General features: G+C 38.2%; 7 protein-coding genes and 1 pseudogene across 13 annotated transcripts; 5 read left to right on the top strand and 3 right to left on the bottom strand.

Annotated features, from left to right (window-relative positions):
- The first annotated feature begins 8,989 nt into the window (after positions 1–8,989).
- Positions 8,990–15,365, top strand: LOC103697335 (L-type lectin-domain containing receptor kinase IX.1 pseudogene; annotated as a pseudogene).
- Positions 15,366–18,940: 3,575 nt separating this feature from the next.
- LOC120108944 (putative glycosyltransferase At5g20260) lies at positions 18,941–22,317 on the top strand. Its single transcript, XM_039122666.3, has 4 exons — positions 18,941–19,306; positions 19,417–19,562; positions 20,436–20,790; positions 21,408–22,317. The coding sequence occupies exons 1-4, from the start codon at positions 19,079–19,081 to the stop codon at positions 22,068–22,070; spliced, it is 1,392 nt and encodes a 463-aa protein (XP_038978594.3). The 5' UTR covers positions 18,941–19,078; the 3' UTR covers positions 22,071–22,317.
- Positions 22,318–25,835: 3,518 nt separating this feature from the next.
- Positions 25,836–29,638, top strand: LOC103710850 (putative glycosyltransferase At5g25310). Its single transcript, XM_017843723.5, has 4 exons — positions 25,836–26,297; positions 26,387–26,565; positions 27,531–27,894; positions 28,739–29,638. The coding sequence occupies exons 1-4, from the start codon at positions 26,049–26,051 to the stop codon at positions 29,405–29,407; spliced, it is 1,461 nt and encodes a 486-aa protein (XP_017699212.4). The 5' UTR covers positions 25,836–26,048; the 3' UTR covers positions 29,408–29,638.
- Positions 29,639–30,042: 404 nt separating this feature from the next.
- Positions 30,043–50,251, bottom strand: LOC103710837 (flowering time control protein FCA-like). Of its 5 annotated transcripts, none has more exons than XM_008796741.6 (18): positions 49,916–50,251; positions 48,111–48,181; positions 46,139–46,217; positions 40,369–40,451; positions 40,235–40,286; positions 38,953–39,020; positions 38,512–38,578; positions 38,342–38,421; positions 38,193–38,257; positions 38,047–38,109; positions 33,344–33,536; positions 32,264–32,680; positions 31,850–32,050; positions 31,545–31,751; positions 31,427–31,465; positions 31,048–31,110; positions 30,907–30,952; positions 30,043–30,419 (listed from the first exon to the last, which is right to left on the bottom strand). In XM_008796741.6, the coding sequence occupies exons 1-18, from the start codon at positions 50,220–50,222 to the stop codon at positions 30,412–30,414; spliced, it is 2,109 nt and encodes a 702-aa protein (XP_008794963.2). In that variant the 5' UTR covers positions 50,223–50,251; the 3' UTR covers positions 30,043–30,411. The 5 variants fall into 5 exon arrangements, with proteins under 5 accessions (XP_008794963.2, XP_008794966.2, XP_008794965.2 ...); XM_008796744.6 differs by having other exon boundaries at positions 31,048–31,086; XM_008796743.6 differs by having other exon boundaries at positions 32,264–32,677.
- A 5,914-nt stretch (positions 50,252–56,165) lies between these two features.
- Positions 56,166–69,849, bottom strand: LOC103710836 (nonsense-mediated mRNA decay factor SMG7-like). Of its 2 annotated transcripts, XM_088715156.2 has the most exons (9): positions 69,712–69,828; positions 68,972–69,072; positions 66,568–66,707; positions 64,922–65,527; positions 64,696–64,818; positions 63,652–63,884; positions 61,550–63,510; positions 61,268–61,413; positions 56,166–56,733 (listed from the first exon to the last, which is right to left on the bottom strand). In XM_088715156.2, exons 3-7 carry the CDS (start codon positions 66,586–66,588, stop codon positions 61,566–61,568), a joined length of 2,928 nt encoding a protein of 975 aa, XP_088571282.2. In that variant the 5' UTR covers positions 66,589–66,707; positions 68,972–69,072; positions 69,712–69,828; the 3' UTR covers positions 56,166–56,733; positions 61,268–61,413; positions 61,550–61,565. The 2 variants fall into 2 exon arrangements, with proteins under 2 accessions (XP_088571282.2, XP_008794961.4); XM_008796739.6 differs by lacking the exon at positions 66,568–66,707 and having other exon boundaries at positions 69,712–69,849.
- Positions 69,850–84,937: 15,088 nt separating this feature from the next.
- On the bottom strand, positions 84,938–86,862 carry PAC1 (20S proteasome alpha subunit C1). Of its 2 annotated transcripts, XM_026806140.3 has the most exons (3): positions 86,740–86,804; positions 86,582–86,638; positions 84,938–85,878 (listed from the first exon to the last, which is right to left on the bottom strand). In XM_026806140.3, exon 3 carries the CDS (start codon positions 85,864–85,866, stop codon positions 85,114–85,116), a length of 753 nt encoding a protein of 250 aa, XP_026661941.1. In that variant the 5' UTR covers positions 85,867–85,878; positions 86,582–86,638; positions 86,740–86,804; the 3' UTR covers positions 84,938–85,113. The 2 variants fall into 2 exon arrangements, with proteins under 2 accessions (XP_026661941.1, XP_008794958.1); XM_008796736.6 differs by lacking the exon at positions 86,582–86,638 and having other exon boundaries at positions 86,740–86,862.
- Positions 86,863–91,446: 4,584 nt separating this feature from the next.
- Positions 91,447–119,967, top strand: MAK10 (MAK10 homolog). The gene is given in 17 exon segments (XM_088715155.2): positions 91,447–91,628; positions 91,631–91,703; positions 95,932–95,999; positions 97,290–97,448; positions 97,530–97,697; positions 103,832–103,982; positions 106,848–106,927; positions 110,531–110,803; positions 110,971–111,114; positions 111,456–111,590; positions 111,709–111,807; positions 116,337–116,393; positions 116,492–116,696; positions 118,879–118,997; positions 119,072–119,140; positions 119,234–119,332; positions 119,418–119,967. Coding segments are annotated over 17 exon segments (2,187 nt in total). The 5' UTR covers positions 91,447–91,580; the 3' UTR covers positions 119,658–119,967.
- An 8,906-nt stretch (positions 119,968–128,873) lies between these two features.
- Positions 128,874–129,617, top strand: LOC103710832 (small ribosomal subunit protein eS17-like). Its single transcript, XM_088715154.2, has one exon. It carries the CDS (start codon positions 128,971–128,973, stop codon positions 129,394–129,396), a length of 426 nt encoding a protein of 141 aa, XP_088571280.1. The 5' UTR covers positions 128,874–128,970; the 3' UTR covers positions 129,397–129,617.
- Positions 129,618–144,179: the final 14,562 nt, after the last annotated feature.

Below are 144,179 nucleotides of genomic sequence, written 5' to 3'. Positions count from 1 at the left end.
ATTTGAAATTAGAAAAAAAGGAACTTAAAAGCATAACAGCATATCTATTCATTGAACCTATGAGTGATATTGAAGCCTTTGATGATGCCATGAGATAAGAAAAATGTGGATAGAATGATCTGAGGGAAGAGTCATCTGGGGGATGCTGTTGTTACAGCCAAGAACGACAAAGGTTACTCGCTGCTCATGTTTTGTGAATACGAGCACTATATAGTAGTAGTTGTAGTTTTATTTTATTATGTAACTATTATAAGCTGTACTTGAGCAGTCGTAGGATGGAGCAATTTCTGGGATGTTTTGGGCTTCACGGAGGGAAAGAAGCATGAGGATCTTTTTCAAGCTTTAGCGATCCTTGCAACATGTGAAGGTGCTCCAGAGGCTCAAGTTCAATGGAGGTAATGTCTTTGGGTGGATGTTCTATATACGAAACGAAGCCAAACTTGAGGTTCCTCTGTTTTGGATCAAATGGTGTTCAGATCAATGAGATGATTCAGTTATATGAACCTCTGTTTCTTGATGCAGAGGAGTAGCATGGACCTTGCCAGGTTTCTTCCAAGTAATTCATCGAAAAAATAGAAAGAATTCAAATCAAATTCGAGATTTATGGTGACACAGTACTACGAATTTATAGCTAGACTTATAAAATCATCAGCATTCCTAAGAACATTTACAGTATGGATCAAGAAAGTTTTAACACCCATATGTCCAACAATACCTAGTGAAAAGTATTTGTGGTATGAGTCAAGAGCTAAAATGGTGGCACAAATTATAAGATGATGCATGGTGCAATACCTCGGGCGGAGGTGGACCTCGATCGATCGGGGCTTAGGGCCGGTCGGTCGACGCCGAAGAGGAGGGAGGAGGAGAAGATCCTCGGGCAGAGGCGAAGTTCGATCAAGACTTGAAGATCGGTCGGTCAGAGCCAGAGAGGAGGGAGGAGGAGAAGATCCTTGGGTAGAGGTGAAGCTCGATCGAGGCTTGAAGGCCTGTCGGTCGACGCCGGAGAGGAAGGAGGAGGAGAAAACACCTCGGGCGGAGGCGGAGCTCATGCCAAAGAGGAGGGAGGAGGAGATCAATCGAGGCTTCAGGTCGGTAGGTGGGCGCTAGAGAGGAGGAAAAGAAGGGCTAGGGCTTGAAAATAAAGTCTTTAGGTCGATCGGGCTGGGAGGGGAGGAAAAGGAGGGTTAGGGCAGGAAATGAAGTCTTCATGTCGATCGGGTTGGGTATTTGGGGGAGGCGGCCTCCGACGACGCTTATAAGCATCGTCGTAGGTCTAAGCCTCTGACGACGATTATAAGCATCGTCTTAGGCTAGACCGACACGTGTACGATAGCCTCCGACGACGCTTATAAGCGTTGTCTGAGGTTTGGTCTATGACAACGCTTACAAGCATCGTCCGATTCCAGGTTGATTACGATGACGCATTTTAGTGTCGTCTACTCTCCATTTCGGCAAAATTTGGCACCTGAGCCAAAATTACCGACGCTTCTATCTAACGTCGACAGCAAAATGTCGAAAATGCTCCTTTTTCTGTAGTGTTTCCAACATAGTGCCCAAATGAGATGATCCAAACATCCTTGTCCCTCATATTACAAATATACTAGACTTGAAACTATTACCGTCCCCACTTTGAGATCACTTCTGCCTTTATGAATTCCACCCTTTGCAAATATTCATTCTATTAATAAAGTTGGAGGAAGTGACTCACTTCCTGCATTTTCTCTCAAAAAAATATATTTTATGAATTTGCACAGAATCTGTAGTAAAATAGTCGAGCATGTAGAAATAGACGCCGGAGATAATGAAGGCCAATCGAGTTACTCTTCCCCATGGACATCCGAGGCAAATAAATGTGCTCATGATGCGTTCTTTGTTCATTTATCCACTGCAGGACGAGTTTGTTCTTGTATTACAGTACCATCTGCTGATGGGACTCTAGGTAAGTTAAATAAATTAGAGTTGATGCCCAAAGATATGCAACTCGATCTTATGGTCGCCTACTAATTTTCAATGTTCAGCTGCACTCCTGCCAAACACTTTTTAGCAGCTGTGGAAGGAGGTTGGTATGTGAACGATCAGGCGAAAGAGCAGTGCATGTACACAGGGGGTGGATATTCATTAATTTGATAATTATAAAGTTTTCCGTAATCTTCGTGCCTAGATTAAGAGAAGGTCTTGTTGACGAGATATACGGGGCAAGTATGACCTAAATCTGGAGCATTGCATACTCAGAAACATGGCAAACTTTCTTGCATTAGTATCATTTTGCACCCCTAAATAAAAAAAATGTTGATGGGTTTGCAAAATTAGATAAGAGGATGCAACAGTTGCTCGATTAATGAACTTAAAGTAGACCAAGGAGAAGTAGGAAAATTCAATAGGAGAGCAACTCAATAGTAATAATAACCTATTAAATGTAACGAACATGCGTTTTGAATTCGCAGTTTCACACCCAGTGCGACCAGTAAGGGGTACTGCTTTAATTTTCGTGTGGTGGTTGAGTTTTTCCGTCGAACGTGTGGTGAGCGGTGGAGGATGAGTAACCAGAGTGTGAGATTGGCAAAGGATTCCAATGGTAGTAAGGATTGATGCTCATGACCTGCCAAAGGTTCGTCCAAGAGCGAGGATCGGCCCCCTCCCTACAGAGTGGAGTCCAACCCCTCATGGTCGATGGTGGTTCGCCGCCTCTCCCCTTCGGCAGCCAGTGTGGACTAGTTACAGGATTTCAGGGGATGAGCTCGATAATCTCCAATGACACTTCTTGGAAGTCTCAAGGTGTGGGAGTCAACGGCGACATTGTCCGCAGCCTTGGCCAAAGAGTTCCGGCGGAGTGGGTTGCCCGACATTTGAAAATTAAGGGGAGCTAGACTATGATGTTGAATCCTTCCTGATGTTAGAGGATCGTCATGCATTCCGGTTCAAGAGTGAGGAGGATCGAAACTCGGCCTTAGTCAGCGGCCTCTAGCTGGTGGGAGACCAGTTATTGGCAATGGAGCAGTGGATGCCTGATTTTGTTTCGAGCACGGATGTGGAGAAAAAGGCAGTGGTTTGGCTCCACCTCCCTTATCTCCCCCTGGAGTATTTGGAGAAGGAGTCAATCATTGACATAGCGATGGTGGATGGTCGGCCATTCGCCCTAGATGACTTCACGGACCAGCAAAAGAAGCTCAGATTCACTAGGGTTAAGCTGGAGATAAATGCCCTTGATCCCCTTAAGCTGGGGGTCTTCATCAAGAGGAGATCGTGGATGTTCTAGCAAGCGTTTGTGTATGAGAACTTGCCGGGTTTCTTCTATCAATGTGGCAGAATAGGCCACAAAAATGATGAGTGCCAGTTTTGTCTTCCCATGCCGGCACCGACAAAGGGGGCATCAAGGAAGGAGGTCCTGACCCCAATGGTGGTGGAGGCTATTCAGCAGGCCTCGGTTTAGGTGGAGCTGCTCAGCCACCTAAGGCTTCCATGTCCGGGGTGCGTTCAAGGAAGACGGTCGAGTCCACCCTCGAGTCGGCATCTAAGCCGGGTTCCTCCCAGTCAGATTCGAGTTCCCCACGGAACAGGTCAAGTTCGCCTGGATCACCGCCAAACTCGGACGGCTGGCAAAAGGAGGCCAAGGTGGCTCGTCGGAGTTCATGAAGAAGATGGTTACTGCGGGTGACTCGGTGCAAAGCGAACTGACCAAGGACCAGGCGGAGGCTTCCCTTAAATCTAGCGTTGGAAGTGCCACACATTCCAAACCGGTGGCTCTCTGGGACAAAGCTTCAGGAACGCAACAGACACCTTATGCCCGCACGACGAACCGTATAGGTATACAAGGCAGTAGATCATATCAAAACAAACACGAATGCTTAAAATTGACTTTAAAAATTAATTTATTCAAAACAATTTTACGAAATTTTAAAATAACATATGTCAACATAATTCAAATGTTCTAACTAGTCTAACTAAAATGCCAATACTCGAATAAACTCTCCAGAATTTAGCACACTCTCCAATTCCGTGCGATCAAGCATCTAGATCTGAAAAACAGACAAAATGTGATAATGAGTTACACTAGCTCAGTAAGTAACCGAGAAATAAATCACAAATAATATATATATATATATTTAAAATTTACTAAGTCTTTTCATAAAATCTCTGATACCAGAATCCAAACACAAATAGGCTATGGCCACGTAACCCAATGGCATAGGTTGCACAAAGTGCCAAACACCACTATTATTAACCACCGGTGGTATGGTGTCCAAATACCACTATTCTAATCACTGGTGGTACGGTGTCCAAATACCACTGTTCTAATTACTGGTGGTACGATGTTGAAACTAGTTTTTCATAGATACAAGTCGATAGAGCCAACGAATAATCTCCATTGGCGAGGCCAGAACAGATAATAGCAATGCTAAGAATATATACATATAAATACAGATTTCATAAGTTGTTGGGTCATATTTTATAAATTTCATAGCATATAACAAAATTTTCAAATAATATTTGACATGCTGGACCCATTTTACTAAGTACAAAACATATTTCAAAATTAAATCCACTAATAATTACTTTGCCAAACATTTTGAAAAATATACTTTGAAGTATTAAGTTATTTACCTCTTCTCGCTTAAATCCCACTTCAGACAAACGGGTCAGGTGCACCTATTTAAATATCATTAGAATATAATTTATTTTTTTATTAATTTCAGAGTTAAGCAAAACCAAAAATACTATAGGACACGGTTCAATAAGGAAAATGCCTACATTGGACACAACCCAATAGGGCCCAAGCTTGGCCCACATTGGAAATAGCCCAATAGGCCTACATTGGCCTACATTGGACACAGCCCAATAAGACACCAAACTTAGCCCACAAAAAAGCATAGCCCAATAGGGCCCAAAGTGGCTAAATGGGGCCCAAATTTGGCTCGCAATGGGCTCGGCCCAACAGGCCCCCAAGTGGTTGAACCGGGACCAAGTTTGGCCTACAATGGGCTCGGCCCAATAGGGCCAACATGGCTGAAGTAGGCCCAAGTTGGGCCCATAATGGGTACAGCCTAACAGGGCCCAAAATGGATGAAGTGGGCCCATATTTGGCCCACAAATAGGTACGGTCCAATAGAGCCCCAACATGGCTGATCTAGGCACAATGGGCAGGGCCCAAAGTACAGCGCATGGCCCACAAAGGCTGTGGTCCAATTCACCCCCTCTTGGGTTGTCACCTTGGGTAACAGTTATGAAATCTGAAAAATGCGACTGGGTAAATTATGAAAAATCTATTTTGTGTATATGTATGTATTCTCAGCATGGCTATGATCTGTTCTGACTTTACCAATGGAGATTTTTTGTTGGCCCTATCGACTTGTATCCGTGAGAAACTAGTTTCGACACCACGCCACCGATGATTAGAATAGTGGATTTGGACACCGTTACCACCGATGGTTAATAATAGTGATTTGGACATCGTTGCCACCGGTGGTTAATAATAATAGAATTGGCACTTTGTGCAACCCATACGACCACAACCTATTGATGTTGAAATTTTGGTATCATAGTTTTTGTGAAATTATAAAAGCTTCGAAAAAATATGTTATTTGTGGTTTATTTTTCAATCATTATTTTGTGTTTTGATTAAATATCTCGCATGCTTTGACCCCACTCTAGGGTATTATGTTGCTTACTTGGCTAGTGTACCTTATTATCATATTTTTCTATTTTTCAGATCTAGATGCATAGACGCCTGATCGCTCGGAACTTGGAGAGTGCACTAGATTTTCTAATGATTTCTTCAATTATGGGCATTTTACATAGACTAGTTAGAGTATTTGATTTATGTTGACATATGGTATTTTGAAACTTTGGAAGATTGCTTTGAATATATTTTTGTGGAAAAAAATATTTAGAAAGTTGTCATTGCTTTGATTTGATCTGTAACCTTGCATGTCTGTACGGTCCGCCGTGCAGGCGTGCGGCATCTGCCGTGCTCTAGGCTCGGGGCATGATATGCTAGCTGGCCATTGGCACTGGACGAGTTCACTAACCAGCAAAGGAAGCTCGGATTCACTAGGGTTTAAGCTGGAGATAAATGCACTTGATCCCCTTAAGTCGAGGGTCCTCATCAAGGGGAGCTCACGGATGTTCTAGCAGGCATTTGGGTATGAGAACTTGCCAGGTTTCCGCTATCAATGTGACAAAATAATTTAAATTAGCTAGTTGTGTCCTTTTTCTCTTTCTTGAATTGTTCCACCCTTAATTTTGGTTATTACAATTTTCTAATTAGGTATAATAAACTAGACGAGATTACGTCAAGCCAACATATTTATGCTATAAATTCCTATTTTTTTTATTTATTAGTCTTGTATTAGATAAGATTGAGAAAGTTAGGATGAAAATAATTTGGACGTCAAAATTCTAAATTAGGAACTAGCAATGATTGGATAATTGTTATTGCCAATGATTGGTTAAGGACAACTTGGTTTCATATTAATTTTAATTAGACATGTTAAGTGTGGATTAGTAGCATCGTAGCTGAGTTATGGACAATAGATAAAAATTCTGGTACATGATCACCAATATATATTACTTTTGAATTTATAATGTTGGATTTGTATCATTGGATTTTGATCTATGAATTCAGTTTGCATGAGTTGATACCATTTGGTATGAGCATATTTATGTATTTATTATATGTGGATATCTCCTATTGAAAACATGACTATATGAACAATGACACTATTAAATTGAAATTAATTGGACAAGAATAATATCTAATGATCTGACAGATTAAAAATGGTTTGGACTAATCTCGTCATGTAAATGGCCTCCACAAGTTTATGCGTAGGATAGCCTCGACGAATTTATGCGTGGCATAATCTCGACGGGCTTTAGCGTGGGATAGTATCTACAAGTTTATGCGTGGGCTAGCCTCCGTGAGTTTACACTTGGAAACTTTATTTATCAGTCATGGAGAGGGGCATGATTTTGGTCAGTCCAAAGCTGAAAAATAAATTATTATAGAACTTAGAATTGAGAAAAAGAGGAACGGGTGATAAGACACAAAAAATCAATGTTGAATAAAAGATTTTACTTGTTGGTATTTATAATATATATCTCTTTTGATAAAATAAATATTTGATATATATTTATCTGGATATTTGTTGATTTAATTAAGTTATGCTGGATGTTTGAAAAGAAGTTCCATAATTTATGTTTTCACTCTAATATCGTTTATTGCTATTTTCTTAAGATGTGCGGAGATTCTGACTAAGCTGCAATGCTCGCACCATCTTTTTTTTCTTTTTTTAGAATTGCAAGATGTTTATTACTTGATTATGGTTCAGGTCATGGATGAAAGATAAATAGATGGAACGTCATTGATACCGGTTGAATAATTGAATATTGTACTTGCATAATTTTTGTTATTTGTCATAAATTAAAATTATTACTATTTACGGATATTAGGGTTGTAATAAATTACCAGATTTTATATGTTTTTTAGAGCCTTGTTCTAAAAAAACGCGCGACCGTATCATTTGGCCGATCCAGTTCATAGATTCAGGGTGCGACACATAATTAAATGGTAAGCCATCAATTCAAGGGCACACCAAAACTTCAAGGAACCTGCATGCACTTGTAATTGCAGTCGATCAAGGTTTGCAACGGCAACTGTTTTTTATGAAATTTGTCGCACATCAGCTATGCAATGATGTGAAATTTAGTACTTACTCTCCACTGGCCGGCAGAACTTTTGTTGGACACTTAGAAACGATAACGGGAAGAGTAATGTGATCCATGCCAAGGCTGAAAGAATGAAAAATACTAAACTAACATGAGGACGGATTAATAGTCCAAAAATATCACCAACTCCTAAAAAACTTCAGTCACCGAACCCTAGTAAGCAACTGATCTCGTACAACAATCTTGACTTCTTTATAGATGTTCATACGGTGTCCAATGAGTTTGGCACGGAGACCCACCGACTTCAAGAGTGGAGCCACTGTAAGAAAGCCTTAATTGGTGCCGTGCAACTGCACCCAAATGCACCGTCAAGGAAGCCGTGCCGTCCAGCCGTCGCATTCCATTACGTGTTGCTGGAGAAAACTTGCATGCACGGGTCCAATAATCCAATTCATAATAAACTTGACGGTGTAGCCATCTGGTGAGCAGACTTGATAATTAAATTGATGCCGGCCTGAACACTTCTGGACCAAGTCTTGGATATCCCAGAGCTGAGGTAATTGGCCTGCACGACAATTCATTGATTGCATCCGTTAGTTACAATGCTGCGACCCAAAATTTGAGCGTCTTCCTCAGAAATGCTTCAGATCCCCAGAGGAATTGGAACCTGTTTTATGTCGTCGACTCGAGGCACTACCAGCCTGTTAACGTAGCCATTGGTTTCTCAGCTTCCACCGGAGACCTTTACAAGTCGCATAGCATCTATTCCTGGGATTTCAATTCCTCCAATTTAGGTTCTCAAGGTCCTGCTCCCAGTCCAACTAATGAAACTTTTGAAGCCAAGAAGAAGAGTAGGGTGCGCCTAGTGGCTTTTTCAAACGAACAAAATATTTACGAGGAGCTCATGTTTGGCTTGAAATTAAGCTAGATATTAGTACATGAATAAGTTAAACATGAATTAAATTTATTTAGCTCAATATAAACAAATTGAACAAAGACTAGAGTTGCTTCATTCAAGTCTGGGTCAATGTAGCTCAAATCATAAACAAATAAATATTACTTACTAATTTTTTATTGATAAGAATCAATTGATAGGTAGAATCAATAGGCGGCCTCAGCCATAAGATTTTAAAACTAACAACAATTTTATTTGACGGTGAAAATTATGGCCAATGGATTATAGATTTAACAACTTAAGGTCACTAGAAATCTTCAACCTCTCATTCTCTTCGCGACACCACCCCATCCCTCTCTTTTCCTGTCCAATTCTGCCTCCCTCTTTCCCCGCCTCTGCCTCCCTGCCTCTCTCTCTCCCCCCTCTCTGTCCGAGTATGCTCTCTAAAAGGCTCAAAGACATTATTCCAAGAAAGTCCCATTGTGCCATATGCCATCCTTAAGTTCTTATAGCTTCCATGGACCTTCTCAAGATCCTGCTTCCCAAGCAAATGGCTCTCTGCAAGTCTGGCTCTCTCCACATCTTAGTTCTCCTCCTCTTTGAGTTGCTATCCATCGTGATCCCCCATGCAAGCCCACTCTCCTTCAACTTCACTGGCAATGAACTGGACAGACCAAACATAAGCTTCTCTGGCAACGCCGCCTCCGCCAACGACGCCGTCCAACTCACCCAGAACCAGCGGGACTCTCCCCTTAACCATAGCGTTGGAAGCGCCACATATTCCGAACGGGTGCCTCTATGGGACAAAGATTCAGGAGCGCTTGCCAACTTCACAACAAATTTCATATTCGCTATCGACAGCGACGGAGAAAATGAAAGTGGCGATGGGCTTGCCTTCTTCCTCTCACCTTTCCCGTTTGAGGCTCCACCGAACTCATCCGGTGCGGGTCTTGGACTATTTACAAATTCTGGCAAGAATACATCGGAGAATAATGTGGTGGCTATCGAATTTGATAGCTACGAGAACCCTAATGTCAGTGATATCAGTGACAACCATGTGGGCATCGACATTGGGTCGATCATTTCCAAAAACCAAGTGGACTTGAATGCTAGCATCAGAACGAATTCGCAGTTCAATGCATCCGTTAGTTACGATGCTGTTGCTCAAAATTTGAGCGTCTTCCTCATTAATACTTCAGATCCTCTGAGGAATTGGAGCCTGTTTTATGGTGTGGACTTGAGGGACTACCTGCCTGAGAACGTAGCCATTGGTTTCTCAGCTTCCACCGGGGACGATAACGTGACGCATAGCATCTATTCCTGGGATTTCAATTCCTCCAATTTGGGTTCTCAAGATCTTGCCCCCAGCCCTGGACCTAGTCCAACTAATGAAACTTTCGAAGCCAAGAAGAAGAGTAAGATGAGCCTAGTGGTGGGGCTTGCTGTCGGTATTGGGATCTTGCTATGTGGGTTGGGTTTGTTGTGGTCCGCAGTATCGCGAAAGAGGGCCAGGGGAGGGATGGAAGCACGAGAAGAAGAAGAAGAAGAAGAGAAGGCTCTCGAATTGTCCATCAATAATGCATTCGAGAGAGGTGGCGGCCCTAGGAAATTTTCTTATACTGCACTCGCGATTGCAACCAGAAATTTTGTTAAGGAGGCAAAGCTTGGGAAAGGAGGTTTCGGGGAGGTTTACATGGGAGTGTTGGATGATACGAAGCAAGAAGTGGCAATCAAGACGATTTCTAGAGATTCTAAGCAAGGGACGAAGGAGTATAAATCGGAAGTCACGATTATAAGCCGGCTGAGGCATCGCAATCTTGTGCAGCTCATCGGCTACTGCCATCAAAAAAAGCGATTTGTTGCTTGTCTACGAGTACATGTCGAACAAAAGCCTCGATCGCCATCTATACAGTGAGGAGAGATTGCTTACATGGCCCGAGAGGTACAAGATCGCATTCGGCTTGGCCTCGGCACTGCTCTATCTTCACGAAGAGTGGGAGCAGTGTGTGATCCATAGAGACGTCAAACCGAGCAACGTGATGTTGGATTCAGGGTTCAATGCTAAACTCGGTGACTTTGGGCTCGCAAGGCTTGTAGATCATAACAGTAACATGCAAACAACGGATATGGCTGGGACGAGGGGATACATCGCACCTGAATATGCTACCACAGGTAAGTAATATTATAATTCTAGCTGCAATTGAAGGCTCTGATCTGAATGAATGCTTTTCTGATAGAAACTATAGAAATATATTTTAGGGTAATTGACTTTCCCATCCCTCTAAAGACTCCACTGTAACAAAAAGTCCTTGTTAATTAAATCTAAAACAACCGGTCCAGAAACTTTCCAAACTGTAATTCCCGGTCCCTGAGCCCCTTTTATTTTGAAATAAGATACCGAAAATGCCCCTTCCCTCATGATCTCCCATCCTTCCGAAGAAGAAGAATTTCAGAGACTTTCCAAACCGTAATCTCCCAGCCGCGGCTGCTGCCGACCGCGGCCTGCCCCCTCCCGCGGCCGCCGCCGGCCCGGCTCGCCTCCTCCCGAGCCCCCTCCCGCGGCCGCGCCGCCGGGAATGCCTCCGCCCCTGCCCCCATGGTGGGAAGGTGCCGAAGAAGAGGAAGAAGGGCGTCGTCCCGCGTCCTGCGGCTGTTGCCGGCCACGGCCCGCCCTCCTCCAGCGTCCGCCGTGGCCCAACCCCTTTCCGGCGCCGCCGGCTAGAAGAAAAAAAGAAAAAGAAAAGAAAAAGTTTGAACTGGGGTCGACTCCTGCTCTGCTGGGGTCGACTCGTGAGAATCTTGGGTCGACTCGCTCACTTCTACAACAATTTTCTAAGAACACTTAACTGTGTGCACAGTCCTGTTAACTGTGTTCGCAGACAACTTAACTGTGTGCCGCCAGCTCGCGGAAGGAGAAAAAAGAAGAAAGAAGAAGAAGGGAAGAAGAGAAGAAAAAAAAAGAAAAAAAAAGAAGAAAAAAAGGAAAAAATAAAAATAAAGTTAAATAAGCTTGGAACAATTAAATAAGTTTGGAACACACTTAATCTAACATGACACACGGTTAAATAAGCTTGGAACATATTTAAATCATCCCGAAACACACTTATTCTACCCCAGAACACAGTTATTTCGACTGTACACATAGTTAAGTTTTATTAGAAAATTATTGTAGACTTATGCTGAGGTCGACCCCTAAAGAGCTGGGGTCGACCCGTGAAGAGCTGGGGTCGACCCCTAAAGAGCTGGAGTCGACCCCTGAAATCAGGCAGAAAAACAGCTCTCTGGAAAGCCTGAGAGAGTCGACTCCAGATGAGCAGGGGTCGACCCCAGGTCTGTGAACACAGTTAACTTGTCTAGGAACACAGTTAACTTGTCTGTGAACACAGTTAAGTTGTCTAGAAACACAGTTGTTTAGGAACACAGTTAAGTTGTTTGGGAACACAGTTAACTTGTCTGGGAACACAGTTAAATTGTTTGGGAACACAGTTAACTTGTCTAGGAACACAGTTAACTTGTCTAGGAACACAGTTGTCTAGGAACACAGTTAAGTTGTCTGTGAACACAGTTAAGTTGTATAGGAACACAGGTATCTAAGAATACAGTTAAGTTGTTTGGGAACACAGTTAACTTGTCTAGGAACACAGTTAATTTGTCTAGGAACACAGTTGTCTAGGAACACAGTTAAGTTGTTTGGGAACATAGTTAACTTGTCTAGGAACACAGTTAAGTTGTCTAGGAACACAGTTAACTTGTCTGGGAATACAGTTAAGTTGTCTAGGAACACAGTTAACTTGTCTAGGAACACAGTTGTTTAGGAACACAGTTAAATTGTTTGGGAACACAGTTAACTTGTCTAGGAACACAGTTAACTTGTCTAGGAACACAGTTGTCTAGGAACACAGTTAAGTTGTCTGTGAACACAGTTAAGTTGTTTAGGAACACAGTTATCTAAGAATACAGTTAAGTTGTTTGGGAACACAGTTAACTTGTCTAGGAACACAGTTAATTTGTCTAGGAACACAGTTGTCTAGGAACACAGTTAAGTTGTTTGGGAACACAGTTAAGTTGTCTAGGAACACAGTTAACTTGTCTGGGAATACAGTTAAGTTGTCTAGGAACACAGTTAACTTGTCTAGGAACACAGTTGTTTAGGAACACAATTAAATTGTTTGGGAACACAGTTAACTTGTCTAGGAACACAGTTAACTTGTCTAGGAACACAGTTAAGTTGTTTGGGAACACAGTTAACTTGTCTGGGAACACAGTTAAGTTGTCTAGGAACACAGTTAACTTGTCTAGGAACACAGTTAAATTGTTTGGGAACACAGTTAACTTGTCTAGGAACACAGTTAACTTGTCTAGGAACACAGTTGTCTTGGAACACAGTTAAGTTGTTTGGGAACACAGTTAACTTGTCTAGGAACACAGTTAACTTGTCTAGGAACACAGTTAACTTGTCTAGGAACACAGTTAATTTGTCTAGGAACACAGTTGTCTAGGAACACAGTTAAGTTGTCTGTGAAAACAGTTAACTTGTCTAGGAACACAGTTAAGTTGTTTGGGAACAAAGTTAACTTGTCTAGGAACACAGTTAACTTGTCTAGGAACACAGTTCAGTTGTTTGGGAACACAGTTAACTTGTCTAGGAACACAGTTGTCTAGGTACATAGTTAAGTTATCTAGGAACACAGTTAACTTGTTTGTGAACACAGTTAACTTGTCTAGGAAAGCCTGAGAGTCGACTCCAGGTGAGCAGGGGTCGACTCATGCTGTTAAGGGGTCGACTCTAGGTCTGTGAACACAGTTAAGTTGTCTGTGAACACAGTTAAGTTGTCTGTGAACACAGTTAACTTGTCTAGGAACACAGTTAACTTTATTTTTATTTTTATTTTATTTTTTTTTCTTCTTTTTCTTTCATTTTCTTTTTTTCTTTTCTTTTTCTTTTTTTTTCTTCTCTTCTTCCCTTCTCCTTCTTTCTTCTTCCTTCTCCTCTCGCGAGGCCGGCAGCTACGGAAGGGGGTCGGACGGTGGCGGCCGCAAGATGGGGCCACCGGGGGGGCAGCGGCTCCTCTTCTTTGGCACCTCCCCACCGTGGGGGCGGAGGTATTTCCGGCGGCGCGGAAGGGGGCAGCGGGTGCGGGAGGGGGCGGGCTGCGGGCGCGGCGGCAGGCGCGGGAGGGGGTGGGCCGTGGCCGGCGGCTGCCTTTTTCTTCTCCTTCTTCGGTGGGAATGGGAGAGGCGGGGGCATTTTTGTCCCATAAAGCAATGTCAACAGGGATTTAATGTTAAAGTTCGGTCAATAAATGGACCGCTGAGCAAGTTCCCCTATATTTTATTTATGCTAGGTAGAGCTGTCTTATAATCCTGCGGTGTTGGATTGTGGCTTGGCCTAGACCAAGAAAAATGCTCTTTGAGCCCATGGCAACCCTGCGGTCTAGGCCTACGTCCATCATCAACTCTGCTATAAGATAGAGTGATAGACCAATCACTTGCTATCCCAATGTTATCAATAGCCAGGCTTGATTTTGGTTCGCAAAGAATCTAATAGTCTGATTTGCAGAGAATTTGTCCATTAATCATCTCTCCCTATTGTATTTGAAAAAAACTAAAATCCCTCTTATGTGCATGATAGGAAGTTAAATTCAAATGAACTTTTGTTTTGTGACTGATGTCCTTTTGGCCATAGATAAATTCCTACCCATAAATTTATGCCCGAAAAAGTTAGGTTAAGGAATTACTTTCGTCATCTATTTCTCACAACCAGAGAAAGAATAAAAGAGAAACCTCGATAGAAGAGTGTGATAAAGTGAAGGCTTTGGAGGTCCACTGGGATTTTTCGTAGAATGGAAGTCTATAAAACTACTGAATACATATATGCTTTTGTGATATGATTTTTCACCTTTGGGTGAGTGGGCAGGGGGTTCAGCAACTTTGATCCTAGATTAAGAAATTTTGAACGTTTGACTCGGTTTGTCTGGGTTGTACGTTCCAACTTAGATAGGATCAGCCGGGTACAGATAGATGGTGGTGGTTCACTGCTCCTCGCACCCACACCCGCACACCCACTCACAAACCCACGCAAACATACGCAAATCTACAATTGAAAGGTCTTTGAATTTAGATTCATTCCGAAATCCTTTTACTTACATGAATATTAAACTTCAACTCAATGAGTGATGTGGAGCGCTTGTCAAATATTTTTTTTTTTTGAAAACCATTCAAATCATCTAAAATCTCTTGTAACGGTTTGCTCATGCATCTCCTTAGATATCAAATCAAATCATCGATGGAAAAAGGTCGGTATTTTCCTTGCAATTAAACAGAAAATAAGTAATCATAAATTTAAAATTTGTTTATCAATTAAATAAAATTCTTTATAAAATTTTTAGAAAAAGCTAGCAAAGAATCCGACGTCTACAGCTTTGGAGTGGTTATATTGGAAATAGCATGCGGTAGAAAGCCAGTTGAAGCAAGAAAAAGGGAGAGCGAAGTTAGTTTTGTAGAATGGGTGTGGGAGCTTTATGGAAAAGGGATGTGTTTGGCTGCAGCAGACAAAAGGTTAAACTTAAAGTTTGAGGAGCAACAAGTTGAACGGTTGATGATCGTGGGGCTATGGTGTGCCCATCCAGCTTACAATCATAGACCCTCAATAAGACAAGCAATTAATGTCCTCAAATATGATGCTCCATTACCAAATTTGCCATACAAGATGCCTGTTCCAGTATACAGCCCTCCACTAGAAAACTTGCATGATGCTGCACCAACTTCATCGAACACGTACTTTCTTTCTTCAATATCTGGCCGCTGAAAGATGGTGAGTTATGCTTTTTTTATTTTTTTCTTTTATGGGTCGGAAATGAAGGATAGTAAGTCATGTTAAAATGTTTAATTCTGACATTCAGAACGGCATGTTTGTGAAATACAATTAGTTCATGCATTATGATGGCATTGTCATTATTAATTGTTTTTTGCTGGACATGAGCACTGAAAGTGCATATAAATATAAATAAATGGAGATCCATATGCATTTCTGAAAATATAGTACATTTGGAAAATATTTCTGTTGTGGTTGAAATCTGGCCCGAGGGTGACCATGCTGGAGGGGGTCAGAGAAGCCGCCGGTCGAGTCGGAGAAAGGACACCGCCTCCCGCGTGATAAGCGTATCTGCACAAAGCCTCACCGGTGATTCCGGCGAAACCCTCTGATGCTTAAGTTAGAGTGGAGTTTTGTTGGCCCAAAAAGTCCTTAGGAGTTACCTGATGGGGCTATTTATAGTCCCCACTTAGGTGCCCAGATGGCAGAGGGATGGTGCGTCCTCATCATGGGAGGAAATGGCTTTGGCCATGTGGCGTGTGGCCACGGCTTGCTTGAGGCACATGATTTGGACCGTTCTTGTTTACGGCATGGCGTTGGCGGGTGTGGCAAGGTATGACCCTTGTCAGCAGGCATGGCTGGGGCAGTAAGGCGTAGTCCTTGGTCGACGTGTCTTAACGTGGCCAGCAAGAAAAGCATGGTGCGGTGAGGTTAGAATGTCCAGCCGCCATTTCTATTGTTCTCGAGTTTCTCCTTGAGTGTTCTTGGAGCTTCCCGGCGAACGACAAATTTTACTCTCGGTTACTGGCGGTCCTTCCCCCTTTCTCAATTATTTTCTCCACAAGTAAGTAATATTATAATTCTAGCTGCTCTTTGAAGGCTCTGATCTGAATGAATGCTTTTCTGATGGAAACAATTGAAATAGATATTATTTATGCTAGGTAGAGCTAAATTGGCTGGTTGTGGGTGGGCCTAGAACAAGGAAAATGGCTTTTTGAGCCCATAGCAACCCTGCGGTCTAGGCCTACCATGTGTAATCATCAGCTCTGCAAAAAGATAAAAGTGAAAGACCAATCACTGCTATCCCAATTTTATCAACAGCCAGGCTTGATTTTGGCTCGCAAAGAATCTAATAGTCTGATTTGCAGAGAATTTTACCACTAATCTTCTCTCCCTATTGTATTTGAAGAAAACCCCCTCTATGTGCATGATAGGAAGTTAAATTCAAATGAAGTTTTGTTTTGCGACTGATGTCCTTTTGGCCACAGATAAATTCCTACCCACAAATTTGTGCCTGGAAAAATTAGGTTAACGAAGTCTCTTCGGTCAAGCTTGTCTAACCCAATAGTGAATTGGTCCAGCCTATACAAAAGCCACCCTGGAGGCTTACTCCATCAACCATTGTACCCAAGAATAACCCAAGCTAGCCTGGCTCAATATGAACACAAACATGACAATATCAAGTCTGCATCATAGTTGATTTGTTTAGTTGGATTTCCCTCTTCTTTTCCAAAACAATTCTCTTCCTCTCTTCTCGGATCCGAGGGTGGTAGCCACCAAGGTGGCCCAACCCCCTCCAACGACGGCCACTGGCGGCTCTTCGGCCACGGCACCACTAGCAATGGTCGTCGGCCAGCGCGTAGAAGAAAAGAAGAAGATGGATCATAATCATGGAAAACCCGGCATAGATCACGGCCGATCTCCCTGACCGACGGCCACACATCCTCAGCTGTCTCAGAAGGTGGTGAAGTTTGGCAAAACTCGGCGGCCGACAGCGGCGAAACCTGAAAGAAAAGGGACCGAAATAGGGCACCCTATTTTTGGATGAAATTCCGGCGATTCGCCAGACCAAAATCAAAGGAAATCATGCATAGAAGATCGAAAGAAGAAAAGACGAAGAGCAGCTTAGTCCTACCTTAGTCTGGTGGAGATCCAATGAGGAATCAAGGAGGAGACTCGGAGAAAAAAACTTGAAATCGGCAGCGATTCCCGACGATTCTGGTGGTAAAAATTGAAAGAGGAGGAAGGTGCTTTAAATAGAGGAAGTCCTCGAGTTGGGATCGCCTTAGGACTCCCGAAGTCTAGCGATATCAGAGGAGGAAAAAGGCGGAAAAAGACTCTGAGGAGTCTTCTCCTCCTCCTAATCGCAAGCAACATGGCCCACTATGATTGCAAATGGACCTTGGCCTCTTAGGCCGACCCACTAGCCCACGGAACTGGCTTTTGCACAGAATTGGCTTGGGCTTGGCCTCTTCGGGCCAGCCCACAAGCCCACAAGATTGGGCTATTTAACTGGGTTATTACACTTATATAGGCACTTTCATACTTTAAGGTAATCTATCCTTTGAGTTCTGCTTTTCCAAATCACAAAAGATATCGTTTTGCCATCCTTAAAAAATACCCTATTCAAGATGTAATAGGCTGAAAGCCACGCTTTCTTCCAAAAATTCTTGGGTGTATAACTAATTAATATTGAGTTAATCATATCTGTTAAGATTCAATTTTTCCAATCTGCAACCTCTTTAATCTAAAAGGAATAAAGAGTAACCTCCAGATTAATCTCATATTCTTAATAGAGTTGGATCAATTCATTGAGGTAAACTCACCACCTCGGTCAAATCTAGTTCTCTAGTATTAACCATTTAAAATTTTAAATTGCAACCATCTAGTCAAAACTCTGAATGACTCAAAAAAAAAAATATAAGGTACCAAAACATCTCCCAAATAAGAACATATATAGTTTTTTTCTCTTCTCAAAATCAAACATATGCAGTTCTCACATTCACTCTAATAACAAAATTTTACCCTCTCATCAATGATTAAAGTTCCATTGTGAGTTTAGTTTTGCTTCCTATAAATTTATAGGAGTTACATATTAGAGATTAGCTAAGATTATTTTGAGTAGGAGACTACGTACTAAAGTGTATAATTCTCGCTTTCTATGCATTTTAAGTAGTATAGATGATGATCAACTACACATAACTCCAATTTAGATAATCTATAATTAAATTTCTTATCGAAGAATTAAAAGTTAGTACGTGCATATTAATGTGTACATGTATTTTGAAGACCCTCCTACAAATGCATCAATTAGAGCCAGATCAGCAAATAAATTTATATGTTAAACTGTCTCGATTTCGAGAGGCCAGCCCACCATGGCTTCAGCCATCTTCGTACGGGTCTCGTAACTGAAAATGATAGTAACATGTCAATCATTATAAAAATTATCCATTCTTAATCAGCCAATCATATGCTGCAATCTCAAGCAAGCACAAAACCCATTCATGGTACACCGGGAACCAGGGTCGTCGGAGATCCCCATATACCTGCTATTGAAAACCGTAACACCATAGCATGTGAGAGCCCCCAATTTCCTCCTGGCCTGGGAATTGCAAGTCCAGGTGGATCAGCGATCAGCCTTCTCCTGCTCTCCCTCATAATTCGGAAATAAAAAAAAAAGGTCGATGAGTTCTTTACCGTGTACGCCACGTTGTAAAAAGTCATCTCCTCATTATCTCCGTGATTTATTGCAAAGTAAGCATCATCTACTTCCTATAGTTCGCTGCATGTTAACTTCATGTGAACTTGATGGAAAGATGAGAAATTTTTTTGGCCGACAGGATCCGAACTCAAAGCTTGGGCTCCATAAATGGTAGCATGGTTCCTTCACTTCGCGCGAAAACATCGTTAACAACCGATTATCCACAATGGCTAATATGAGTTGGAATTCCTCCTTCATGCCTCTCCTCCTCCTCTTCCTTCTCCTCTCCTTAGCCATCTTCAATCAGCTCCATTTCCATGGTTTCCATAGCTTTCTCTCGAGCTTGGGGAATAGCCACGAGCCTTTCTTCTTCTCACCCTTTACTTCCAATTCACCACCAGGCCATGAGGATCTCCAAGCCCCTCCAAATGACACAGCTAGGCTTTCAAAAAGAGTAAGTACAAGAGTCAGACTGTTGTCTTTATATTATAGAAGTGTAAGTTTACTCCATAAAAGAAAGAAGTTGGAGTTTGGTTGAGTCATTTGGTATGGTTTCTTTGGCAGGTCAAAGTGGGGATTATAGAAGAGGGTCTGGCAAGGGCTCGCAACTCCATTCGGCATGCAGCGCTTGCTCGCAATTATACTACGAGCAAAGTGGAGGACTTCATCCCGAGGGGTGCCGTATACCGCAATGCCCATGCCTTTCATCAGTTAAGAGCAGAACACCATTCTAACTAATAGCCTTGGTTGCATTTCCTTCTTGATACTTTTTTTATCAGCAGAAAGTTGGAACTTCCTTTGTAATTACAAAAGCAGAGTGACAAGGAATTTTGTCTTGCTCTGCTCAATATGCATGCGTGTTGGTGCGGATTGGTCTTTTCCCCAATTCTCTCAAAAAACAGAAGCTTGTCTTTGTGTAGTTTCATGGGATGTTGACATTCTATTAAATCATATATTCTTATGCCCTGTGGAGAATTTTAAGCACTAAACTCTTATTAAAAAGAGCAGCCTGCTCATTTACCAAAAAAAAAAAAGAACAACCTACTCCAATAATGTTTAGAATTAGTTCTTTAGCAGTGCCCCGAGTAAAAGAAGCTCTTTCTCACCATCGCTGCTCAAATGCAATTTCAAGCTCCAGTAAGTAGCTTTTAACTTTGCACATTTTTCTGGATCCAGGTTCCTCTATGGTGTGGTACGCATTTTACACTTTAAAATATTGCACAGTGTTCGATGGCAACCATCAGGAGGCCAATGGCTATCAACAGCATTATGTCTTTCATGATGCATGAGGTCGTTTTGTTTAATAGCCATCTGTCTTCTTAATCAGATAATGTGGTAGCTATCGATCATCGTATGGCACTCCGCAGTGCACCGCGGAAGATCTGTGCTTATTTCCTAACCTACGATCACAAGAATTTTGGTTTGTTTAATCACATACATCACAATTTCCCTTTGAAATGATCTCCGTGAACTTGCCTGAACTTTCACCAACGGCTGTTAGCATCATCAGCTATCGAAATTCTCTATTACTATGTAAAGCTAATTAACTCAATTTTGTGTCCACATTGATGCGATTGATTTAGGAGCTACATTGAGATGGAGAAGAGATTCAAGGTGTGGACGTACAAGGAAGGAGAGCCACCAATAATTCATGGGGGACCAGGCGCCAGCATCTATGCCATTGAAGGCCACTTCATTAGTGAAATAGAAGATCAGAAAAACCCGTTCAGGGCTCGCCATCCTGATGAAGCCCATGTCTTCTTTCTCCCATTCAGCGTGGTGAACATTGTTCAATATGTCTACAAGCCTAAAGTTAGTGATTACTGGGGGCCCCTGAAGAGATTAATTGCGGACTACATCGGCGTCGTCTCAGAGAAGTATCCATATTGGAACCGAAGCCTTGGAGCTGATCATTTCATGGTGTCTTGTCATGACTGGGTAATGCTTCTTCTATGTGAGAGCCATTCACATCATGCAGTCCTCGGAATAACATTTTCTGACTTTATGAAAATTTCTTGAAATGATTCATTGACATTTTAGTCAGTTCATATTACTTCGCATACAAATCCTGGCTGTTTTTCTTTTTTCTTCTCTTTTTTTTCTTTTTTTCTCACGGAGAGCAGGGTTGAAAACTCTTACTATTCCTGATCCAATTATTCATGAATTATCTACACATAATTCAGCACTTGTCTCATATTATTGGATTATAGACTAATGATTTTTGGTAATCACAAATTATTACATAAATAAATGGATACTCATTGTTCATTATCATCTTCTTTTTGATATAAAATTGTCATATTTTCTATTCTTTAAATATTTAATGTATCAAAATTTTCTTGGCTTTTTTTTGACAGATTTCTGCTGCTACTTTCTCCTCTCTCTCTCTCTCTCTCTCTCTCTCTCTCTCTCTCTCTCTCTGTGGATTTCTCCCCTAACTTATTATTCCTTGATGTGTAAACTTATGAATACATGATGCAATTTCACTAATAAATTGATTAAAAACTCCAACACAAATTAGACGACTGACACTCCTTTGTGAATGTGCATTTTAGGCTCCACACCTATCAGATGCCAACCTTCAACTATATGAGAACTCAATAAGAGTAATTTGCAATGCTAACACATCTGAAGGTTTCAAGCTTGGAAAGGATGTCACACTGCCTGAAGTGCACCTTCCAGATGGGCTGCTTTCGCAGCCAGTCCGACATCGATCCCTGACCGACCGAACAATTCTTGCATTCTTCGCAGGCGGTTCGCACGGCTATATTAGAGAGATCCTATTGCACCATTGGCGAGGGAAAGATCAGGAGATTCTTGTGCATGACTACCTTCCAAAGGGTCTAAACTATGCTGCATTGATGAGCAAAACCAAGTTTTGCTTGTGTCCAAGTGGATATGAGGTTGCAAGCCCGAGAATTGTGGAGTCAATATTTATGGGATGTGTCCCTGTGATCATCTCTGTGAACTACCCCCCTCCTTTTGGTGATGTGCTTGATTGGAGCAAGTTCTCAGTTCAGATACCAGTGGAGAAGATACCAGAGATTAAGACTATACTCCGAGGGATTTCGGAGAGAAGATACAGGATATTGCAGATGAGGGTGCTGCAAGTGCAGCGACACTTCGTGCTGAACCGTCCGGCAAAGAGGTTTGATGTGATCCACATGGTGTTGCATTCCATTTGGCTGAGGAGGCTGAATCTGAGGCTTTCCTATTAATAATCTTGAATCTTGCACAAACACATGGGCAAATTCGAATGAAAAATTTCTAATCCAAAGTGATGTAAATTGCCATTTCTGCAGAAAAAAAGCATAAAATTTCCTTGCTGAAGGGAAGCCTTTTGATTGATGCTCTAATTAGATTAATGAAATAAGTGAATTCTAAAAGTATTTCAAGTCAAGGCATTGCTGAAGTTATGATTGATGTTCTTCTTCGAGTTATTCTGAAAACTTTGAATGATTCCCGATGTTTTCTCTAACAAATGAATCCCCAATTAGTGCCCATACTAGTTTCCAGGCATGTGCAATGCACATTTGGGAAAAATAATATTAAAAATAATTGAATTTTCTTATTTATTTGCAGACTTTTTCCTTGCCTTTCTATAATTATCTAGTCTGATCACAAATATTATAAAGAAATATTTTCTTATCCATCTATAGCTGGGGTTTCTATTTTTTTTCAATTGATTTGCTCATAATTTTTTATGATATTTTCCCTATTTTTCAGAAGATGATTTTAAATTTTTATATTTAAGAATTTATTTTTTTGAATATTGGAGAGGGATAACAAAGAGAAAAGGTTTTTGTGATATAAACTCACCAAAAAAGGAAATGCTTTATTATATATTTTCTCCTTAAAATTTTCATGATATTTTCTCTATTTGTGTTCACAAGATGTATTTCAATATTTATTAATTTATTCATTTATTCTCACTAAATATTGGTGAGAGAATAACAAAGAGAAATGATTTTTTTTTATATGAAATCACCAAAAAGAAACATTTTATTATATTTTCTTTATGAATTTATAGTTGGTATTTTTTATTTTTTCTTATTTATTTTTCTTGCAATTTCTTTTGGTGTGACCCTTTCCTTACATGTTTATAACTGGTTTTTTCTTTTTTTTTGTTTTATTGGCATCTGAAATTCTTTTTAATTATTTGTTGCTACGATTGTGATTTTGTGAAATTTCTTTATTTTTCTAAATTGGTTTTTGATGTCATTTATCTATTTATATAGCCACGATGGTGTAGGTAATCTAGAAAAAGTGAAGGGATATTTTATATAATAAATTATAGATTAATAAAAATTACTCAGTTCATGAACTATTTATGGGTTGTCTAATTTATTCAATATTACAAATTATACATAATTAATATTATATATTGGTGTTGATGATGTTATTTTTGCTATTGTGCAGTCGCATGCATCACCATACTTATTTTACATAACGAATAAAAAATATTTTAACGATCTTATTCTCTTTATTTTTTTGCTGGATTTTTAATTTTAAGTTTTTTGCAATTTTGTGCTTCTTAAATATTTTTTAAAAAAATCTTGCATTCTAAACCTTTATCCCAAAGCCAAGCCAAATTGTTCACGATTTTAAAACTTTTTTGCTAAAAAGTCACCCATGACCAATTTCATTCGACTATCAAAAGCACTTATATTTAACAGCTCATTAACATAAATGAATTAATTACATTCAATAATTATTTGGTGATTTCAAATGGAGGGACTAGTGATGCAACATGGCTCTTTGGGTGTAGTAGAACCAAGGCTTGAGTAAGAAATAGTAGAAAGAAGTTGAACGGAAAAGTGAACCCAATAGTCTTTGTTTTGTTTCCTCGGGAGTTTGTTGAACAACACCACTTTCCTCTGCTCTCACTGACGATAGTTTCCAACCTGAGGCTTGAATCAAGTGGAATCCCTAGGAATCCGGATGCATTTCGTGGTTGAAGAAAATTCTTTGCTTGTGAATTACAAAGTCACTAATTCTGGCAGCTGCTGGTTTTTATTGATCTCATGCATCAAGCACGGTGCCTCATCATAGAAACCAACAATTGTGATTGGCCCTATGTATGGCAACCGGCGTATGCAGTGTAGACAATAATTTTTTTTTTTTTTTCATTTAGACTTTTGCGCACATGAACCTGTCAACCTCACTACTAAATTTCATTACTCCAAGGAGAGCCAAACTTGACCTAAAATTTTCCAGCTCAGGTCTGGTTAGGCCTTTCAGATGCTATGAGTTGAACTCGAGTTAATATGATCTCGAGCCCTATATGGAAACAACATGAGGTAACCCAACCCAACTCACCCCAGCTAAAATTTTCGGTCAGGTGCCTTGTTGGTGAGATCATCCACCCAAGTTGCAATCTTGTCATAGCAATTATGAAGTATGATGACATAAACGTTGAAGCATTAGATAGCTATAGCTAGATAATCTCTATGAAGTGTCATCATAACCGGAAGTACATTTCTATGGAGAGGCATCATAACGAAAAATGTTGAAGCATTAGAAGGTAATTAATCTTTGTGGGTTGTCATCATAACATAAGCTGCATTCAGATGGAGAGACAATTCAAGGTGTGGACCTACAAAGGCGGCAAACCATCTTTGATGCCCTGGCCCACCCATGCAAGCAAATTAATTCATAGGATTACACACACATCTTGCATATATAATCCCCTACCTATGCTAATAATTAAAAAAGAGGATATGTAATCGAGTTCTTTGGAAGCAGGTAAACCTAAATTTGATCAATAATCTCACCTGCAAATCCTTCAAACATACAAGAAACTAATATTTAATTGCCTCCGTCCCCTCATATTTTTGGTACTTATTATTGTTTTAGCCGTTACTGTTTCTAATTTCAAACGGCAAGTCACCTGAAGGGCCAGAAAGATAGTTAGAAATAATTGCACCCGTTTACTTGTTCAAATCACAAAAGTGCCCTCAGTTTCCAACACGTGGCATCCCCGGTCAGGGCGTTTCTGTAAATATAATTGAATCAATGGGCTAAAAATATAAGAATCTTCAGTGCCTTCATCAAACGCTATTTGCCTTGCTTGAGCTAATAACGTGGAAGATAATGAAGGCATTGCAGTGGTCGTGCCCCTCCAAAGAACAAGAGGCAGATATGGGTTCAACTTGCGGATGGTGCATTCTAGGTTGGGAATGTGTGTGTGCGTGTGTGTATATATATATCTATATTATATTTGTTTTAACTATATTTAAAATATTTAACTATATCTATATTTGTTTTAACTATATATATATATCTATAATTTATAATATACATTATTAATTTAATATTTTAAAATATTATATTATATTATATTTGTTTTAACTATATTTTTTTAATTAAATCAAGGTTCAAATTTAAGCTCGAACTCAAACTCGAGTATGACTCAGTTAATACTCGAGTCGGGCCGAGTTGACCTCGAATATTACTTTTTTTTTTATTTGAGTCAAGTTTGAACTTAGATATTAAAGCTCGATCGGTCTCAAATTAAATTTTAAGGCCAAGTATTTTGAATTGAATCAAACTTTGAGCCTCTAACTACTCGACTTAGGCTTACTAAGGAAAGTCAAAGAACATTTAGTAAATAAAAAAAGAGTCGCAGTGTGAAATTTAACTTGGTTTATTAGAGCCGATAGCTTTCTTGGTTATCTTCTTCAGGTTGTGGGCCTTGTGGCATACGCGTAGATTTATGAGACTTGGAGGTCAATAATTAACCAAGAAAGAATGAACTCGAATCAGTACAGCTAGCCCAACCCTCCCACCCAATTTCAGTTATCTGTCCTTCTTCTCAATGGCATATTCGTAGTTTCATCAAATTGAATGACCAATCACAAAACTACGAACACCAACTTCAAGTTCCCTCCTCTCTCTCTCTCTCTCTCTCTCTCTCTCTCTCTCTTCAAAATGACTCGAACCAACAGCATATATACTCCTCCACCCCCATCCCCCCTCCGTCTCTCTCTCTCTCTCTCTCTATCTCTCTCTCTTATTTTAATATATAATCGTGAGAGAGCCGACTCCTTCTTCTTGCCTCCTTGGTGGCGGCTACGAATCTCGGAATTCCCGCAAGCAAAGAATAGAAGTAGCCAGAGATCGAAGGGAAACGAATCGAATCCTCTTTCTGACTATTCTTAATCCCGCCGTCTCATCTCTTTCTCTTTGCGAGAAGAATGGAATGCCAGTCTTTTGGTGGTTGGAATCAGGCCCTCGTCCTCCTCCTCCTCTCCTCCACCGCCATCCTCCTCTTCTTTGCCTCCGACCACGGCGATGGGGTTGGCGGCGGAGTCTCCAACCCGATCGCCTCCCTCTCCGATCTCACCTCTTCCTTGTCCCTCCGATCGCCGGCGAGGACCCCGAGGCCCCTCCTTGACCAATTTCCCCGCACTCTCCATCAAGAACCCGACCGCCTCGTCCTCCAAGTATCTCCATCTACTACTACTACTACTTTCTTTCTCTGATTTAATCACTTGCTTGTTTTTATCTTAATGGGTGTACATGCGGGTTTCAGACAAAGAAGTCCAAGGAGAGATCGCGGAGAGGAGTGGAGGAAGAGCTCGCGAGAGCGCGACGCGCCATCCGAAGATCCGCCGCCGCCGTATCCTCCCGGGGAAACGACTCGGGAAACGTTTTTCTTGGAGAAGACGTCCCCCTCGCTGCAATCTACCGCAACCCCGCCGCCTTCTTCCAGTATGCCTCTTATAGTCGCCTCCCTTTTTTATTTAATTTGTTTATATTTAAAATAAAAGAAAAGATACGAGGCCCATTGGCATGCACACACGTGTCACTGTGGGCGGTAAAAAAATTAGGAAAGAAAGAAAACAAATGAAGAGAGAAGGAGTGGGACTCAGCACGCGCGCCGGGGGCCGCTTGCGACTCACGTTTGGAGGCATCATTTCCCCCGACCCAGTCGCATAGGGTCATCCGCGGAGCAACGAAACGTCGATGAATCTAATTCCGTTGTTCATTCGGATTCCCGTCTTATTTGAACCAGGTTTGTTGGGTAGACGTTGAGCTGGCGGACGAGTATAACGGAGTTCATGATTTCCACGCCACCTTCTGATATTTAATCGTTGTTCGATAGTTCGACGGACGTAGGGTGGCGAGTCGTAGTACTACTCGTAGGCGCGTGTGGATTTGGCCATGTCTGCAATCTGTGATGAGAAAGGAATGACGGAATAATTTGTTTTTTTTTTCTATCGTGGTGTAATTTGTCGTTGCTACCACGAAAGATCTCCCGAATTAATAGACTGAACTTAAAACAATTATTTATGGTAAACACAGGGATAATAAAAGGCTGCTATTTGCGCAGCTAAATTCTGAATTATGATTTATTTACTTATGAATGACATGATGATTTCTTAAAGGAATTGTAATTTTCCATTATAACGATTAAATAACACCATGTTTTTGAAACGGTAGCACCATTGGTCACTCAAAGGCTTTAGTTATATCTCAACCAAAATCTTCATTTATAAAAATAAAGATTATTGTCGTTTATAGCTAATATAATAACATACAAATAGAAGTGCCTTATTCGAGCTGTCAGCATTAGAAACGTTACAATAGTCAGTATAAATTATGATCTGGTGGAATAAATGGGGGTGTAAGAAAAGAAAAATCTGAGCTTTAATTGCATGGGGCTGGGCATTCAGGAGTTACGTGGAGATGGAGAAGCGGTTCAAGGTGTACGTGTACGAGGAAGGGGAGCCGCCGCTGGTGCACGAGGGGCCCTGCAAGGACATCTACACCACGGAGGGGCGCTTCATCGAGGAGCTCGAGCAACAGCAGCAGGAGGAGGAGGGAGGCGTGAGGACGTGGGACCCGGCGAGGGCGCATGCCTTCTTCCTTCCCTTCAGCGTGGCCAAGATGGTGCGGTACGTGTACAAGGACCAGAGCTGGGACCAGGCCCCCATCAAGCGCTTCGTCAACGACTACCTCCGGGTGATCGCCTCCAAGCACCCCTTCTGGAATCGCACCGCCGGGGCCGACCACTTCATGCTTTCCTGCCACGACTGGGTAACGTTGACGCTACCCTTTACTGCTTCTCCATGATGAGTTGAGAACTTGAGATGGTGGTGGCAAGATTAATTAATTATTTACGATCGTTTTAAATTAATTATAGAAAAAAATATTAGCTGGACTTGTGCAAAATGGATGAACTAACTAAGTGGTTAGAAGAGTGGTAAGATGGAAATAGGTGAAATATTAAAAAGAAAACAAATAGTATTCTAAGAAATTTTATGAATTAAAAACATTTTCTTAGAGGTGATTCTGGACTGCGGGTTATCGATCACCAGTTCAAAAGGTTGTATATCTAAGTTCAGTTAAGATAACACAATCTCTGAGTTGATTCCGGGAAATCTAAACTGTAAGTTAACTAACAGAAATTTCAAAATATAGATAACTACCTAATGATCATCTCAGATCACTTTGTTTCAGTTTAAGTCTCTCTAAATTATTGTATCTTTAGCGAGATACTGGAGAGAAGCTCAGAGAATATCATGTCCCATACGATGATGCGAAGTTTTATGAGGTGAACATGGTAGGTTGGAATTCTTTGAAGGAAAGCAAACTCTTTTTGACTCCCGGCCCCTAAAAAGGAGGGGGAATTTCAAAAAGCAAAACAAGAAAATTTAGCTGGAGAATGACGTCATCCATGCATTTCTTTTTAAGTTTTTGACTCCAAGAAATTATCGGAATTCATTTGGGAAATGACCGAAACAGTGCTAAGTGTACATTACTGCGGAAACAACAAGAACTTATTACATGACGTTATCTTTGGGAAGTAAATGGATGCTTATGTTAATGAGGAACAGCGTGTGCATATATATCTCTTATAATAACAAGCGTTAAAACGCAGGGTCCGCATGCATCCAGAGCCAACCAGGAGCTTTACCGCAACTCCATCCGTGCCCTCTGCAACGCCAACACCTCGGAGGGCTTCCTCCCCAACAAGGATGTCAGCATCCCGGAGATCCACCTCCACGACGGCAACATCCCCCGCCAGCTCCTTTCCACTCCCTTCCCGGACCTCTCCGACCGCCCCTACCTCGCCTTCTTCGCCGGCGGCAACCACGGCCCCATCCGCCCCCTCCTCCTCCACCACTGGAAGGGCCGCCACGCCGACCTCCCCGTCTACGAGTACCTCCCCAGGGGCCTCGACTACTACTCCTTCATGCTCAAGTCTCGCTTCTGCCTCTGCCCCAGCGGCCACGAGGTGGCGAGCCCGAGGATCGTCGAGGCCATCTACGCGGAGTGCGTGCCGGTGCTGATATCGGAGAGCTACGCGTTGCCGTTCGCTGACGTGCTGAGGTGGGAGGCGTTCTCGGTGTCGGTCCCGGTGGCGGAGATTCCGAGGGTGAGGGAGGTGCTGGAGAGAGTGGGGGAGGAGGAGCTGAGGAGGCTGAGGGAAGGAGTGAAGGCAGTGAGGAGGCATTTTGTGCTCAACCACCCGGCCAAGAGGTTTGATGCGTTCAATATGATACTGCACTCGGTCTGGCTCAGGAGGCTCAACGTTAAGCTCGATTAATGTGGTCCTGGTGGTGGTATAGATCAGTTGGTACGAGGCAGGCTCAGCTTCGTTTTTATTGTTGGTTGTTCCATTTTGATGGGAAATAGTGGCCTTCTAGTTTTCTCTCTCCCTTGCTTTCTCCTCTCATCTCGTCTCGATGTCTCGTCGTTTGTAGATGATAACGTTGTTGTTACTTCCTCCGAGGAGTTGTATTTTAATGCCCAGGGGAACGTCTCGCAGTGTGGTCTTTACCTTTTGAATGATTCTACGAGAAATTCTCAAAACGGGTTCAGACATGAAGCTGTTCGTCCTAAAAACGAGTACCCAAAGTACAAACCTTGCCCATAGTCAATAAAACGCAGGAAGTTTATAATAGTAGCTGAAGCTGCATTCAGACGATCTTTCCACACAAAGTCATAACAGCTGACGTCAAACACATCTCCAATTTCTTAGCCAAAAAAAAAACGAATACTAAAAAACTCAGCAGACCCATGGATTATCAATATCAAAGCCAGCAATACAATCCAGTTCCCAGTCATTAGCAAACATCATAACAAAAGCCTGTCTCCCTAATGCCACTGAACTGTAAAGAATAGTTGTACCAAAAAAAAAAAACTGTAAAGAATAGTTGCCAGTTTTCCATCACCACATCCTTTTATCATAAACTCGCCACCTTGTTAAGAGACTAACAAAGTTCAACAAGCTCAGCCAAAAGATGTTAGAGACGTAGAGGGATGATCACATAACAGAGTAGATCCTGGGGAGTGTGCCCATAGGGGAATAAATAAACGACAGGATTCTTATTGATCTATATGTTTGAATTAAATAATAATCCTACAAATTCTATCACTGGAAAAAAAAAAAGAGCATTTCCACTCCTATTAAATTAGTTAAGGTGCAGATGAAGTGCAGCACGCATCCCTTCCTCTTCAGATTTTTCACATTTCTCACTTTGCAAGCTCTTGTCCTGGGGATGTTTTATGGCTCTGATGTACTGCTTTACTGCACCTTTGATGGCACTATCAAGAACCTAAAAGAGGACGCGAAGCTCGTGTCATGAATGAACTATTGGTTGCTAGATAAAAGATATCAATAAAAAAAACTGCAGCATACATCTTCCAGCTTTTTAAAGACAAACAAAATGCACTCAGCAGTATCACAATTCAGTGTATCCGCCAGTTGATAAAGCAATTAGATACATTTATCTAGAACTCGCAACTAAATTAAGAAATTCAAGATGCTATTAAGAAGTATAACTTCTCAAATTTAGCAATTCAAGAACTACGTAACTGGACCCACAAGCACCAAATTTGTGACCCCTTAACACAGATGTGAGAAACTAATAAATCTCAGGCGCCGGCACCTTAGTCAAAGCAAATCAAGTTAGGGGATTAGGAACTCATTTCAAAGAAATAGACCAGGAGTTTCAAGAAACAGGGGAACTAACTACTGACATAATACGAGGGAAATAAACTCATGAGACATAATGTATGGGTGGGAAAAAGAATGTAGCAAACCTGTGGCCATGTTTTTCCACACCACCTCCTGTCCAGCCTGCATTGCCTGCAGAAATTACAATGCAGGAAGAAAAATATGGCAACAGCAATAGAAAATGAATCTATACGCACAAGAAAACAGGATAATTTACGAGTAAATACCTGTTGGACTCGAGCTGAATCATTGATTGAATTGGCAGCCTGAAATTGTGCATAATTGAAATCCTAAAGAAGGGATTTTATAGGATCAGTCCTAAGTGCAATTGTAATAGTGATAATAAATTCTATCACCACTAGAGGTTTGTGTTTGTTAAGCCCCTTCTTCATTCTACAAATGGTAACTTTTGATCACCATTAAATGAGAAAGTGATTCAACATTGACTTCTGAAATCTTCTCAATAATCTAACTGTTACCAGGGATTATTTGGTTATGCAACACCAGATTCCCTAGCATATGTCCACACTTATTGTATGGACATGGGGCCATGAAAACAACCATGAAGTACCAGATTACCTACGATAATAGATCATCAGAATTTACCTGATTGCTTTGCTGGCTAGCCAAACCAGAAGCTTGATACTGTGATGATGACAATTTTCCACATTAATAAATGAAGTGAGTTTTACATTACAGCTGAACCAAGTAAAATGCTACTGACCGGCAAAGGCTGAATGAACTGCACCGGAGCCTGCTGCCTGAGCTGCAATTGTGATTGTGTTTGTTGTGTTTGAGACGCTTGGGTAGGCTGTATTGGTGATTGTGACTGGGCTTGAGATGGTGGCTGAAGATGTTGTGCAACTAGTTTCATCTGTTGCTGCGGTTTCTTCTGTTCTTCGAAACGTGTCAACTCTTCAGGTTTCTCCCACTACAAAAACAAGAAAATACATTTTCTCATATCTAGAGAAACAGATAAAGAATAATATGATGGACCAAGAAGGCAAGAAACGTAATAAGGATGATCACCCTGCTTTCACGAGTAACACAGTTGTAGTAGTATTTATATCCATCAGGAGAGGTGTGCTCTGACCAGTCACAGGATATTGGAACTGCAGATTGACTAGCTGTCGGAGGTGGAGTCATGGATACATTTGAAGACGTAACAGCAGTAGGTGTACTAACAGGATTGCTGGAAGCTGATTGGGATACAACTGCACTCCATGGAGACTGTAAAATGCAATTAACAAAAATCTGTATTAGTCAAAAAGAGTGCAACATGAAAAGTGACGATATAGTTAGCTTCATGGTTTTCCACAAACAGTGACATAATGATAGGAAAAGCATGTTCAAGCAAATGTGGTGATTAAAACACACTGAATAGAATTTTTACTAAGATATCAGTGGAAAGCCCAAGTCTAGCCCAAAGAAACCAAGGATTACCTGCTGTTTCGCAGTCTGAGAATTTTGCTGCTGAGTTGCACTTGAGGGTTGTATCATCTGCAGCTGTTGCTGAAGCTGGGAAATTGCCTGTTGTGATGATTGAAAGCTTAATTGTAAAGATTGTGCCTGTTGTTGCAGAAGCGCCTGTGTGAGTTGTGATGGCAATTGTTGGACAGGCTGCTGAAGCTGTTGCTGAGAGATGGTAGATGCAGGCATGTGCTGTTGGCTAGAAGCAGCAGCCATACCTGGCTGCTGTAGGTTTAATGGAATCTGCAAACCATTGGCTGCAGCGGTCTGCTGGAATAAAGCTTGTGAAGCAGGCAGCTGTGCACCCAAATTAAATAACTGCTGGGATGGCAGAGTCTGGCTCATGGAGGGAAAGCCCGTAGTTTGAGGGATTTGAACCTTGCCAAGCTGCTGTATTGGCATTTGCAAGTTTATATCAGTGAATGAGAAGCCAAAGTTTCTTACATATTAAAATGTATTGGCCTATAAAGGAGATTGTGGGACCCTCCTGTTTCCACTATGAAGTCCAAAACTTACGCATATGCCCATCCAAACCAAGTGTTGACTAAGGATGCAAAATTCCTAATTGATGATGGATACCTCAGTATATGCTAAGAAGTATATGTCCAGTTAACTATTGGCGTAAATGACCTGGCGAAGGAGGAAGAGTAAATCATGTTTTACACGCACATTATATTTTCATACTTTTTTAAATCTCCTCCCGCACAAATTTAACTTTTACCAGCAACAGAATATGTATATAATCATCATCTTTTCTGGATGTACTTTTAGTTCTCTTCTTATACCTTAAAATTTACTTGCCCTCTTACATTTCACAGATGTGCTGTTGTGCATCGGAGTGTCAGGTTTCAAAACTTTTGTGCGTCAACTTTTCTGACTGTTTATAATAAATAATTAATGAAGTGATAATTAGTTGTATGGATATAAGTAAACAACAGATCTATAAAAAATTTATACAGTGAGACTAATAATTGACGGATAAAAAGCTTTTTCCACTGTGCTACACAGAAAGGGTCCACAGATAACTAATCATAAAGGAACAGAGAGACTTACAGAAACTGAAGATGTTGTCAAGTCACCAACTTTGGCAGCTAGATTACTGCCAAATCCCTGACTGCTAGCTTGAGGAGATGGTTCCATTGACTCAGGGCTCGCTGGGTGCCAAGCATTAGGTCGCACTCCTCCACTCATTGGCTCAGCAAATTTGGGTGGTCCACCAATTGGCTCACTGAGCGTAGGTACGGACCTGCACAAATAGATGATGGAACGGACAAGAATAAGAAATTTGAACAATGAACAAAAGAAAGACAACTTTACAAAACTGGCAAAAATAATTCATGCTGCTCTTTTGAAAAGGCAGAGACATAAACCAAAGAATTCAAAATTTTTGGATTAAGACAATAAATAAAAGACCATAAGCAAAAACTATATATGTGTGTGTGTGTGTAGAGAGAGAGAAAGATAAAGAGGCTACACTCCATTAAAATGGATCCGGAAGCAAATCCAGATGCTTCCGGAGCCATCCGATCCTGCTCCAATCCCGAAGTAATAAGGGCCCTGGTTAACACGTTAACAGGAGCTGTTAAGGAAAAACATGAAAGCATTAATGAGCCGCTCGTACACTCTCACCCTTTCTCTCCATTACTGCAGTGCCACATTTCAAAAAAAAAAAAAAAAGCACTTCACTAATTGTTGCGACAACAGCACCATGTTTCAAAAAAAAAGTACTTCATTAATTGTTGGGACCCATATCTCTTATATTTCTATGGTGTTTCTATTTATCGTCGTAAATTAGATATTTATCTTGAAGTGTTTCCATTTATTGACGAAAGGTTAGTGTTTATTCTTCAGGTATTTCTGTTTATTTCTGGACGGGAGCACATGAAGGTAGCAAATACCTCGCAAGTTTCTGCTTATCTGTGGCCCATTTGTGTTTACTCCCATAGGGTTTGTATTTATTTTACACTATATTGCATCCGAACTTTGTGTTTATACTTCGTCCTTGCTGTTTAACATGAGTGAGCTCTGACCTGACCAAAGGTGAGGGATCGAGTTTCTGTTTATTGCTATGGTGTTTCTGTTTATCAATATAGACTAGGTGTTTATCCTAAGGGGTTTGTATTTATCCTGGAGGAGTTAGTGTTTATTCTTTAGGTATTTCTATTTTTTCCCGCAAGAAAGTGCAGGTTTCTGTTTATCCATAACCAGTTTGTGTTTATTCTAAAAAATTAATGAAATGGGTCCAGCAATTGGTGAAATGGCCAGTCTGCAAGGGAGAGTGGAGATCGTACACTCCACCCTCTCTCTCTATGACAGCAGCACCACGTTTCGAAAAAAAAAAAAAACACTCCCCTGCATCACGTTCCCTCCCATTAATGGTTCTTTTTTCTTTTTTTTCCTTCACAGCTTCCATTAACCTATAAATCGGGGCCCTTGTTACTTCGGGATTGATGCGAGACCGGACGGCTTTGAAAGTAACCAGATTTTCTTCCAATTCCATTTGAATGGAGCGCAGTCTCTCTCTCTCTCTCTCTCTCTCTCTCTCTCTCTCTCTCTATCTATATATATATATATATATATATATATATAAAGAATGGTTGTTGATATCTAGATAAAGTTCACCTAGTGTACCAAATTGAGGTAAATAAATCTAAGAAAGCTAAATCTCAAAAAATGCTACTTTGGTTAATATTGTGTTACATATCCTTCAAAACTTAAGACAAGACATGGATATCTTACAAAAATTAAAGTGTAACAGCTAAGCCCGTACACAACAGCCTCAGGCAAAAAATAAATTAGTAAATTCATCCCTCTCCCTTCCTTCTTCTTGACAATTAACATTACCGAAGGTTGATATATGACTCCATGAGAAGGCAATAATGGTACCATGAATAAGCTTATGTGATGATTATGCTTCATTTTGTATAGCATCTCCCTTGATACTTCATTCCTTGCTTTGAAATTGTGGTTGAAATTAAAACACTTTAGCCTACATGGATCAGTCTCTACTAGAACCAACTACAACATTATTTGGTGTTAGTCATGTTTCAATCTCTGTTAGGTCTAGTGGTCTCATCTTCAATCTAAAGTGGAAGCTTATTTATTGGGAACATATCGAACATCTAGAAATCCTATTGCATGATGGGTCTTCATACAGTAGATGTTGTTCTATGAATTTTAAATTAATCTTTTGAAGTTTTTTAAATCATCAGTGCTTAAACTGTCTTCCATTTTATGAAATCCTCACTTGATCATGTTATTGTTCTACTTTTGAAGAAATAGGAATGAAGGATTTCTAGAGTCTTAACATGAATAAACATATTTTAGTGCATAAACTAGTAGAACCAACAGATGAAGTAATTTTCATAGTAATTGCATACATTGTTAATTCATATTTATGTGACAGAACTGATATATGCTTTACAGATAACTTATCATTTGTGTTTGTTGCAGTCATAGAGATTGTCAAATCATAGTCATTTCTTTGCAGTAATTATACTTCTTAGTTGATTTATAGTCCTTAGTTGGAGTAACACTTCAAATAAAAACACTCTGTTTTAACTATTAACGGACCAAAATTATTATGCGTTACACAAACACCTAACACAGTCACACGACTCACACCACTTAATGGTAATATGTTGTCAATTTCACATTAGAATTTATATTATTTTCTATTTATCTCTGTTTTGAATCTATTTTTTTATTTAAGTAATGCTTATTATTTTATTGTCTCATAGCAAAGCTACTGAAAGTTAGGCTCAAACAAAATATTAATCTCAAAATTAATCAGCATGTTTAACCTGTATTGCTTTTTTATTTTCTTTAATTGTTTCCTTCTTAGCTGAATTCTTTAATAAATTTACATTTTTCTGTAAATATTGCTCTACATGTCTTTCTAATTAAAAGACAACAAAGCCTGAGCCCAAATTGACAAACCATCCAAAGGGTTTCGCTTTGGGCTTGAACAGAAAGTACAATCGAGTTGAGGTGAGGTGAGCAATTCCTGCTCCATCCATCTTCCCAAGTGCCTCAAGTTGAGGTGAGGACCTGAGGTGAGCAAGCCTCAAACCTTTTAAATAACTGTCTTTCAGAAAGTTTTAAGGGCACATATAAGGAATAAAAAGTACCTCAATGGGCATAGCAAATGGTGTTTAGTGTTTAGTATCAGAAGTATGAGTGCCACTACAGTTCTCCAAGTCAAGAGCAAGTGCAGAAATGAACTTTGGTGAGCTCTCAAAATTTAAGATGTGGAAGTGACAATGGAGAGTGTATAAAAATAATAGTGCTAAAAAATTATAACCTACTCAATGTCTGTAATTTTAAGAATTGCATCATATAAGGGCTAAAAAATGATGAAACAATAAATGGTGTAATTACAATTGCAGAAAGATTGACTTTGACAAATGCAATAGAAAAGATCCAAAGGAAGATACTTGAATGAAAGGGGCTCAAGAGCATTAAAAAGAGCGCGCCGGCCAGGGTCTGGAGCAGGTGCATGACACCTAGATTGAAGATTTTGGCTATTGGAAGTCTTTCAGAGTTTGAAGCATTACTTGTATATCTTGCAACTTAACTTTTACTTCATTATTTGAAGTTCATTTTTGTCACAGACAACCAAAGAGAAAGGAAGTAATGCTTTATGAGTATATTTTTTGAACATTCAGGTTTGCACACAAATAAATGGAGCATTCATGAAACATTGCAATGAGAAAACAACTGGCACTGTAAGTTCTGATATGGTCAGGTTAAGGTTTTACAAACTATAACAGGGGATCCAGGCAAATACTTGCAACCACTGCTTGACATTTCTCAAAGGAGTAAATCTAAAATGGAGAATTTTCTGTTTCACCCTTCTTGGATGCTAAGAGACAAAAGAGAAAAGCATACTTATTGCGTGCAAAATAATGTATCAAATTATGGTGTGGGAGGGCATCAGAGCACAACATAAGCTATATGCAAGTTTTATAGCATAATTATGTAGATTCTAAGAAAGATGTTATGTAATTCATCCTTTCACATGTAGAGCACAATTCTAGCATACTGAAGATTGACACTTTACTGCAGATTCATTATTGGTTAAAAGTGCTAGTAGTGGGACATGCTATGCACATGACTGTTCAACAGGAAGTATTTGATGGTGGCTGTGATGCCACAGACCAGTAAAATGTTAGGAATTTTAAATTTATTGTCACAATCTCTTTTTTTAATGTATGTTTTGCATGAGTTGTTAGCTATACCTCTATTTCAGAACATCAAGATGACAGTATCTATTGTAAAATGATTATTTCTAGAGGTAAGTTCACAGCTAAGAGCACTCCAGCTATTTATATTGCCCCTCGTGTCTATCTCCTTACAAAATTTGGTAGAGTCGTGTAATTCAGCTGTTACAAAAGGAAAGTCAATGTATCCTTTTTAGATCAAAATATATAAGGTCACCAGGTTGCCCTTGGCAGTGTTCAGATGAAGGTGGAGTCACACATCAGAGTTAAAATTATAACAAAGAATTTATATTAGATTCTTTTTCTTGACATTTTTCCATATATAATTCATTATCCTCAACATTGATGGGGAAAAACTAAGGGAAACCATGAACCTTATGCTTCTTTTTTTCTTGAAATACTAATATATCAAACACTATCTGTCAACATTACCAAAAGAACACACTATCTGTCATGTCATGTCTTGAAGCTTGGGTTATGCCCCCACCTTCTAATTCAGAGTTATAAAATGGAGCACAAAAGTTCAAAACATACCTGACCCCTATTGGTGCTTGCAGTTGAGGACCAAACCCAGGGCCTCCAAATGCAGGACCACCCCTAAAATAGAAAACAAATTGGTGAATTTACAAATAGTACTGTTAATAAATAAAGAAGAAAATAATCTTGAAAGCATATGAGACCTTGACTCGCCAGGCCTAGGCCTTTTAGGATCAGCAAATCGAACAATCAATGGCTGATTGCAACCCTAGCAGAAAATGAAACAAACATGGGCACTGTCCATAAGCTCAAGAAATGTAGCATTTAATCATGGTACAAAAAGCTAGCTTACCCTCATCACAAAGGTTCCATTAAGGGCATTTATAGCTGCTGCTGCCATCTCTCGGTTTGAGAATTTCACAAAGCCACATCCTTCATAAAACATTTAAATATAAAAATAAGAAGCAAAAAGGTACAAACATTCAAGGAATCAAGAAGGCTTATATACTGTGAAAGACGCACCACGGCTTTGCTTCCTATCATCTCTCATAATGTAGATATCTTCAACATGACCATATGGAGAAAATATCTGCCATCAAAATATCACACTTCCATAAAGGACTTGACAAGAAGAAAGTAACATTTGATGCAGAAACTTTTTATTAAGCATAGGATTTTCTGTATATCCGTATTTTACATTTTGCTAAAGATGTCTAAATGACATATTTTTGCATGAGAAAAACGTCAACCAAAAGAAAGAAATCAGTGGAAACCCTCGCATCACTTTAATGGGACCATGTGCATGTGGCATGTGAATGTACAAAATACAGAAGAGGCATCACTTTAGTCAAAATTTACTGGATTGCCCGATCCAGCACAAAGTATTTCTACACTGAAAAATGTACATATGTTGAGCTACAATATCTTCCTCCTCATGAAAAAATTGCGTAGAGAAAAGCTTACTTCCTCAATTTCCATTTCTGTGGCTTGCTTATTGAGTGATCCAACAAACAACTTGTGCTCAACTGCACCTGACATAGGGGAAGAGATCAGACTAAAAAGCATCAGCAGTAGAAGTGAAATAAACAATTCCAAATAGCGAATCGGAGCATGTGCAGATACAATATAATAGACATGCCATATATTTCTGGAATGCTATTGGTCATCCAAATGTGCATCACAAGAAAATATTTTTGTGCAAGCAACATAAACATCTACATACATGTAAAATTAAGTACAGTCAACAGCATTCGATGAATTCTTTTCTGTAAAATATGTTGTAAGGTTCATTATGTCATTTTTGCCATATCTTGTATTACATGCTTTCTGAGTTTGACTTTTAAGGAGCCTATGTACTTTGACATCCACTTCCATGTGTGTGTGGGTGGGTGGGTGTGTGTGAGAGAGAGTGGGGACAGTGATATCAGAATCCTATAACCAACTGGATTATCCTATTACTGATTAGTGGTAGGAAAAATATCAATAACCTTCTACTTGTCCTTCTTGCAATAAGAGCTGTAATCTTACATCTTCTTTTAAAGAAGTATTTCTTGGATGCAATTAAGCATTAAGTAAATCAAATTCATTTGAGTTTGAAACAATCAGTAATGTCTTCCAAGAATTATGATGCTGAACCCAGGGATAGGACCAGTAACAGGAAACCAGCACCGTCAATAAGTTATAACAATTTGTGACTACAAATCTACACGCTAACCTATAATTTGTGATGGCATCTCAAATGGTCAATCAGCAATTCCCAAGAATACTACATATGAAGCATTTAAGTTCTTGAAAACTAAATGTAGATTTTTAGATGCCAGAGTTTATTTCCACATGAAAGTATTTCCGATTTGGAAACTTAACCCTGCATAGAATTAACTATAACTTTCATGCAAAAATGACTTAAATTCATGACTGACTGAAATTTGTTCTATAGTGTTAGCCACACAAATACAATCTTAAGCCAATAACAACCGTAACTAGCTACTCTACAATTTTTGATTTAGATTTATCATGACTAAGTTTTAGTGGATAAATCTACAGTTACAGTATACACAAAAGGACCACCGAATGCAGGCATATAATTCAGAACATTGCACATACATTAAATAGAAAGAATGTAGATAGGGAGGGCAGTTGCACATTAACATACTTACCATCTTTTCTTATCGCCTAAACTTGATATATAAATAATATTTACAAGGTCAAAGAAGTGCAATAAAAAACTAACAGCTCAGGTAATTACCAAGGCGTTCCCGTTCCCCATCAGCATATCTTACTTGAATAGGACCTGATCCCTGACAAAAACAAAAAGATAAATCTCTCAGATGAAATAAACTAGCAAAGAGGGTACAGGACACAGAACAGATGCAAACCCACCCCAGGCAAAGTATACTGATTATGCAAAGCTTTGATGGCTCTGTCAGCCTCCTCTGAAGTTGCATATTTTACGAAACAGCAACCTGTAGATGTCAAGGTTCTGTATCTTGATCCACTCTGTCTTCAAAAATCTTTTATAGTGTTCATACAGCATGGTTGAATAATGAACAAATAAAGGTAACATTTGTGCAATACATTTATATAGTACCAAGGTACGCCGTTTCGATACCGGATCCTATACCAGTGCCATCCTATTACAATATCAGGACGCCCGGTACAGGAGCCAATTCGGCATACCGAGTGTCTGTACGCCCCCGTACTCCATACCAGTTCGGTACCTACGGTACAGTCAATATGCACCAATACCGATTGGTACCACAAACCTTATATGGTACACAACATAAAGATTACAGTAAATATATTTTATTTATAAAAAAAGTGAAGGACAATGAACAACTAAGATTGAAAGTTGTGCAATGCATTTATTGATACACAACACAAAGAACTCTTTTTTCTAAAAAATGTCAAAATGAATGCTATATGTTCAGTTTTGATTATACTATCAAAGTTAAGCATCTCATTTCTCAAAAACCAAGGATCTTGTAAGACATCAAAAATAACTGGACTTAAATCCGTTAGTCAGCACCCCCCACCACCTCAGCACATGTGATGGGGAACAAATTTGGGTAGAGGGTTCAAATTCAAACCAAGAGGGTGGCGCTCCTACCATTTATCTAAAAAATTATTAGGATGTTATGCCTAGAGGAACATGCATGTGGATGCTCATCCATAGATATCAGAAATGCACATCGAATTCAGAACTCTGCAAACAGATTCATTATGTTATCCAATTTTAAATCCAATATTAACATTCATTCTGTTGTTTAATAAATTAAGCAAATAGATATCTGCTCTTTTAAATCCAAAACAGATGGAGCTTGGAAATTTGTGTTAGAAACAAAAATTATGGTTTTTATCTTAAAAGTATCAAATGATGCTGAATTTTGACACATATGCCTAAGGATGTGTTAATATCATTCCAGATTTTATAAGGCCTGCCATGCATTAGGTTTCCCAGGTCATCAAGGCCATCCATTACATGTCTTTCACTACCTTACAAGGTACAAGTGACTGATTTTGTATCTCAATTTAGATGGACCACCTTATCTTTCCCACTAACAAGATCAGTAACCTATTGTAACATGTTCAACCAATAACATTAATCCAATGACTTAGATAAGATAATTTTGTTATTAGGGTAGAAACTTCCATGTTCCATTGTATAATCAAAGACATTAGAGAATCCTCTGACAATGTATGAGAGGATTGTCTCATCAACAGTCCATCTGGCTTCATTAGCGCTTATATACCAACCTGCATTTATGTCTTATAAATAATTTTACTAATTAAACATTTTTTATGAAGAAAAACAAGTATCTGATAGTAAACTATATATTATCTGTACTAAAAATTTCACGTATCAATAACTATGAATGCAAAAAATGCTGTTAATTTTAGTGCTTATCCAGCCATGCAAAATAGCATTTATTAAAAAAATTTAGACACTTGCTAAGATCTTCTACCACAAAACCAAAAAATATACTGTTAACAAACCATGTAGGATCAGCACTTCATAGGACCACTCAAAAGGTGTCAGTGTAAACGGATTGCGTACTCAATTCCATCCTAAAATAAAATGCCCTAAGCACCCTCACTCGTTGCAATTTCTCCTGGATTCCCAAAGCAATAGCAAGACAAAACATTCCAAGAAACACTAGATTCATGTTCCTACAATCAACTAAAGGTAATTTATTCTTATGGTTACATGTATGAGGATATGACTATTATGCATTTATATCACATGCACAAGTTACATTTTCCAAAAGAATCAATAAAATTCCTGAATGTTAGACATTTTCATAATGTATACTATATTAAAAATGAAAATTAAAAGCGACATCTCTTGAGTCTTCTCTTCATCACACAAACATTCAAAATTAGAAGAAAAAGATATAGTACCTAAAATTAGATGCCTAACTAAGATTCAGTTAATATGTCAACTTACCACAAATATAGATAGATCCAGTCTATTCCAGTCATATCTCATCTTACCATAGATGCACATGCCTCTCATATATTCAGATCAAAGTGGGTTGGTATTCCATCTAATCATAAGTTTATATGCCTCTCTATCCTGAACAGGTTAGGTTAGCATCTCTTCTTAACATAAATAGAGAAGACTCGCATCTGTCACAACCAATTCTTCACCGTATCATAAAAATAAATGCCTCTCTATTCCATCCAAATTGGTGATGTAGCGATCCATGAAGATCACACATAATGTACAAATCTTTCTTTTATTTATCTTCTCCTTCTTGATTTTTTTCCATAGGGTAAACAGAGAGTTATGAAAAAAATGTAAGTCAAGAAAACACATAGAAGTAAATAAGTGATTCTAAATATAACAATTCTTAATAACATCACAGCCATCTATCAAACTTTTTTTATTCTACTTTTTCCTATTTTATTCAATTTTCCATTTTAATTCTTGTTTTGCATTTATGTTTATGTTTTGTTTTTCATTTAATTCATATAATTTTTTGTCTTTATGTTAAGTTGCTTTTGTTCTTATTTCGTATTCAATTTTGTATTTTTAATCCTTCCTCTGACTGCATTGCAGATATCAGCTTAGTAACAAATAGAAAATACAAAGTTCTCTTTGACCATTTACAGGTTTTTATGCTATATATGTGCCATGCAGAATCCCTTGAGATAAACATCAGTGTTATCGAATATCAACTTGCAACAAACCAGAGATTATGTATGGAAATGCAAACTTACCCAAAAAGCAAAACAGAATTTATGACATAAAATCAGAAGAAAAATGTCACTTTGGGGGAGGACGACAAGATGCACGAATATAATTCAGAAATCCACTTAATATTTTGATAATAGTTGAGATTTGACAAAAAAAAACTCCAATGTGTATATATATACATACATGCATGAATGAATATGTGTGTGTGTGTGCAATTTTCTCCATTGATCTAGCAATCTAAACATAGAAAGGCATAAATACACACTAAATGTTTTACCAGAAAACAAAGACGAAGTATATGATGCATCGGAGGCAGTGAAAGTTTATAACAAGTAATGGCATTACCAGCGATGCCGAACATAAAGCCAAATAACTTTAAATCAGTTCCTATCCATGTCTTAGACCATGTTGACGATCCAAAACCAATTGTTCTCAAATACAAAGAGACTAAGATCTTATTAGGCATGAATTAACTATAACAATGAAGCAATAGAAAATCTGAATAATATGGCAATGCATCATCATTTCTTATAATGCGAGTCCAAAAATATGGTATTATCTTGAGACATAGTTCAAATTGTCAATATCTTGAATTTGTACAAAATTACATTTCTTAAATGTTCAGGCATACAATGCACAAGAAATTGGTCTCCTGAACCTTCAACAGTCAATGCAATGCATCAACGGGCACAATTGCAACAGATCCCAGAGATAAAAATGAAACAAACAAGAAATAAGCAACTCGATTGCCAGTGGAACAAATATAGATGCGGAAACAATGACGACAACATAGAAGCTCTTTGCTTAACACTTGAGAGGTTTCTTTCTTAAAAGCATATCCAGATAAATTTTAATAAATTGGGGAAACTGAAGATTACATCCCTGCTCAAGAATCGTGAACACAACTTGCAAACTGGAAGCTGGACAACTTGACAGCAGTTGGTAAAATATGAAACATGATTATCAATAGTCCAGAAAAGCTATTAAATCAACAAGCAGTTAATCTCTCCTGCATGCTTATGAATTGTTGCTGTCACAAGTTTAATGCATTGTAAGATTATTCGCAAGTATATTTAATATTCATTACGGGATAGACTGATAGGAAATTATTAGAGAAAATAATGCAATTTATATGCTGGTGTAGCAAAAAAATAAACTGTAGTAACCCTTTAAAAATGAACAACCTATGATGCAAAGGTCACACTATCCATGTGCCGTAGCAGAATCTGTGCAGGATCTCATTCTAAATTTCCTGATCAAAAAAGGCTCAAAAACAAGAGACTAAAAAACTAACTAATACAAGTGTCATATGGAATTTGCAAGAGCAACAATTCACAATACATTGATAGCCAACTTCAAGTTGGCATATAATGCAATGTATGTCATCTCCATGGTCCAGCCTTTGACACAATATCACAAATGCATGCACTTGCACACCAAATTTCGGGTAGCAACATCATTTGCAATTATGAAGGAAAAGGAACAAACTAGCATAAGTTTTTAAGCTCCACTCATTTACTCATATGCAAAGCATTTTACTTAATTTAGCAATTTGGAATTGTGGACAATGACCTTGCAGATTTCCTCAAAAATTGAGGTGGTGGTGAATGGGTTAGGCCAGAGATAGAAAGAGAGGAAGAAGAAAGAGAGGAAAGTACTGGACTTTGACCACAGGGATGTGCAAAGACCTAAATCATCATTTGCAACACACGATACTTATGAATCTGAAACATCAATTTCACAGAAAAAGAAATCAAAACAAAAATGGATGCATCCATCTGCACAACACAGGCAGCACTCTATGAGTAAAAGGAAGCTTTAGCAATGACTGGCTTGCATCAATTTTATAGGACCGTTGCATCAATCAGATCTAGCGTCATGTGTCTACATTCATCAAAATGCCAACATAAGACATATTAATCATCAAATACTATACATCCTTACCCATCACTTTCCACAATCAACATAATAAAGGAAATTATACGAAACATGCATAATTGTGCCTCTCAAGTGTGCATCACATAGAAGTACGATCCATCCATGCCCAACAAAGATATTAGAAGCACATAAAATCACCATCGATCTGTCTCTGACTAAAGCTGCAAACGTAATGCACATGAAGCAACAACCATCCATGCAAACTCCAGAAAGAAAAATATCACAAGCACAACAAACCACTCATTTATCTATTTCATTTCCAAGATGTGTTATCCACAAGACATGCCTAACAGGAAAAAAAAAAAAAACCGAACCCATCGTGCTTTAAAATGTCAATACATAAGATAACTTGATGTCCTCGGTTTATCTTAATTTCATCTACATAAGAAAAGATCCTGAGAGGTGAAGACAAAATCAAGCATATCCATAATCATAATTAATCAACACACCAATAGTTTAATTACCTCAAACCATCCAACAATATTATCTGGGTGTAGAAATTCCACTTCAAACACATGAATTGAAACCCTGATAACCTCGATGGCAAGACATATACTGGTCATTGAGATCTTACACATTCTGCCTATGGTGGTTAACATCCCACTCAGAAGCATTTATGGCATTCTTCTTTCACTTGAAGTACAACAATTTTCACAGGATTAAATACCATGATATTACTACAAAAATTTGAAGACTTAATTATTGTTCAGAGACTTTCTTTGATAATGCTGTCAAAAATTCAAAGATGCACTAAGTGGCACTGAAGAAAGACTAATTTGCATTCCAGAATTTCACTGCTATTTGCAAACAACTTTTATCATTTCCGTAGTCTTGAGTTCTTCAGAATGCATAGAAGGACAGAGTAGGAAGGTTGCCAACCAAAAACCAACATGATTTCAACAATGGTCCAAAAAACTGAGGAAAAATGACCTTATTGCTCCTGTTAGCCCCTCAGAAAACCTGAAAAAGACACAAGTACCAACATATTAAATCACAAGAAGCATTAGAATGTACCTTGTTGTAGACCAGTTCTCTTGTCCTTAATCAAAGCCACTTCAATAACATCTCCATGCTCCTCAAATACAGGTCGGATCTGAAGCAAAATAAAGTAGCATAGTATTATATTATCCATTACTATACTAAATGAGGAACATTATATATTATATAATATATATATATATATATATAAAGAAGAAGAACCCATCTGTGACAAGTACATGCATCAGTGCTCCAGCAAGCTAAAGCACTAGCAAAGCACCTTAAAACAACCTGAGTGAAGTGACTTTAACATGCATCACATACCTGAGCGCCTAATTCAGGGCGAAAGGCACTGCAGCATTCACCTCATTTAGTGGCACATTCTTCTTCGAAGCTTCTTAAGTATCCCTTACTGAATTAAGTTTCTTAAAATTTTAAAGGGGATACAATTCTATTTTGTTTCATTTCACTACTAAAGATCTTAACAATTGAGAACTGCAGGCCAAGCCCACTCCTGATGTTCATTATCCAGGTAAGGGTTTTGATGCCAAAGGAGGTCTCTATGTAAATATGCATTGATAAGGAAAAAATCAACTTGCCTAATCAAGAAGGAGAAAAGGTGTGCTGCCTCCACCACCACCTTGCTTCTTTTTTTTTTTAAGTTTCTTCTATTCCTCTAATTCTAGCTCTAAGTTTTGCAACTAAATCCTTTCTTTGACTGATAGTTTTGTTGTTACCCTTACAAGTAGTCTATTTTATGATTTAATAGAATTTTGTGAATCAAATACCTTTTTTATTTTACTGTTATGAAGTAATGTTTTTATCTAAATTATAGCCTTTTAGTTTGTTTATATGGTTGAATAATTAAGTTACTGATAAGTCTGTCCTTTAAATTAGATACAGATATACAAATAATTTCTAGCAAATTTATCAAAGACCTTTACAAGATTAGCTTATTGCTTTCTCCAGGAATTGACAAGTGGCACCTATAGCCCCACATGATATGAGTCCTAGCACCTCGAGGGCGCCTTTTGCCTTTAACTATACTGGGGTGGTCGCCAGTTCAGTTGAAATGCCACAAAAGAGGAAAACGATGGGTATGAAGAAATCCCTCAAATGTAAAATATATACAAGGACACATGCATCTAATGTTACATGTAATTTTCACTGTTTCTCAATCAGAACAAGAGAAAATTACCCATCTAACATATTCTTATCAACTGAACACATAAAAAACAATGTGAGTTTACTTGATTTGGCAAGGATAAAGAAGATTTTGAGCAATAATCTATGCTTCACAAGGGGTAGGAATTCTTGGTCATCTTTTTCTGTCCATTTCAAATGGCATACGATTTAACAAGTTAATTGCAAAAGCATATGCCTATGGACTTTACCATTCATGAATCTCAGAAGAATATGAATATCTGAGATTTCCTCAAGAACATAGGGTTTGTACATGCACTTTAAGACAAATTTGTCCCAAATATTTTTGAATTTTAGAAGGTGTTTAGATGGATATTCCAAGATTGATAAAATTAAACAGAGAACAAAAGAAAACCATGAAAACAGCCTGCTAGGACCATAGGTGTGCATCCACACATAGGTACATACACATACACATGTATATACCCGCAAACAGACATATATATGCATGCATGCATGCATACTAAAAGCCCCGGCCATGCTTATTATTTTGTGCATTCACCAAAAGCCATATAATTTCATTATTTAATTATTCAATATTAGTTATCTATAAAACAAATCTTTCCTTTGACATTGCAATCATGTGATTCCCACCCCTCACACAAACAATCTAAAAATATACAAAACAGCATGACTAAAAATTTCAATTATACGGCAGTTTACAGAAATAAAAGTAGAATAAAGTTTTAGAAGATGGCAGGCATAAAGCGTGTATCATTATAAATAATTATTGGGGCAAGCACATAGCATGCTCAAGCCATATGGGGGGGAAATTAGTAGTTATGCTAGTGCAAGAATGGCTGACCTCTTCTTCAGTTGCAGTCCTTGGCACTGATCCAATAAAAAGTTTAGCAAACTTGCTCCTGTCAGCATTATCTGATAATAATGAAAAGGAAGATAAATCATGAAGATCCTCCTCCAAATAAGTGATAAATAACAATGGTGAGGAAGAAGAAAAAAAGTACATGTGGCTACACTATAAGATTCATATTCTAGTTGTGTAACTTGCTTTATTTCAAAATATGTTAAATACTAATAAACTATCTGGTAAAATTTAAAAAATGTTTAAAACAAGATATGAGATAAACGGCTTCCTAAAGTAAATGTTTGTTTAAGAGGAAAAGAATTATGGTTTTTATATGATACATATTGGATTTTATATTCCTCAATATGCTGTTAATTATGTCAAATATCACCTCAGTAAACTATGACTCTGTGTAAAACATGACAGTATCAACTGGATGACAGCAATCTTTCCCATTAATATATTGATAAATCTTCTAACTTCCTTGGGAATATCTGAGCAACTTTTACAATGTATGCTTAAATTTTATGAGTTCCAGAAATTCAAGATTCCTTCAGTTCCACGGTGAGAATAGAATATCTTAACAATGCTTCTTGTTCAAAGAAAGTCCGCTAAATTGAATGTTCTATATGTTAGTATAGATGAATTTCACATAACAATATCAAAAGACGACTAAATAGCAAAAATTATCATCCACCTATCCATACTCTAATTATAGATACCAATTCAACAAAACATCCTCAAGCATGAATTGACGCAACTGCAACTGACAAGGATGGAGTCCAAGAAAGCTGGAAAGGGCTTCTTGAAAACTCTAGCCTTTAAAGCATGATCTTTAACTGATGCATCATGACAATAGGTTAGTTCTTGTAGTGCAGCTTGGTATTTAATGCAGATAGCCTGAAAAGGATTTCAAAGTCTTCTGAAGGAAAAACATGGCATTGGGTCAGTCCAGTTGTTCTGCTGCCACTTCACAAAGAGGGGAAGGAGCATTTTTTTGCATACCAATATTCAAAACCTCCTTGCACATAGCATGGCTATCTCTTTTCTTCATCTATCCTGAAGACTTTAAAGTAGTCGGCCTTAAATATTAGTTTTTAAGCCGTCAGTAGTGGTGTAGCATCCCTAACCAGACAGCTAGACCAAGAGGACAATTTTCCCTATGGCACTTAAGTGATGGTTGTCATAGTAGTATCTCAGAGGAGCTAAAAAGTTGAGTATCTGATTTTCCTTTTTTTCCCCTTCCTGCATCCTTCCTCCCCGTTAATCTCTTTTATCTTCTCTCACACATGATACGAAGTTTAGGCCGACGACAAAATGCATCACGGAGACATCACCTGTTCAGTAAAATCAGGCATCCAAAATGCATTTAAAACGGTCTCTCCGCTGCCATCTCCATATCAGGTGACGCGGAAATATCTACCTCTTTATTTTAGTTTTATAGAAGAGATTGAGCTACAGCTTAAAATCGATTTAGAAACCCTAATTCTTCATTAATTACACTAGAACGGGGAGAAAACCCTCGAATTTTTATCCCTCGGGAGGTAAATCATCAACAATACGGGGAATTTTTTCCCTCAATGGGTAAATCATCAACTGTGAAGAGGTGAAAGCCTCAATTTTTAATGCACGCATTGTCTGGAACCACAGGTTCCAACGAATTCATCTGATAGGTATCTCATGATACCTCTACTTTCCAGCCGAAAAAATCCACAGAAACAATGAGAGCAAAACCACTAAAGAAAAAAAAAGAGCTGCAACAAGTGAAAGGAAATCAATCAAGAAAAGGAGGGAGCTTTACGAACCTGGGGAACCGCCGCCTCTGCTGGAAAAGCCGCCGCCGCCGCCACGCCGCGGACCGCCCATCGGCATCTGGTGGCCGAAGCCATCCGGTCCCCCGCGGAACCCACCTCTGCCTCCGGAAGGGAAGTCCTGAGGGCCTCGGTAGGGGTGGTGGCGGGCCCCGGCGAAGCCCTCGCCTCCGCCGCGGGAGTGGTCGGGGTAGCGGTGGCGCGGGTCCGCGGGCCCGCTGGACGACCACCGCGACGCCATCCTCGGGTGCCTCCCGCCGACTTCGCCGCCGCCGTCGCGGTCGCCTCTGTATCTCTCCATCTCACTCTCTCTCTCTCTCTCTCTCTCTCGCCTCGACCGCCTTCGGCTTTCGGAGAGGAAGGGGAAGGGCGACCGGCTTGGTTTACGATCAGCTGTGAAGCATACAACAGACTTCACATCCTTTGCTCTAGTGATCCAACGCCACGTAGCGAATAAACGATTTGACGTGGGGCCCAGGATGAACAGCTTGGCCCAAATTGGCCACCCGCTGTTCGGGCATAAGCACAGCTTGACGTTTACGTGGACTAGTCCGAGGGGCGGGCGATACGCATGAGGGTGGAAGAGTTAAGACGGCGAATCTGCGATCTGAGGAAATAGATTATTTTTTTGTTCTTATGTGATTTATGGAATACACTTTTTTTTTCCTCTCCTTTTGGAACTGAATGAGGATAGGACATAAGCTATATATTGGTACCTCTTTACAAAATTATAGCATGATATTTTGTTGATTAATTTATTTTTTATGTAAACAATTGTGGATGTATACTTTTGGTTCTAAATGGCTACATAGAATAGTAGGATACTAATTGATCTGCATTTGTCTCAAAGAATACAGGAGGAATGAGTGGATGTAATCAAAGTGCTTGCGAGAAAATAATTGACTAGGTGTTAATTTGTTGACATGAAGCCCAAGACAAAACTTTCAGTGGAGAGGATTATCTGTTTTTGTCTTTGATGCATATGCATTGATGCAAAGTTGCTTGGCTGCTGACCCATTATGTAGTTGCCATATAGAACATGAAAAATAAAATTTAATGTAGATACATATATTTGTTCATTATTACAATAATTTTGCTTTTGTGCAGTGATATTATTAGGGGATATGTACATGTGCCCTCTTTCCCTATATAAATTCATTGGCGACATCTAATTTCTAGCTCATCCGTGGCCAAATAGATTGCAGCCCTCAAAGGATTAGATTTTAATATGTTTGTTTTTTATCTAAATCTCTTTTCAGAATTCGGATTCATCTTCTAGTTTTTGCTTTAGATCTATGAATGGGGTGTATATTGATCTACTTGAGCTATAATAACTATCAAGGTATATTTGGTTCGTGATAACAATCGGAATCAAAATCAGAATAGATTGGAATCGGAATCGGAATGGTCGTATCCTCCGATGCATTTGGTTCATGATTAAAATTAGAATTGAAATCGAAATAGGATTTGAATACTAGGAGCAAATAAGAATTGGGTTCTTTCCGGAATCAAAGTGAAAATAGGACTTTCTCTAACCAAACGGCTAGGAAGTCACTCATTTCCTTCTCACCCTAAAGTCCAACTCCTCCCAACTAGACGTAGCCTAACTTCTATATTTTTGGCTGAGTATCTCCACTATTTTTAGGACCTAATCCCTAAGCCTTTGTTTGTGCTAAAATTCTACCATTCCTCATGCCAAGGTGCTCTATGATGCGCATGCACGGTCGAAATTGGCAAAGCAAAGAAGCTTGGAATGAATTACATAATTCATGACAAGCATGTATGGATTGCATCCATGATCAAAAGAGGCCCTGCTTCTCTAGGGAAATTTTCAATCCCTAATCATATATATATATATATATATATATATATATATATATATAGTTTTGGCATATAGCATCAATCCAATAAGTAAAAAATAACAGAAAAATTTTAAGGAAGTGCATGGATGAATAAATGAAGAAGAAACAGGAGGATTTCAAGATGCTAGCATTTCTTTTTATGTGAACATCAATTTATTGTCAATCCATTTGAATCTTATAATATTTTTTAGAGGCTTCCTCTCATAAATTGCTTCTGCTCAGGAAACAAGTCATGTAAAACTGGAATCTCCCGTTATGATCAAGATCAATCTATTTTGTCCATGGTCGCACAGTCTAGACAGCGAAGACCTTTTCCTTATGTGAAATATAATCTACATGCACTTAAAAATAGATGGTCAAACATGTCAAACACCATATCTTTTTGGAAATCAACGTCCTTTTTCGAAGAATTACAACTTTTCTAAAGAGACGTCTCACGAAAAAATATTTTAAAGCATTTAAAACAACTAAAATTTAGAAGATAAGAAAATTTAAATCTTTTTTTTTTTTGCTGTCATTTGCATGACAGTGATTTATTATGGCATGTTTATGCACCATCAGACCTTTCAAAATACATGGCACATGCACCCTGGTCATATTAATCTTCTAGGTAGCTGCTATTATTTTGTACTTACGCTAAATTCCATTGCTAATCTTACTGTAATTCCTTACTTTATCCTATCCATGTTAGCTTATATCTGTGGATAGTCTATTTCTGTGCATGAAGATTTCTGCAACCTTCGTTCTGTAAGCTTTCTTAATTGAAATGGCTCACTGCAATATTGAGATATGGAAGACCAAGAAATTATTCGGGTCGCTAGAATCTGCAAGAGCCAAGAGGTTACAGTATATGCATGATCTCTCTTATCATACCACCTTGTGATATAATCTCATGAGTCATCATATTGTTGGATGATAAGTATGAAAATTCTTTGAACATAGAAAAAAAAGAGTTAATTGAGAACCTAGCTATGTTGGCTGCCATTATTTCTGCTCATCAGAAGTTGTTGCTTCACAGCAAGGTTCCTCCCAATGAATTAGCTTTTTACACAGGAACTGTTGTTAATGAAAATGGAAAAGACACCATATATTTGGAGCCATGCAAGCCCATTAATGCTTTTCTGGTTATCTGTGGCCATAAGATTCATAGAGGCATTACATGAGCTTCCAAATGACAAGTTCAGTTTCATAGTTATGAATGGTGAAGAAATTGTCTTTGGAATAATTAGTGGAGCAGATGATTCATATAATTTTGGAGGATTTTTTTTTTTAAGGAAATGTTTGGTGGATTGCAAATTTTTATTTCTCTAATATTGTCTTTTTCTTTTCTTTTCTTTTTTATCTGGAGCAGGAGAGCAGAATCACAGTGGTTAGGATGGGTTCATAGGTTGGCATGATGATACAATGGATGCCTACTTCTTGCTGCCTGCTGAGACCTTGGTGCTTTACTACTAGTGCCTCATTAGGTTTAAACAGGCATATCTAGATGGTCACGACATGTTAATATTGATCAAGTTGGTGGAAGTCAGAGACTACTATGGAGTCCATCCATAAACCATCACCTTGGTGACCTTCGTCGCCAAAACATCAAAACAGTTTCCAACTAACAGTGGCATTTTTCATTAAGTGGAACACTTGCAGCTGGTTTGTAGTGGTAGAACCAGTGCTAACTATAGTGTCTGGTATTGCTAGCCATGCAGGGTTCAACTACTTTGCTAAACTCTTCATCAATTTATGAAGCACTTTGCAGGTTATCATGACAATTATCACCAGCAGAACTCGCGTTTTATGGGCTCGAGAAATACATTGCTCGGGTTTTATGAGCTCAAGAAATTCATTGCTATCTCAATATATATTACGAACCGAGCCCTTTCTGTAATGGGAGGAGACTTGTTGCAATTATGCAACTAAACTTATGAAAATTGGATATTAAAGCGAAGCTCCAAGAGAGAAATAATTAATCATATTGCAGTGGAATTTAGACAAAATCTTGAAAAAATAGTTTTGTTAAATAAAAATTTTAAGGGTTTGGTTTAGAAAATATATATTGTCATGGTTGAATAACATCATTGCAGGCTGTTCACTTGGCCCGGAGCCGGCATTTACCGTTTGGATAGGGTTGAAGGAGCCTATCAATTTGAGGGAAGCAGAGGGCTTTTTTTTTCCGTAGAACGTTGAATCATGCTAATCTAGCATGAGTACCACCATGAAAATCAAAAAAAAAAATTATTGAAACGAGGAAAGGCAGACTCATGGGTGTCCCAGAGGACTCCACCCAAATATCGAGCAATGAAAGAAACGACCTAGTCGACGGCCTTGGTTGCCTTCCGGTAGATATGAGCGACCCAGAATGCGCCGCAAACCCTTGCCAATCTGCAAATGTCCTACAACAATGGTGCTCATTGCCAGACCTATGCTGGCCCCACATCCACTCAATCACCGTGGCAGAGTTTCCTTCGAGATGGATGCTATCTACACCCAAGACGAGCCTCATATAGGTGAGACCTTTCCAAGCAGCTCTCAGCTCCGCTCCAGAAGCATACGTATCAAAAATGCGTCGATCTCTAGGTGCAACAAGTCTAAAATTATGACCATGATCTCAACACCAACTCCTCCCCTGCTGCCGCCATCAATCACGCTGTCATCCAGGTTTATCTTAAAAAGCTCGAGGGTGGGAGCTCCAAAAAGATAAAAATTATTTGGACCGCTATAGAAGGTGAATAGAAGTTTCAGATGTTTTAAGTTTCTCCGCTAGGAGAGAGGGAAGCAGTCGGAGAGGATGCCTTTCCGATCCCACGCCCTCCCGTTTATCGCACTGACTCCCTTCTACAGCATGGAGGCCATCGGATCACATCAGCGCTCCCTCTTCTGCTGTATTCCAATAGCAGAGCTTCTAAATCTCGAGATAGCGGCCATCTTTTCTGTTCTGACAAAAAAAAAAGGATACGGATCGTCTCAAAAAGCGGTTGAGACTAAAATAAACTAAAATCTAAATTTATCTGGAACAAATGGATAGTTCGGTAACTGAAAATATCTGATAAGGACTCCGGCGCCACGATGCCTTGGGTGGCAACGCTACAACCGTTAGCATAAATACAACCGGATGAGTCAGTATAGAAGCCGGATCATGGAGTTCGCGTGGGAATATGGTGGTCCAGCAGGCGTGATATGAATGATCCACATTGAAGTTAGCAATCCAATCCACAAGATGACATTATGCTGTCCTCTAGATTAGGAGAACGGGACATCACAGGCTTCTCCCAACTGCGGACAAACACTACATGTTGTAATAATCCAAAACCTCATCTAAACACACAAAAAAAAAAGCTAAAAAATATTAGTCGATTTTTCTGACACTATATAAATAGCGAAGATCTCTTAGGTGCACAATGAATGTTGAACTAAATACATGCGAGCACAAGCTTGCATCTCTTATTTACATTCTAGCATTCTTGTTGAATTAAGAGTTTAAATTTAATCAAATTTTAGTCATACACATCACAAATTCAATCAGATACTATAATTGGCTCAAGATCAATCATAAATATGCTTGCACTGCAAGTTCGTTGGTCCATATGAGTCGTTAGGTTCTCTCTAATACTATTGTGGAACTCAACACATGAGTAACTATTGCGTGACTGGACACAGGCCAACTCGAATTCCACAAAACGTTGAGAAACGTCATGGACAGAAAAGGACAAAATGGGAAGCATTTCAGGAACATGTCAGGATCGGATAACCCCAGATTTACCACCCAATCTCTGTCTCCATAAATGAGCAGGTGCCTAACAGACTATGAGTAGCAATATTCTTGTCCTGCAGCAAGAGCTTGCTAGGCTAAAGCCAGATGGAGTAACCTTGAAATTTCGCCTAATATAATAATTTCAAGTTTCAACGATATTTAAACCTTGATATCAGCTTACCGAGGAAGTAAACAACGTGATTGAAAAAATATCACCTGACATATTTATTTCAGCTGATATCCTATATTCTACATATCAGCTGAGAAAATAAGGCTGATTCCATGTATCACCAATACGAATAATGATTCTGACCAGAACATGCGTGTTCCCTCGATGGATCAATATCCACCCTCCATATACCCAAAAAAGAAAAAAAAAAAAAAGAGATAAAAGGTAGCCATGTGAGAACATTTCAACCTGCTGTTTCACCTCTAATTCGCATCTACTATCAGCACAAAAATCCTCTTTTTTTTGGGTAAAAGCACAGCAATCATGTCGAGCCAGCAAAATATCAAGAATAAGATAAGCTGAACGCTCAGCCCAATTCTGGTTCCTGCCCGAATCCCGATTGTAGTAGATCAGCTATAAGAATAATAACCAAAAAAAAATAATATTTGAAACATTGAATGACGGGTCACCTTTGAGCTAAAAGCTTGTGAGCAAACCAAACTATCATTCGTTTGTTGTCCAAAATACTAGTAGTACTTGAAAAAGGTACAACACAGCCAACTCATATGCCAAAATAGGCAGAAAACTAAAAAACCACACCATCAGTTCAACACATAAGAAACCACATCCACGATTACTAGTTGGGTTACTGCTGGAAATAAAATGCATACAAACTGCTTTAGGAGTATATTAAGCTATGCTTCATGTCACCATCGCTCATCAGACTCCTTTGCACCACTGCCACACCAGTCCAGGGCATACAGGACGGCTCAACTTATATAATGATCAGCTACTTTCACTACTAAAAGCAGTGACATAACATTCTCTCAGCAGCTCAACCGATCAGAGAAATGTAACAGAGAGCAATCTAGCACCCAAACTGCTGTCTCAGGTTCATGCTAGTAGGATCCAATCCTGTTGAAGCTCTAGCTATGCTTAAAATTGCTGAACCAAGCAACCAACCAGGGACATTGATAACTAGAGATTTCTCTCCGCCCTATATGATCTTTGTTCACATTTGGAAGGCACAGAGCACACTCTGCAATAAGGAAAAAAAGCATAGTCAATGCTCTTGGTGTTGGTTACCATGGAGAGAAACAGGAGAAAGATCTTATAACACAAGGACATGATTAGTTACCAAAAAAACACATGGACATGATCAGAAAAATCAAATACTATTTACATTATAACAAGGAATTGTCCAGTCTAGTAATGCTATTTACATTATACACAAACATATGATGGCATAATGGCAAGCATGGTATTTCTGAGCATAGGCCTTCATCCCTCAGATGTACAAATCAACACTCTTTTCACCTTTGTTCTGGATTTTACTTTAATCAATACTGGTACTTGCCTACATAGTTGAATGTGCATAACATGCAACAAATTCCAGCATTCATTGAACACTAGTCTTACATTTTCTTTCTTCTTTTTTTTTTTTGATCAACTGCAACGAGATATCTTATTTTGGGTTAGTTAATTGCATATATACCAATATGAATTGAAGAACCATGCCCTTAAAGAGTTGTTCCTTAAAATGCATTCCATGTTTGAATGCACATAGCTTTTGCAACAAGATACTAAGGCTTTTTTTAAATCTGATCTGAACAAAATGCCAGGGAAAAGAAAAATGGCCTAATAAGTTAGGAAACTATAATTTGCATCACAATGAAATAATAATTTTGATCCACCTACATTACCCACAAACTTAAGCATGCCTGTTCAAAGTGTCCGTCGTATGTACTAAAAGTATGATATCCCAAGTCTGAGAACTTGGACAACCAGTGCTCAACTTGCACTCTTTGTTAATTCATTTATAGTCTAAGCAAAGGACATTTTAGACAATAGCAGGCCTAGCAACCAAAAGGGTAAAAGAATTTTTTTAGTCTTAGCAAAGGAGATTTTAAACGAGAGCTGGCCTAAAAAGAAAGCTAAAAACCAAAAAGGAAAAAGAAATGATAAGTTCACAAAAATGTTTTCCCAAACAAAAAAAAAAAAAAAAACACTTCCAGAAGCTTTATTCATGTCTATGACAAACACTGGATTCCTTAACCCTAGAACTATCTTCTATTTATTCCACCCTAATTAGAGAAAGGGACGGGGTGAAGAGCGAACACAATCAACATCTTTGAGCACACAACAAGTCACGAGTATAAGAACACCCTAACTATAACATACACACAGATAACAAAAGGAAATGTGTTCCTATCACCTACCTGAATATATGCAGCAGCAGCTTCTCTAAATGAATGCTTCAAGCCTCAACATTCCTTCCCTATTTGCTTCAGCTGCATATTCTCTGTCATTCCATTATATAAATAGTATACTTAACTGACCTATCAATTTCTGCTAACTTACAAACTAACATCACTTCCACTATGAAACTTCTCCAAGAGTTTCCATGCCCATTTTTCATTCATAACTCTTAGAGGTTAGTCATGCAGTTAGCAATTACTGCTCCAATTATTGACAGTTTAACTAACCAATCCTTGACCATTCAATATTCTTAATCCATTCGATGCAGATTTATCTATCATATTCGAAAAGCAAAGGGGTGGCTCTTGGCATTACCTCAGACAATTAATGAATATAAGTTTGCCAACCAGTTTAGTGAATCTTCCATGTTTACACTAGTGCTTTTACAACCCTTCCTCGGGGATAACCAGAACTGTAATATGCCAAGACTAAATCAACAACCAAATCTTGCAAAGGCTTGAAGATTACTGGGCCAATTGGCAATTATGGAAAAATGTTTCCACCTTAGAAGTCTCCTAGACTCGACTGCTCTCACTAAACTGAGAGAGAAATCCCTTGCATACACAATGTACTACTCAATTGTCCTAGAAGCCACTAGAAGTTATATGAAGAAGATCCCATATTAACTTCTTGTAAGTAAAGCAAATCAACTGTCTTTTCTACAAAATATTTTTCATATGGTGTTTTTTCCTTGTTTAAACACCATATATTCCATGCTTAGATATTTGTCTTTTATAATCATCACCAGCCCCCCTCCCCCTTCACCACCCCACCCCCACCCCCACCCCCACCCGGCCCCGAAAAAAGACCCCTTCCTCCTCTTCTCCACTCTATAATGTACATCCATGTCATTTCATCATTGTCCCCCTTTTCTCTTGATTGCACCTAGAGCATCTCTTCTTTTCAGATTGAGATTCATCCATTAAATGGTCCCTCATACCACTATTTAGAACCCCTAGTTAATAAAAACAAGTCTCGATGCCTGGTTCTGGAACTCCATGATATATAACCCCATATTCTTTTCTAACCAACATGACAACCTATATTCTTAGTCACTGGTTGACCCATAGCATTCGGTCATCATCCTTCACAGGAATGATTAAACTTCACCCATGTAGCCAGCTTCAAATGCCGTTTGCAGTTTTGTCTTTGCAGTCAGAGCAGCCTCTTCTGCATCAACAGCAACAGCTAAATCCGACGCATAAAATCTTCATTAGAAGCAATATCAATTTTTGCCACTAAACATTTTTATTTATGAAAAAAAGGAAAAAAAGTGAGAACATCCAAGAAATAGAGTGGTCCAAAAAAATGTGGCTGTAATGATGTAGCCATCCAATCACCAAAAATTGGAAAAATAAATTGCTCAAGAAGGCTAATCATCCTGGTGAGTAGTTCTTCCACCAAGTCAGGGAGTACAACGAAGCCACTGACTGCCCCTTGGTTCTATTTTTGATGCCACCAATACTCGCGTGTCCTCAACAATATAGCTAAATTAGATTATGATCTACGTTTTTCCAATTTAGCTCCGATAATTGGTGAGGCCTTGAACATAAAAACTCACCAAAGTTAACAGTAACACATACAAGTAGCTCAACCACATTGATCTATTCTAGCCAATGCCCATGACACCAGCACCTCCTTGCAAGAATCAACCCCTCTCTCCGATGGATATGACAGTTCTTATTGGACTCCAGCCTCTTAAGTATGGGTCGAGATAGAATTTCAATACTAGGTTCTCCAAACAATCATCTGAATATATTTTCTTTTTATATTTGAAACAAATGTTGGTTTCAACGTCTCACAATCATTTCATGACTAAAATGCATGGGAGCTTATTCTTACTGTAGTCTCAAAATATACAAAAATTGATTACCATATTCACCATCTTCTTTATACAAGCTAAATTTTCTGTTTCTTCAATAATCTCATAGTTTCCATTCACTAATAGCCATCTATGAGTAAATAAACCACTGGATTACATTATAAACCTAAAATGCAGTATGGATGTTAATAAAATCATAGTATTTAAAATGTTGTGTCAGTTAAAAGATTTTTGAATTTACAATATGTGACTCATTAAGATACTGGTCCAAACTCAATTAGAGTCCAACTACTGAATGATGAGTACATACCACAGCAAACTGAGAAATGAGACCGCATCACTAACCAATCATAAACGCATTCCAGGCTCTGATAATCAATTCAGATAACCATTTTATATACCATGAAGCTCAAATTTTATTTAAAGCAACTATATCAATGATCCATCCTGATATTATCATAAAAGACAAATTTGCTTGGCTCCAACCAACATGGCAAATCTAATAATTATACATTTTGCCAAAGCTATAGTTTGATTTGCTTGCACATTAACTTTGCTTTTATACTCGTCTAAAACAGAAGCGTTGCACATTAATTTGAAGTTTTGTCAAATTAATAACAAGTTACCAACTTAACAAGTACCAGCATTATCCCTATAAATAGAAATTCAAACAAAGAACCCAAAGATAATGGACAGATTGTTCTTCTGTATGCATAAATGCTATTATTTTCAGAAAGGACATTTCACCAATGTAAACTGTAGAACATAAATTTTGAAATGCAAATAAATAAACTAGGTCTGAGATTGCCAAGATGTGTAGTAGGTAGGGGGTCACAAGATAGAGTCACAGGGAAGAGATCTTGAGGGATGACCAACAGCAACTTCAAAGTTAAATAAAAGCAGCAGCAACTTTCTAAAGTAAGAAGCACAATAGACAGATAGAAATAGATGGTGAAATGCTTGTTTTATTTTCTTTCTTAACAGTGGCATGAATCTGGGTGATTGCAACCAATATTCACAATCTCAGTACCCAATCCCATGCCAGCACCATTTTGCCACTATGTCAGTATGCCCATTACAGGGGTTAATTGGACATACCGATACTTGGTACGCCTCTTGTACTGAGTATCGGATTAGCACCTATATGATATGTTATGCCCGGTACAAGATGGTATGCACCAATACTGAAAACCTTGATTGGAACAACTATAAAGAAAAGGGAGGCATGCTTCTGAGTTTTGGTTTCTTTTCACATTAATTCAATGTTCTACCAAGTTAGTACAATTGATGATGTAAAGCAAATCAGGTTAATATGCTCTAAATCTTGCTGTTCTCGTCAGTGCCAATATCTCCAGCGTATAAAAAACTTGCTTAACCCTGATCATATTATGGTTACTAAGTAACCATATTAGTTATCAACTTTTTGATAATCAGCACTGAAGGAAAAGAAATCTTCTTAAACATGGGGGAGAGTTAGAACTTTCATGCTTACCAATTTCAGGAGCAAGCACCTGTTATGTTCCCAATACCACCTTGTTCCCACTGAGATTTACCAACCACTGGAAGAGCTGCAAAAGTGGCGGCCCAAGTTGATAGGCTCAAGCTAGAGGCCACTCGCTGCAACAAATTCTCAACAGCCTGGAATACAAGTCCAATTGAGATGACTTTAACTTCTAATCTCAAATAAAAATGAAGCACAAGATAATATCACAACAGCAGGCAAAATCCCAACATTATAGTTCAGTAGAAATTAAATTATGCCACCGAACATTACCCTTTATCCTTTTGAATCACACAAAGAAATGGCTAGACCATAATGATTGTGCCTGATGCTGCTCTGGTAAAAGAGCAGACTGCTGACTTGCTTGGGGAAGCTGCTTTTCTGCATGCAACTTCAAATGCTCAAAGAGCTGGAAATCTTGCCACTTCTTCTCATATGCCATCTCGGGCTGAACAGTAGAAATCTGTTTCCCGGGAAAAGGAAAGCTAATAGCACCAGTAATACTGTTGCTATTACTAGCAGTAACTTGTGGATATATATGTGTAGAACGATTGATGGAATTTTCCATCCCCATACCACTGATTGATGATGTCTTATATCCATCTAGCCAGCTATAGTCATCCATCTGAGGCTGTTCTTCCTTGATAGTAAATTTAAAATTGGAGTCCTCCATTTGCTTAGCAGGGTTCTTGCTAAATCCAGGTGGTGGTCCAAAGTGCCTAGCAGGCCGGCTTACAGGGTTTTTCCTCTGAGCTGACAAAGATGCTGCAACTTTCATATCCACACCATCAGAATCTGCTTCCAAAGGCATTATGGAATCAACTTCTGCTGGTATAACAGCTTTGCCAGCATTTATATGAGCAGATAACAGACTGCTAGAGGTGGTATACAGATTGGAAGATGCAGAAAGTGATGGGGAAAATGCAGTAGGCTGCAAACTACTACGTCCATTTAGCAAACCTGGATTAGCACATATGTCATTTTCAGCAATGCTCAAAATCTTAAGCCTGCCCATGATAAATGACTCTTGCTCCGTAGACCACTTTGAAGTGTTTGGAGTAATATGCTGAGCAGGAGGCTGAGAAACACTGCACACAGTTACGGGTGGTTGCGAAATGCCATTTAGAGCAGCTGGCATCTGAATATTACTGAAAGCAGCAGTATTACTGAAAGCAGCAGAATATTGCAAACCACCATAAGTTGACTGATCACCTAAGGAAGAACTCTGTGCAGGCTGGATGTTTCCAAAAGCAGCTGCCTCTGGCATACTCATGTTGGTGTACTTTTCTGCAGCCATAGGCTTGAAAACAATTACTTCATCTTCTTCTTCTCCATCCACATATAGCTGCCCCCAAGATTGTTTGGCTTGTAGATTAGCTGTCGTTGACTGCATCGTTCCTGAATTTCCAACTGGACCTTCTACTTTGAAATCATCTAACTCAGATGCATCTAAATCTTCATATGCAGGTGGCTTTGTACCTATTACAAATTTCTTCAGTTTTGAGTCATAATAAATTTCCTGTTGACCTATCCGAACAACATTCATAAGAGCCCGGCCTGCTGCAAGAATCCTTTTTACACGAGCACTTTTCTCCTTGTTGCTCCCATCATTTTCAAGTAAATAATTGCTTGAGAAGTCTAAAATGAGCTGTGCTGGCGCCAAGGGTGAAAACCCTCTCAACTCAAAGTCCTCCCACAATGCAAGCATATTACCACTTTCCCCATCATCATACCAGACCATATCAAAAAAGCAGGTTTTATCCTCATCTTCGTCAGCAAACCCACTTAGCATTAGTTTGTTCATCAGTAATACAAACTGATTCCAAAAGAATGACCTTGCAGCAGCTTGCTTTTCTTCAATATCAGTGCCAGCTGCAATATCTGAATGGCATGCAAGCCACTCCATGAAAACCAAAATAGCTGGTAAAAGATAACTCGATGCAGCATTATGCAATTGTGTGCATCTTTTCAGGATATGTCCCACAAAATCAAAGGCAGCTGTAAATGCATTTTCAAGCAACACTGTACGTTGCAAAATTTCAGCATATGATTGCCCTTCAGACTCCCTCTTCGCATTATGAACTGAGAATATAAGAATGGCAATAAGCCTCACAATGACCAGTCCATTTCCAGCAGCATCTTGACCAAAACTTAGCTTCTCCTCGGGTCCAGAAGATAGCAGCTCAAGAAGATCACCGATGACCAAAGCAAATACTTCTCCAAAAGTTTCCAAGCTGTTAATTGCACCACATAAATGTTTAAGCAAGTAAAAAAATAGTATTAAACAAAATCTCACGATAGTAATCGTAATCAGAAAAAAAATATTTCAACTTTTTATGAATTTAGTGTTGAAAGTGAATCATGAATAAAAATACCTTGTCCGTGTGAAGAGGATGCCATTAAGTCGAATAAATCGAGTGGAGAAAGCTTTAAAAATGTCAGGGGTACTAAGTTCTCGTTCTTTTATGCGAGTGGTTTCGACTTTTGTCTCTTTAGCTGAAGGCCTGAAATCTCCTCGTCCTCTTCCCTTCCCAGTCCCTCGATTGGGCAATGCCCTAGCAGAAGAAACTCTGGAACTTCCAGGCAGCTGAGAACAATTTTGGCGGTTCTGCAAGAAATTGTTGCCAAAATCAGATATGCAACTGAGAAAATAAGACGCGTGAGAAAGTCAACAAGAGCAACACAAACACAAAAATGAAAACAGATTATCAGTTTCCTATGTAGATTGATAGAAACAATGAGATACCAAGCTTGTACAAGATTTCTGCATGTCATTACTGAACAATGCAAAAATGGAAGAATATGCCAAGATGGAATGATAAAGATGCCCAGGTCATATCCAGATGTGCAGTAACATTACATGGCATGCCAAAATTTTGCACTGTTAAACTTCGCAGCTGTTCTCAGTATTATTCAAGGATATTCACCTAAGCAAGTAGATGAGGCTATGAGCATTTCAGAAAGCAGCAATACAATCCGATGCTCGTGTTCTGTGCACAAGTTAGGTCCTCTGCAAGGTGGAAACAAGTTTCCTTTCCGAGCCTGTTAGCAAATCAGTCTCTGAGATTCACTCAGCACCAAATCATTACTTTTAAAAGTATGCTTATTTAAATGAAACTTAGTTTCCACTTCACAGCAGGATTAAACAGCACTGGCACACTGGATAATTTGACCAACTTTAAGATTCTTATTTAAATGTCAAAAAAGGTAAAAAAAACCAATGATATTTTGAAGCATTGAGCCACAGAACAGGAAGCATAAAAGGATTAGCTTAACAAGAATGCGCCCTTCCACCCTTCCTCTCCAATCACAATATATTGTTCAGTGTTCATAGATAAGAGTGTGTTCTCAAAAAAAAAATAAACAATAGAAATAGAAAACAAAAATCACATTGCTCCAGTTAGTACAGATACCAATACCTTTTCAAATGCAATAATCAAATTGTCCCTTGCTGTTAAGAAAGGACTATTCACTGCCAAGCTCCGAAAATACTGATAGAGTGAAAGCAAATCATCACCAGAATACGATGCAAGTATTGCAAGCTGGCATTCATGCATACAAAAACAACACAGTCAGAACTATAGGCAGACTAACATAAAATCTAGATCTACTGTATATAAAATCAAGAAAATATATAAAACACACCTGATGATGTGGATTGCCACTTGAAGGCCAAAGGGAAGCAGCCTGTCCATAGTAACCAGAAGCAACTGCATAATCTCGACCGACAGAGTCCCCTTCCCCATACAGTCCTTTGTAACGAGCAAGATCACCCAAATATATCAAACAGCGGTGACAAGAGATCAGCCCTTTCTTCATCTCAAAAGATTTTTTTTCATCTTTTGCCACTGTAATTTGGCTCTCAGGAGCATCAGAAAAATAATCCAGAGGCAAGCCATATTTTGTTCTGATTTTAAGTATTAAATCATGATAGAATCCAGTTGCCTCTGAAAGAAAACCTTTAAAAATAGCACGTATTTTCTTTATTCGATCAGGCTGAGCAGGACTTTTCCCAACTTGTAATGTGGTCGCTCCACCTGAGGATGCTGCGGTGTTAATGTGTGCTCGGAACTCCTCAATCCTCCTGTAGTGTAACTGCCATAAAGCATACTCTATCTCATGTTTTTCAGAGAATTCATGATCTTCAAGAATTATAGCCTCATAGTTTTCACGCATTTGAAGCCATGCATTAGGATCAGAAGGGACTTTCGACTTTGCTGACTTCCTCAGTCCATTCTCCAATTCAATATTCTGTGATAAAATGAAAAGTAAGAGTTTTGATGTTGTATACATTATACAAGGGTCAATCAAAGGATCAGTTATAAAATATTTATTCATTTTATCTACCTATGAGTAGAGCAAGTATAGTGACATAATATACACACAGATACAAATTCATAGGCATGTTACACTACCACTAAAGGTAGGAAGCATTAGATATGCACACATTCAGATCTACCTCTAAAAAGAGAATTGACTGGGTATATGTAAAGAAACAGTAGTGTAAAAGCAAAAAGGGACAGAATAATCAAGTTCCCAGTTAGCATAAGCCTAACTGAAATCATGGAAATCTAGATTATAGCTTTGATAAAAGCCAGTGCAGCAAAATAACCGCAGTCGTAGTAAGAGCATTTCAGGTGCAAGTAAAATTTCAGAAATGTTTCAATGACACGTGTGCAACATTGATCCAGTATTGGTAAAACGTTTCCATGATGCCAACAGTTATTGGCTGATATAATGTTGTTGCCATATAAGAGGTGATGCCTACATTCAAATCCACAAAACAGATCCTTATGCATCCACAAGTTGAAACATAGCAGCATTTTAGTCATTGGAAAAAAAACCATCAAACACAGCATGAACTATCTAAACAATTTATCTGATACATAATATTTCAATTTATTTGCATGCTTATAACCTATGCTTTACATGTTAAATTCATCATTAGACACACATTCAAATAAAACTTGTACATACATGCAACATTGAATCAAAGACCCCAAATCTTGTTATTTGGTACAAGAGAGAGATGGAGGGAGAGAGAGGGGGTGAGAGAGAGAGAGAGAGGGGGGTGAGAGAGAGAGAAATTGCTACAAGCACAGATCATAGAAAAAATATAAGAGGTTCTAGATAGGGGCTTGAGAATGAAGGCAAGTCTCCATATTCATCGCTTCACAATTAAATACTCAAGCTAAGGTATATGGCAACTTGCTGGACGTGGCAGTATAGCACAAGCAAGATGAACATGCATCAGAAACTGACAGAGCATCCATGGATCCAGGCACAAGTACTTGACAAGATAGAGCGTGCATAAAATCCCACGCTTCTTCATTCCACTAAAACCATGGCATCTAGTTTTGCGAAAACACTTCAATCAAGACTGCAGAACTTGCCACTCTTCTTCCTCCCCCTAAAATCATGGCACCTAGTCCTGAGAGAAAATCAAGTTTGTAGGCCTTCTTGAACATTACAACAAATGTAATAGAGCACAAGCCAAAAAGGACAGCGACAAAAAAGATTGACCCATTGCCAAAGTCATTACTAGTTACATATCACTAAAGCCATTGAATTCAGAGAAGGGTTAAACAATTTTGGATGCCACAAGGCAAAATTCCATAATGAGGTTACTGAATTGATGCCTTAATTCATATATTCAATCCAAAAAATAATAGGAAAGACCCTCGAAGATCTCAAGTAACACTTGAATCCATATTTCCAATCAAAAGGTGCCTTCTTGACATTTACTACACTATTATGACTTTAAACATTAAACAAAGAAACAATGTGGATCAGACTTTGTCAGCCCCTCTATTGTAACAATTATCAACCTTTTCAGATCTAAAATAGCTAAATAATCAGAAGCAAAAGTAGAAGTAATTTCTCAATAGGGGAGATGCCAAAATCAAGCTTCTCCCAATAATGCCAACCCACAGAGCCAACAAATTAATTCATTACGCTTCATGGAAAGAAATAAAGGCAAAAACTCCTCATGGAACACTCCCAGCATTCATAAATCATGTAACTGCATCATGGACTGATTGCAGGTGATATGGCGATCATGCCTTGCAAATAAGAAATGTTACACAACAATGAAAAAAAAAATACATAGTTTGTGTGCAGATTCTAGGTTTAATTGGTCCACTTTATCTAAGTTAAATTGCCTGTCCAGCAAATTGTTTATTGTTATTGACCTAGACTAAGCATCTGAGCCTCGTGATTAATTGAAGCAGAGACAGTATCGCGCATTTAGCATCAAAGCCAGTGTACCACCACGTGACAAACTCCCATATTAATGGTAGATTAAACTAGTAAAAAAATTCTGAGAACACTGATATAATATCATCCACTTCACTGAATGGCAGCAAAGAAGATGCTTCCCCATGAAAGATTCCTCAGCTGAGGATTTGCTCACCTGGAATAGATGATTGCTGCCTCATGTTATAAGATAAGGCTATGACCAACTTCTTATCCATCATCACTTTGTTAAAAAAAACATATGTTCAGTTTCGTACTTTTTCAAATTAAATTACTGGGTTCAAATTAGAATTCCCAATAGCTCACTCCGCCATGGTATACAAGAACTTCAAATTCTATTTGACATCTTCCAACCACTTGTTAAACTAGCAGGCCCACAAACAAAGAGATTTTCCACGATGTATATCAATCTCCTCACATCATTGGAGGATAAAAATATCACTAACAAAAGACTTTTTTGCCAAACTACTCAAAAAAATGTTGAATTGTAAAAGAAGTGAAACACTGGGAATAGTTCCTCGCACCAAAGAGAAAAAATGAAATTCTAGGAAGAGTCTCTGCCTATCAATTAAAATACTTGAGAACATAATGGACATAGTTTGGAAAAAGCTAGATGGTAATGCTCATGGAAGATCACAAAGGGTAACAGCCTCACTAGCTAATCTATCTCTAGGTCCCAATTTTGATTTATTCAGTGTAATTCAATACACTGCTTTTACCAGGTCGAGGATATCCATTTCTTAGTAACAAAATCTCAAATGATTAACAAAATTCATGTTATTGCATGCTGTAAAAGCTAACAAGAGTGCAAGCAAACTTATGGTTGTTTCCCATGGCACCTATTATTTCAGGTGTTCATCAAGAGTACATTTATATACTATATACCATAAGCATAACATCACAACCCAATTTGTTCCTCTTTTACAAATGTACATTTTCCTGAACTTGCTTTCAGTCACATTCCTTCTTCTTCTTTTTTTGGCTATTAACTTTTCCCTTCATTCTCCTTTCCTTTTTTTTTCTCCATAAATTATCTTTAATAATGCCCTTTTTTTCAAGAAACTGGAACCAGAAACTCAAATTGAACTAGAAGTTCAGATCAAAAACAGAAAAGTGATATGTTGTTCCAGAATTATAACCTGATGTAAAATAAGACCACTTTAAAAAAAAATAACTCTAAGAAACATTTTGAGCATCTATTCAAAAATGATAAGGTTGATCATTCTTTCCAAATCTGAAGTCTAGCTTTAAAATTTACACCAAAAAGAAAAAAAAAAGACACAAATCTTCCCTCAACCAAAGATTTTTATAATGATCACTGGCGATAAATCATAAGCATTTGCCAGTCATAAAACTAATAAAAATTGGTAAGCCTGACAATCAGCATATGAAGAATGAAATGAACTATGGAAAGGATACCATAAAAAATGAAGGAGATACCTTGTTGTAAAGGCTCAGTACACGCTCCCGTGACGAGGGAGCAGATGAGTTATTCATTGGTACAGTCATCATCCATCGCATGTGCGGCACAAACACTTCCCCTGTGGAAGATACAACTTTTAGATACAGACGCTATACAAAAATCAACCAGAAAACATAAAATCTAAGAAGGGAAACAAAATGACAGAAACACATTAATAAAAAGCAAGCAGCAACATATGAGGTAATCGAGAATAAAATAAACTCCACCAATCTTTCCAGCATAATAATTATTTCCCCACTATAATAATAAGTCGTAGAAAAAAAGCAATGGAGACTGATCCCATCACATTTACGGATGCCAAGAACAAAGATCTACATGATGATCTTCCCCCGACAAGAATCTAATCGACACGAAAGTGCATGTAACTCAAATTCTCAACAAAATTTTCCCCAAACCCTAACCCTAATTCACAAGCCTCAGCCATGCCGCCGCAAGGACAAGCCAAAAAGAACGGGAAAAAGAACCCTAAAAACCAAATTGCAACCACAACGAGAGACCAAATCTATGAATCAACTCTCTCCAATAAACAATCTCTTGGGATCAACAACCGATCCCAAACTACGTCGATCCCCAGAACCCCTAAAAACCAAAAACAACGGCGAAGCTGATCCGATTTCCCTCGACCGATCAAGAATTAGCAAACAAGGACCGTAAAAGGAAGCAAAAATTAGAAAAAAAACAAGGGAGAAAGGATTACCTGCTCCCCAAGAAGGGAAGGAGATGGAAACAACGAGAGAGCGAGAGAGAGACGAGAGGCGACGGCTTCGCTCGGCGTTAAACAAGGTCGGTGGGACATAAGAGAACCCCCTCTTCTAAATAATTTTTTTTTGTTATTATTTTTAAAAAAAAGAACTTTAGTTTATAAAAAAATTTGACAAAAGGCGAACTTGCCCTCTATTCTACACCCACAAACCCATGATGACGTGGCTCTTAAAGAATGGCCTAACATAAATGGACCCACTTAAAATAACCACTATTCAGCTGCCACGTATCACCAAGCGTCACAATACCATGGCGGTCCGCTTGTAATGATTTTTCTTTATTTCCGCATAAATATTGTATGCGGCATCTTAATGACCGTCCAGATATACCAAAGGATTCATCCGTGTTGTTCATTCTCTAGAGTACCGTCCAAGGAAGTGACGGCTGACGCCCGTGCCGACTCCCTCAAGTCGACGGCGAATGATGTGGTCGCATAGACTAAGGATTGCGACTTTGCGCAAGTTTGGAAAGTAACGGAGTAACTAGACTCCGTTTGTGAACAGGGAGCCACATCATTCCTTGATTCAAGACGTCACTTTCTTCACGATTGGGAAACTGTTAATGTTAAGTTGTATATTTTGGTGAAGATATCTAATGGACTTTGGGTGTACTCCTGAAAAAAAAGATAAAGTATGCAGGGTTTGTTAATCCTTATTTGATGATATTAAGGTAGACTAAGTAGGCATATTTTATCATTGCCCAGTTAATCAATATTGACTTGTGCAATGCATTTAATTTATCCAAGAGGGAGAAAACATTCCTTTTTTTTTTGGTACAATCCTCTTTTATTCATAGTGCCAAAAAAATATTTGAATTATATTTACTTTTTTATTTCATGTTATATATTTTTAATTATTTTTAGAGAGTAGAATATAAGGACGTATTTGTATTGAGAAATGGTGAAAAATAAAATATAAAAATAATAAAATATTACATTTGATGGATCTTCCACAAATTCCATCCTACTACTAGCCATAATTCCATATATCAATTAATCTTTAAATATAAACTTTTATACATGCTTATAACACAGGCTTTGGAGAGTAGTCTCATGTGATAGAACTTTGAGACTTTCAAAGATCAAAATAACCATATGCCATTCACGTGAAAAGAACCATAAAATTCTTCAAGCAAATTATTGATTACTACTATCTCCATTTAGTAAATGCACTCTCATATATATATATATATATATATATATTATTGAATAGAAATGTAATGTAAAGCCACTTTATTCATAACCAAATAATATTAGATAACAAATTGATGCGGCAAGAAGAGATTTCACAATCCACTTAGGGGGCATTAAGTCAATTGGTATTTCTTAGGCGTAATTCGAATAATGTGAGCCATACATAGAGTAGTGTAATGCAATATTTTCTCTTTTTTTTTGATTGTAGAAGGCATGTCGATACATATAAAGTGCTTTATGTTGAGAAGCTCAAGAAATTCAAAGGCATGATCAAAATAATTTGTATTATAATACCAAAGTAGTAGAGATAGTTGTATAGCCACATCTGTTTGAACGTTTAAAATTTTAGATCTATTAAATTGCAAGGTTTATTTCCCACCATAGAAACTAGAAACACAAGCTACTAAACTAAAACAAATGTTTCCAGATTAATAGCCAAACAGAAAAGAGCAACCCTATAGTGCTTTTGCTTGCAGCTAGAGATGTAAATAAGCCGAACAACTCGCGAGTTACTCAAGCTCGACTAGGGTTCAAACTCCACTCAACTCGATTGAGCTCATGTTGAGCTTCAGTAGCTTGAATAGTTTTTTAAATCGACTTCGAGGAACAAATACTCGACTCGGAAACTCGTGAACATAGTCAAATATATATATGTATCCATGCGTATATGTATATAATATTATATTTTATTTATAATACATATTATTAATTCAGTATTTGAAAATATAATTTAATCTAATCTAACTACTAACTTTTAACTATATTTTTTTAATTATGATCGAGGCTTGAACTCGAGCTCGAGCATCGCTCAATTTATATTCGAATCAAATCAAGTCGATCTTGACTATTGTTTTTTTGATCGAATCGAGTTCGAGCTAGAATTTTAAGGTTAGATCGATCTCGAATCAAATTTTGAATCCGAGTATTTTGAATTGAGTCAAGGTCGAGCCTTTAGCTACTCGACTTGGCTTGGCTCGATATATGTCATTAATGCCAGATCACCTGCCATTGATTTTTTCTAGATATCTGGCATGTTATTGAATGATGTATGATTAAAGATCTTCATTAATGTGTATAAATTGAAACCTGTTTTCTTGTAAACTTGTATTGGAATCATTTTGTTAAAACCGATCACTTTCAGTTAAATTCCAATAAAAGCAGAGTAAATTTGATGGATATTACCATATAGCTCTGGTAGGAAGCATACATATTTGAATGACAAACTAGAAAATCTACACAATGGCCTGGAGGGTTCTGTCAGAGCTTTCTTCAGCAAAGGATACCCTATCGACAACTACAAGGTTAGGATGTCACAGCTTCGATTGGCTGTAGAAAAAAGATGGCAAGAAATCAATAGTAACTAGAATTATGATGAATTCCCATGTACTTCTAAGTTGCATCCTGACGGCATTACTTCTTCTTTAATTCGGGGGAAAAAAAAAAAAGGAAGCTGGGGCTCACTTTGACCGCCATGGTCAATGGAAATGAGCTGCTCATAATTTGAGATTGGAGAGAAAAAAAAAAGAGTTAACATCCTGGCATGATAAGGTCATCCTTCTAGTTCAGTATTTTCATTTTCAAATTTTTTTGCATGAATACATTTCTAAATATCGATTTTTGCATTAATACCCTCCCAATTTGATATTTACATGTATATCCTCATAAAACACTTGTTTTGCTATTCTACCTTTTTTTTTATTCTTTTTTTTGCATATGTACCCACACCATCTAACATCATTAAAAAAATAGCGATTTCAAATTAAAATGACTAAAATATCCTCAATAGGTAGATGTGCAAAAAGAAACATTCATAAGTCCACCATGATGGGGGCAAAAAAGTAATTTTAAAATTTTATTTTATTTTATTTAGAATAAATATGGTTTTTATTAACGGTGTTAGAAAAATCGTTATATTAGAGATATTTGTGCAAAAACAGCGTTTTATGAGGGCACAAAAATAAATATAAATTTTAAAAGGGTACTCATGCAAATTTAAATTTTGAGAAGGGTATTCATGCAAAAAATATCTATATATATTCTTCATTTTAATCAAAAAATAGACCCCCAATTTAAATGTTAAGTGATTGCCTAAGAATGCTGCTGGAAGAAATAATACACTAACCTTCCTATGATGACAAAGGTTTGCCTTGGTGTAGCCAAAAAAAATTCTTAACCCATACATTTGCAAGTTGTGTTAGTGTATGATCTTCATCAAGTTGTTGCATAATTCTTAGTTGTTTCACAGCATGATGGGACCTGTACATCTTTTCGGTGTATTTGAGCATTCAAACAATGCCTGCAAACAAGGAGTATGCTCAACTCATAGAAGCTTAAGAATTGCTTAGAGGCAAGAATCTTGATGCATGGGAGACTGTAAGTAGTTGTCAGTTGCATTTGTCTCAAAACTTCTCTTTGGATCCTTTATTTTCCATGTCATATTATATTTTGCATGTCCTCTTTAACAGAAAATGATGATTGTGAATTTATCCATGGTATTCCAACCTTCTAACGCAGTGCATCATTTATAAAATATAAAATGAAATAGAACAACACTGCAAAATATTTATATATTAATACATGCCATAAAGAAGGTGCGGCATTCAGAGATGATTATAAGTGGGGGATAGAATATCTGATTAACGCAAGCTATGATTATAAGAAAAATAATCATGTGAACAAGTATAGGAGTATTTCTGAAGTATGGCTAGGCAGAAAAATATGTTGCTTTAGCCACGTCAGAAGTACATAATTCCCACGCAAGTCATGTCATCACTATAAGGAAGAGCTGCATGCAACCATTACCTTGTCAATGCATTAATCAATTTTATCTAACGTTGAGGCACTATGAGTGCTACTGATGAAAACAAATCATATTATCAATTTTAATATGAATTAGATGCAAACCAATGTTAAAAACGCGACTAGTCTTGTTTGCTCTTTGCCATCTTTTTTAAAGAAATTATCGGGAGATAAATAAAGTTGTTGATTAGGTTGTCTTTTCTACTGCATAATATTCAGGAGGAGTCTTTTCAAAGAATCACTGCGTTTGTTTTTTCCCTCTTAGTCAACTTTTTTTTTAAAAAAACTTTATTAGTTATACTTATACACAACCAGTAGCCGTTGTATATAAAAAAAAAAACTATAAATGAAAAGTCATGACTTTTCATGAGAGATCTTCTTCCGTGGGCAATAAAAATTTAAAAAATAGTCATACTTTGGCATCCTTTTCATTAATGGCCAAATATTCTAAATCAAGAAAAAGGATATTCAAGCAAATATGACAACAATTTACTGTCGCATTCATAAGAAGCCACATTCTGTGATGTATGGGAAGGTATTGATCAGTTCACAAAGCCGCGTCTTTTGAAGCATGCAACTAAACCGCCGCATGTTCAGAGCAGCGAGAGCCACGTTTTAATGATGCATGAAAAGAAATTGCCAGATGTACAAAACAGCAAGAGCCACGTTTTCTGGTACATGGACGGAAATTGACGCGTGTACAAAGTAGTGACCGACTCTATTCTAATGAGTACTTATAATTAAGAGGACATATTTCAAGAGAACATAAAAAGAACATGAAAAAAAAAAATTAAAGAGGGTCGGTAGAAGTGCAATACAAGGAGTAAAGTTTGCAACACAGGGATTTCCCAGAAGCCGCCCATTCCAAAAAATACTCTCACCCAAGCATGCCAAACTGTGTATTTCCAACAGGATCTCGGTATGATTGTGCCCAACCAATTTTATATGTTTTCCATATATTTAATTTCATTTCAGATTTTAAGCATGAAGGTAAGATTGGTCATATTGAAAGATTGTGCAGTTTTTTTTTTTTTTTTTTTTGAATGAAACAATTTGCACTCCTAACCATCAAATTTTATTATAATTTATGGACATCTTTGATTGTTTTGCCTCAATTTCCGTTTTTCTTTTTTTTTAAAAAAAAGATATACTTATTTTGTTTTTTTTAAAAAAAAATGTAAGCATGTTTGATATGATATTATAGTATTATAGTCAACTATTTTAAAATTATATTAGCTCTTTACTACACTAGATGGAGAAATAGTGAAAATGATGAGAGGAGAGGGGGACAAGAAGATAGGAGGGGTGAGATAATAGCGATGGCAAAGATCAATGACAAGGATGATAGCAGTAGTGATGATAGAGAGGAAAGTATGAATCAAAAGGGTATGAAGAAATGGGTTAGGATTTAGGGTTCCAAGAAAGAAAGAGTGAAAAGAGTGGAGGGCAGAGAGAAGGAGGAGGAGATAGAGGCGATGGCAATTTGGGCTATAGCAGCAGCAATAGTGATAATTAAAAGTTTAGACTGGGATAATGTGGAGAAAAGTATCAGAATCTTATTGTTGTTGAGAGAGAAGGAATATAGAAGAGAAAGGAAGGGCGGCTGTGGCAATCACGACACTAATTACGACAATGGTAATGGTGAGAAGGGCAGAGATCTAAAAGATGAAAAAACAGATTGCAGAATTGCAAGGAAAGAGCTTCACCTCTCTAGCTGATTTTTTGTTTTTTTTAAAAAAATAAAAAATAAAACAATTTTGGTTTATTTTCTAAAAATTCATGAAAACCTATTTCAAAAACAGAAACATTAAAATAGCAATGCCAAGCTCATTTTTTTAGTTCAAATGGTAGACATTTGTCTCAGGTTTCATATTTCATATTTTTATTTTTAAAATAAAAAATAGAAAAACAAAACAATGTTAAGAATTTTCAGTGCTTCTCATTTATGAAAATTGTGAGAAACGGCCGGTGAAGAAATATCTCGAATTATGAGCAAGATGCCTGGCTTGGCACCAAGGCCTTCTAATGCTTAATCCTTTGGAGTGTTTTTAGGCTTTATTGTTCATGACATTTGAAGTGCTAAAAGTGCACGAGAGTTATCCAAATTGGACAAATGACAAATGTACAAAAAGCGTGGTGATATCCCTCTTTGATATTTTTTCCCCTTCTTTTTAACATATAGGAAATTGAGTTAGCATTGAAATTTACCATATAAACTTATATTACTAATCAATTAAAAGGAGTCATGTGGAGCAATACGTTCATGTATTATATCAGTCTTTCTATAAATGGGGCCTGTAATGGAGTTGAACTCGAGTTTTGGAGGTGCACTCCCTGGAGTTTGCATGATACAGAGAAGATAGAAGCATCCTCATCACCCAGGAGTCGTTCTTCAATTTCCTAAAGAACAGTCGAAGAACCAAAACAGGAAAAGAAGAGGAACAATTTGGAAATTTGGAGCAGCAGCCAGCAAGTTACTCCCAAATGTAAATTATTTTCTTGAGCTCAAGAAATGGCTGAGCTTTGTAACTCACTCTCCACCACTTGCAATGTTATCATGGTCAAGAACATCAGCCAGAGATAACATTCACATGTAAATTAAAATCATGAGAATAGTTGAGAAGAAAATTTATCAAGGTGATTCCCATCACACTTTGTATACAGAATTGTAAGAACCCTAATTAAATAAAAATATGATCTGGTGCTTGCAGTACTTCATCTCAAGAGAACATGAGATTCAGTCAAAACACTGTTGCAAAGATAATTTAGCTCTCCCTGTATTAGCAGAGATGTGACCCCATTCCATTGGAATACATTGCTCACATGAAACAGACAACATGTAATTGGAGCAATCTGCCCCTTCGAGTCCGGGTCAGCATGATTAATAAATTTGAAGAAACAAGAACTGGAAAAAAATACGAATCCTTATGAAGTTAGATGGCGCTGCTGTTGGCAGCATCTGGACATTACTTTGCAAAACATGCATTCGCATAGGGATGAAACAAATTATGGCTTTGTAAATCAACCATTGCTCTTTTCACTTATGCAGTTCTCTCTTGGTTGGGAATTTGTTGACAATGCATATATCAAGTATTAACAAAAATAAATCACAAATACATAAAAGTATCTTGCCTGAATTTAAAACTACATTCAAGAGTTGCAGACCATCAAATTTTTGTAGGGAACACCTTCATGACGGATATAAGAAGGCCCTTAATCATCACCTCAAATAAGTTTCAATTTTACTAGACCTGAAAAATCTTATACAAAAAGTCCTGACATCAGTTTTTCTAATCATGCATTTAAGCGAAAAGCATTTCTGATGCATGAAGGGCAGCAACATACTTTATAAATAATTGTCTATCAGGGTAAATCTAAAAATACTCCTGTCAGCTGTCATCACAAGTGTCTACTCCCAGGCAGGCATGTTAGTCATGAAAATGACATCCTGTGAGAAAAAACTTAAAAACCCCAGTCACCAGATAAAGAAAAGGCAGATGAGACTAGACTGTCTCTCTATTTACGCCTTGTTGTTATGTTGCCAAATGACCAGTAAAAGTTTCTACACTTTGAATTCTAAGAGGTCATGTAGTGTGTCTGTGTGCATAGGTTACAAATGTAGTATAAAATATTAGGCAGCAATAGACTGCAAAGCATGTTAACTTAGAATTGCTTGCTAGGTTAAAAGCATTAACGCATTAAGTTACCCGAACAGCCCATTTCCAAGCCTCTTGGTGGCGTGTAACAACACTCCAGACATAAGCTAAGCTTACTACCATTCGGTCGAGCACAAGGATTTCTCACTTTATTCATTCTCTAGCCAACCATCCATCAAAATTCAGTTTAATAATAGGGTTTAATGAATGAGTGTAAATGAGACACACATGATCATGCCATTCTCCTAAATTATAGCCTTACAGGTACCAGGCCCATGTATATACTCAGTAAACTGACAAAGCTAGCAAATTTCTTGCAATGATTAGCTAAAATCCGATAAAAAATCCAAGAAGAAGATGCATAGTTCCATTCCAGGTAGACAGCTGAACAAAGATCTCCCGATTTTCACATTCAACCCCTTGGTTATGCAAGTAGTTGGGAATCAATAAGCAATAAGCTATACTTTCTTAGTTCATCCTTCATGCCATGAAAAAGTGATCATGGCCAAGGATCTACTATTTCTTAGTTCATCTCACATCACCAGGTAAAGATATTGATGTGGATCCAAATTATAAAGGTGTTCCACTAAGAAAAATAGTATAACCCTGAGGTAAAAATAATAGACAGATATGATATATGAAGACAGAATATTACTCATGCAAAACTAAAAATCCTCTGACCAACCAATCAGACAAAATTATGTTCTATATATAGTTTATATATATGGAGAACTGGAGATTGACTAGTGCTTATGCAAAACTGAAAGCATTGTGACCAATCTGAATAAATTCTATGCGCCTTATGCGCAATAGGATATCCAAATCTATGCCATCTTCCTCTCATAAGCTTACATCATTTTTTTGTTCTGTCAATCAACTAGCAAGCATATTCCATCCAAAATATGTATCCATACAACTACCTCTGGAAGCACCTCAACAAGATTTTTGTTTGCTTTTCAAAGTTCAGTCATGCAGAAGCCATATATTTTAACGTAAAATCAACTACTAACTCCTTTATAAGAATATATCACGTAAATGCTTTGAATGTACTAGATTTCATTTCCGAAAATCACGAGTTCAGCATATCTAAATCCCAATTCATCACCCTACAATTCACTCTTTCCTACTAAAGCCTCTGAACTAGATCACGCTTACCCACTTTATATGGTCATTTCTTGCTTGAGTACACGAGAAAATAGAAAATATCCAAGTTGGTAAGGCCTCTCATAGGTTTTCTGAATGTCTTCATCAGACTCAGTTTAGGAACGCCTTAAACCACTCAAGCCAAAGTTTGGCTCTAACAAAACCAATCCTGAATCCTTTTGTACAAGGTACGCAGCATTTAATACATGGTCATTTTCACTGAAGCTCCATCTCCATCTAAACTGACCTATGATGATAGGCAAATCTGCCATTATTCTATTTTTTTCAACTGGCAACAATATCAAAAAAAAAAAAAAAATTAATGCAGCAACCAAAAAGCGTCACAAAGGTGATCCTTATATTTAAGCTTTATGTATGTAGTTTGTGAAACTTACATGATGTCATTTGGCCCCATTATCTATCAATAAAGCCAAACAAATATTACTTCTACAATTATGCATGAGTAGCGCTTTCCATGTTGCCAATTTCTCTCTATTAGATAACTCTCACAGAAAATGGTAAACAAAAAAATCACGTTACATGTATTTAACCAACATGGTCTGCTGCATTTATTCCTCCGGTGCATGCGAACCACTACCACAGCTACTCTGACTCTCCATTAATCAAAGCACTAAAACTCTAGAACCATTGACATGTCCACTTTTTTAGGGCAAAATCTACCAAATTCAAAATTAGTAAAGTCATTTTCAGCTGGAAATAAATCTCACTTTAACCAAGACTAACATTATATGTAAAAGATGTAAACTTCATCTACCCTATCCTACCATGGTTCCATTATTTTTTGACTTTTGAGCATATTCTCTCTCTGCCTGGACAAGTGGCCCCGACACAAGGCTACCAGTCATGCATCTTTCATAATATCCTTGATGTTTTTGTTATACCAATGATATCTCACAATCAACAGGCCTTCACTCAAGCAAGCTCCGTAGTAAAATCTGCTCTCATACCCACTGGTATGGATTGAGTTCAACATTAACTTGCCTGTTTTCTTATCTAAAAATGCAATCAAGATGTCAGTCCAAGATTTTGAAACTAATTATGCACCGAGCACATCCAGTTAGTTACTTACATCAACTATTTGTCAGTGAAAAAGGTAAGATCTAGTGAACACCATGTCTACCATGCCCCATCTTAGGATCATACAGGGAACACCGTAACCAACCACCAAATGATGCTTGCCTGAACTCTCTCGAAGCTTTTGGTAGTCTCAAAAACTTCACTTTGTGAACTTTTTTGTGAACTACCTATATCAAACAAAAGGTGCTCTTGCCAGTCAGTCGTGTAAATCATGATAAAACCCCTTAAACAAGGGATGGCCATAACTAAAACAGGTTGATAAGTCGGCTAAATTAAAAAAGCATCTCTTTGTTTTGTTTCCACCTCATCTCCTTCAATCTTTTATATGATAAACTTTAATATGACCATAAGGCTCCAGCATCTAAATAGAAAGATGTAAACACAAGAACAGAGAATAAATCAGTTAAATGACAGACAAACCTGGGCTCGTAAAAAAGATACTAACATGAGAAACCAAAGTTTGCACTATCCACTGAAGACTGAAGAGGGGATAATGGATATTTAGCATAACAACATACATGCAAGAGAAACTCATTTGCAGGGTGGACAGAGAAAGCAGCGGAAGCAGGGGAAAATGCTTTAAGGATGACTAGATGTAGAAAAATGTGATGAGCAACCCTGTCATGTGAGATGATAAGCAAGACTTGCAGCAAAACCAAATGTATCATCAACAAAAAAGATTCACAAATGAGATCTTAAATAATTGGGAGAAGGCTAGATAGCTATCATTATGGTCTATGATGAGGATCCCCTGGATGCAAATCTAGACAATAAAGTACCATGGTGTGCAAAAGAGTCAAGGAAGAACTACCAAAGTTGTTGGAAATGCTATGAATACAATTAAGCTGACACATGGATGCTTGCTATTTTTTGTTTGCTGATCCAGAATTGTAGGTTTCTAAGTGACAGTTTTTGGTACCATTAAGGCCAGCAACCATAGCAAACATTGACCTGTGTACCTCTGCTCTGTTAGCCACTTCTAACCAACTTCTTGAAAATGCTAAAACATTCACAGCAAGTTCTAAGAGCCTGATGAGGCAAAAATTGGTTAATGAGATGTCAAACAAGAAATGGCCTATATAAGCGGCCGAGCAAACAGGAGAACAATGCGAATTAACTAGCCAACAAACATAGATAAAGTTAACTCAAGGCAAGGTGAACTTGACGAAGTGGTTGGTAATCGAGCCTTTTAAAATAAAAAAAGATGTTGATAACCCCTAAAGATGGTGGAATACTGGATTTTATATTCTGAATTATTTGTTTGTAGCTAGAGATTAAAATCTAGACTCCTTATTGAATAAATCAGTTGATGTTCACAGGGGGCACTAAAAAATAAAATCTTTTGGATATTTGTCTAATTGTCATTCATTGTCCTCATGTTGAAGCTAGGAGTAAAGTTAGAAGGCCTCAAAGAGCGATATTGGATCCAAAAAGATCCTCCGATGACTATGATGCTACTATGAATTAATTTATAAAGCAAATAACCAGAGACACTGCAGACCATACTTAACATGGTTAAAGAGATGGCTCTATGAGCAGACTATCATGATGGCCAGCCATGATACTTAAACATGAATGGCAACAAACCAAGTAACCAGATTTTGCTCATGCCAGCAAGTTAAACGTCCATGGGAAGTAGTCACCTCCAATGTAAGTATAAGATCCATGTGGTCAAATTGAATCACAATTGACAAAGGTCAGCTAGAGTCAAGGGAGGATATTAAATTTAAGCAAGTGGCTACAAGCAAGAGGCCATAGTTTAGCAGAGTCACCAAAGAAACCAAGCAAGAAGGATGTTTTTATCAAATCCAACTGGCCATGATAATGCTGCTAAGTACCTCATTACTCAAATAGGTGAAACAAGAAATTCACCAGATATGCTTGACAGCAAGAACATATAAATAAAAGAAACTCAAGAGGGAGGAAATTCTTCCTTCATGTTTAGTTGCAGCACAAGGTAAAGAAAGTGAAAATAGAACATGCTCAATACAGATCGTGAAGAATATAGATTACAAACATTTCATTGTGCTTTAAAAACGAGAGAAAGGAAAGTCAAGTAGCATTAGTAGTGGTTCTCCTGGTGGCGATCAATGTCATGATAGTGGCAACGGCATGGTGTTGTTGCTTCTGATAGCAATTTCACGTAGCAATAGTTGTACTAGGGTTTGGTGATTACGATGGCAATGGTGGCAGTAGAGGCGTCAAAGATGGTAGGAGTGAAGTTCTCACAAAGTAGGGTAATCCCACAAAGCCCACTAAGTTACCATTTACTTTAGATTTTTTGTTAATCACACTACCAACAAGAGGAAAACTATTCAGCTCCCAGGAAAAAAAACATATTGAAATAAAGTGAATGCCCAACATGGCCAAACATGAACAAATCTACAGAATGGAAGATGAATAAAAATTGGTCTAGAGTCACATATACTGAATCAGGTCAACAGGGGTGGTTGTAAGTAACAGGGACTGGAAACTCATCAAAACAAAATAGGACAGGTACAACCTTACCTCAAATCATCAGCCTCAAATATACTTAAATGGCAAATGCAAAAAAATCTTAACACTATTCATGAATGTTTAAGTTGCAAACCTTTACTCACAACTCTCAAGTTCTTTATGACTGACTATGATCAGAGGTGGGTTAGGCTTTCCCTGTTGAGACTAAATCAAACTCCTACGCATTTGCCCTATCAAAATCAAAGGTGCCCAAAGATGATTGTAGCAAAGGTACAGCAAAAATAAAGACTCAAGATAAACAATCCAAAGCCATGAGTAAGTGATCATTTCAAGCTACAGTAATGGTATTAGAACCTGTATCCTGGTTGAAATGATGGAACTTCAAGAGCAAGTAGACTGAAAATACATTAAAAAAAAGGGTCTTGAGTATGCACATAGATAGTGGCTACATAGTACAAAACTACAAATACTGTACTCTGACTACATAGAGCATTCTCTAACACCCAATGGATAATGATTCCTTTGATGCCTTACCTTTTTTCCATCAAGCATGTGCCTAATATTAGTTTAACACAAGGTTCGCCATACAAGTGCTTACCAGTCCATACCAAGAATACTACATTGTACAGCACCGAACCGATACTTGGTGCGGGAGGGGGGGGGGGGGGGGGGTGGGGTGGGGTTGTGGAGGGGTTGTTATATCGGTTCTCGGTATGTCGAACCGACCCTCGAACTGGGCATACCAACACTATATCATCATGGTAACCGATACAAGTTTTGGTACCTAGCTAGCGAATCTTGGTTTAACATCCATCCTTCCATTAATATCATCAATAAAATCACTCACAAACAACATACACTCACAAACAACATAAAATAATATCATATATGGACATAAACAGTGAAAACATATATATTACAAAATCCAACTATATAAAACAGCCCTTGATTGGACTGCTAGAGAGTTACAATCAAAAACTCTTAAATGATTCTATCAAGCTTTACCCTTGTTCCTTAAAGAATCTGCACGTTGCCAGTTTATCATTCACCAATGGGTTGATTTCATCCACAGCAACAGCCCCAAATGGCATATATTAAAAATCATTTTATCTGGAAACCTGTCAATGGCTTCCTTGGCAAATAGATTTTAGCACAAGAAGTGCAGTCTACGAACAAAATCTCCATGAGGGGTATTGATCCTTCTGCTTGTCTGAACCAAATTCTCTCAAACCAGGGAAAAGAAATTCATGATGTTGGGAGTTTTTCATGATGCATAAGAGAAGATAAAGATGCAGGAAGAGGAAGGGAGAAAAGAGAAAGTTATTGGTTTGCACATTGGACAAGCTAGACTTCAAAGTTTATTTTCTTATTCATAATAGAAAATATTAATTTTTCACTAAAGCTTTGAAGTTAATTATTTCATTGTAGTACGGAGACTCGCTATTTGAGTCAAGATCCGCAAAACTAATACAAGAAACTGTATCGGTACCTTACTAATATAGAATGGTACAGTTGGAATGGTATAGTATGCACCCCATACCAAGACAGGCTCCAATATCTTTTTCATTCTCGGCCATGGCACCGCTCGTACCAATATGGAAAGGTACAGTTAGAATGGTATGGTATGCACCCCAGACCAAGATGGGCTCTCAACATTTTTGCACTCCCGGCCATGGTATCACCAAAAAAGGAGCAGTACAAGTCAGTACTGGGCAATATGGGGTGGTTCCACTTAGCTTAAACCACTATGGACAGGTTTGGAACATATACTAAATTGAACATCGGCCTCTTACCAATATGGATCGATATGCTGGCCTTGATTTGAGTTGTAGATCCTTCCCCTAGAAAATATTTTATATTTTTCTCCATACTAGAAACTTCTATTCAGAAATATGGATTCCCACACAATAAAGGATAGTAGAGAAACCATATTAAATGCCTGAATTGCATCATTTATTAAAATTGAGAAATGAGCCTTTTTGTTACTTAAACCCCTACTATAGATTTGTTCAAAATAGAATCAACAATAAAACTACAATTTTTTCAAGTGAAAAGAAAAAATAAAAAGTTAAGTGTTGTTCAGAATGTGCAAAATAGGATATAGCAGCAGCAAGCATGACCAAAGTCACCAAACAAGTGTTGCTGCTACCCAACAAAATTCTACATATATGCTCTTTTCATGGCATATGCTGAATTTGGGCATAAATACCATCATTATTTCCCATAAAAACATTGATGTACTCATCAAAGTGTATTACATAGTGATAATACACAAATCGATAGCCTGCTCCATGAATCTAGATTCAAATCCACCTTGAACAGAGCCATTTAGAAAACCTATACAATTCTACACTTATATGTGGAGCATCTAATTTTTTCTACTTTACTATTGTGTAATCTTTGTCGATAATTTCCATGTCCTTTTTTCCTCATTTCGAATGTATATCTTTATACCTTTTCAATTTCAACCTATGGCTTAAATGAAATGGTTGATGCTTTTTAAAATATTAAAAAAGTGCTACATAAAAATGCTTCGATGTCATTGAATTGGCATATACGCCTTTAATACAATGCTTCAAAGAACGCCACTCTCAAATTGCACTAAGATGGGAACATCTTGACCAAATGATCCACTTATTGTTTCTAAAGAAAGCAAGGGACATCACATCTGGATGCCTAGCACCTAATGCATACATAAAAACTAAAATGAATGCTTCATACAGTTCATACCTGGATCTATTAATCTATATCAAATGAAAACCAAGTAAGTGAAAAATCATGCATTTTCACAATAGCAACATCATAAGGCAAAGAACTAAATGGAAATGGTGTAACAGTACATCCAACAGGAGCATTTTAATGTAACAGAGAATGATTCATTTTCCAAAAACAGTAACTAAGTTCTTGCATGCTTAAGTCATTCAAAGTACCAAACATTAAAATTAATTCAACATGGCCACAGACTGAATCATGATCAATTCTAAACCCAAACTCAAGATGAATCCGGAGTAGGCTGTGTAACCCCAGACTTCACCAGCAACTTACTGAGCGACTCCGGCGAGCAAACCTGGTACTTCACCTCTCCTGACGGCAACAGAAAGATCTCTGCAAGCTCTAGCTTTTCAGCAGTAAGGCTGGTGCTATCCATTGTCTTGCTTAGCACTTTGAGAGCCAGCGCAACTGCCTCCTCCCTAGTGATGTCCTCCTTGTAGTCCTGCTTCAGCATTGACTGCGCTGCCTGGTTGTTAGCTCCGATTGCCGCCGCCTTCCACCCACCATAATTCCCACTGGGGTCGCTCATGTAGAGTTGGAACCCAAAGTTCTTGTCCCAGCCAGCAAAGAGGAATGAGACGCCAAAGGGGCGGAGGCCACCAAACTGGGTGTAACCCTGTTTGGTGTCGCAGAGGGACTGGACTAGCTGCTCAACAGGCATAGGCTCCTGGTAGGCAAAGGTGTAGCGCTGGGCCTGGACGCGAGCAGTGTTGATGAGAATGTTGGCATCAGACATAATGCCGGCAACAGCACAGGCAAGGTGGTCATCGATCTTGTACATCTTCTCAGTGGACTTGGAGGTCTGGAGGAGCTTCGAGGTCACCTTCTTCTCGCCAACAAGGACAACACCGTCATTCGCCAGGATTCCAATGGCCGATCCTGCATTGCCAATAGCCTCCATTGCATACTCGACCTGGTACAGCCGCCCCTCAGGGGAGAAGATTGTGGTTCGGCTATCATATCGGCGAGACATTCTCAAAGATCACTGCAAGAGCAAAACAAGAAAAAGGTGTGAACTTCAGAGAAGCTTGGAGCCAAACAAATCATGGGGCTAAAAAAGAACAGCGTAAAATCACTGAAATATTTAGTCGGTGATAACAAAATTTTGTGGCCGTATTCTATTATAAAGAAGCGAAAGAACAAAAGAAAACTGCATAAGAAAACAAAAGAAAAAAGAAAATCAAAATCAAATCTTGGGGCAGATGAAATCATGGAGCATAAAAATGGAAACATGGAATCTGGTAAATTATGGAGAAAATATGAAGAAAGTCGTGGTCTCATCTCTCTTAGATCATAACACAATAGAAATTACAACGTTCGAAGAAGCAAAGAAACCACAGGGCTAGAGAAGTACAACCGCATAAACATCAAATGATGATTCTAAAATTCTTGCACTTCAAACACTCGAGAATGCAGTTCCACAACAAAGACACGAAAAAGAACTAAGAAAAAAGTAAAAAACATAGAATCAAGGAGACTAAGATATAATGGTGGAAAATATCCAAAAATAAAAATAATCAGAAGCGTAGGGAAGTGATCTGAATATTAGGGAAATTCCTCTTGAACGGCCGCTGCAGCTTGGAGCCAAAGAAATCACCGGATGGAAGGGAATTGATTAGAATCCGGCAGAAAATGACCATAGATCTAGGATATTCTCATCGATCACTCCAAAAATCAAATTTTGAGACCTGATTCAAACCCTAAATTCGTCCTCCCTCGGGCCACCGCGGCCGCGACGACAGGTTCTAAAACAAAGAAAAAGAAGGAAAAAAGGGGAGAGATCGAACACGGAAGGCGAGCTAGATTAGAAAAAAAGGAGACGAAGGAAAGGGGAGGAAGGTGAAACCTGGATGGAAAGAGGAGAGGCGCAGGAGGCTACCGAGCGAGGAGAGAAGAAAACGAAGCAAGGCTTGGGGAAGGGGTCGCGACTCCCTTGGAGGCCTTTTAAGTCGCTCGATTGGCTCATGGTACGGCTGCAAGTGGTCACGTCAACCGGGCATGCTTAAGCCTGACCCAAGTATCATGTTTAGATCTTGTTTTCGGACTCGGACCCAACTCATTAGTTAAGTACATCGGATTAGATCCCCCCCCAAAAAAAAAACAGAAGGTTATTAAGCTCAGGCTGCGATCAAGTATGAATGAAATCTAACCCAAGATACTGAGATATTGATCATGTCGAGCCTGCAATCCAGATGAAGCATTTAGCTTTTCTTCTATATAATAACTAATAATTAAGTATCAGATCATTAAATTTTTTTCAATAAATTAAAAAGTTATTCTAAATATGAATTTTTATATAAAGTATTCTAATTTTTTCCACGAAAGTGATCATTCTTATGATTTGAGTTTACAAACTACAACTTTCAAAAATATGTAATTTTATACTTCCAAAACATACAATGAATATTTAAATATCATTAAGCGAGAGTAGGTAAGAGGAGAGAGGGTTGTTGAGAGAGAGGGATTAATTTATAAGATTATTTATCCAATGAATTAGGAAAGATATTTAAGGCAAAAGAAAATGGGTCTATATGATTAGTATAAATGAATACACACTGCATGTTTGATAACCATAGAAATTATAATTAAAAAATTATACCTTGGTTAGGCTATATATATAAACTGATAAAAAAACTTAAATGTTGAAAATTTGTGATATTATGTAATCTATAAAGATGATTAATACAATAAATAAGGTAATATTTGTTAATATTAAAAATATAATAAACTTGAAATATAAGATTTACATTATGAAAAATAAAAATTAAAAATTCTAATTAGAAATAGAAATCATACTTTAAAAATAAGTATATAAATTTTTTTTATATAAAATTCTAACTGAACCTGGCCTGGATGCACGGGATGCGTGTCCCGGTTGACCGGGTTGCGCGACTCGGAAGTTCCAGTCTGGCCGAGGTCGGCTCGGCCTTCGGCAGGGCCCACGCAGTGCCGAAGTTGTGGATGAACTTCGTGGTTGGCCAAGGATCGACCGGCCACAAGACACATCACTTGGCCACTTTGGCCTTCGGTTGGCACATAGTCCTCTCTCGGATTAGCGCTACCTCGGCGTTGATTGCGTGGGTCCTCAACAAATCCCCTGCCTTGAAAAATATCCTTGCCCCCAAAGATATGCTTTGAGTGTCGTCGAACTCCTTCTTTATGGGCTTCCTACGTAGCTTCTTCTTTAGGCTTTCGGCTGTACAGTGTCTCCAACATATTGGCCTCACAAGGCCTCATGTTATTGCTGCCCCAAACGGTCCACTTCCCCATCCGACCACTAAGTCTGAACTTCATGGTCATCGACTCATAGTCTGTCTCTATCTTGCCCAATCTTCGAAGCTATGAAATCCCAAGTACCACATCTAGTCCTACCAACTGTAGTATATGCAAATCAATACTAATTTGAACCCCTTGGATCCTTATTTTTACATCTCTCACAATCTCCTCACACTTCATCCTCTCTCCACTCGCAATTTTTACCTCAAAGGACTCTACCGATACATCTTTCAAGCCTACCTTTTGAAGTGTCTCAGCGTTAATAAAATTATGTGAAGAGTTTGAATCAATCAATAGAGAAATTTCATGCGTACCGATCCATGTAGTAAGCCGCATAGTAGAAAGTTTTTGAACTCCCGACATGGCATGTAATGAAAGTTCAGCTTCTTTGGTCACTTCATAATGCTTGGCCTTTTTTTGATCAGATTTTTCACCATCTTCATCAGAAAATTCAAACACTTCATCCTCTTCCTCGCTGCTTGCATCAAGGACGTAGACTTGGCCGGACCATTCTTGGACATCCAAAGCTCCAGGTTGTAGCTTTAGTCTAGGATCTCCGCCATATGCATTGCCTCTTGTAGCTGTGATGGTTGTTTGAGTTTGATTTCTTTGGCAAGCCACAGTTTGAGGCCATCGATGAAGGTATCAAGTAAGGCTTCGTCGGACCATCCGCTGACCATCATTTGTAATTGCCGGAACTCGTCAATGTAGGTCTGGACTTTGCCTTCCTGCTTGAGTTCTGCAAGCTGGCCATGGTGATTGATAATGGGAGAAGGTCCCCATTGCGTCATGAATTCATCAACAAAGGCAGTCCAACGCAATCTTCTCCCCTCTTTTTCATACAAGGCTCGGATCCATCTTCACAATCGGCTAGCCCTACCTTCTAAGTGAAAACTTGTTAGGGTAACCCGATCAGCCAGTGGAATATCATAAACATCAAAGTATTGATCTGCCTTGTCAAGCCACTCATACGGGTCTCCTCCTTCAGACTTTGGAAACTCAATTTTGGATTTTCTAAGCCCTTCTTCTCTAGGCCATGGACCCCTATAGTCATCATCTCCAAAGTCATCACCTCGCATGTTTTTTCCTCTCTTTGCCATGGGTTCTTTCCGCCTGTGAGGCCTTTGAGCATGAAAAGATTTTTCTTTGGGTTCACTATCGGTCTCATGATGACTTTTATGGCCATTACAAACCCACTCATATTAATGATAAGCATGAATTTTATGGCCCGCGAGTATGGCCTCATGATGACTTGATGAGCATGAATTTTATGGCCCATGAGTATGAAACACAAGAAACTAAATTTAATGATAAGTTCTTTTGCAGTTCACTGATCATATTAACTGTATGAAATACAAGAAACTAAATTTATTGATAAGTTCTTTTGCAGTTCACTGATTATATTAATATCCAAAATTCATGCTTCTATCCAGGTAGTATAAAACTATAATGTGAACCGTGTAAAATATAGGTGATGATATTAAATGTAAGGTTATGCCCTACTAGGGACACACTTGGTTCAAATTTTTTGAACTAGATTTTATTTGAGTTTAATAACTAAGTTAATCAATTGGTTGGTTGGGTCAGGTTTGACTGGCTTTGAGCAATTCCAAGTTGCATCGAAGTAAAGAGAGCTACCTATTTGGCTTGGAGAGACAATGGGTTTATCTAATTTTTGTTATTTATCTATAATTTGATTAGATGGTATCTAGAAAGAATAAGCGAGACCTAGGCCTAGGCAGGAAGATGATTTTTTTTTGCTCGTTTTTTTAGCTTTTCTTCGAATTTTAAGAGAATGATTTCTCTCTTCGGTTTAAAAAGCATATAGAGAAGGTGACGACCAAGTACCAACATATAAAAATCTTGGTTGATATAGTGGATGAAGCTTATTTACGGTGTTTTCAAATTGACTTTTGATACTTATCGGTAAAACTTATTTAAGATATCCAAAGAAAGGTTTGGTTAATATTTTGATATCATGTCTCCCAGAATTTCTAGTTATAGTTGATTATAACATTAACAATAATTAAAAGTTGTGAGTTGTAAGAAGATAGAATTGTAACACATCCAATGTTAAGCAAAGATTCATCGATTTAGTCTAATTCTCGAGTTTACCATTATACCCAACTTTGAATTGACTAATCGTCAACAGGGGAATCCTCTTCAATCTATCCGTAGATTGAAAAGAGTTTATTTTTTTTGGTACAAAGAGAGGATTTGTTTACTAATCACAACCATTCATCTTTGGTGCAATAGTCAAGATTGAGCAAGCCCATCGCAGCACATAAGTTATACTCGTTTAGGCCCTTTTTAATCAGAGTCTTCATGCCAGAGTAGCCGTGACCGGCAAAACAAACCCTCTCGAGTCCAAGTGCATAGTGAAGAAGATCCAAACTCATTATTTACAATCTATTATAAAAATCATGATCTTGCTACTATCTACTATGATTATATTACAAACTCAAGGATTTTTTTTTTTTTTTTTTTTTTTGCGCTAAGGGGCTCAAGGATTTTTTGACTTCGAAGTCCAACATCATGTTCCTCTACTTTAAACATACCCTCTGATGTTATTTTTCTTGTTTTCCATTGGTTTCTCCCCTTGCCAACAACTCTCAATGGTGGCTTTTCATATCCGTGCAAAATTTTAGTTTTAGGTTCCGTATGATAATTTTTTTTTATAAATAAAAATATAAAATCTAATGCAAAAAAAATTGTTTGATTAACCTGTTTCTGTTTCTTATTTTTTAAAAGTATTTTATTATTATTTTTGAAAAAATAGATGTAAAATTTTTTCACTTTCTTTATTTTTAAGGGGTTTTTTACCTCTCCTCTGTCAACCTCCCAGTTTCGGCGCCACCCTTCAACCTTATACGATATAATATATAATATAATGTATATCATATATTATTATATCTAATATTATATATAGAATTTATATATATATATATATATATAATATTATAAATAGTGAGGCTAAAGCAGGCAGGACATGTGCAAAAAAAAAAAAAAAAAAAAAAAAAAAAAAAAAAAAAAAAAAACTCACTCAAGCCAAATAAAAATTCATCGAGTCACATTAAAACTTGAGACTAAAAGTATTGGCATGCGTCCAACTCAAACCGAGGAAACTTAACAGCTAGGTGTTCGCCCGTGGGTCTAACAGGGTTCGTTCCATCTGGGTTACGGGGCCGGGTCAAATGTTGCACCTTAAACTTCTCCGCGGGTGAGCGCACACCCAAAAAACGCCAGAAGTGAAGTATAAACCCTTCCACTCGAAGAAAAAACGGAAAAAATCAAAGCCAGCGATCAAAGGGAGCTCGAGGAGGCCTGGAGCGGCTGCGAGGCGCAAGACGTTGCCTTTACTCCACCGAGAGCCCTCTTCTCCGATCTCACTCCAAATACCCATGGCTAACGATGGCGGAGGAACGGCCGGAGAAGTCGGCAGCGGCGGCCGGCCCTTGCTCCCATCGTCGATCGCCGCCGGAGACCACACCGTGTGGGCCGATGCCTCTCCCCTCATTGAGGCAGCTTGCAATGGTAATCCTCGCCATCCATAGCTTCTCTCCCTTCTCTCTTGTCCAAATTTTAGCCCATGATGCTTTCTTCAACGTTAGTTATAGAAAGACTAAGAAAACCACAGGCAATCGAGGAGAAATTTGGTTTCTGAGTCTGAGATTAGCTGGATTAGGTGCATTTTTACGTGAATCAAGGGACTGCCGGCGATGGTAAGTCTAGTCATCTGCAGTTTCTCCTCTTTTTGGACCGAACAGGTGTTTCATTTTGTCTCTGATATTTTCTTGGATGGCAGTGACGCCAAGATTTAATCTTTCTCAGACCATCTTGGGGACACTAACATCTTTAGAAGAATCAATCTTCATGATATCAGACTGTCTTTAGGAGGAAATGCATTTTGTTTGCCATAAACTTTAAAGAGAAGAAACATGATGATCAATTTGAACAGGTGTAGAGTGTGTGATCTCAACCTTTTTCCCTTTCTTTTTGGACTGGTTAGGTGTTTTGATGTGGTGTCTGATGCTTTCTTAAATGGCAGCGACACAAAGATACAGAAACCATAGGCAAGGTAGGGAAAACCTCTACAATCTATAGCTTCTCCCATTTATTTTTTGACCGAATAGGTATTCAATTATCAGCCTCATGTTTTCTTGGGCTGCAGTGATAGGAAATATTCATCTTCATTGGACCACATCATGCAGGCAGCTGCTTTTTAAGGTGAACTAGGCTTTGTTATATTAAATTGGTCTAAGGAGGAAGTATACTTTCCTTTTCTAAACAATAGCATTAGTTGTCTGAATTTTGGTCTCCAGTGCTTTCTTGAACCATTGCATTGGAAAGATGTAGAAATTCAAAGGGAGGGGCAATCTTGTTTCTTTGTTGGACTTCAATCTCAGGAGTAACTGCAATTTTATGTGAATGAAGCTTCATTATATTATATTAGCTTATAAAGGAGATGCATCTTCCTTCTTATAAACTGTAAGCAGAAGTAGTATGATGGACCAATGCAGACAGGCAGTACTGCAGAATGGTAGACTGGCTATCACAAATAAAATATTTACTGCTTGACTTCCAAAGACAATTCCAAGTTAAATACTGGCTACTTAAATGTATAACATCAACAAGTTTGCGGATTCTTTAAAATATAAATACTTAATTATTCCTATCAATGAATGGCTATGCCAGGAACAGGAAGCTTTGATTGGGTGTTTAATTCAAAATAATCAATAACTTTCATTTTAGTGATACATAGAAATGAAAATCAAGAAAAGAACATGTAGGCAATGCTTGGTAGCACTGAATTAGACATACATACATACGGGATACTGCATCTCATGCTATCCTTCTCTAGATAAAAGAACCTGTTTGCAGCAACTCTACAGCAAAATAACACTAATTTTCTTGGTTGAAAGCTGAAGCTGGCTGCCTTGGATTCTCTTGCTAAAGGTGGCAGTTGGTTGGGCTTTAACTGGGGCCAAACATGCATACATACAGGGGGGATACAGCATCTCATGCTATCCTTCTCTAGATAAAAGAACCTGTTTGCAGCAACTCTACAGCAAAATAACACTAATTTTCTTGGTTGAAAGCTGAAGCTGGCTGCCTTGGATTCTCTTGCTAAAGGTGGCAGTTGGTTGGGCTTTAACTGGGGCCAAACATGCCGTAACTCATTATTTCAAAGCGGCAAAAATTGAGTTCAGCTGGCTCATTGATATTCATGGTTTCTCTCTTTCTTTATTTCATTTCTTTTCTTATGTTTACTCCTCTTGAAGATGACTTGTGCTTACTAGTTCTTTTTAAAACAATCTAAATATACTTGACAATCAATTGTCTAGGAGTTTTAAGCACAAAGGTAACATGTTTATGTTTTTATAGTTTCTGGTCCTCAAGCAAAAGGAATAGCATATATAGTCAGGAAAAGGAATCCTCATCTGTCTATTATTCCTATTGAAGTCCACTTTTATTGCTAGTGCAAGCTTTTCCAATCCTTTCTCACAAGTATCTTACATGTTAGTTTTGGTCATCTCCCTCTTCTCACCTTCCAACATAGATTTAAGCTCCTCTGCTTACAAGAGTCATCTCACATCTTTGTTCTACAAGTTCATACCATCTCATTTGGCTCTTTATAACTATTTCTTGAATTATCCCTCTCTATTTCCCCAACTTTTAATTGGAAAATTTGGGGTGCTATGCAATTTTACAAACTTTCCCTTTAGTTACTCAAAAATGTGTCCATCACATAATATCATACTCGTCCTCTGCACTCAAAACATATGTAAGTTAAAAAATGCGTCATCATCATCAAATCACCATATGCAGATTTATAAATTCAAACACTTAAAAAACCAGAAATGGTATAAAGAGATTGAATAATAGATCAATTTATAATATGCTTAAGGAACAAGTGCATAATTCAAGATTATGTATCTGACACATATGTACTAGTAAAGAATTTGAAAAGCCAAGTATGATCTTAACAGAAGTATAGGAAATTAACATATTACTTAATCATAGTGACGCGCACTGATTTTTTCAAGTAGTTTTTGTTTGAAAGAGATGTATGATGAATCTCTTGGTTGATTATTATCGAACCATGTCATGGAGTACATGTGAAAGGAATCTTTTCCATTGATATCAAGTCATTGTTCTTTGTTCTAAAGAAGGTTATCCATGGTTGAATATACATGTTCTTTTGAAGCAAGGTTCATTGTACTGTACTAAACCGGATGGTATGGAACGTACCATATTAGTTCGGTACCAGTACACAGTACCGAGTCCCGGTACACTATACAGAGGCCGTACAGATACTCGGTATGCCGAATGGGCCCCGTACTGTACCGTACCGACATAGTGATAGGGTGGCACTAGTGCAGGGCTTGGTACACCGAATGAGCTTTGTACTGTACCGTATCGACATAGTGATAGTCTGGCATTGGTGCGGAGCCCAGTACCGAGACGACATACCTTGTTTTGAAGATCCCTTTAGTTATGGTTATAATTTCAATTCAATAATGTGTCGATGAAATTTGCCATTACCATAAGTAATTGGTCAACAAAGTGTTTCAATAATGCCTATGGAATTTGAAGTCTTTGTGATAAAACACTTTGACCTGGACATGTCTGGGTGAGTACTAGTAGAGCCTACAACCCTATGCTACATTTGATAATTTCTTTCCAAGTTTTGGTTTTACTTATTCTTATAATTGCCATGCGAGAAACTGATAGATGTATTGAAATAGTATTGATGCATCATGTGGAACTCTGAAATTCAGAACATTTTAAGCATTGCAAGATCTAATGTCAAAGATCTAGCTAGCTACTTGAAATTGGGCACTTTCATCTTTTAGACCTAGTCAACCAACCACTGGTACCTTTAATCAGAAGTTACCATAACATGCTCTTTCTTTAATAGGAAACTAAATTAAAAGAATATCCATCTGGAACACTTTAATAAAGCATCAAAAAAACTTATGTGAACAGTCCCTTTAGACTTGGTAAGTTCGGTCCTTTTAACCTGTCTTATTATTTGTGAGCTAGAAATAGGTTATAAGCAAGAACTGTAGATGGTTGGATAAAGAAAGGCTTGAATAAACGGAAATGCAAAGGAGTATTTCGAACTACCGGGTTGAGAAACTAATAATCATGTTATAGAGAAAAGGCAGCTAACATCCTTTTTTATGTCAATATTTAGAATTTAAGATGGATCACTGCATTTGAATGTTGGAGTTGGAAGAAAATTCTTCCATTCCATCATACATCATCTTGGCTCCTGATATATGAAGCAACCTGTAGATGAAGAAGTTGTTGACTTTAGTCGGTTATCATTTGTCATTATTTCCTATTTCTGCATATATCCTTTTGAAAATTGAGAATAATGACTAGAATACAATTTTAGAATTATATTAAATGCTTTGGAGATCTAAGTAGCCCTGTAATGTTCAATTAGATTAATATTATATATTTGTAAACGAAGAATTGCTTATGCTCCTAAAATTAAGTTTCGTTTTTCGTTATCAGCATTTTTAAAGATGTATAGCGTATATATAATGTGCATTAAACTCTTGTAAAACCTAGCGGTTGTTGTTCAACCATGTCATACCATCTGTTGTACCATGGATATCACACAAATGCACGTGTCAATATATCTTGTCTGTGGGATGTTCCTAGATATCAGGCATGGATATGGATTATGTCTGCTCCAACAAGAAGTATTTCTGTGACTCTCTCTCTCTCTAACATTTCATACATATAGATCTTCAGGATGGAGAACTTATACATGGAGAGAACTTTAGTCTCTTTGCTGCCATGTCTGCATTGGAGGTACTGAGTAGTTACCCATGTTTTTCTTCACTCATTTATCTTTGGTGTCTTATTGTACTCATGCTCGGAATGCATGTCTCTGAATTTATTGTACTTTTATGGCTTACAGATTCGTTCAGTTAATGTTGTGACAAAATACAAAATAATCCACTGGTGGTTTGTTATTATCCATATCATCTAGCTTAGGTACTTTGTTTCTATTCTAACAGTTTGAATAAGGATTTTCAGTTTGTTGAATCTCATGAACATAATTGAAACACCAAGTTGCAGTATTTTGAATACCTTAGGTCACACGAGCATCAAAAGCAAACTATTTACTATGCCATTAGATGGACATTTTAACATGTTATATCCAGATAGTATTGAATCAGCTTACATGCTTGATATGCTAAGATGAGCTTGCTGTGGCATATGATAAACTAAAAAATTGCTAAGATGCATAAAAGTGGATATATATACCTAGGAAAAAAAATAAAATACTGAGAATGGCATTCTTAGCTGCTTCACAATCTTTACATAATCTTTGCTATAATCACATGTCATGCACATTTGTGTATTTTATTTTTGCTGTTGTATCATATCACAAGTCATTAGTGTATAGTGTACATCATAATTATTTCGCCTACAACTTATAGTTATTCTTAGTGATGTTTAATTTAAAATTAGTTGCTTTTCTTTTTTTTCTCTAGATATGATAGTAGCCTGGGAGCTTGTAATCGAATAGATCATCCATAAGTCTTTCATATATCCATCTACCATGCTTAAATATAAATGTGAGCTTGATTTGAACGTGGCGGTTTAATGAGATGTTCCTGGTTGAGCTGGTGTACTTAGAAAATCAAGGGGACAAAACATTTTATGCTATGTCCAATCTTTTGTTATTTTTTGGGAGCAATACTAAATGGAAATATTATGAGGCTATTAGTTTCAGGTTACATTTTGCTTCCCTCATGATCCTTTTGATGATTGAAGCATGTTTTATGGTCCTTAAAGTCAGATCATTGTTGTTTGATACTAATTCCTAACCAAGGTCATTTTATATACCAATTCCTTGTTACAGCCAGTTGGTGGATTTCAACCATCGTTATATATTAATAGTCATGTTTTTTTTTCCTTGCACTTCATAAGCTCAAATCTTCAGAGTTTAGACCATCTTTTATGATCTTTGTTAACTTCTTTGTTAGTGTATACTTCTTTTTTCCTTTTTCTTTTTACTTTTTTTTTCCAGGCTGGGCCCTTCCTGGACAGCTAGCTGAGACTGTATTTTTTTTTAAAAAAATTCTGATATAGATAATGGATCCAAAGATGGATTCTGGAGTTGAGAACAGTGGATATTGCTCTGTTGAAGAAGCAATAGAAAATGGCGCTGCTCCAATTCCTCTCAGTTTGGACAGAACTGTTGATGTGCAACGAACTCTTGATGTCATGGATCATCTTTTAGCATGTGAGGTATTGTTAGGATTATTGTACTAGAAATCATTTGCTTGGCATCATAAGATTCTATGTTTTCAACACCTTTTGTGTTGGCAGGCAACGTGGCATATGGGTCATTCACTGGCACAGACTGTCTTTTCGTGCATATATCTTCTGAGGATCGAAAGAACATCTTCACATGCCTTGTTGCATTCATATTGTAGAATAACACGTGCTACTTGTAATGCTATCATTTCGGCAGTCGCTGATGCACGTACTCATGAGGTATGTCTATGCCAATAGACTTCTCCTTTTTTTTCAAAGTTTAGAGGACAACCCGGTGCATGAGGCTCCTACTACTGTAGGGTCTAGGGAGTGTTTGATGTACGCACTTTATCCCCACGTGTGGAGAGGTTGTTTCCATATTTGGAACCTGTGACACATAGGCCACATAGTGGAGCAACCTTATCATTGTTCCAACTGCCAAGGCTCACCCTCAAAGTAAAACTTGAGTGATGTAAATGATAAATTATTATTTCTCATCTAGAAGCTAACAATTGCATAGAACTTCATATGTAGATTTTAATAATTGGTTTAATGTACGCACCTTACCCCCACATGCGGAGAGGTTATTTCCGTGTTTGGAACCTGTGACACATAGGTCGCATAGTGGAGCAATCTTATCATTGTGCCAAGTCTCACCCTCAAAGTACAACTTACTTGAGTGATGTATTGATAAATTATTATTTCTCATCTAGAAGCTAATACCTGCATAGAACTTCATATATAGATTTTGATAATTGAAAAACAAGAGAAAAAGGACACTATACCACACTCTTCCCTTATAATCATAACCATAACTGAAAAATCTGGGAGGCCCTTCATAATCATGCAGAATAATTTGTATCCTTTCCATGCTCATTCTTTTCACATTCTTCTTTTGCAACTTCCAACCATGTTTAAGTTGTTTCTTTCACTATTTTGCCACAAAGTCAGCACCTTCTTCTAGTAATCTTTTTTTTTCTTTAAACTCTTTGTTCTACAAGACATTGCCATTGTATGTGTTTCTTTATCACTTTTCCTCTTTTTTTATAGCTTTTAAATATATCTTATTTACCTGTTCTAAACGTATGCCATCCTAATTATACTACATAGACATCCATTCAAATCCTTATTTTTATTGCATTGCTATCGTATGCTTGTAGTGATCCAGGTGCATTCAAATATTAATATTTTTCTTCCACTCAATGTTTGTTGGGAGTATCTTCATTAACATCGTTGAATACTAACTTCGAACACGTAATTTATCATTTGTGCAGAATACTTAGTATCTTAGACATAAGTTTCTATCCAAAGTTCGCCGAACCGATACTGGGACCGTACTGACATACATACAGTATGGGTGGCGAGCCGGTCCCGAACTAGCACACCAATTTTTTTCAATCTCTTTTAAGCTTCAATGAATGGTAATAAATTTTTTTTTCAATTTTTTGAATGATTTTAGGATTTTAGTCACATCGTGTAGATCATCTATAGATCTATAACATATAAATTTTGGCATGACCTCTCCTTATTTTGGAATTTTTTTGATATTTTCAATGTTGAACAAAAAGAGGGATGAAATGAGGTAGGGGAGAGCCATTGTACATTGTTTTGGATTGGATCCTCCTTTAATCATCGAAATCACCGTGTTTTTGGCGAATTGGGGGGCGAGTTTGAAAAGAAAAAAAGAATGGGATGTGAAGGCTTCTCGAGACTCTTAGGCCCTTCTATCATTCAAATATATGGGAGGGGGCCCGAATCGGTTCAAACCGGTGCGAACCATTGGTTCTACTCCGAACCACCCGGTTCTAGGCGATTCAGGGGCTTTTGGGGTAGTTTTTGAAAATTAGGGTTGAACCGACCCAGTTCTGCATTGGTTCAATGCATTACGGGGTGAACCGGGTGGTTCGGCCCGATTCGGCATACTTTGTTTCTATCTTTTTTTGCTATAAAATGTGTTCCATGCTCTTGTTTGGTTCAACAATTGGATATATCTTTTAAAAATTTTGTTATTGTTGATAGGGTTTCCTCCTCTTGGATGGACATTAACAAACCTCAAAATGGGCACATGGTTGACTTCCACCAATCCCTGATCTAATGTATTACCCACATTCAACTGAAAAGTCCGAATTAGTTACATAATTCCCTTTGAAAGCCAATCATCGATAGTTATTATGTTTTATGAGGCAGCTTATCCAATGTGGTAGCTACTCTAAATTAAAAATAATTTTTACTCTATATTTTTATCTTATATGCATACAATACATAATTTTGTGTAACATGGTATGAAGCTTTAATTTGAAAAATGGAACAACATTGTTTATGACATGAGGGTTGGAGGGCCATGCCCCTACCTGAGCCTAGTGCGAAATTTTTTTCGGTCTTTAGCCTAGGCTTAGGCCTGGACATTTCTTTTCTCAAAATCTTGGCTTGAGCTTGACCCATGCTTGAACCCGAGACCTATCTCGGGCTAGGCCGAACCCAATCGGCCTGACTTAAATTAGCCTATTTGGGCCAAAAGATTGGGCCGACTTGGTTCTTGCCACTGATGGAGTGGGAGTTGTCATTGTGGAAAGATGGTTGGAGATTGACAGGTGCAACAATTGGTAGGGCAGTCAAGGAAAGTCTTTTGGAGCTGAGGTAGATTTTATGGTAGGCGGTGCTATACTTGATGCCAATGCGGATTGTGGGAATTGGGGAGGCGGCAGTGGAGTCGGGGTCTCGTTTTTGGAATACTGTATAGAGGAGTCTTGCAGAGAGGTTGAGTTTGAAGATGGGCTTCTTCCTAGTCTAATCTGCCTTTCTAACCATTGCTCTCATCATCTTCTTCTCGTGCTCTCCCCTCACATCACTTCCACTACCTTAGTCAAGAACTCGGATTTGTCCAATTCACTTGCCAACAACCATAGGAACAGATTCCGGTCATCTAGTGGCATTAGCTAGGCTAATCCCCACTGTTGCAAGCTCTAGTCGCCCACTGGCGAGGTGATGGTTGCAGCGACGATGCTATCAGTGAAGTTGTCGAAGTTGTTTTGGGCCTGAGGCTCGTCAGAGGTTGCGGGTGTCCTCGGTCATAGGTTTGAGCACCTCACTGTCGTGTCGAATATCTCTAGTCACATGTGGTCTCATTGTCTGGGTTGGACCTCGCACTCGTCCACCTTAGTGGCAGCGGTCGGAGATTCTGACCGGTATGAATGCTGCCTTGGTGTTTACCAATGCTCTGCCCTGTCTCCTTGTCAGCATAATCTTCTATTGATGGAGACTGATCCCCTCGTCTTCTCAAATTGAATTAGTAGTTATCTTAGAGGGAGATTAGATCATTCCCAATGTTGCTGCCATTGTAGATTCCACTAGCTATGGCCGTAAAACCTCAAAGATCTCTTTGGCTCTAAAGAGAGGTTTATCTATCTGAATGAAAGAATGGATGGTGGAGAATAATTAGGTTGCGGGCCAAGTTTAGGCTTGGTTTCGATCTAGCTTTGGGCTTGATTTGGGGCTCAGGCTTCAGGCCTAGTCCAGGCTCGGACTTTTGGTCGGGCTCGAGCGAGCCAAGTATTAACCAAGCCTAGCCCAAAATTTCTTCAGGTCCTATTTTTAGGCCCAAGTCTGACCCGAACTACCTCAGACTTAGCCCGCGGTTCGACTCAAAGCCGGCCCAACTCGACAAGCCTCATGCCACCCTAGGCCCACTTCAATCCCTAAGGACATATATAGAGATGCTAAAGGACTATGCTTAGCATAAGGCCATTTCACTTGGAAGTTTGATAGTCTTAAATATGTGATTTGCTCCTTCATACATGTCCTAATGCTAGTTATATTGATAGAACCATGTGTAGGTTGTTTTTCCTTAATTAGACACTATTTTTTGTAACTGTCTTTATGAAAACAATTTTTTTATAAAATGTAAATTTATTTTTTCCATATGCTTTATAAGATAGTGAATCGAATTTTAGAAAACAAGCTATCATAAAGCCCTAAAATTGGTTTTATGAGATACCATAAGGGTCCATGTTCTTCTTAAGATTGGTTTCTTATGTTCTAAATTGCCTTGTTAATAATTAAATCACCATAATTGATCATGTTCTCATCTAAAAAAGTTCAAATCTCTCTTGACCTCCCCCTCCTCCTCTACAAGTTTCCTCCATGCCATTTTCTCCTCTTCTGCATCCACCTCCTCTCCTTCACTTCCTCCAGGCATTCCCTCTTGTTTGATCATCTAGTCTATCTACTTGTCCTTTTCCTTTCCCACTACCTCCCCTCTACTCCCCAATTCCTTCGCTTCTTAAAAGAAATGATGACATCTCTTATCAACATTTGGTGGACTTCGTTGAAGTGCTTTTCTATAGTCGGAGTATATGGGCATGCAACGCAGCATCTAAACCTTGTTCCATTCTAGGGTGGCAATTCGAACCTGGAACATATGCCCCACCTGACACAACGTAAACCAAACTCGTTGGACCACGTGTTGAATATCAAGTTAGGCAAACTTGACCTATTGGTGGTCATGTTGGTTTGGATTGATGGTATATGATCCATGATATCATTATGTGTATAAACATTATTTAAATTTTCTATAACAATTCCATTCTGAATGAATACTATCCCTTGATTTAGTTTCTAGGCAAACCAACAAAGTAGTGCATAAAACATAATTAAAGTGCACATGCTTTATATTAAAAGGAAAAAAGAGATCAGAATGTTGGGTCTCCAAAACCTTAATCTTATTTGCTGGCTCTAATTCCCATTCTCGTTCACGTCCTATCCCCTTTTTTTCTTAGCTCTTCCTTTCTTTTTCCCACTTCTCCTTCCCTTCCTCTCCTCTTTCCTTCTCCTTCTCTCCTATCCCCAATTGCCGCCTTTCTTACTCTTCATCTTTGTTGAGTTTCCAACCACTGTCGCCATCATCCACTGATATGTTTGCCATCTGGTGACTGTCATAGAAATCACTATCAACCTTCTCCTTCTTGGAACCCCATCTTTTCCTTAAGATTGTTGCCAAGCCGCACCTTATTCATCGTTGGACAACCACGCCATGTCAAGCTAGTTCCTTTGCCTTTCTCCTCTGAGCCCTTCCCCTTTTCCCTGCTCTCCTCCTCCACACAGTGGATAGATGGGTCAATTCTAGGTTGGGTTTGTCAACTTGCTGCTGTGTTTGGTTCAGCCTTGTCTGATCAGTTGGTGAGGTAGGTCGGGCTTGGATCAGAGTTTAAATGGCTTTATATGGAAAGTTAACTCGAACTGACTCATTCCTCCCTTGCTTCATTCCTCTAACATGGTCAGTAACGTAAATGTTTGGAAAGGCAATCTCTAAATTCATAATGCTGGTTGGTGGAAGTTGTGCTCTCATTAGATCATAAATTCAGGCTGGCTTTGTTGATGATATTTCTGTACATTTATGTACTTCTTAATGGCAAAGAACTAAAATTATGATGGCAAGGCTAGATCAACATGATCTATACATTTTTACCTTAAAAGGCCATAATTTTTTAAGTTGAATGAGGTTTTATCTCTTCTCCATCCATTACTGAAGCAATTTCAATATAATGGTTGGAATTTTAGTGGTAAAATCCTTTTCAATAATTGTCATTCCATTTGGTTCAACCAAGCAGCTCTTTGCTAGAGAATTGGTACTTCCAGCAGTTGCATTGGGAGATGCAGGGACAACCAGTTCTAGAGGCTTGTAGTGATAATTTATACCTACTTAGGGGCAATTTGCTGTGATATCACTTCCATTCAAACTAACATGAGTTCTAGTGGGAGTAAGAGGAGGATATGGTGATACTATTTGTTTCTCCTCTTGGGATCCAAATATAAAAGACGATCATATTACTACTTACTAATATACATAAATAGGCATATCTTTTAATGGTCAATGGTACATATATCCATTGGTTATGACTTATGAAGAATACCAACTAATTGTAAATTATATTGTAGACTTAAAGAAAAAACTGACATGATTTTCTAATAATATTTTCTCAAGTAGCTTATCCAGTTATTCAGCGAGGTAAAAAATCACTGAAGTCTGTTGATGTTTGAGAAAATTATCTTTGTGGTAGTCTCATAGTAAAAAGACAAGAATTTATTTTAACTTCACATATCTGTATAGTTGATTTTGTCATGGTCTATATATAATCATTCTTGATATGTCACTTATCCAGCTATTAATATTATGTTGCTTATTCTTGGGTTTACCGTTCCAAAACTTTTTGTCCTCTTGTTTTTGTATTTCCCTACTTGATTGGTTGATTAGTAATAGAAATTAAAGAGTTAGATTTCTTACATCTAAATCGTTGACAATTAAATCCATTTCTTTGTTTTTCTTTGTTCACTTGTTTATGATATTTAAGGGTTTATTTTTGTATGAGAAATGGTAGGAAGAAGACATTTTCACAATGGCTTATGGCTTGCCCTTGAAAGGAGAGGGGGATGAAAAATGCTTATCGATTCTAAATTCAGTTGAAGAAACAATTTCTCGTCAATTGCGTGCTTGTAAGGCTCCATCATCTAAGAAGAAGGCCTTAGAAGGTAGCCAACAATCTTACCCTTGGGTCGAATTTATGTATCTGTATTTACTATTATCCATTTTTTTTCAATCCAATCAAATTTCTCTAACAAATGTAGAGAAGTATATTTAGTTACTCTTTTCATTCGAGGCATGCTGATATAGGATAAACTATTAATCCTACAATAATCAAAAAAATTTCTTAATACAAAAAGAACTTGTTTAGACAAAGTATACAGGATTTCAGTTTTCTTGTGCTAGTATTAGACTAAGCTTTAATAAATTATGGCACACTATTGTAAAAACATTCCACTTTTATCTTTTCTTTTTTAAGCTTACACTTTGATTATCTATTGTCTTATTTGCATCTTATTGATTGTAATCTATCCCCGCCTTGTTGAGTATTAGATTGTTATTCAAATGAATCAATTATTAAATCTGTGGCTTGAGATCTTTATCCCTTTGGCTTTCTCCATTTTGCCGAGAATGTTAATTATATTTTTCATAGATTGTGGTTGTAGGATAGTTTTGCTAAATATATTTGTCTGTGCCAAAGATTCGTGAATGTACTAATTACTGCTCATAATCAGCAATATTATCAATTTCTTTCTCTTATCTTCTTGCTTTGCAGGTTGTATCATTTTTTTTTTTATTTTTCTTAATGAAAATGCGCCGTGTCCCTGTTTTTTCTTAAATAAATGATAATGCCATCAATTGTTTCTGAGTAAACCTATCCTTTTCTGTATAAACTAAAATTATTAAAAAATTAGACAACACCAAAAAACTAAAGGCCTATCCATATGACTTATTAAAATGCAACTTTTGTCATGGACCTTTTTGAATATATGCTTTAGGCATCTAGTTTTGTTTTTTCTGTTAAATTTTTAACCCCCAGAACCAAGGATGGAGGAATCGGTGCCGGGCACCATACCGGTTGCCCGACGGGATGAGTCAGTACGGGCCCGCGCCGTGCCGGGCCCGTACCGACATCGTAGAAGAGACGGGCAAGAGGGAGAACAAGAGAGGAAAAGAGAGAGAGAGCGGCAGAGAGAGGTAGAGGAAGAGGAAGGAAGAGAGGCCAGCTAGGGCCGGCCGACAGAGGTCGGGGAGCCTCCGTGCGGAGGAGGCTGGGGAGCCTCGCACGGAGGAGGAGAAGGCTAGGGAGACGCGAAGACGGGGCTCGGCCTCCGGTTCCCTATTTCGTTCGAAGCAAGGGCCCGGAGAGGTCCCCTTTTATTTTTGCCTTTTTTAAGTTGAAGTGGGCAAACCCAGTGCCGACTTTAAGGCAAAAATAAAAGGGGCCCCCTTCGGACCCCTGTTTCGAACTAAATAGGGGATCGGAAGTGGAGCCCTGCCTCCGCGCCTCCCCGGCCTCCGCCTCATCTGCGCGGAGGCTCCCTGGCTGGCCGACCTCTCTTCCTTCCTCTCCCTCTCCCTCCCTTCCTCGCTCTCTCTCTCTCTTTCCCTCTTTTTTCTTCTCCTTCTCCCTCTTCGGCGACGGTGAGAGGCATCTTGATTTTAATGGCGGAATCGTCCCGGTCCACCGCTGGTACGGCCCAAGATGCCCTGAACCGGGCAGTTCGGGACGGTTCCGCATAGCTTGCCTAGAACCCTCTCCCTCCAAACTTTAAACTAAATAAAACAAATAGTAGCTACACATATGTAAAGACTTCTTTTTAGAAAAGTTGGCTTTTATGAGAATAGTTTTTAGCATGGTCGGCGGAAATGTGTTCGGGGCGTTCCGAGCCGTACCGGTGGCGGACCAGCAAGCTTCCGACAACGAAAACGAGATCGGCGACGGAGGGGGAGAAGAAGAAAAAAGAGGAAAAGAGAGAGAGTGGGGGAGGGAGAGGGAGAGGGAGAGGAAGAGGGAGAGAAAGGAAGAGAGAGGAAGGTGGAGGCCTGCTGGTGGAGGCCGGAGAGCCGCCGTGCGGAGGAGGCGGAGGCTGGAGAATCGTGGAGGAGGGGCTCCGCCTCTGCGGCAGCTCCCTAGCTTCTGCCTCCTTCGCGCGGTAGCTCCTCGGCTCCGCGGCAGCTCCCCGGCATCGTCTCCTCTGCGTGGCAGCTCCTCGGCCCTCCGCTGGCTCTCCGCCTGCCTCCCCCTTCTCTCTCTTTTTCTTTCTCCTATTCTCCCTCTTTCCCACCTCTTCTACTGTGTCGGTACAGACCCGACACGGCACGATGCGGGTCTGTACCGACCCATGCCACCGGGCGACTGGTCCGGGGCCCAGTACCAGCATAGCAGACACTGGTTTTTAGTAAAACCAACAACTAAACAACCTCTAAGGCACCTCTTATTGGTTACTGGAATTATAAAGTCCATGTGCTTATGATGACAGTAAATTAGGCAAAGTGATGTTAATGATTGAACATTCATCATTGATTCTCATGCAAGTGCCATTTTTGATACATATAGTTGTTAGTTATTTTATGATTTTATCTCTATCCTATTCTTGTCTATATTAAACTTAGTGCAGATTTTCATATGCTCTATCAAAATTCTTAGACTTCACTTTTTGAAGCCTATGAATAGCCCTATAGAGATACAAATAGTGCGCCAATCACAACAGTTGTTGGATGATTTAATTCATAGTGGCATACATGTATGACGTGGTAATCGTAGTGGATATAAAAGGCCCTTTGACTCTTTGAGGAAACCATAATCCAATTTTAGATTCAGATAAGGAAAGAGGAAAGATAAGTAAAACATGAAGAACAATTGAGAGCAAAAATAGCGGAGTATAACCTTTGTCTTGGATAAAGTTTGCATTCACTTAAAAATGTTCAGATATCTTTTTTTGTTTGATTATTATATCATTTGTAGGGGAAATTTGCAGCCATGCATGTTTGGAGATGCAATATGATTATAAAAAATTTTGTGATTGCAGATTTGGAGTCTCTACAGACCAATCCTGATTTGGAAGAGGGTTACTGCAGAGCTCTTCTGTGCCGCTTACGTTTTCGTAAGGTCTTGCCCCATGTTTCCTGATTTATGTTATTGAATTGACTTGATCTAATCTGGTGTAGAAGTCAACTACTTGTTTGATGTTAAAAAAATCTGTGTTTTGTGGAAAAAGTGGTGTTGACGGTTGCTTCATTAGCTATTACTTTTGGGTTTGTTTACTAATTATCTTGTTAGCAAGTTTCAGTTAGGAATATATATTGCACTGGAGTATTGATTTCATGTATGACACATCTTCTTTTATTTCTGTCATATGCATGGACTAGTCCCCTTTAGAATATTGTGGTATAATTTAAATAGTTGGCAAACCTGTAGAATATTGTGGTATAATTTAAATAGTTAGCAATACCAAGCACCTGGATGTATATTTTGAAGAATAGATTGCTAACAACTGTAGACCATGAGCCTCAAAGAAACTCCGACACAGCTCCCATGTTTGTGGGTTTTGCCTTCACATCCATGTCAAAGTAGACTGTTGACATGAATGCAGGTGTCTGACATGGCTAATTTCCAGGCATATGAATGTTTAATTACATACAGACATGTGTATACAAATAATGTCTGACCAACTGTATCTTTAAACGGTTTTAGGAAGTCAAATTTCATGGTCATTCATTGTTGGTGCCACTCTATATTTAACTCAGGGTTGACCGTTTGTGCTATTACAACTTTAGCTGATACAAAACATACCTATAGCGAATGTGGCCCCTAATAGCTTGTAGACATAACCTCCGAAAATGAACTTGTATTACTCGATGCATTAATAATAAATATCCAAAACAATAGATTTATGATTTTAGTATTTTAGATTTTGTATATGATCATAAATGGCTTCGATTCTCTATTAAGTAAATTTAGATTGTCCACCATTTATTTTTCTATAGAACTTATAAGGTCTGCATACACATATAGAGCACACTGGCGATTTGGCGCATACAGAAGAAATACACAACACATTCCATTTACAAATTTATACAATAATAAACGAATACATTTGTGCGCATCACACCGAACAAGTATGCTATTATGTATATATAGTAGAATAGGGCCAATTGGTTGCTATATTAACTCTCCCAAAAGGTTTTAATGACGACCAGATGACCAACTTTTTCACCATATGGAGCAATTGTCAGAAGTCATTGAAAAATTATAGCATAGAATTGAGCTAGGAAAGTTTGTTAGTTTTGTGAAAAGATTTTCTAGAGTATGTGAGTGAAAAGACATTTTCCACTCATTGCTAAATTATGCTAATTTGATCATTAAAAAAATTTACAAGCTAATGTTGTTAAAGTGCTTGCTTATCTGATCAATTTGGCATCAAGAATGCAGAGGGTTAAGACCAGTCCTATAGTTGTCATATTTGCACAGGGTACAAGCTGGTTGGGTTGGATTGGGATAGGCACAATCCAAATCCAATCCATATCTGAATCAAGTCAAAAAATTGAACTCGAACCTAATCCATTTTCATTTAGGTTGGATTGGATCGGGTAATATTAATTTCATCAGTCCATTGCATAGTGTGCCATACCACCCGAACTGGGCGGTACAGGGCGCATTGTACCATACTGGGTCGGTATTGGTATCTGGTACGAGTGGCGTACCGACACCTGGTATACCGAAAAGGCCCATAACATACCGACACATTGTACAGGGTCCGGGTACCGAAACGACAAACCTTGGCCCATTGGATTTTCAGGTCAACAAAAATCTTGATATAGATCATCATAAACATATACAAATTGATTACTTAATTATATCATATTATGTAGTAAAATAATAATATGCAATGTGGAGACATTACCAAACATATTCTATGTAAGATTTGATTGATGACCATATATAGTTATAATTAACTGCACTAATTGTTGGCAAACTGTGCTGAAAGTTGAATACTAATTTCTTATATTCAAGGAGGAATCTGAAATATATGCTAGTTTGGGATTGGTTCGGGTTGGTTTGGTTTCCGATTAAGAATTTTGTTATCCAAATCCAGTCTGCACTCAAAATGGATTAAGTTTTTGTATCCGAGCCTAATCCAAATAACTTTAGTTAGGTTGGACTTGGATAGCTTCCAGATTGGAAGCCGGTCAATCCGATCCTTTTGCAGCCCTATATTTGCACTCGCTTAGCATGATAGTCTTCAAGACATGCCTAAGTGTGACCTTTGATGAATAAAAAGGATAAATTTGCCCTTTGCCAAGTTGCTTACTATACTACAATAGGTTGTCTCAAATATCTATTTGTTTTCCTGAAGCACTAATGAACTTATTGCATCAAACATATAGTCGCAGACCTCTGTGCTGTATATTTTGTGATGTAGCTTATATTTTGGGTTGAATTAAATCAAGCTAGTCATATGTAGAAAAAGAGAATGTGCCCAACAAGGTTTGACATACTGGTGCATACTACCTTGTACCAGGCATAGCATACCATATTGGTACCAAAACAATACTTGGTAGGGGGAAGCACCGAGTGTTGGTACGCTGAACTGACCCATACCGACACTTGTACTAACATGGTACCAGCATGGGTATCATAACTGGTATTGCAAGCCCTGGTGCCCAAGTTAAGGAGGTAAGGCAATGGTCCAGCCTTGTACCTGTTTGGTTTTGAGCCTGGTTATTCCAGTTTGGCTCAAATTAGCTGAAGTCAAGTGGCATTGTGTTTTATTTAACTCTTTTTGGGTGGATGCAGCCCAATTTCATCTCCCTCTTCCTCCAAACTCTTTGTATGCCTGGAGAAGGAATAGGGGTGATGTTTCTTGGTTGATGTGCTTAAATTTTGAACAGTAGGGTGGCTCTGTTCAAAACACCAGCTGGATTAACCATCAATCTTAAAAAATATGCTAAATCATTCTATGAAGCCTTTTCGACTTATGCTCAAGGTTTTTATCATGGCCAAGATTTCAACCAAGATATTGCTTTCTATTCTATCGGGTATTCACTGGTACAATATGTCTATAATTCCAACCCTTATTGTCTTGGTTGATATGACCCAACATATCCTGAAATATCAGCTGATATGATATGAACATACTGAGATTTTTCTACCTTTCCTGTACTACCTTAATGGAAATTTTCATAAATAAATACTGAGGTTAATACCTAATAACATTGGTTAATCTTATATTTACCTGGCTAAGATATTGATATATCAGTTCCAATATTTTGGAAGAAATTTAAGAGTATCTAGGTTCTTTCCAACATGTCCGCACCTTTCCATTTTGGCTGAGTTAATTGATATCTTGGTTCATCTTGATATCAGACACCTGCTGTGATGATTAATATCTTGGTACTTAGAACCTTGGTTATGCTTCATTACTGGCCCACCTCAAATGGGTAAGGGTTTGGATCATAAAGATACCATGGTCATCTGGACTTATTAGTAGATGATTTTCTTTTCTTTTGTGAGTGGACAGTATTTTATTTGTATCGACTTTAATGACTGAATCTGTTGATTAGTTTTGCTGTTGAATTCCATGTTTTTGCTTGTCCAAACAGAAAAAAGAAGATGCAATACAAACTTAATGCAACGAAATGTCTGCATTTGATATTTTATTTGTCTGGTCTATTACTTGCTAATGTACTGACTATTTTCCATTGAATTCAGCACTTTTACCATGTTCTCATGTGCTTGAGGAAACCTCAAGGCAGAGGTTTGGAGCTGGCTCGAAAACATGTCGCATCATGCTTGTCTGAGCTGGCCTCTATATATAAATCTCTGGAATTTCTCAGATCTATTTCATATGGATCTGCTCAAGAAGATATAGAAAATAGCACTACTGCCTCAGGTTGCCGACCTGTTGGTTTTGATGTTAGTTTAAATAGCAAACTATCTGCTCCAACTCCACCACGTGCAATCCGACTTCTTAGCTGGAAAAAGGTAAGTGCCCAAAATTGGCTTAAACAATGCACTTGTCGATTATTCTGTCAGTATGTCAGCTATCTTTCATTTGCGATATTCTAGGCTTTTGAAACTTAGCAAGCCAAAGAGAATTTGTTTGATATTCAATCATTTTAAGTAATCTATATTTCAATTTGATATTCCAGGCAGTTGCGTATTTTGAGAAGCTTTTGCATGATTTAGTTTTCCTATGTGCCTTCACTCTGGATCCAATGCTTGAGGATACTTTGCGTTCTGTGGTCCAGTTCCAAAAATCGCAACCTGATTTGGTTGCAAGAGCTCATCTGCAGGTCTGCTTAAAGTGCTTAATTTTAGCATGATATATGCATGTGTGTGCGTGCATTTTCTGCAGTGCATGTGTGTACCTGGATATATGCGTGTGCATTCAAGCTGTATAATGAATTAGTGAGCTATGTAGAAATTTTTGTGCAGGCCTTCTGGACCTCTGCTTTGCTTCACTTGTCAGATTCTCATGTTGTAAAAATTATATGCATTATACAAGCTTATTTATGAGCAAAAAAATGCTGTTTATGGCATGGAGTCATTATCAATGTACTTAAAAAATTATCACCATATTTTTTCTCATTATTTTCTTCTCATCTTCATTAATATCCCAATATCTGGTGAACAGCTTCTATTGGTACAAGATGGGAAGCTCTATGGGCGGGATTTCTTTTATGATGTTATCTCTAGGGCTTTAGCATTACCAGAACTTGCAAAAGATCAAGAATTTCAGAAAAATGAATTTGTTGTGCAGCTAGGTCAGGTCAGGGTTTTGTTTGTGCTGATTTTATTGTTGTTTCATAGATAAAATCATCTCCTCTAAGTACAATTTATCTTACCATTTTCTTAATTATGTTTTCCATGCATTTACAAATCTGCAGCTGGTGATCAACTTGCTTAAAATTCTTTGTACAAACTCTGCATGGCAGCGACGCAAGCTTGGAAAGATCTTACAGGACTGGAGTGTTATTTCCATACAGGTCAGTCCTATGCTAAATAAAAGAAATTCTATGTATTCCCATCCATATGTCTTATTTTCTATTGTTTGGACATAACCATGACTCTGACTTCTTGTTCTTAACTTTAATTTCTGTGGCCATAATATCCCATTTTGTTGCGTGTAATTTTTTTCTTTTCAATTCTGTTCGTCATTGCAATACAGCTATTAGTGGTGGCCCGTGGCCATGTTTATTATATCTATTTGTGCAGAATACACGATTTTTTTAAAATGAAATTATGTTCCATTTCTTAAAACTGATGTCTTGAAAGAAGGATATGTTTAAGTCTTATTGAATGCACAGTGGCATCTCCACTGCAATTCTGAAATTTTATATCAAAGAAGCCAAAAAACCAAGTAGTGCTTGCTTAAAATTACCTATTTCGTGAATTGCTTTTGTCAGTTTTTAATTCCTCTAATGGTAGAGATTACCATTGATCAAATAAATGTACATGCTACTGAATGTATGGAAAATATTTGATACCATTGATAATACATGTTGTTTTTAGCAGTAAGATGCAAGTTTAGACACTAGTATAGCATTTTGCTATGTGCTACTCCAATCCATTCTTTCAAACTACACACCTATGATGCCTGAATTTATAGGTGCAGTCTTATTGAGTATGAGTTTTATGAAAATGAGATCTTAGGCCCTGATTGGATACATAAGGATGAAGAGAAAGAGAAAGAAAGGAAATGAGAGAAGAGAAGAGAAAGGAAAATAAAAGAATTTTGAACTTGAGAGAAGAGAAGAGAAAAGAAAATAAAAGAATTTTTAGTACAAGGGAAAAGAAATCATTTCTCTCTGTTCCTCTTCTCTTCTCTCCTGGCTTACCATCCAAATGAGGTATTTTAGTTTTGTCTTCTGTCCTTCCTAAATATCTAATCAAACAAGAGAAAATTACTTTTTCTTCTATTCTCTTCTCACAAAAGGGGGTATTTTCTTTTCCCTCCTCTTTTTCTCTTCTCGTCGGTTCCCTCTATCCAATAGGTTTAAAATAGTCATTCTACATTGATCCACATGATACATAGATCAATTTCCTGGATAAGGCAAAAAAAATTCTTCTTTTAAAATCACATTGTTAGTGATGTTGATAATTTATAGAGTTAATGCCCTTGGTGCATATATACACATTTCATATCTGATAATTGCATTATTTGTAAGCAGTAACAGTCTAGTGCTTAAGTATATACACTGAGTCATCACTTTCCATTTGTTATCTCATCCTTCCTCCAAACATTTTCTCTGCAACTTTCGTGGTACAACCACAGAGTATCACTAACAAAATTTCCTCCGAAAACTTAGCGTATCTTCATCTGAAAGTTACTGTCTGCTATCTAATCATTTGTGTAGATCACCTCAAACTGTTTAAGCTGTTGTATTGCTAGACTTTCCAAGTAGCCAAATATCTTTGTCACTTCTTGCCAGCCTACTTCATGATAATCACACAAACAAACTTAATGCTCTTTTCATATCTATTATGAATTCTGGTACTGGCTGTAGGAATCAATTATTTTGAGCCATACTTGGTGGCTGCAGGTGGTGTCTGAAAAATGGATTTTGTTTATTTCTCCACATCTAGAGCACATTCTACCTAATATATATATAGCTTAGCTTTAGGGTCCTTTTTATACCTCTTCCGTCCAAGCAGTCAAACATTGCACTTTTCCCTCTTCTGCTCTGAGCTACCTCTTCTTGGCCATGCAAACCAGTGATTCATCTTCTGGTTTTTGCTTTGAAATTACTCTTGTAACTTGTGTTTCGACTTTTGCCATCAGTTGTAATCTTTTTAAAGCATTCCCTTCCTTTGTGTATGTTCTCTTCCTTAGTTGACTAGTTTTATTTGTTCATTCTGGAGCTCTTCTATAGTCCCTATCAAATGTTCATACCTTGGCATATCTGATTTATCACTTCATCCTCCATGCAACAAGTTGACTCTTATAGAGCTTTTTTTTCCATCTCTTCTCCGATTACCTTTTGGCCCTCCATGGGTTACTTTTGCCCTTTTTGGAAAATTTAATGGATGATTTTTTTTTCTTTGATTACCACTCTGCATTCATATTGTCAATTTTCCTAATTACTATCCTTTGATTCCTGATTAAATACAGTGGTGCCTGCATCTGATATATGCCATCTTTGCAAGCCTTCCATGCTTTCATTTTGAGTTCACTACTAGTTGACCTGTGCATGATAATATTTCAATTGCATCTGATGAAAGTGGTGATCTACCATTTGGCTTATTGGACATACAAGTTATTGACTTAGGCATTTGCAGAGACTTAACTCTTAAAATGCTCACAGCCTTTTAATCTCATCCTTCTATAGCCTTCTCATGGGTCCTCATTGATTTGATGCCTAGTCTTTATATACATTGCTTTGGTGTCTTTTCTCTTAATCCTCTGTCAAGTTAACTCCACTCCAGATCTTTGATTAAAGTCAGGTTTTCATAGACTTTTGGTTTGCACATAATCGAATTACTAATCCACTCATCAAAACATCACTGTACTAGCCTAGCTTCCCGCATTACTGTAAGAGGCTTTGTCGATCTTTGCTATGCTTTCTCCTTTTTAAGAGTAAGCCTACTTTTTCATCCATTTAAGATAATTTTATGGTATTGGTGCAAATGTACGAAGTTGTGCGTGACCTTGCACTTAGCTCATTATGTGGCTCATTTAAAGCTTGTTCAACTAGAGAAGAAACCAAGCTTAAGCTTTTTCAAACGCTTGGTTATGATGAGCCAGGCCTAAACAGTATTTGGCTTGGAAATATAAATATAAGGCCCAGGCTGAGGCTTAGTTCGAGAGTTAGCTGATTAAGTGGCTTATGAGCTAAGCCTGAGGACATACAGCTTGGCTTGGTTTAAATTCAAGCCGATCTTGAACACGCAATCAATATCGGAGACCCAAGACTGAACAACCCCAAGCTCTCTACAGCTTGTTCACGGCCATATGCTTGGCCACGATCTGAACCTTTTGCTCTGCTTACCTTAATTTCAAGCTAATTCATTTGATGGTCTACCAAAACATCTCTCTTTATTTTTCAAGATTACTTATCCTTTTCATGGTTTCTGCAACCACATTTCCTCTTAAATTATTACACACACACACACACTCATATAAAATACATATGTATGTATAAATGCGTACAGACATGCATGGATGTATATATTCATGTTTGCATGTGCCTGCACTACATTATCTAACTATATTTTTTTTATGGAATTAAACTTCCGACTTGATGTTTTTTATGATCACCAATTTTGTAATCTTGGCCGTAGTATGATGTAATTGATTTGCCCCTACAAAACAAATATTCTCCTATATGACTGTCCAGCCACAACATGTGGGTAAAATGACAAAATTAGTGGGTGGAAGTATTGATTTTGTAAAAAAAAATGATATTATTTTGATTTTTTTTAATAGCAGAGAAGTAGAAATGAATAAAGCAGCAGAAAAGAAGACATGCCATTTGATGTGTTTGCTATTTTTGTTCCTTCTGTTCTTTTTATTTCTGTTCTTTTTGTACGTGTATGTGTTACTTCAATGATTTCACATTCAAGTTCTGTTTAATCTCTCCGTGTAAGGTCTACAGTTCCTGTATCATGTCTTTATCACCTATTCTATGTCTTGTTCCGTTACCTGCATCATTGCATTCTAGCAGATATGTTCCCAACAGAACTCTGTGTTCTATTTTATCAGCTTAGCAAATTAACCACTAATGCCCTGGCATGATATGTCATCAAACCATCAACTTGAGTTTTCACCAACGTCATTAGGACTCGTGATTTTCTCCAAGTCCATTTTCCTGCAGTATAATGACACATTAAGGAGCAAGGTTTGTATTCAAAAAATCTCCGTAACCGTAACTATGTCCGAAATGTGAATTTTTCCAATCATGCTTTAATGATCAATTCATTTTTCTTTACATGTTTGGCTTTTCTAGCTACATGTTGAAAATGTTTAGTGCATGGAGATAACAGTTGCTGTTTGTGCATAGGTCTTTTTGATTTGGCTAGAAAAGAATTCATGGAGGATAATGATATAGCTTCTATATTGTTGGAGGTCTGACAGTATCCATAGAATGATCTCTTTAGGTTTTTAGTGATTGGCAACTCTATTTCGGACTTGTTTTGTACATATCAATTTATCTTATTTGTCAGGATTTGGTAAAATACCAGGACAAGTTTTTTCCCCTGATATGAAATGATAATATTTTCAGCTTTACTCCTAGGCAAATTTTCTTAAAACATTGTTCTTTGCTGCTGGCTTGTGAGGTTATTTTGCAGTATTTCTGTTGTACATACTGAGCACATTTTCTTGTTTTATAGGTTGGCATCTTGTCTTCTAAATGCCAATGAGTTATACTTTTTTGACACATAACTCAAGTAGCCTGCTAACATAGTTACCCTGCTAACATAGTTACTCTGATAGATTCATGCTATGAACAGCAATGGTTTATTTCATCTAGACAGAAAAAAGATGAACTTGGACTTGACAGATACTGTTTTACAGTTGGAGCTGGCCTTCAAAAGAGAGTTCGGGGAAATGTTAAATGTCTCTATTGATGAGGTAACTTGTGTTTTGAACAACATTCCATGCTTGGAGTCTTTATTTCTATCAGCATTGTTGCTTATTCATATTTCAACAGATATTTACCTGTTGTGCAGAATATATGCATGAAAGTATCCAATCATCTCCTTATTTGGGCACAGGAGCAGACCTACTGGATTGCTTCTCGGTTTCTCACATTGGGATTTGAGCTTGAACTTTATTCTCCCATTGATTACTGCATGGTTTACTGGTATATGTATGTGGTCTTTATAAAACTCTTGGAAAAGATGCAAATGAGGATAGCTGCCAACAGTGATAACTGTGAGTAATGTTTCTCCATTTGCAAAAGATACCATGTTGCATATGATTTCCTAGAGCTTGCATACTATTTTCATGTCTAGGCTGCTATTGCCCCTCAACAGGATCAAGTTACCGAAGAGCTTAGAGCTTATGATTAATACAATAAATTGCTAGAAAATAAACATTTCTATGAATTACGGATGCTAAAACTCACAGTTTAGTATCCTTTTTAACTTTTCTGAGCTTCATCCTCGAAGTCTTTGTCACCTTGGGATGACATAACTTCTATTCTTAGTCCAAATGTTTGGTTCCTTAATCATTTGATTCTTGTCCATATTGCGTGCATTTACATTTCTTCCTACTCATTATATGCATGAAATTTGAAGATACAAAGTGAAGATAGCCTAGTAAATGGCTGAAATGCATGTTGGGCCCTTGATGTAAAGGATGGCATTGCCAAGCATTGGCATGATAGGATGTTACTGTGGTTTGGCATAGGGAGGATAAGAGGCATGACTAACCCTATAAAAGAATCTATATTGTGTAAGTTAAGGTTGCTCACTTGGATGTATTTAACTGTCGATCATTTCATGAGTGCTTGTTAAGTACAAGTACTAATCAGTGACATGGACATGTGATATGGGTGTCAAGTGTCCAAGTGGCTAGAAAAATCTGACATGGGAATCTTGTAAAACCGGAGATGGAGACATGTCTCCATGTAAATATGTATATATGCATATAATGAACAATGAGCTAGATTTATGCTCCTTGGGTTAATAATATTTTGATAAAATAGTTGCTAATGGTTATGCCAGATTTAAAAAATCATCATATAAAGTGCCAAAAGTAGACATGTAATGATGATGGCATCATAATTTGATGGTATGAATATGAAGTGTCGAGTAGACATCCTAAAGTGTTCAACACATCAGAAAACCTGACATGCAGAGTATCCCAGTAATGATGGTACTCACAATAGCTCTTTTTTCACTACTTATATAGTTGACATCCTCTGCTTCACTCTTCCTCTTGCTAACCTTGATTCCGATTTTTCTAGCACAACTGTAAATTAACATAATACTAAACCCTCCTCATCCTTCCCACACCCTTTGACTGTTGCATCTGACCTGCATACATCTGTTGCATATGTGAGATCTGTTTTCTTTCAAATCAACAATCAAAATGACTGCATTATTCTAGGCAGTCTAGAAGATTTCGTGTTGAGGTTCATCTTGTTTGACCATCAGATCAATACATAATCTCGAGTTTCGGATGGTTCTGTCAAAAAGTGAAAACATGTTTGGCTAGACTCCGAGTAAATTCTAATATGGATGAGAAGGAAATCTGGTGATGTACAATGCAGTAAAGAGAATAAGCATAGGCCATATTTGAAAGTCCTTCGAAGCTTGAATAGATGTGGATTTTTGATTATCTGATATACAAGTTTGAATGGTTATATCTTATGAAGCAATAAGCATAAACATTTCTGATGCATATGTAACACACTAAAGGGGACAAATAAATAGGTAATGGCCTAATAATGTGGAAAACATGTATAAATTAGTTCTTTTACATTGAGTTTCCAATTGGTCATCAATTAGTTTGGGAAACATGCTTCTTACTTTTCTGACATCCAAATATAGTAGAAGCTTCAGCTATTTTAATTGTCAAACATAAAGCATTGCTTTAATGAGGTCTTTAACCTTAGCAGGTTTTAGCCTGTGCTGATTAGTGATGGTAGCCATTATGCAATGTTTGTTGGGATCTGGATTGTCACATAGATTATTTGTGTAAAGTTAATCTTGCCTCTTGAAGGAAGAGTTCAAAAACACCATTGAATTTCACATCTAATGCATAGTAATTTGCATGAAATGACTAGTAACAGTGCTAGGGATAAAAAACTTCGGCAAAAAAAAGCATTAGGGTATCTGTTTAGGCTTTTGAGGCTCCAATTCCAAGTTTGTATGGAACACCATATATGTATTTCCAGTAGAACTTCTTAGAGATTATACAGATAATGAGTGTCCAGCAACTGCATAATGAACAGTCTGCCTCCAAAAATTTGAGCAAATGAAGCATGAAAACATTTTTTGTGTTATTGTGCTACTTATCAAATCACACTGGAATTTGGTTGCAGTTTTTCATCAAACTGTTGGTTTAGTTTAATTGAGATTCTAGTATGATGTTTGTTTTTATTGATCAGCCCGAAGAAAAGGAAAGAAGAAAAGGGATCATGCGAAGGATTCAGGAAGAGATGCTGTAGTTTCATCTTCTTGTTTGCTGCTGCAGTGTTATATATTCATCTCTGAAGGACTGGCAATGGTAAACTCATCTCATGTAAATTCAGATTTAATTGCTCTCAGGAACACTACAGTTATGGTTTACTTCCATTACAGATGCTAGCAGCGTTGGGCAATGATTGCAAAGTGTTCCAAATGACAAGCCCTTTCAATGGGGAAGAAGAGGTAATCAACTAGGATACTATCAACAGCTGACAAGTTTTCACTACTGGAAATTAGACATAAACCACCTAATACTTACTTTCGTTATTTCTCCAGAGGTTTTCTCAGCACTTTGAACTATTACAGAAAGCTCAAGTTCCCGAGCACATTTCATACTACCTTTTCAAAGAATCAACAGTCCATGCACGCCTATTTGTGAGTGTTAGAAAGCATGTGTTGGTGTTGGTATTTTTCCTTTCTTGCTGCATAGCTAATTTTAGCCAATGCACATCTATTTCAGAACGTAGCAAAGCACAATTACTTTAGAGAAGCCCAGAGGATTTTAGCATCTCTTAAGGGTAGTTTCTCAGGTGAACCAGACAAGTTGCTAGAGGTCCGACAACTAGAACAGGTTGCAGAGCATAACCGGATAGCATTGAATGTTGTCAACCAAGTTGGCGGCCGAGATCCATCACTTAGGGTTTCTCTCGAGTTTACTCACCATCCCTACTTTGCAGTTGCAGTGGTCAAAAGATCATAGTCGCTTTGTTGGTGAACCAATTTTGAACTCTCAATAAGACTCAGAAATGAAGTCAAGCCATCAGTTGTAACATTACATTTCTTCAGAGTACATTTTGCCATTTCATTTCTATGAAGTATTAGTCGAATCCAGGGCAGCACCTTCGCTGCCACCCTTCTTTTTTTCAAAAACATTTTTGTTTATGACATTCATTAAGATATTACTATTTGGTGTATTAGTAGTTTAGCCTTCCAAGTCCATGTATCATTATTTTTGTACTCATATTCTAATCATAACTTGTGAATACAAGAGTTTTTCAGATTTCAAGTTATATTTGACTAGCTGCTTTAAGAACACCACACGTTAAATGACAATAAATTGGGTCCGTCCTTGCTGGCAATAGAAGCCAGAAAGTGCATTATTATTAAGATCTTTTACAGGTATTCTGGTGATCTTCAAAGTTTTGCTACCCTTGTCAAAGTTGATGAAGGCTTGTAATTTGAAACAAGAGAAAAGTTGATTGGTCAGTTTCTTTTAAGGTAATAAACATAGTTCCTTCAATTATGTTTTGTCACGCCCCGGACCCGGATCCGTGACACGGCCGTGCTATTGCCGACTATCGCCCACAGTAGCACGCAGCCTCATACAGGGGTAACAGGTAGCCAAAAGGATTCAAACTTATATATATATATTAAAAGTTTTGCAGTACAACCTTCAAGTTTGAAACCAAAAATACAGAACTTCTATGCTATTCAAATGTACAAAAGTATATAAGCTTCTCCAAAAATACGAAGCTCTGTAACAAAATAAAAACATATCTGATGGCGATCACTGATGAGGATCTGAAAGAAAACGAAGCATAAACAGATGTGAGCTACACGGCTCAGTAAGTAATCCTGCATAATCCTACCGGATCAACCAGTAGGCTAAACATGTAAATCAGGGTTTGAGAAGCTGACATGCATGTTTATCTAATAATCATCATGGCATAATATGTATGCAAATTAAACAAAGCAGTAGTGCAAATCACAAAATTTTCATAATATATGCATATGAAACCGTGCCCCCGGCATGCCGTGGTCTTTTTTCTCTCGGATGCTACTGCGAAGTCAGACTCGACCACTGGCGGGGCCAGCTCAGTTACTATTCAGCCACTGGCGGGGCAAGCTCAGTTACTATTCAGCCACTGGCGGGGCAGGCTCAGTTACTATTCAGCCACTGGCGGGGCAGCTCAGTTACTATTCAGCCACTGGCGGGGCAAGCTCAGTTACTATTCAGCCACTGGCAGCTCAGTCATTCTCAGTAGCATCTTTGAGCCCATTATAGTGCCTCTGGGCTAGCTAGGACTTTATAAACTTACATGCATGATTAAAATATCAATATCATCATGTCGCATACATAGCCATAGCTTCTGGGATCATGCAAGTTACTTATGCATTGTAACATATCATGCATGAAGCATATATACTTAAAATAAATGCTTGGGAAACATTAATAACATGACATGATCCATAACAGGATTTGGACAGGTTACTTACTTTCTTCACAAATCATGTATACAATTCAAATTGTATGAAAAACACTGGTTCATCTTATAAAACGTAATACAAGATCTACGATAAGATTAAGACAGATTACTTACTTTCTTCACAAATCATGTATACAATTCAAATTGTATGAAAAACACTAGTTCACCTTATACAACGTAATACGAGATCTACGATAAGATTAAGGTAGATTACTTACTTTCTTCACTAATCATGCATACAATTCAAATTGTATGAAAAACACTGGTTCATCTTATAAAACGTAATACAAGATCTACGATAGGATTAAGACAGATTACTTACAGCAAATTCGTTATCCCAAGTTTCTTACGTCCTGGTGACGGATCCTGAGTCACCTAAAAACACATTATAATAAGCATATTATTTCCTTTTTACTTGTTTGGATCCTACCCGAAATTTAGCCCAAGTCTAATGTGTTCATATTGGAGCCTTGATTGGGTCCATATGGGTTAATTGGCCTTCTAATTGGTCATTAGGCTTAATCCCAAGTTTAATTGGGTCTGCTGGAATTAACTCCACTCAACTGGGTTCGGACCCAAATCAATTTGGGCCTAATTTGGTTCGGATTTGACCCAATTTGTAGTTTGGGCTCGTCCAGACTTAGCCCAATTAAATTGGGCTCGGGTTCAGGTTCAATTGGGTTCAGATCCCACTCAATCCCTCATCCGGGTTCACCCAACTAGATTGGGTCCGGTTTAATTGGGTTTACTTAACCCATTTCGATTTTTAGGCTTAACGGGTTGCGGGTTCGGATGTGGATCCGAACCCGATTCCGGCCCGTTAACCCACTCTTTTCTTTTCTCTTCTCTTTTTCTTTCTTTTCTTTTCTTTTTGTTTCTCTTTTTCTTTCTTTTTCTTCACCGTTTCTTTTTTTTTTTTTTTTCCTTCTCCTTCCCGAAGCTTCCTTTCATCCCGATCTCCCATTCCTCCTCTCCTCTCCTCTCCGGCGAAGGGAGGTCGATGGTCTCCTCCTCACGGGGAGGGGGTCGGACCGCGATTAGCGACGCCCGCAGCCGAGCTCTCGGCTTCCTCGATCGAGCCCGCGGCCGAGCTCTCGGCTTCCCCGGCCGAGCCCGCACCGGCGACGCTCACGGCCGTACACGGGCAAGTCCCCTCCTCCTCTCCTTTTTCTCTCTCTCCTTGGTTCCGATCGGAAACCCTAGCCATTTCGGCCGGTCCTCCGGCCTTCTTCTTCTCCTCCGGCCGGATCTACGGCCTCTTCCTCCTCTCTCTTTCTTTCTTTCTTTCTTTCTTCTTCCCTTCTTCCTTTTCTTTTCTTTGGTCCTTCCCTCCGGCACCACCGCCTCTTGCCGAAGAGGAGGCAGTGGTCCGGCCGGGGCTGGCGGCCTTGTGGCCACGCCGGTTGCCGGCTCAACCTGACCGGCGGTCCGGGGCTGCCCCCCGAGCCCTAGAGTAGCCGCAGCCGAGGCTGCGGTGCCCTGCAGGCGGCTCGGCCCGAGTGGTCATCGGGCCTGGCCTTGGGCCGCGGCCGTTCTCAGGCCGGTCCGAGGTCTATGGGTCCGGCCCGTGACCCCTCTCCCTTCTGCCGGTCTCCTCCTCTCTGTCCCATAGTTGAAACAGAGGGGAGAATACCCCACAGAGGGTTTCTCCACTCCCTAAAATTTTATTAAAAAGGGGCCTCTTACCTGGATTTTTGCCGGTTACCGTTGGGCAGTTCTTCCCCCTGGTAGTCCCTCCTTCCTCTTGGAGCTTCAGGGCTCCTTCGCCTTCGGCTCCAGGGCTTCGGCTCTCTGTGTTCTAGGGGGTCTGTGATTTTTGGTTACCGGCAGAGGCTTATATAATTTGTTTGAGGGATGAGGCTTCCTCTGAGAGGTCCCATCCTCTCCTAATTTCCTCCTTGCTCCGGGACTGACAGCTGCTTCCCCCGGTCTCAGGCGCGCCGGAATCGGCTGCCAGTAGGGGGTTGAGGTGGCGGCTCCAGGTTTTGCATGGCTGGGGGCCCCTCAGTGAGGTCCCATCCTCCGTGCCCTCTTAGCTCCGGGAGCTTCCAGCTGCCCCCCCCTTGCTCTGCCGTTGCGTCTGGCCTTGCCACGTGGGGCATGAGGTGGCCCTCCCCTGTCGGCCAATTGTGGCCTTATCCTTTCTCTTCTCAGCATGAGGTGACAACCTCTTCCCGGTTGTCCCTCTAATAGTACTGCCCACAGTAAAAATTTGGGCCCAAACCTCTAACTGGGCCTACTTCTTATTGGGCCTAGTAGGTTGTGGGCCCGGACATTACATGTTTAATCAAGACTATTCTTTTGGAGTGGCTTTCTTTAAAAGAAGAAAAACAATGAAGTGGCAGTTATATGGTCCTTAACCATAATGTCTTACTTTTGCTTTTGCTTTGAAGTATGTGTATCTGAATTAGAATTTAGAACAATCACTTTGTGTAAGCTGCACATTTTGAGACTGTTGTGTAAGCTATCAATACTCTGACAGCTGATTTGACACTCATGGCCGTTCTGTGTCTTATTTTTTTGTAAAAATGATCTGGAATTATTTTGATTATTTTCTTTGTTTTCCTTCTAATTTTTTGAATCAATACTTCATACCCACCATCATAAATGATAAATGCCCCCAAATACTCACTTCTTAGGAGTCATAAAAATCAGATAAGGCGGGACTTGTGTCTCAGTCGGTCCGCAGGGTTTACATGTTCTAACTGTAATTCTGAACCAAATATGTGCTCGGGCAACATCGTCCCCTGCCACTTGTGTCTCCCGGGGGGGGGGGGGGGGGGGGGATCTGTCGGATGATCATATAAAAATTTTTAGACCTTGTATGGATATTGTTATAAGATTTGTGGGTTAGTAAGATTATGGAGTTAGTACAAGTAGTAAGATTATGGAGTTAGGTTAAATATCCAAGAATAGCTTCAGAGTGAGTCAGCCCACTCCAAAGCTATTTTTAGATATTTATGAATAGAAGATTAGTCTAACTTGTCATTCTATGATTTTGCTGGTTGTATTTATCCGATTTATTTCAGCCCAAATCATTATTATTTTTAAATTATTTTTATTTTATTTTCAGACCAATCATCCAAACAAACTATTATTATGCTTAAATTATTTCTATTTTATAATTCCTTATAATATTTCAGATTTCCAACTTTATATAAGAGACTTTGGAGAGACTCTTATTCAAATATACTAGTGTTGGCTTTTAATACTTGTCACATTAGGCAGCATATTTCTCTAATCTGTTCAATTCTTTTTAATTTTAAATCAATTTGAAGTCTTATTTTGGATCTCCGTCCACTCATTAGATGCTGTTCCTATTTGCGTTGCTTCCCAACTAGTGGACTATGCCACCTAGAAATTATTAGTTGGACCAGGTCCACGGTGGATCAGTCCAACTAAAAAGCATCACGTATGATAGTAATCCTTTTTTCCTCTTCTTTCTTCGTTTTATGTGTAAAAGAAACATGTGCTAGGATAAATTTATTGGTGGCTATGGTGAACTTGGTCTAAATAATAATGTTTGAAATATCCAACTTCGGGAGCTACTTTTATTAGCTCCCGAAGTTCCCTCTTCCATAGTTTTCTATGGATTTGTGAATTCTAAATTTTTTTCCAATAATGATTTCTTGATCTTTAGTCCAATAACACATGCTACAAATTCTGCATGTATCTCATTTGACTCAAATTTCGTTTCAAATAGGGACCCCACATTCATAGGATTCATCCAGCATCTTAAGCTTCGTAACCTATAATTTATGGTTTGCAAGATTAGATCTTTGCTTCACATTTGAAGGAGGCTAATTCTGTTGAGAAGGTATGGTCTGATTTCAAAGCCGTATGTCATGCCCTTGCCCCGAAATCACGAGTCTCAGACTGGTCGATGTTTGCTGTTAGATGTTAAGCTTGTATGGCAACTCAACAAAGACAAGTTGCCACTTCGGCTCCTGGAACAAAATCTCACTGGACATTAGAATAGCGGAACCTATTTGTCGATTTGTGGGTAGAAACAAATATTAGTTGGAAATAGATCTGAGACACATCTAAACAAGGCTGAGAGAATGTTATGGATGGATTTCATAAAGGTTTTTTGAAAATATTAAAGTCGTTAAAAAACCTATTATATATATATATATATATATATAATTTTTAATTTATATTTGCTTCATAGTTTTCATGAAGATCTTCCTCATTTCATGAACAATGTTAGAAAATATATACTTTCGATTGGGTGTTACCTAAAATATATACTTGCAGAAAAAAACCACTTTATAATTTAAGTTTACCAAATAAATGTTTTACTAATAAGTTCTCTATACAAAAGTATTCTATGCTCTTTCTATAAAGTACTTTTTCATAAGCCAAAACAATGCCAGACCCACAATAGTGAGTCGCTAGGCAGCTCCCTCTCTTCGATCCACAGGACACCTCCGTAGTGATTGGCCATGTATAATGCCACCCAGTTCGCGGCCTCATTGGCCCCTCTATAAACGTGCTTGGCCTGGAACTCTACGCGTCACTAATCATGGTCCGAATATCTCGAAGCAGGAGGTGACCTCCGCACACGCTGCCAGTGTTTCTCTGGATCCAGCTGATAACCATGGTCGAGTTACTCTCAAGCATAACTGCTATAGCCTGCAACACACGCCGAGCATGGAGGAAGTAGCGAGGAGGAGGAGTACATGACAATGAGGAGGAGAAAAGACGAGAGAGCGGTCATCGATGGCCGGAGGAAGCGGTGAGGAGGAGGATGAAGGCGGCAAGGAGGCAGACAAGAGAAAGGTCGTTTGTGGGCAAAGACGGTGGAGAGGAGGGCGGACACGAGAGAGGCGAGGAGGCTAGAGGGGATGGGTGGGTAGCAATTTGACCCATGAATATTACCAAAATTACAGGTCATGGTATCAAATATCATCCTATTTTTTTATCTAAATTATAGGACTTGACTTGTGCTTTCTATTACAAGAGAAATCAAGAACATTTATTTTATAATGAATGGTAACCAAAAATTTAAAAAATTATATCATAAAAATTTTAAAAAGCACCATAACCAATCCTGTATAATAATTATTATATATTTTTTCCAAAATATTCTCCATATAATATGCTAACTTTTTCTACTCGTGTGATGGGACTCGTGAAGAGTTCACATCCCTCTTAAAGTGTTGCACAATATTTTCCAAAATATTCCTATACATCATTTAAATCCCTACTTCTCTACATGATCTGAAGTCTAACTCCCTACTTCTCAAATATTTATTATTTCATTTCTTCATTTGTTTCTAAATCTTTCTCATCACGCCAATTTAATTTGAAAGTTATAGGACGTACATGTTCTACGTAGCCCAAAGAGGCTCCTCATTGGATGACTACGAAGTTAAACAAAAAAAAAAAGATGTTTTTTACAGGTACATATTTTTATAAATATCTAAAATTCTATTATACATATCTATATTGTTAAATTTTTTTTTGCATGTGCATAACATAAATATGTAAATTTTTTATAATTATTTTTTTGACATGCATATTATTATCAATATTTTTTTTGTGCGGCACTAGGCGACTCATACAATTTTAGTATAAATACATTCAAAAATATTAAAATATAGTAGGTCACGAAGTGCCCGAGATAGCTCCCCCTCACCAGTCCAAAAAACTCAGAGTGATTTTTCACAAAGGAAGCCACCCAGTCCGCATCTCCATTGGCCTCCCTGTAGACATGCCTCACCTGGAAGATAATGCCACCACTAGTCATACCCTAGATGTCCCGAAGTAGGGGGTGGTGTCTTTCAGCTTCCCTATGACACCCCCGAATCTAACCAATCACTATGGCCAAGCCGTTCTCAAGCAGGATGGCATTGGCCCTCAGCACACACTGAGCTTGACAAAAACTAGTGCAAGCTGACCTTAGCTCTATCCCAGGGATTGAGATGTCGAAAATATGACTCCCTCTGGCTGTCACCACTCTAGAGTCTAAGCCCCTGATCATAAAATTTGCACCCCCCTCCTGCCACCATCCAAAACACATCCATCAAAGTTGACCTTGAGGAAGCTTAGGGGTGGAGGCTCCTAGGTGATGTACACCGTCTAAGATACTACATGAGTAGAAGTAGAGTCCTAGGTGCCCTGAACTATCAAAGACCATCCAAACAAACTTGTATGGGTGATCTCCGTAGCATGCACTTGAGCTCCCTCAAGGATGAGCCTCAACATTGAATTGCTCTTTCCAAATATCCAGAAGTTCCTAGCCAGCCAAATGTGATAAGCAATATATGCAGCCTTGATGGCCTCCAGCCGGGTCTGAGGCATGCCCGACCACTTCCTAAGTGCCTGGATAAAAGGGTCAGACTGGTGTATAGCCTTCGTAGGAATATGAAAGAGTCTCCACACCCACACAACTCGATCATACTAAAATAGGACGTGATTCACAGACTCCTCCACCTCGCACCGAGGGCAAGTATGCGGAATGCTTAACCCGCGTTTGCTCAGGATAGCCCTAGTTGGGAGACATCCCTAGGTCACTTTTCATAGGAACGAGATAACTCTCAGGTGAAGGCCAAACCTCCAAATCCAGACAAAGTTCAGACTCTAACTCTGCTCACTCTGGTATAGGTCATAGATATCCCTTATTATGACTCTCGGGCTACAAGAAGTACTCCAGACCCTTACGTGTGGAATATCACACCTCGGAACTGCCAACAAATGCACTCTCTCTGCAAGGTGCTCTCCAAAGACCAATCTGGCTAGAGTCTCACCTTGTCTTATCGAGGTGGAGAATATCATAGACCTCCAGTCCTCCTACGGCCTCAACATTGACCATGGTCGGCCAGAGCCTCAGCGCAAGAGTATCCATCCAAGGGTCCCCTGTCACATCCACACTTTGGCCATCCTAATATGCCATTTGGTGTTGGCCAGAACTTTGAGAACATGTTTGCGGATCTCCCTCCATATGAAGGAGCTCCTCCGTCCACTCTAGAATGCCTTGCGAGCGGTCCTAGGGTTGTACTGGCCCTCATCACTTGACTCCACAAGCACTGGAGCTCAAGAGCCAGCCTCACAGCATGTCTAACAACCAACATCTCTCTCCTCCTGAGCAGAGACTAGACACCCAACCCTCACTCCTGAATTGACTGGCAAACTCCACCCTAGCAAGTAGGTGCATCCCGTGTTTGCTACCATATGAGCCCCACAAGAATTTTTGGAGCATCTGCTCGATCCTCAGCAGCACAAATCTCGGGACACCCATATTGGACATGAGATAGATTGGCATGAAGCTCAAGACCAACCTCACAAAGGTCGGCTAGCCCATCATGGATAGTGAAGTGACTCTCTAATCCTCCAGCCGCTCCTGGATGCACTGCACCACATCGAGACACTGCATCATCCGAAGTCTTTGTGTCAAGGGCATATGTGTAAAAATACTATTTTTATTATGGTATATATGCAAAAAATATAATTCATAAGGATTTGATATACATGTGAATTTGTGAGGATATGTATAATTTCATATATTTATAAAGATATATGTATATATGTTTGTGGGGATACAAATGTAATTTTAGATATTTGTAAGTGAATATATAAAAAACCGTAAAAGTTACATTACATAAAAAAATTAACTTGAGTCAAATAATATTAAAAATTGGAAAAGATCGTTTAATTCGGCGAGTTGTAAAAGAAAATCGGCCGTTTTATCTTTTTTTATTTATTCAAGGATATATAAAGATCGACCGTGAGCGGCCGAGCAAGCCCTAACCCTAGCGACCGCCACCAGCGAGAGAGAGAGAGAGAGAGAGGCGAGAGGAGGAGATGGGTCGCGTTCGGACGAAGACCGTGAAGAAATCCTCTCGGCAGGTGATCGAGAGGTACTACTCACGGATGACGCTGGACTTCCACACGAACAAGAAGATCCTGGAGGAGGTGGCCATCATCCCCTCGAAGCGTCTCCGGAACAAGATCGCCGGCTTCTCCACCCACCTCATGCGCCGCATCCAGCGCGGCCCTGTGCGCGGCATTTCCCTCAAGCTGCAGGAGGAGGAGCGCGAGCGCCGCATGGACTTCGTCCCCGACGAGTCCGCCATCAAGGTCGACCACATCGAGGTCGACAAGGAGACCATCGAGATGCTCGCCTCCCTCGGCATGGCCGACCTCCCCGGCGTCGAGAAGCAGGCCGACGCCCCCGCCATCCCCGTCTACTCCGGCCGCCCTGGCGGGTACGGAGGCAGGAGGCTCTAAATTTCCAGTTTGGGTTTCTTCTAGATCTAGATTTATGTTTAGGAGTAAAAGCCTCGGTCTTTCTTTCTTTTCCTTCTATATAGTTATATGTCGTTCAAAGTTTTGGACTTGGTTTAGATATTTGGATTAATGATGGAGACATAAGTAATTTGATTACTGTTTTGATTAATAACTTCTGTTGGATTTGGTGTTATTTGAATGTTACTTTTAGTTTGTTTGAACTTCTGTTCTAAATGGTTTCGATTTGTTCTGTTTTTCTTTTGGATTGTTACTGTTATGGGTTGACTGGTGATCTGTGACATGCTTATTCTAGGGGAAATCCTAAACTACGGAACTGAAAGGGTAGTAAACATAAATTCGTTATCGGATTCTTCATATAAGGAGTTCGGGTGTTGTATTGTTTTATTGCTTGTATATCTCTCAACTCGCTATGATTGTTGTATGTATGTCTATGCCGGTTTCTTTGTGGTTGGTTCCCATTGCCTTCTGTTTTTTGATGACACATGAATGTTGGTTATCAAACTTTAATCCAACTTTCTTGAGTCCGATAGTCTTCGTAATGTAATTGGTTATCTGAATGCTTTATTTTTTTGTTACACACATCATCTTTGTGGAATGCTCCAACTTTTATTTAAGCTTGGCAATTACTTTCTGATACAATTCTGTATTCGTGAGTTTTCGGCACTGACTGAGAAAAAAAGTCCTACTCGTGATGTGTTTTTGTTGATAGGCTATACCAGTCGCCATTCTTTTGGTAGCTCCTACAATCAACTTCATTCGATAGATTGGCCAAATCAATTTCTTCTTTAGGTTGATTTCATATATTGTGTCTCATTCAAGTTGAATGCTGTCTCTAGATCATTGTTAGCTGTTGGGCTAGACTGGATGAAATAGTGTACTGGACAAGTGCATTTGACATCAATAAATGGACCCGTAATTTTTTAAGATGACTGTTTAATAAGCGTCATCATTTAATTGCCATCAATCTTGTTGTTCGTCCTTTCACCTATGTGCTGTCTTCCCCTTGATGCAACAAGCCTTGATGCATTCATGTCATGGCTTATATTAATTGCAATTGTGTTCAAAAATGTTTCTCTTCCCTTTTTATTCTGGTTATATCACATTCAAAACTGAACTGACCTGACAAAATCTTGACCATAAGTAGATGGTCTCTTTTACATGCACACGCATTTAACTCATGAATCTTATTGTGCTACTAATTTAATCTGGATGTATCAATATGTAACATCTGTTTGCATGCTACATCTATTTGGAACTATGTAAGGCTTTTGTCTAATCAATTTAGGCTGAAATGCTCTCTTCACCATTAGCAACTCGTTCTTCCATTTGTTGTGAAAGATTGGCCAATTTAATTGTTTTGCCATTTTCATTCTCCAGTATCTTTGAACCTGTTTTGCTCTGTTCTTTTGTTTACAGTGACACTGTTGTTCTCTACGCATGATGGTAGTTCTCACATTTTTTATGTACTATTTATGTTGGTTAATCCTTTTTTTCAACAAAATAGTTGGTTGTCGTACTACAGCTTCCTGATAATGTCATATATATTTGGCACGAGATAGTTGCACCATACTCTGAAATGCCTGTTCAGAGTCTCAGATCTATTAGATTTATCCTTATATTGCTATCCTCCCATTGAATATTAGATCTAATTTCAAAATAGAGGAGTTTCACTTTTTCTGTCAGCCATCAGTTTTTGTTATGGCCTTAAGAAATGTTGTGTGTGGAATAGCCTTGTTGATTACATTGATCTGCTTAAATCTCCATATGCTTGGAAAATACTTAGCGCTTTCAAGATACTTCTACCACACCTTTTCATTAATTACCTTCGCCACTATCTTTCTATATAATTTTATGATTTATTGACTGAGTTTGTATTTATGATTTTAGCATGTTTATTATTGTAGTGTATCACAAAGTTAAGTCTTATGACATCTAGAAATGTTTGGTTTCTATTTAATTGAGAATGAAATCTTGTTCTTCAAGTCAGGTCATTGTATACTTTTTCAGGTTATAATTTCTAGCTGTAACTTCTGGAATTCAGATAGACCAAAATTTAGCATATGCTTTGACTCAGTCTTTTCTCATTGGAACTGAGAGAGACATATTGCTAAGCCAGTTATTGATATTCTTGGTAACTAGTCTATTTTGCTGCACAAGGCTATTTGTTTCATAGAACTCACCTCCTGTAGGTTACATGCAGTGATGAAATAATTTATGTTGCTTTTATATACTTCCACAAATGATGCATTTGCTTTGACCCAGAGTTAACTGTTGCTTAGCCATTTACCTGATCTAGCATTGCATTCTCCGTTATTTGAAGCCAATTTTTGTTTACTTATTTTCTTGCACCTTCATGCGGGTGCTCCCAACTAGGTGCAAAGCCTCGCCCCCCCCCCCCCCCCCCCCCCCCCAAAAAAAAAAAAAAAAAAAAAAAACAACAGATAGTTCCATGGCCCACATGCATTGCTGGACAGCCATACTCTTTATGCATCCCTTTAGATTAGAAGAAGTTGGCTGGTTCCTCCTAGTTAGATAGAAATTTCTTTGTTTTATTTTTATGAACAGTACACTCACCTGCCATTAGAATCTAAGTGTCACATGATAAAGTACATATATTTTCAATCAGGCTTTGTAGTTCAAGTGATTTTGGATGATGGCTATCGTCACCAACTATATATTCCTGATTAACCACAACTTTCTTGTCAGTTATTCGGTACACATTTGCTTGACATTATTGTCCTCTATTCATGGGCAATCTACTTTGACAGTATTTGTGCCTAGAAGCTTCGTAACTGCATCATCCTAGAACTGAACTTAGAATGGGATGCAACAGTTGCTGTCAAAAAGATCTTTAACTTCATAGCAACTAATTGTTTTTATTTTACTTTTCTTTGGTATTCTCTTAATTATCTAGACATCTTCATAGCTATGTTCTGTACCCTCTGTGGCAAGAAGAATTAGGTATTAATTAAACCTTTTGAGTGAAGATGACAGCATCTTCACTGATTTCCTACTAAACTCCTGATCATCTCTAGGGGAGCTCAATTCATGATTTTTTCTGCAATCTTCCCTTGAAAATCCTATGATATATGCATTGTTAACAAGCATACCTTATTTATTTATTTGTTCAACTATTTATATATCTATTTATTTATTGTTTTGTGTGGGGGCTTGGAGCAGTGCAATTCAGGGTTTAGGGTGCTTGGAGATGGGATGCTGGGTAGCAGCAGTCTTATTATGTCCAGATTTCACAGGTGGGTTTTTTTCTGTGACAAGAATTAACAGGTCTTTGGTCTGAGACTCGGGAACTTTACCTTTTGGTGACACAAATAGTCGAGTTTGGAGGGTCTGTGGTGGGTTCCTCTATCTTTTGGTGTCTGTTAGATCAGGAGATAAGCCTAAACTGTGTGGCTTTTGGGTGATGGAATATAAACTGCAGCTTCTGTTTGTTGTGGGAGAGGGAGTTTGCATGAGAAGTTGTGGTTTTACTAGAAGGGAAACATATGGTGTGAAAAATAGATTGTATTATATCTCAAAGTTGAAATATCAATGCTATTCCTCATATTACAGTTATATTGTGATTCAGAGTGGAGGATTATAAAAGAGTATTTCATTTCTTTGGTGAGGTCCTATTTTAAAAGGATCATGAGGTTTGTGAACTATGTTTTTGTGTTCGAGATGCAGTTCCCTTGTTTTCATTGGCCTCGTTGTTGATGTACTTGGAATTTTGGAAATGATTTGTGTTTTACAGAGGCCAATTCTGAAGAGATTTATGCCACAGTTGTCACCCTTAGATAGCTGATATTATTATTAGTTATATGGATTTTATTTAATGGGACCTGGGCCTTGGAAGAGATGATCAATGACCGAAGCGTGCCTTTTATGATGTATGCTTATTAGGTAAATCAATCCAGATTATTATGGGGTACTTGGTATTCTGTGGCATACATAGGTATCACACTGATTCATGATGGTACTTTGGACATGAAGCCTATGGCACAGAGGCCTGGCCTCGGGTTGTGATTTTATGGTTTCTCTGATGTAAATGGATCAATGAGTTAGAAATTTCCTTTTTGTTTTTGGCTGACTTGAACATCAAGACTTTATTTTAATGCGTATAATGTTGAAACGAATAATATCTTGGAAATTTTTGTACTTGTGACATCAAAATAAGTTGTGCTAGCCTTTTACTTTACTTTGTTGGTGGTAATCATGAGTGGATGGTTGAATCGTGATGTGCCATTTAATCACCATATTTTTTCCCCCGATCTTTGGATTATGAATAAATTTAGTACATATGTGATTATGAACGAGGTTCTTCGGTGTAGTAGTCTTGCTTCCTCTCTGGGCAATTGAAATCAGAAGGGCAGGCTTCTTATTCTCTTTTGAGGGATGGGTACTTGAATTGTTTGATCTTTTTTAATATTTCAGTAATTTGTTTGATTGATATTCTTTATCTTGTTTAGTGTTCTCAACATTAAAGAGATTTTGGGGATTATCTGAAGTGGTCCTGTTTTTTCATGTCACACTTGGATATTTGATGATTGGAGATAGGGTCAGTACTCGGTAACCGCACATCTACAAGCCTATAATTAAATTTCAAAAAATCCTCATTATCATGGGGAAAAAAAGTGTGTGAACACTTTCATCCCTATTGCAAAGACCAAATTAGTTGCAGGTCCCAAAGAAGATTTTGTTTTAAATTTGGAACCATGATTAGGCTTGCTTGAACTCTGTTTATTTTCATCATAGAGACTAAATGAAGTCTAGGTTAGGCTAAATGAGACAAAATGATTTAAACATGCTATGTAGGTGAACGAGTCAAATTAGATTAAATGGGTTAAACAGATTAAATAAATTTTAATGGATTAAATAGGTTAAAGAAGCCCAAGATAGGTTAAATGAGAGAATGATTTAAACATGCTAAATAGGTCCTAAATGGCAATTATTAAACATATCAAAATAGATTAAATGATCTAAAGATCTAAACTTGAGTTCAATCCATTTAATAAATAAGTTTAGGCAGGTTATCTCAATTTATTTATGCTAAACCCAAGCCTATTTATCAATTAATTAATTAAATTAATTAAATTGCTTTGGTAAGCGGCTCAAAGGGCAAATGCAAACCCATGTTTCTAATCAGGTGACCACTTGGCGCACGAAGGGCGTATTAATAATTATCAGTTCCCTTCCTTATTTTGCTTTGGATGTACGGAATATAGTTTTTCTATTTGAGGGGATATCCTTTCCATGGCTTAATCTATGATGGTAATTCTCTCACGATGATGAGAATTTTGTTAGCAATATATCACCTAAATAAATAAATAAATTTAATAATTATAATTAATAAAAAATTTAAACAAAATAAAATATATATTTTATTTGGGATCAGAATAAATCTATTTTATCACAAAAGAAATTTATTCTAGCACAAAATAAATCTATTCATTTAATAAATTCAAATCATAAAATTGCAAATCCTACGGATCCATTAATATTAAATTTAAAACAAAAGTAAGAGGAAATAGCCTGATTGAAGGTAGGTCGAAGCGCGTAGACGCTGTTCCAAAGAAGTGTTTGCCCCCACGTACGAATCTTCCGGCAATCCTCCTCAGAGATACGACGATTCTACACTTTTTCTTCGGTACGTCTTGAAAGAAGCTAAATCGAACCCAATCGAACTTGCAGATCTAGTGAAGAACGAAATAAAAAGAATAAAATAAATTGAATATAATTACAAAAATAAAAATCAGAAGCGGCTAAGAGGAAGAACATTTCTCCAGAATTTTTCTAATATTTTTCTCTAATTTTTCATGTCCCGAATAGAATGAAATTGAGGGGTATATATAGGGGTATTGGTCAGGAGCTTTTTGGTCATTTTTCGTGTCTCGTTGGTTCTCGGGCCGCATGCGTATTTAATTTTTTCAACAATCCTCCACAAAACTTAATTTTTTTAAATAATTTTAAAATTAAAATAAAATGCTGGATATCTTATATTATGTAATAGGTGTAAGTACCTTTCGGTTTGAACCTTTACTCAGTGACAATTGATTACATCTGTGGAGCCAAGATGGTCTTAACTTTGAACCTCGGTCCATGGCTCAGATTAAATCAACAGCACACATAATATAGCCCGATCTTGGTTCTAAGCGGGTTATGCTAATATGGCCATGCGCAGGTATCTTTCATGTGCTTTTTAGGGAATCGCCCATTTTCCATAATCGCAGCCTTACGACGGCACATATAGGCGAGTCCTAATGAGGAAGCTAGCAAGGAAGCTCCTGCCTCTTGGGTCTCGGACTCATTAAGAGTTATACAAGCGAATTCATTCTACCGCCTGCTTTTATGAGCACTAGCACCATAGAGATGAGGAAAACATAAAACAGTGCTCCTCTTAGTCACACTCCGGTTTGTTTCTACCCATTGAACCTTTTAAGGTTGGGTTCCCACCGTGGTGATTTATCTTTATGGGCTAAGCCCCATCCCCCTCGACGACTCTAGAACTACTGTTCTAGGCAAATCGTAAGCTGATCAGCCAAATTATTTTTTGATGTTATAAAATTCAAAGCAATAACGTTATTTTTCAATTTATATCTTAATGATTTATGACGCACTTTTAAGTGCCGGTTCATTTTACATTGGCATTTTCTTGGTTACACTTGTCTATTGCAGATTTACAGTCACAATGTAAGAAGACATATGGTAAAAGTGACCATCTACAAGAAGATCTATTAGTAGATCTCTGAGCCACTCAGCCTTAATGCTAGTGGTGTCTAAAGCTATCAGTTCAGACTCCATGGTACTCCTAAATATCAAGGTTTGTTTGGTGGATTTCAAAGACACCGCAGCACCTCCTAGGAGAAAGACATATTCTGTGGTGGATTTAACATCTAAGGTATTGCTGATCCAGTTGGCATCACTATAGTCTTCTAAAACATCAGGAAACCTACTAAAGTGCAAACTACAGGACTTGGTACCCTTAAGATACTTAAGGATCCTCTCTAATGCTGTCCAGTAATCTCTATTTGGATTAACAGTAAATCTACTAAGTCTATTTATAGCATATACTATGTCTGGCCTGGTGTAGTTTGCTAGGAATCATAGTGAGCCTATGATTTGAGCATATAGACTTTGAAGGATAGAAATTCCTAAGTTCATCTTGAGGTGTGTAGAGGTATCAAAGGGAGCTGAGACAGGCTGACAATCGGAATAATTAAATTTATTGAGAATCTTGTCTACATAATGACTTTGGGATAACTTAATTCTATTTGCACTTCTAATTATTTTGGTATTTAAAATTAAGTCAGCTTATCCCAAGTCTTTCATATCAAATTTATGACTTAAGAATTGCTTTACTTTATCAACTATCTGAAGATCTGTCCCAAAGATCAGTATATCATTTACATAGACGCACAAGAACACAAGTTCATTTCCAACTCTCTTATGATATACACATTCGTCTGTATATTGATTTCAAATCCAAATGTCAGTATGGTTTCATCAAATTTCAAGTGTCATTGCTTGGGTGCTTGTTTAAGACTATAGAGAGATCTTACTAGTCTGCAAACTTATTTTCTTGGCTCGGAATTATAAATCCCTCTGGCTGGTCTATATAAATTTCTTTATTTAAGTCTCCATTTAGAAAAACTGTTTTCACATCCATCTGATGATTCACTAATTTATAGATGGAGGCTAATACTATCAGGACCCTAATAGTAATAATCCTAGCTACAGGTGTATAGATATCAAAAAAATCTACCCCATGTCTCTATGTAAACCCCCTGGCAACCAATCTAGCCTTAAATTTATCTACAGAGCCATCAGGCTTAAGTTTTTTCTTAAAAATCTATCTGCACCCTATAGTCTTACAACCAGAAGGAAGATCAGTCAATTCTCAAGTATGATTTTGGCTAATTGACTGCATCTCATTTTCCACAGCTTCTCTCCAAAAGGGTGAATTCAAGGATTTCATTGCGTCTTCAAAAGTAGTTGGAGAGTCCTCTATAAGAAGGTATAGAAGTCATCTCCAAAAGTTTTCTCTACGATAGATCTCTTACTTCTTCTAGGTTCTGCTTCTACTTCTATTTTTCTTGTCCTTATTCTACTAGAGCTACTAGTTATACCACTATCTACTCTAGTCCTAAGTGGAAAGGTGTTTTCAAAATATATTGCATCTCTGGCTTCTATAATAGTGTTGTTACTAATATCATTTTCTTCTGAATTAATTATCAGAAATTTATTGGCATTACTATTAGCTGCATATCCTATGAATATGGCATCCACTATTTTGGGCCTTATTTTCTTTCTCTTAAAATCAGGTATTTTCATTTTTGCCAAGCACCTCCACACTTTTAAATAGCTAAGATTAGGTTTTCTATATTTTCAAACTTCATATGAGGTTAGATCATTATTTTTGGAGGAAATCCTATTGAGGATATAACAGGCTAAAACTAGAGCTTCCCCCCACAAATTTCTGGTACTCCTGAGCTTATAAGCATTGAGTTAATCATATCCATTAAAGTCATATTCTTCCTTTCTGCTACTCCATTTGATTGGGGAGAATAGGAAGCAGTTACTTCATGAATGATTTCATGATCTTTACAAAATTGAGTTATCTTATTAGATGTATATTTACCTCTCCAATGTGATCTAAGGATTTTAATTTTCTTTCCTATTGGTTCTCAGCTTTGATCTTAAAAATCTTAAATTTGCTAAGCACCTCATCCTTGGTTTTAATTAGGTAGATGTAACAGAATTTAGATAGATCATCTATGAAGGTCACAAAGTATCTGTTACCTCCCCTAGAAGTTCTATCAGAATCACAAACATCACTATGAATCAACTCTAATAGATTCGGATCCATATTAACAGATTTAAAAGGCTTTCTAGGGAGTTTGGCTTCTACACAGATTTCACATTTCTCATGGTTCTTAAGATCACTTTTTGGTATTAAATTTAGATTCATTAGTTGCTTAATGGTATTATAATTTACATGACCTAATCTACCATGCCAAATAGAAGGAGGTTCTATATTCACGATCAAAGAATTTTCATTTATTGAAGGAACTATTACATTCAACTTAAACAATCCTTCACTAAGGAATCCTTTTACAATAAACATTACACTATGAGAAATTACAATTTTATTGGACTCAAAAATAAGACGAAAGCCTTGTTGGACAAGCAAGAAACCACTAATTAGGTTTCTCCTAACGACCGGAATATGTTGGACGCCGTGCAGGGACAGGACTTTTACAGAAGTAAGCTTTAAGTCTACACGTCCCACTTCTAACACACGCGCCTTCGAGCTGTTTGCCATGATCACGACTCCTCCACTTGAGACCTGGTAAGAAGAAAACCTGGAGCGATCCGAACAAATATGAATACCAGCTCCGGTATCAATCCCCCAATCATATGCTTGTAAAGTCATGTTAACTTCAAGAGTGAATGAAACAGACCTGAAAGCAGTTTCAGAGGAGCCAACACCGGAAGTCATTATGTTGACTTGAGCACTGGTTATGTGTGGACCTTTCTTCTTGGATTGAAGAGGTGCAGTCTTCTTATAGAAGCACTGGGGAGCCAAATGGTTGGTCCGAGCACACACATAACAGAAATGAATACCACCTTCCTCTTTCTTCTTCTTCTGCTCTTGGGATTGGATAGGTTTTCCATTGTGGTGGTTAGGGTTTCTAGGGTTGTAGGGCTCCTTTTTGTAATGCTTATTTTTGAAGGGTCGGTTCTGATTTTTCCTAGGTGGGGCCTCTACATTATAAGCATTATGTTGCCCAAGAAGACAACCCAAGAGGGGGGTGAATTGGGTTTTAAGTAATTATTGCAAATAAAAATTTAATGAGTAACTAATTAAATCTTATTGCAAGCGAATTAATTAGTTTACTAGATGTAGTGAATGAAGGGGATGGAAGAGACAATGAACCAATCACAAACACAAGAGGTTTTATAGTGGTTCGGAGCTAACCCTTGCTCCTACGTCCACTCCCCAAGCTACACTTGGGAGTTCACTATAATCTCTCGGATTACAGCCGGTTGTTTTACAAGTTCACAATCCAACTTATTGTTTTACGAGATCACAACGAACTTGGTCGGTTTACACAGGCTCACCGACTAGAACCACCCGATTGTTTTTTCGGGATCACAATCGAACCCTTACACCGTTGGTTTTAACTTCGGATCACCAACCAACCTTAATACCCTTGATTCAATCCCCTGATTGAATCAAGTAAGAGAAACAGTTTGGAAAGAGTACAGGGATAGCTTCTTAAAAAGCAAATATGAACAATATGAATAAAGTAGAGTTAGAAGCCCTCAAACAGATTTTGGAAGAGGAAGAAGGGGCTTCTCGAACTCTGAGACTTCTCTTTGAGTGTGCTGAAGATTTGCTGTCAGAAGGGGAGCCTTGAATGCGAGGGAAAGAGTTTGTAGGATGGAGTTCAATGCACTTCTTCCTTCTTTCTCTTGTATTTACTCTTGAGAGCCTTTGATAGTTGGAAAACCCTTTTTGTTTGAATGGAATAGCTCTCTCTATCTCTACTTCTGTTTTTTGTGGCTATTTATACAGTCCTTTTTGAAATATAGCCGTTAGACACTGATTTGTAGCCGTTCTGTACAGTCTGCACATCCTGACAGTATGTCTGTTCAGATCGGAGTCGACTCGCGCGATCTGGAGTCGACTCGCCTGTTGCAGGAGTCGACTCATGCTTTACTGGAGATGACTCGGCAACTGTTCAGGATTTGAATTAAAGTGCTGTCCCGATCTGGAGTCGACTCGGACCAAACCTGGAGTCGACTCGCCAATGTCTGGAGTTGACTCGGCACTTTTGGAGACGGCTCGTTCTCAGGGTTCCAGAGATCTTTCTTTCGGGTTTACTCCCTCGAGTCGACTCGGATTCTCTTGGAGTCGACTCGGCTCTCAGAGCCCGAAATCCCGATCCTCTGTCTGTTGACCTGAGCTGTCTCGGAGTCGACTCGCACTTTGTTGGAGTCGACTCGGCTCTCGGAGATAGAAAAACTGTTCCTCTGTGTTTTGAGTTGAACTGCCTCGGAGTCGACTCGCACTTTGTTGGAGTCGACTCGGCTCTCAGAGACCGAAAAACCGATCCTCTGTGTTTTAGTCTTGCTTTCCTCTGAGAGTCGTCTCGGACATAACTAGGAGTCGACTCGCCAAACTTTGGAGTCGACTCGTAACATTCTGGAGTCGACTCGGTTGCAGGGTCTGAAATACCTAGTTCTGTCTTTCTTCTATTACCCTTTGGAGTCGACTCGGAAACGTCGGGAGTCGACTCGGCAACTATCGGAGTCGACTCGAACCCTTCTGGAGTCGACTCGCTGACAGGGTCTAAAAATCCTCTTTCTGTTCTGCTGTCTGTTCTCAGTCGGAGTCGACTCGCAGTATGCCGGAGTCGACTCGAGCCTGTGCCAGAACATCTGAAACACTTGGAGTCGACTCGTAATCCTCTGGAGTCAACTCGAGTTTCAGCCTTTGACTTAAGCTGATTTCCACATGCACTCAAAAGAAGATTCTCACAGATTTTGCCTGAGATACTAGATAGGGGTGGCAAAATATGACCCGACCCGCCAACCCGACCCGTGTTCGACCCGCCATAAACAGGTTTGGGTTTAGCCTAAACAGGTTCGGGTCGTAAACAGGTCGACCCGTTTAACCTGTTTATTAATTGGGTCGGATACGGGTTTTAGATGTCTAACCCGTTTAAACCGTTTAACCCGTTTAACTGTTGGGCAGGTTAAACAGGTCTAAACAGGTTAAACAGGTTAAACGGGTTAAACAGGTTAAACAGGTCTAAACAGGTTAAACGGGTCTAAACAGATCTAAACAAGGTCGGGTTGGGCAGGTTAAACAGGTTCGGTTGGACAGATTAAACAGGTCTAAACAGGTTAAACGGGTCCGGTTGGGCAAACAGGTTAAACAGGTCGGGTCGGGTTCGGTAAACATGTTACCTGTTTATTAAACAGGTTAAACGGGTCGGGTCGGGTTACCTGTTTAATAAACAGGTCGGGTTCAGGTTTGCAATTCCTGACCCGTTTAATAAACAGGTCGGGTTCAGATTTATAATTTTCTGACCCGACCTGTATTTGACCCGACCTGTTTATGCCTGACCCGACCCGATTGCCACCCCTAATACTAGATTGAATTCATTAGTATAACATAAAATATACTCAAATGCTTTGGACTCATCAAAATCAAATTGGGGTATTATTAATCACTCCACACATTATTTTTGTGTCCAGTAGGGGTTTTACTCCTGAGCCTATGTTGCTCTTTAATTCTAATGGAGCTCAAGACTTGGGTTAGGGTGAGACCTCCTTGGGTATGGCTCGGGGTCTTAGCAAAATTAGACCAGAAATTAGGTAATTTATCTATCAGACAGGCTACCTGTAATGATTAATCCAAATTGGTCCCATTAGCCCTAAGCTGGTGGATCAGGATTTCAAAGTCATGAATTTGGTCATTCATAGGCTTTGAGTCCACCATCCTAATGTTATTGAAGTCGGAGGCCTTGAACCTCTTTACCCCAGTATCCTCAAGACCATATTTGCTATCTAGGGTGTCCCAGAGTTCTTTGGCACTCTTGACTGTGTAATAGATGTCATACAGCCTCTCAGAAAGGGCACCTAAGATTCTATGGATGCAAAGATAGTCTATCTCATCAGGAGTTCTAGAGGGTGTACTGGTGGAAGCAGAAGGTTCAGTGTGTGAAGAGAATGAACTCCGTTTGGATTTGGGTTTTGGCGAGTAGCAGGTCGTCAAGTAGTTGGGTTGGGCCCATTATCAACTTCAGATGTGCTCTCACCTGTGGCTGAGATCAATCCTAATGTGGTGAGCCAGAACTGCATTTGGTCTTGCCATCTCCTAAAGTTGTGGCCATCAAATTTTTCAGGTTTGGCACTAAGGTGATCACTAGTGTTAGAGGCCATGGTTCAAGATTACAGAAAAGAGACAGAAACTTGAATGAAGGCAAAAAGTTTATGTCAAAAGATTGCACTAAAATTTGTATTGAATTTTGAATGTCTAGTTGATATACTCAAAAAATAATAGCTAGATCAGCTCCAGATCAGTGATGGAGCACTAGGCTCACTTAAGTATCAGCCTTTCTTAAGCACATATGCCTTTTGGACAAGCTTTTCTTTGACACTATTAGTTAGTGGATATAATCACTAGAAATCATACAAATTCAATTTTTACAAAAGCCTAAGTGCAAATTTAAATTGGTTATTGTGCATCAATCAATTTCCAAATTTTCGGTTTGAATTTTTCGAATTAGTAATAATTGATTACTAATTTAGTGCTAGCAAATCAATTAATGTAATTGAGATCTAAAATGTCAATTCAATAAATTATATAATCTATTATCTTATTAGAATAATTGATTACTAATTTTATGCTGGCAAATCAATTATTGTAATTGAGATCTAAAATGTCAATTAAATGAATCATATAATTTATTACCTTATTAGAATAATTGATTACTAATTTTGTGCTAACAAATCAATTATTGTAATTGAGATCTAAAATGTCAATTCAATGAATTACATAATTTATTATCTTATTAGAATAATTGATTACTAATTTTGTGCTAGCAAATCAATTATTGTAATTGAGATGTACAATGTCAATTCAATGAATTATATAATTTATTATCTTATTAGAATAATTGATTACTAATTTTGTGCTGGCAAATCAATTATTGTAATTGAAATCTAAAATGTTAATTCAATAAATTATAAAATTTATTATCTTATTAGAATAATTGATTACTAATTTTGTGCTAACAAATTAATTATTGTAATTGAGATCTAAAATGTCAATTCAATGAATTATATAATTTATTACCTTATTAGAATAATTGATTACTAATTTTGTGCTAGCAAATCAATTATTGTAATTGAAATCTAAAATGTCAATTAAATGAATCATATATTTTATTACCTTATTAGAATAATTGATTACTAATTTTGTGCTAACAAATCAATTATTGTAATTGAGATCTAAAATGTCAATTCAATGAATTATATAATTTATTACCTTATTAGAATAATTGATTACTAATTTTGTGCTAGCAAATCAATTATTATAATTGAGATCTAAAATGTCAATTCAATGAATTATATAATTTATTATCTTATTAGAATAATTGATTACTAATTTTGTGCTTGCAAATCAATTATTGTAATTGAAATCTAAAATATTAATTCAATAAATTATAAAATTTATTATCTTATTAGAATAATTAATTATTAATTTTATGCTAACAAATTAATTATTATATTTGAGATCCACCAACAAATTTTGCGCTTGCAAAGAAGTCAAATTGTCAAGAAATCTAATGGGTATTAGACGTACTATTTTCTCCGCTTATCCCTTTCACTTATTTTTCTAACCAAATACCAAAACATCTTTATCCCCTGGAATAAATCCCTCCCTTCTAGAATACTTAGATATACATGTTTTTATCCTTTCCAAGTTTGTTCCACCACCAAACTTAATTTTTAAGGTCAACTTCTATGAGTCCATGCATGATTCTCGCCATATAGCCTGAGAATTGGTCATTTGGATTCGTCAACTTCCCCTGCTTCAAATTGGAGACCGCCTTGTGAGCTTCATCTTTTCTGCCTTCTTTTCTACTTCTTCTTTTTTTTCCTTGCTTTTTTTAATAAGCTGTCAGCTTCACCTTTGCCTTTCTTCTCTGCCGGCTCTTTCCTCCCGCTCACGGACCAGCGGAATTGGT

Source organism: Phoenix dactylifera, chromosome 2 (assembly GCF_051530095.1).
Source record: "Phoenix dactylifera cultivar Ajwa chromosome 2, Ajwa_hap1_PhDact_Kaust_v1.1, whole genome shotgun sequence".
Lineage (NCBI taxonomy): Eukaryota > Viridiplantae > Streptophyta > Magnoliopsida > Arecales > Arecaceae > Phoenix > Phoenix dactylifera.
The sequence above is the reverse complement of the archived record's forward strand: the minus strand, read 5'-3'. Positions and strand labels throughout refer to the sequence as shown.

Coding starts and splice junctions, on each gene's coding strand:
- LOC103710837 (XM_008796741.6), bottom strand. CDS start 50,222: ATGGAGAGATACAGAGGCGACCGCGACGGCGGCGGCGAAGTCGGCGGG. Junction 31,466..31,544: donor AGTTCATTCAGCCTTTGCCG/GTCAGTAGCATT, acceptor TCATCATCACAG/TATCAAGCTTCTGGTTTGGC. Junction 30,953..31,047: donor ATTCAGCTCGAGTCCAACAG/GTATTTACTCGT, acceptor TAATTTCTGCAG/GCAATGCAGGCTGGACAGGA.
- LOC103710836 (XM_008796739.6), bottom strand. CDS start 69,052: ATGCGATGGATGATGACTGTACCAATGAATAACTCATCTGCTCCCTCG. Junction 65,528..68,971: donor TACTGAGCCTTTACAACAAG/GTATCTCCTTCA, acceptor ATTTTATCACAG/AATATTGAATTGGAGAATGG. Junction 64,819..64,921: donor GTGGCAATCCACATCATCAG/GTGTGTTTTATA, acceptor CATGAATGCCAG/CTTGCAATACTTGCATCGTA.
- LOC103710832 (XM_088715154.2), top strand. CDS start 128,971: ATGGGTCGCGTTCGGACGAAGACCGTGAAGAAATCCTCTCGGCAGGTG.
- PAC1 (XM_008796736.6), bottom strand. CDS start 85,866: ATGTCTCGCCGATATGATAGCCGAACCACAATCTTCTCCCCTGAGGGG.
- LOC120108944 (XM_039122666.3), top strand. CDS start 19,079: ATGGCTAATATGAGTTGGAATTCCTCCTTCATGCCTCTCCTCCTCCTC. Junction 19,307..19,416: donor CAGCTAGGCTTTCAAAAAGA/GTAAGTACAAGA, acceptor TTTCTTTGGCAG/GTCAAAGTGGGGATTATAGA. Junction 19,563..20,435: donor AATGCCCATGCCTTTCATCA/GTTAAGAGCAGA, acceptor CGATTGATTTAG/GAGCTACATTGAGATGGAGA.
- LOC103710850 (XM_017843723.5), top strand. CDS start 26,049: ATGGAATGCCAGTCTTTTGGTGGTTGGAATCAGGCCCTCGTCCTCCTC. Junction 26,566..27,530: donor AACCCCGCCGCCTTCTTCCA/GTATGCCTCTTA, acceptor CTGGGCATTCAG/GAGTTACGTGGAGATGGAGA. Junction 27,895..28,738: donor TGCTTTCCTGCCACGACTGG/GTAACGTTGACG, acceptor GTTAAAACGCAG/GGTCCGCATGCATCCAGAGC.